This window comes from Culex quinquefasciatus, chromosome 3 (genome assembly GCF_015732765.1).
Source record: "Culex quinquefasciatus strain JHB chromosome 3, VPISU_Cqui_1.0_pri_paternal, whole genome shotgun sequence".
NCBI lineage: Eukaryota > Metazoa > Arthropoda > Insecta > Diptera > Culicidae > Culex > Culex quinquefasciatus.
In genome coordinates this window covers 176,876,167-177,009,168 of record NC_051863.1, presented here as the reverse complement: position 1 = coordinate 177,009,168, position 133,002 = coordinate 176,876,167, and the positions used below count along the sequence as shown (strand labels likewise).

Genomic DNA, 133,002 nt, shown 5'->3' with positions numbered 1-133,002 from the left:
TCGGCGCATGATCGCGATCAACGGTAATTTGCCGGAACCTGCCGGCGGCTAGTGGCCAAGGTGCTCAGATAAACGGAGACTTGTTGCTAATTGGCCACTAAACTGGGCCGAGTACGGGGTACGGACCATTGAACGGAACTCTTGAAAATTTGCGCAAAAAAAATAAATCGATCAACGATTAAGCTAGAATTCCCATTAGGAAAGTGAAGATCGTCAGAAGTTGACGCGATCGATAAGTGGACGCGTGTACTACACACTCTTGGTATGGACCGGGTTGGTGCACGAAGGGGAAATTTATGACCCCGTTGGTCGTAAATCTCTCACACAGCCGGTGGTCAACGGGTTTTACGGACCGCGTGAGTGTCGTCAAACGGGAAGTCCCCAAGGAATTTTGGGTGCGCTAAGCTCATTGAAGGGAAAAACGATCTAGTTTGAAGTATCTAGGATCATGAATTCTTTTGGAAAATTTTTTTTTTATACCCACTGCTTTAAAAATTCATCTGAAATTTGATAAATGCTTATTGATGTGAATTTTACACATTTATTATGAATCTTTCACAAGAATTGTGTAGAATCAACAACGAAAACAAGTTGCTCTAAAAACATTTCAAAACTACTGTTTTGACAAATCGACAAGATTTAAAACCTAACGTTTGCGAGCTTTCTAAGGCCCTTTAAAAGACATCAAATGATTATTTCCCAATTTCCCGCTTTTACACGGAGAAAAAAGAGTTCCTAAAATCGTGAACAAGCGTTCATGAAAATGGGAATCACGAACAAAGTTTTCAAATTTCATGGTACGTTTTTCAAAATCGTACCATGGGATTTGAACACTTTGTTCGAGGTTGCCATTTTCATGAACGCGATTTTGGAAACTCTTTTTTCTCCGTGTACTAGACATCAATGTAATATTGATATTAGAACAGGGCTGCCCAAAATACGGCCCTCGAAGCTTTGAAAAATTCTAGAGCAAAATTTGAGAGCAATGTCGTACCGCCCCTTTTAATTGTTGCTTCAGAATTGTTCAATGACTTTTTTGGACCGATATAGAAGCCCCCCCCCCCTGATATTTGCTACGGCCTTAAGGAAATTTCGAAAAAGTGGTTTTTCAAAGGATTGATTAAGGGGTTACATACATGTAGAAAATCTCAACATTTCATATTACTGAAAATTTATTAGATCCACAAAAAATATGATATACAATCATTCCTTTCATGAAGATATTTCAGAGCGTTTTTCTCGAAACACTGAGTTGACTTACGGGTGCCACGATATCTCGGGATTGGATGAACCAAATTTGCTAAATTTTAGGATGAAGAGTCTCAAGACGTATCCCGTGTGCATGACGAAGCCCGATTTTGAAATTTAGTGTTTTTTTAAATACAAAAATCATAAACTGAAGATTTTTTATAAGATAAACATAAAAAGTGTATCTTTAAAAAAATACGTTTTGAAAATCGACCTTTGTCATGCACACGGGACTAGTTGAACGAGTCTTCACAAAAATATGAGTCGATTTGGTCGAAGCAGTGTTGAGATATCGTGGTACCCGTTTTTTGAAACTGCTAACTTCAATTAGCTGTATCTCGGCAAATATATACAGTTAAACCTCGCATATGCACCTTATATGGGGGTTTCTTATGCGAAGCACGCATATGCGAGGTACAGGGCTTATGGGATTTTGGCTATATGGGAGACATGGGCGATATTTTAATAAAAAATCAACTAAACTATACAAATTTATAGTGTTTTGGAATCGTTATGAAGTCAGCTTTACAGCTACACCAAATTTACATGGTTTACGATGTTCTAGGTCATCCGAAACTTCGTCAAGTTAAGGCCTATGTGTTCAACGCCGTACAAGTATGAGGTAGGCGATTTGACTGTGGTTTTTGACCACAGATCATATCCGGATAGCCTCAGGGAGGTTCAGGGACTAGTCTACCGATATGTAGTGATGTTCTGGGTCTTCTGTAGAGTCCCTGAAGGTACGTCCGATGGGTCTACCGCCGTAACACGGCAGAGGTCGGTAGTTTTTGACCTCAGATCATATCCGGATAGCCTCAGGGTGGTTCAGGGACTAGTCTACCGGTATGTGCTGATGTTCTGGGTCTTCTGTAGAGTCCCGGGAGGTACGACCGATGGGTCTACCACCGTAACACGGCAGAGGTCGGTGTTTTTTGACCTCAGATCATATCCAGATAGCATCAGGGAGGTTCAGGGACTAGTCTACCGATATGTGGAAATGTTCGGGGTCTTCTGTGGAGTCCCGAGAGCTACGCCTGAAGGGTCTACCGCCGTAACAAGGCAGAGGTCGGTGGTTTTTGACCTCAGATCATATCCAGATAGCATCAGGGAGGTTCAGGGACTAGTCTACCGATATGTGGTGATGTTCTGGGTCTTCTGTAGAGTCCCGGGAATTACGGTCAATGGGTCTACCGCCGTAGCATGGCAGAGGTCGGTGGATTTTGACCTAAGATCATATCCAGATAGCCTCAGGGAGATTAAGGGACTATTCTACCGATATGTGGAGATGTTCTGGGTCTTCTGTAGAGTCCCGGGAATTACGGTCAATGGGTCTACCGCCGTAGCATGGCAGAGGTCGGTGGATTTTGACCTAAGATCATATCCAGATAGCCTCAGGGAGATTAAGGGACTAGTCTACCGATGTGTGGTGATGTTCTGGGTCTTCTGTAGAGTCCCAGGAGTTACGGTCAATGGGTCTACCACCGAAATAAGGCAGAGGTCGGTGGTTTTTGACCTCAGATCGTATTCGGATAGCCTCAGGGAGGTTCAAGGGCTAGTCTACCGATGTGTGGTGATGTTCTGGGTCTCCTGTAGAGTCCCGGGAGTAACGGCCGATGGCTCTACCACCGTAACAAGATACAGGTCAGAAGTTTTTGACCTCAGATCATATTCGGATAGCCTCAGGGTGGTTCAGGGACTAGTATACCGATGTGTGGTCATTTTTTGGGTCTTCTGTAGAGTCCCAGGAGTAACGGCCGATGGCTCTACCACCGCAACAAGATAGAGGTTGGAGGTTTTCGACCTCAGTTCATATCCGGATAGCCTCAGGGAGGTTGAGGGACTAGTCTACCGATTTCTGGTAATGTGCTGGGTCTTCTGTAAAGTCCCGGGAGCTACGGTCAATGGGTCTACCGCCGTAACAAGGCAGAGGTCGGTGGATTTTGACCTCAGATCATATCCGGATAGCCTCAGGAAGGTTCAGAGACTAGTCTACCGATGTGTGGTCATTTTTTTGGGTCTTCTGTAGAGTCCCGGAAGTTACGGCCGTTGGGTCTACCACCGTAACAAGATAGAGGTCGGAGGTTTTTGACCTCAGATCATATCCGGATAGCCTCAGGGAGGTTCTGGGGCTAGTCTACCGATGTGATAGGTCTTTTGTAAGATCCCGGGAGTTACGGCCGATGGGTCTACCGCCGTAACAAGATATAGGTCTGTGGTTTTTGATCTCAGATCATATCCGAATAGCCCCAGGGCCGTTACTTCCGGGACTCTACAGAAGACCCAAAAGATCATAACACATCGGTAGACTATTCCCTGAAACGTCCTGAGGCTATCCGGATATGATCTAACATCAAAATCCAGTGACCTCTGCCTTATTTCGGTGGTAGACCCATTGACCGTAACTCCTGGGACTCTACAGAAGACCCAGAACATCACCACACATCGGTAGACTAGTCCCTGAACCTCCCTGAGGCTATCTGGATATTATATAAGGTCAAAAACCATCGACCTCTGCCTTGTTACGGCGGTAGACCCGTCGGTCGTAACTCCCGGGGCTCTATAGAAGACCCAGAACATCTCCACATATCGGTAGACTAGTCCCTGAACCTCCCTGAGTCTATCTGGATATGATCTAAGGTCAAAAACCATCGACCTCTGCCTTGTTACGGCGGTAGACACTTCAGGCGTAGCTCCCGGGACTCTACAGAAGACCCAGAACATTTCCAAATATCGGTAGACTAGTCCCTGAACCTCCCTGAGGCTATCTGGATATAATCTGAGGTCAAAAACATCTGACCTCTATCTTCTTACGATGGTAGACCCATCGGCCGTTACTCCCGGGACTCTACAGGAGACCTAGAACATTTCCACATATCGGTAGACTAGTCCCTGAACCTCCCTGATGCTATCTGGATATGATCTGAGGTCAAAAAACACCGACCTCTGCCGTGTTACGGCGGTAGACCCATCGGTCGTACCTCCCGGGACTCTACAGAAGACTCAGAACATCACCACACATCGGTAGAATAGTCCCTGAACCTCCCTGAGGCTATCCGGATATGATCTGAGGTCAAAAACTACCGACCTCTGCCGTGTTACAGCGGTAGACCCATCGGACGTACGTTCAGGGACTCTACAGAAGACCCAGAACATCACTACATATCGGTAGACTAGTCCCTGAACCTCCCTGAGGCTATCCGGATATGATCTGAGGTCAAAAACTACCGACCTCTGCCGTGTTACGGCGGTAGACCCATCGGACGTACCTTCAGGGACTCTACAGAAGACCCAGAACATCACCACATATCGGTAGACTAGTCCCTGAACCTCCCTGAGGCTATCCGGATATGATCTGAGGTCAAAACTACCGACCTCTGCCGTGTTACGGCGGTAGACCCATCGGACGTACCTTCAGGGACTCTACAGAAGACCCAGAACATCACTACATATCGGTAGACTAGTCCCTGAACCTCCCTGAGGCTATCCGGATATGATCTGAGGTCAAAACTACCGACCTCTGCCGTGTTACGGCGGTAGACCCATCGGACGTACCTTCAGGGACTCTACAGAAGACCCAGAACATCACTACATATCGGTAGACTAGTCCCTGAACCTCCCTGAGGCTATCCGGATATGATCTGTGGTCAAAAACCACAGTCAAATCGCCTACCTCATACTTGTACGGCGTTGAACACATAGGCCTTAACTTGACGAAGTTTCGGATGACCTAGAACATCGTAAACCATGTAAATTTGGTGTAGCTGTAAAGCTGACTTCATAACGATTCCAAAACACTATAAATTTGTATAGTTTAGTTGATTTTTTATTAAAATATCGCCCATGTCTCCCATATAGCCAAAATCCCATAAGCCCTGTACCTCGCATATGCAACTCTTGCGACAAAACCGAATCAGGTGGAATGACTCGTATATGCAATGTTGCATATGCGAGGCGCTCTTATACGAGGTTTAACTGTAACCAAATGTTTTGAAACTTATTTTGGAAAAAGTTGAAAATGTATATTTTAATGTTCTGAAAACATATTTGAAAAAAGTGTCTGTGTATGCTCATACCAACTCTTGACATATTTGCCGATTTTAAAAAATGTAATCCCTTAAGCAAGTTAGCATTAGAAACATTAAGGTAACCATTAAACAAATCTCAAGAGAGCAAAATTCTTTACATCAACTAAAGATGTTCTATTGCTATTGTTAACATTTTATTTGATTGCAACCGACAAAAACAATAACAGTACCATTATAAAATTTAAATCAAATAAATAAATTATTTTTTGAATGTTTTCTCTACCTTTTTTCCTCAAATCTAAATGTAGGAACCGAGTTGAATAAATACGATGATTGCTGGACAACATTTTGAAATTTTATGTCTATCATCCATGTGTTAAGTAAACTCACCGTTCAAAACACTTTTCGATACTATTGTTGAAAAGTTAAAGTTTTCAGCACCCATTTCAGTGCGTTATTGAAAAGTATTATTTTTGGTAGGGAAAAGTAAGCCGGTTCGTTTCTCCAGAAGGACAGGATAGGCAAAAAAATATTTCCAGCCCATCATTGTTTGAGAAAAGATTTATCTGGCCAAAAGGTCGAAATATTAAAAAAAGTCATTCTCGTATTTATTAAAATAAAAAATTAATAAATAAATAGAATTATTTAGTAAAGTTTTGTTTTGCTAATATAAAATAATTTCAGAGCTATTTAAACATATTATTTAATTAATTTTTCGATTATTTTGAAAAGTATAAAATAGCAAAAAATATTTAAGGCATTATCAGAAAATTCCCAAAAAATCAGATGGCCAAAAATGATGATGATGTTTTCAATGCAATAAACAAAAATTTGTACAATTAAATGTAACTTTCGTTATATTGCAAATTTTGAATTCAGTGACCATAGATTGGGCAAAAACTTTACAAAAATACAAAAAAAAAAATGTTTTCATAAATGTATTGATATTTGTGCAATAAGTTAAAATCAATTATAAATGTATTCCCCTGCACTTAGAATCATTTTTAGCATGTTTGGCTTTATTAAAAAATGTATAGAATTTTTTTCGCTAAATTTTTTGTTTTGCCTAAATCTTACATTAATTGAAAACAAATGATTGCAATACAACTGAGCCAGGTTAAAATGCATCTTAAAAACTTTTTTCATTCAAATGCTGAAACTATGACTTGTTATTGCAATTATTACATTTTTCTATTTTTGTGTTATTGACCTAGTATTTTCAAATATCCATAAATGTTATCTCAATGTTATTACCATCTGTCTTAAAAAAACAATTTAATCCAAACTACAAAGCGTTAAACATTGAGTTCAAAAGTTTAAACTAATTATTTCTTATACTTTGAAACAGAGATGCTAAATTAATCAAATATTGATCTCTCAGCCTCACTACAAAAATAAAATCAATACTGGTATAAGCAATAGCACAAATTTAACATTTACATTGTTTTTAAAAAGGCTTGAAGTTTGAGTTTGAATTAAGAACAATTTGGTGTAATGCTAATTCTTGTTCATTTATGACAATATTGATTGATGATTTCGATTTATTTTTCAATTGGTTGGGCAAGATATCCATCTCGAAATACCAAATCCTGTTTTGAAAACACTTTAAACACCTCATCAAGAAACTTTTTTTTTTGGAATTGAGGAAAGAATCCGAAAATACAGTCTGTTCAACGATTTCAAATTGTGTTTTTTCTTCAAAAATCTGTGAAACTTACTGAAAACTAAAAATGATAATGATGCATGCATTTTTTAGGAATAAATTACTTTCAAAAATAGTAATGTAGCGGAAAATGGGACAAGAGGAACAATCACTCGCACGATCGTTATTCTTGCAATTTCCAATTTTTCCAATATGAGGAATTGTTACCAGCATACAATTACATAACCCCAAAAACGACGTAAACGCCACGGGACACAAAATTTAATGGTGTTTTTTTTTCAAAACCTTTGTTTTCTTATAACATTTGGGAAGCTCAAAATCAAACTTAGGGTTCGTTTTTAAGTTCATTCTATCAAAATTCCATTTTTCCCAGCTTTGTAGTGTCCCTACCAATGACTTGCACCCATTATAAAGTAAGATTGATTTTTTGGATTTTTTTGTTGAGAGCTTTTCAAAAATCTTGTTCCGATGGGACTAGAGCGTCCAATTTCCCGGGGTTACAAAATTCCCGGGAAACGGGAAATTTTCAACAAATTTCCCGGGAAATCCCGGGAAATCCCGGGAATTCCCGGGAAATTTGAAATTTAACGAAAATTATTCTAATCCTGTTTCTGATTAATCTTTTGCAATGAAATTGTATAGAACAGCAACTTTAATGGTCAAAATGAGTGTGAGGATCAATTAATGGCTTGACTGCTTGTAAAAAATCATGCAACTTTGAGAAAATATATAAACTTTCTAATTTTGAAATCTTTCAAATCGTCCCAAATGAAAAAAAATATTATTAGTATTTTTGTTGAGAAGGATTTTTTTAAATCAAATTTGAACAGTGAAAATCTATGCTCCACAACCATAAAATTGCTTTTAAATTTTTCACAGTGACAAATTAATTTGATAAAGTTAAAATAAAAAACCAAAAAATTCAACTTATGAATAAATAAATAATCATTGAATTTACCATAAAAATCTAATTTCTAGCGCTTTTTAACTTGAAAAACTATTTTTTAACTTGAAAATTTTATAGGAAGTTGTTTTGAATGGTTTTTCATGGTTTTATGATATGACTTTAGTTAAATGGTATTCAGCCTTATAAATCAATTAGATTAAAATAATTTTGAGCATTTAAAAATGGTTGAAATTCAACAATATTTTTCCATATATAACGTGCTTCATAAATTTATAACTTCAATCTGTAATTTCTCGAATGCTTCTCGAAACAAATCCTTCTTACACAAACCTTTTTTAAAAATTTAATTATATCAGTTCAATTTCCATCCAACATGTTCATGGTAAAAAAGAGTCAAACAAATCTCAATGTTGATCTTGGCCGGAAGATGTAAATATCTTATTTTCCAATGATATTACAAAAAAAAAAACATTAAAAAGGCTGTCAAAAAAATAGTTTATATTCATTCCATAACAGCGTAATTTTTGTTGTCCAACATATAAGCAAACAATATTCCTTATGGCGAATGCTTCAGAAATAAATATTATCTGAATTAAACCTTGACATGAAATTTACAGACAAGCTTATTAGTTAATTTGAACAGTAGATGGAAATAAAAAAAATCAATTCTCCAATTATTATTTTTTGTATAATTTCAAAACATTGGTGCCAAAAAAGTAGGAAAATGTATACTTCTGCTTGTATTTCGGAAATTCCCGGGAAATTTACAAATTTCCCGGGAAACGGGAATTATTTTTTTTCCGGGAAATCCCGGGAATTCCCGGGAAATTTTTTCCCGGGACGGAAAATTGGACGCTCTAGATGGGGCAAGTGTGCCATGTAGATTTTAAGTATGAGAAAAATACGAATTGCTGCAACAACATATTTTATTGGGGAATAAATATACAAAAGTACTTGCAAACTGATAAACAATTGTTAAAAACAAAAAAAAAAACATAAAAAATATATATTTTCGCAAGCTTTTTTTTGGCTTTTTGAAGAAACTATTGAAACAATCAGATCAGTTTAGGTCTTATTAACTGTGCATAACATTTTTACAGGACCTAATATAAAAAGTCTCTAACTGTTTTCTATTCAGAGTTCCGTAAAAAACTCGGAGCAAAAAATATTCGCGTGTGGTGGAACCTTAAAATGACCAAATACAGGATATATATTACAGTTTGCAAAATTATAATAAAAATTAGCACTTTTACTTTAATTTTGTAATAACAAATGTCACCAAATTTTGAGCAATTACATCTATTCGTCTCGTTGTCTTGGCTAATGATCCTGCTGATGCCAGTTTAATTAGCGTATAATTTAATTGTTGCTCATAATTCCCATGTGCTTCTTATGCTCCCACCCGGTACGGCAAATGGTCGGTCAGTGTCGACGAAAAAAGACCGCCAAAGTGGCCACCAACCGAAACGACAGACGGCACAACCCGTTGCCTAATCCTGTCATCTTAGGGAGATTTGGCCACTAAGCCACTCTCAGATTTACACAAACTCACGTGCCAAATGGAGCAAATTAGAAGTTTTAGCTAGTTGACAGCAATTAATTTGTTGGTGGTGGTGAATTAAACGTTGGCTAATTTAGCCTGCAAAAAATTATAATTTTAAACTATCTTATTAAAAAATATCTAAAAAAAATCTAAACATTAAAAATCTGTTTCAGATAGAGATCTGGATTATTAGACTTCAACTTTATTTAGTATCCATCGATAGCAGCCAGCAAAAGCATCAAAGCCGTAAACCTTGAGCTATTTTTAGTGGTTCCTTCAAAAAATTTCCCTCTCTCTCTCGCGTAACCGTGTTTGTTGTGGAGGAGGAAGACAGCGAAAAAATCGTTGGTGGTTTGCATCAAAGTAGTCCGGTCGCGTTTCTCCAAGTTGGCATCGCCGGAGCAGGCGCGTTGCGGGGGATGAGTTGATCTAGGCCGGTCGCGACGAGGTTGGTTGGAGGATTGAGTGCATTTTTGGTTACTTCATCGCCTGCCTCGATGAGAAGGTGGATGACGACGACGATGATGATGGAAACGCTCGTTTTTCCCTGTTTGGTTCGGTTGAGGAGGAGGCTGAAGTCGGTGTCGTAAACCTGGGAAATTCTTCGTTGAGATCGTCGTCAAAGTAGAAGAAGTCGATCAAAGGTGTGGGAAAAGTTGAGTGGAAAAGGTGTTGGATCGTGACTTTTTTGGACAGGCCATCGTAGCGCGGTGTGCGTTGAATCATGATTTTAGCTTCCCGCTATTAATGGAACGCCGGAATGTGTGCCACGGGGGACCTGTGCTGGTGCTGGGAGAATGGTTGTAGGTGGAGTTATACTCAATGAAATGAAACATTTTTTGTTGTTGAACAAAGGTTTAAATAATAAGATAAAATAATTTTCATGATGAACCTCGTCAGAGTTTTCGGCTATTGCTAGATGAACCATAAATATTAGATTTCATTTATTATTTCCAAACCTAGAAAAAATTATATAAATGTTGTATTAATGCTTAAACTTAATGTAATTAGAAAACGGATAATATCTCCTTTTGTCAAAAACGAGTTATTAGCACCAGGTGGGTGGTAGAGGATGTTCCAACGCATCTTCTGAAACTTGAATTTCACTAAAAATGTGTTTAGATTTGGTTGCTGGTGCGAAAAAAACCAAACGGCTAATGTGCCACTCTTATGGGAAATTGCCTTTATGGAAATTTGATGACAAACACTAAAAATCGTTTTTCTCAGATTTCTTGATTTGTCATAATAGTCGAATTCTCAATAATGGGCAGTAATACTTGTAATTATCTCAAATATAAATGCAAATGATAGTGAAAACTTACAAAAAAGGGGAGAAATAATTATGTACGTATTTTATACGACCTTTTCAAACCCCACACGTAAACGATATTGACAGCGCCTCTGGCGGTGAATTCAGAAAATTGCATGCATGTCAGATCTTTAGTCACACCTAGACTGTCAGACCAGAGTAAAAAGTAAACAATCTTGGTTTTAGACGTACGTGCAAACAGAGAACAATAATGTGTTAAACTCCTGTACACAAACAGTTAAATAAGTAGTTATAACCCTTATTTGGGCACTTTAATTTTTGATCGCTTTCTCGGTGTTCACCTGAATAATTTTGGAATTTGTTATGGGGATTTGTGATTTCCATCATTCCCTTGCTGCAACCAGAGGTCCAATCTTCAATGTTTCTTTGGCAATTTTATAGCAAATTTTCTGGATTAAAAAATATATTTTCAGAAATGGACACATTTTTTTTAAATCGAATAACTGTAAATATTTCGCGTAAAATCAAAAAACTTTCAAGTACTTTTTGATTGAAAATTCAATGTTACATAGAAAATATGACAAACAAATATTTAACAAATTTCGATTTTCCACAAAAATCACTATTTTTTCAAAAAATCAAAACTCGGTGGCTGAATTTTTGACCAACTTCTCTATGGCTCCAAAATTGCGTTTTTTGTCCCCTTAAACATATAAAATAAGCTCAAAAATCATTGAGGAAATTGAGCTTTTGTGAAAAAAATACAATAAAAATCCGTTTACCTATTTTTTACTATATTAACAGACTTTCAAATATTTACGTACCATTTTTGTATGGACTGCTGCCAAAATTGTATGGAGACTTGTATAGGTGAACCAATTACATAAAATAGCTTCTTTGATCAAAGGGAAGGCCCCCACAAAGTTTAAGCCAAATAAAAAAACACAAAAAAATCCATTTCTGGTTTTGGTAGAGAAAAAAATATATTGAAATAACAAGCCATAGAAAAAGTGTTTTAAAATGCATTTTACACATTGTTTTGCAATCATTAATTTTCAAAAAATTTAAGATTTGAAGAAAAACTAAAATTTTAGCGAAAAAAACTTTTTGTGACAATAAACATCGAAAATTTTCGAAAATTCAAAAAAAAAATGAATCAGCTCAAACATGCTAAAATTAATAAAAAAACGGAGGGGAGGATACATTAAATTGATTTCAGCTGATTGCACTTAAATTCCCATTAAAATTTTGAAGTTTTCTGAAACAATATTTTTTGCTCCTGATTTTTCGGACCAACATTGAAGGGGGGGAAGACAAAAACTTTAATAGTAGTTTTTGCAATTCCGTCGTGAAACTACTTACTTTTCCTGTCATTCTTGAACGAAGAAATAGCCTACTTTTATGTACCAAAAATAACAGAATCGAATAGCAACACTTTTCAAAATAAATGCTGAAAAGTTGAACTTCTCAGAACTTGTTTCGAAAAGTAACACTTTTCAACATTTTTTTGATTTAAACGATTTATTGACAAAATACATGAAAATTTGACATACAATTTCACTCAGTGTGTGTTTTTTGGAATTGCAAAAAATGTTGTATGGAACTCGTTGCAAAACTTGATTTTTTCAGCACTCTTCGTATTTATCCAACTCGGTGAACCTCGTTGGATAAATGTACGACTCGTGCTGAAAAAATCCTCTTTTTGCAACTTGTTGCATAAATGAAATTATTAGTCTTGTACAATCCATATAAATTTGATGTTTAGTAAATACAAATCTCAACTCAGCTATAAACTCTTCAGATTTAGGTTATTCACATAAATATAAATATTTATTCATTCAAAACCAAATTTCAGTCACAAAAATTCCTCATTTTTTTGGTTTAATCATGATTTTGAAAGCCACAAAAAATTCTAAGCATATCAATTATGGAAACTTTTTGAACTAAGAGATATTTCTCAAGCAAACAATCGAACAAAAATGCTTTAAAAAATTCTCAAATTCAGTTAGGAGACTCCCATGTCGGATCTCCCGACTCACACCGTCTGCAAACAATTTTCAACTTCTACCTATTTTTGACCGGATGGGCCAGCCAACGACTGCTGCTGCTCGAACTCAAACTCGAGCTCGTTTGTCTGACCTGCTTTCCAGCCCCGGAAAATCTAAACTTTTCAGCACGGCTGGTCTCATTTTTCACGTCGCTGCTGGTGCGGTGTGTTTGTGTGTGCGCGTCGCAAAATTTTCCCTCACCCAGACACTGGTACTGGTCCTAGGCCAGCACAACTATGTTCCGTGGTCGGAGTAATGAGAGTGAAAGCAGAATGAATTGCAGCTCTCGGATATTTTGGTTCGACGGCGCAAAACCCACCCGAAGTACGAAACGGAAGTAATTATTTCTTGGCACCGTTTTGCGTGTGTCTGTGCATTGGAAAGTCGTTTTTCAAGAATTTTCCTCTTGCTACCCCCCTCTACTTCTAACTCATCTTTTTCGCCCTCCCCGCAGAGTAAAAAGCGCGCGCGGCAAAAGATTTTCCCCACTTTTCCTCGTCTTCCCCTCACCACCGCAGCAGAAATAAGTCTACGAGGGTTTAAAAATATGACTACGCGATGCTGCGCTGGCAAGCCGAAAAGACTTAATATTAATTTTTACGGCTCGGTTGATTTATGAGATCGTTGCGCCTGCGCCCCGTGCACCTTACTTTTTAAAGTAATGTTTACACCTTGCGGATCAGCCGCAGTGATTTTCTTTTTCATTTTCAGTTTTTGAAAAGGTGAATCGACAAGACGCTTGGGAAGAAAAAAAAACAAACATCACAATGACGACCGAAACCTTCCCCAGCGAGGTTGCAGCGAGTAAGAAGTGAGGAATTTCGCGAGACGATTATAACTTATTTTCGAAAAGAATTGGTGTTTGTTTTGCTCGCGATGGGTGAAAACTTATTTTTGACGTTTCAAGTGGTAACCAATTTGTGAAACTTGGCTGGTGCTGGTAGCTGATTAGTGCTGAGAAAGCAGCGAAGAACAGAATTTAAAATGGGATCATCGAAACTCCCGAATAGATGAACAGTCCGTACTCGATTGTTCGAAGTGCTCGCTAAAATTTCACTTTGGGCAATCGAATCATAATTTTTTGCATATTTGATTTTTTTTAATTTTTTTTTGTCTCTGACCTACAGTATCACTCCAAAGTGATCTGATTGTGGACAATTCTCTACCAAATCACACGAAATCGGGAAAAGTTGTCCTGACCCGACTTTTGTCCCTGATCACGATTCCGATGCCCATTTTTTGATATCTCGCGACGGAGGGACGGTACGACCCCTTCCATTTTTAAACATGCGAAAAATAAATGTTTTTCAACTGCACCATGAAAAGGTGAAGAGATGGAAATTTGGTGTCAAAGGAACTTTTATGCAAAATTACTCAAAACTCCGAGAAAACGTATTTTTCATTGAAAGGACTCTAAAAAATATTTAAAAATCCAGCCATTTTCCGTTACTTTACTCTGAAAAAATGGGAACATGTCATTTTAAGGTAAATTTAATTTACTTTTCGAATCTACACTACCCCGAAGGGTAATTTTTTTCAATTAGTACAAAATTTTTCATTTCAAAATTTCGTGTTTTTTCTTATTTTTCAGGGTTATTTTTTAGAGTGTAATAATGTTATACAAAGTTGTAGAAGAGACAATTGCAAAAAATGTTATTTAAATATTAGGAATTTGATTGTAACTACCACGAGTAATCCCGATTTTGCGATAAAAAGTTAAAAAATACGTTTTTTGTGTCTCTCTGTTTCGTGTTTGGTGTCTGTCAATTATGACAAACTGTTTCATTTTGTTTTCCTAAAATCGCGATTTCTCGTTATGGTTACAATCAAACCTCTAATGTTTATATATCAAACTGATTGTTATTTTCCGCAACTTTTTAGAAAATTTTTGCAGTCTAAAATATAACTCTGCAAATGCAGAAAAACACGTAATTTTAATACGAAATTTTAATATGAAATTTTAATACAAAATTTCTTGTTTTAAACGAAAAAAATACCCTTCTGGGTTATTGCAGGTCTGAAAAGTTTTTAAATTTCCTATAAAATAAACGTGTTTAATTTTTTTTTTTAACAGTCAAGTTATGAAAAATTACACAATTTATTTTTGAACCTATCTGTGTATTTTTTGATGAAAACAACATTTTCTCTGAATTCTGAGTACGCCATCAAAACATAAAAGTCCCTTTGAAACCAAATTTTCAAATCAACACAGTTTCTGGCAGCAAATTATAGAAAAACACGTATTTTTTAAATTGTTCAAAAATAGAGCTGAAATTCGTGATCCGAAACAAAAGTTGCCCCATTGGACAAAGGCACAGGGGTCAGGGCATCTGCTGTTTGCGTTGGTAGAGAATGGCCCATTTGATTTAGAAAAAAATATCAAAAAATGTCATAATACTACCCTTGATAAAAAAAATCAATAATATTTTCATTACCGCCAATAATTCTAAGAAATACGATGAATTATTTTCGTGTCTTTAAAATCATCAATCGTAAAACTTTTCAATTTTGTAAAATATTTGGATAAAGGTGCACTACAACGTAAAAAGAGTATTGAATTGTACAGAAGATTTCTTTTCAATAAATGTTATCTTGTCTCGTTGATTTTATAAATTAAAAAAAACTTGCAATTTACATGTTATTTTTTAATAAATGATATCAGGGTATTTAACTTCAATCAACAAAAAATATTATAATACTCAAAACAAACTAAAATTAAATCTAATACACACATCTGTGAAAGTTATCTTTGATTTTTTTTTTCATTCTTAAAATTTAGATATATGAATCATATTTGAAACACTTGTTTATTTATAAGTTAAATTAAAACAATCTAATAAAATAGGTTTTATGAAAAAAAATATATTTTTTTAAATTTTATTAAACATAAGCTCCGGCCCGCAACAACTTCAGAAATATGAGATCTAGCCCGCAGGTCCAAAAGGTTGGGCACCCCTGATTTAAGCTTTCTCTGAGTTCCATGAAATATTAACGATATTTGATGATTTCGATGGTTCCCATGGAAATCGGAAATCATTTTTTGCAGTGTCATAATCTTTACTTTAGTTCTAATCGGTAGATAATGTTAATTTTATGTGCAGGGTTGACAGGTTGCCAGATAAATCTGAGAATACCAGTTTTTTCAAGTGTTAGCCAGAATAAAGATTTATCCTTCTCTGTGCCAGATATTGACAGATTTTGCCAGATTTATCATGTTATGCTCATTTTGAACAAATTTTTAATTAAAATGAACGAATTTATTTGGAAATGCGAAAAATAGAACGCATTATTTTTGAAAAAATGTAAATTCAAATTTTTTGACGCCATACAATCAGATTAAATTATCTGAATTTTTCAAACTTTTGATTTAATTCTTTCCTTTCACTTTTCAGAATTGTTAGATTTCTGTCTGCCAGATTTTTTTTAATCAATACTTTGCCAGATTTTTCAAATTTTGACCTGGTAACCCAGATCATGTGAATAAAAAGTCCAAAGGAAATCTCGAAACGATAGATGAAAATTTATAAATCAAATTTTGGCTGACTGGAAAAAATATTTTCATGAATTTGAAAATTAGAAATTTGAAATTATTTAATTTTTTTTACGTTCGTCAAATTTGTTTGTTTTGGAATCAAGGCCCTTGCATTTTTTTGGTTTGTCTTCTAAATTTTAAGCATGACTGAACCAATTTAAATCAAATATTCTGACTTTTTGTGACATTGTAGTGTTCAGAATCACAAAAAATATCGCAAGAAAATATATTTTCTTTATCAATAAGTATTTTTAAATTATAATTCAAAAACAATTTATATTAAAGTTTTTGTCCCTTGACTCTAATCAAAGTAGTGAGGCAGTGTTATTGGGGGTGCACTGAGTTGCTGAGATGTCCCACAAACATAAATGGCATCACTCTCATCAACTGGTTCTCTGGTTTGCAGGCCTCTCAGACGCGGGTTACAAAATCAGGTTACTTCGATGGTTTGGTTTATTTCCTTTCTACATCACGCACACACTTACGTGGAGTTTTCTTTATAGCTAACGTGTGGAGAAGATTTTCAACGATTTTCATCGCCTTAGGAGGTATGAACATTTGTTCGAGATGAGACAATAATTTTTACTATTTTTTTTAAATTCTGTACACTTAATCATTGAAAGACTCAATCTTAATCACTTTCGAAAGCTATTTGAATTTTCCGAATGAACTCTTTTTCGGTGTCAAGTTTCAGTCATTTTGCCATGTCCACTTAGGTTGACGACTGCTAGAACTGTCAGCAAGGTTTTTGTCTCATGCCGCTCAACGTTAGATTTATGGTGATAGGAGCTATTTTAATTGCATTTAAATTGTCACAATCTCTGTCCGTCCTGATCATATTGACTTCTGTGCGGCAGCCACATGGTTGACAACCGTAGTAAAAACTGAGTTTATTTTGATTTTTCTTCTGTTGGTTTTGAATTCTTTGAAGAGTAGCTTACTTCGGCATTGTTTTTAGTCCTGGTTCTTCGTATTTTCGATGAGCACGCATAGAGAAGCCTAAACTATTCTAAATTAAAAAAGTTCGAATTTAAGTCCACTCACCCTAACCAAATCACCAAGCGAGAAAAAAAAACTCAGTATCTGCTTGACGTTGGCCACGCGATAAGTGCGCTGCTAATTAAGATATAATACGAAAACACGTGTTTGTCATTCTGTCTCGCCAAAGCGAACTCGTTTTGTGTGCCAGCATGCCAAGTCTGCGAGCACAAGCCAAAAAGGTTAGGCACAGGTTTATCTCCGATTTCAACGCCAACAACTTGGCCGGCCGAGAGAGCACTTAATGAAAAGTGAAGCGAGTAATTTTAATTTGATTTTCAACGCTCTGCCTCTTTTTTCTGTTGTAGTTTTGTTTTTGTGTGTGTTGTGGTTGACGAAGTTCCCACCCGGGTGTCCCCACGTCGCGATCCGATTTGTCAAACGTCGCCCCGCAGGACCAGGCCAGAGCAGAGGAGCAAAAGATTTATTTGATAGCAGATCGCGTGCCAAGTCGCAAATAAACACCCGAGTTTTACTTTACAGAGTAACCAGTAGAGTAAAGGGAAAACGACTAACAGTACTAGCGTGATAATGGTTATTTATTGGCGTAGTGTCGTAAAGCTGGGTGACACATGGTGGATTTCATTCATAAAAGGTTGACAAAGTTGGTTTTAGTATCTCTTGTTTTTGTCAGTTATTAATATCAAGATGAAGTTTTCTAATTTTAATATAAGATGTTGACTTTTGTATTTGAGCAATAATTTTCTAGACTGATGCGAAATTTTCTTTTTTTTAATTAGACTTTTTTTAATCAAGCTTATCAATTAGAAAAGATTATGATGGCTTATTATTATTATTTTGTTACTGAAAATATCAAAAAATTGAAGAAAAAAAGTTTACAATTTTAAATCGGACCGACAGTTGGCGAGATATTTTTAGTCGATAATAGTTAGAAATAACTAATTTATCCCAAAGTAAAAACTTTAAGATGCAATTTATTTGGTATCGGCTATGTTGTTTAAAAAGTCTGCGCTTGTCTCTGCACTCTGAATATTCAAATAAACTAGAGGTGGGCATAAAAAAGGGAGCCGCTTAAAAAGGCCGGTTCAAGAAAAAGAGTCGGAGTTTTAATTATGAAACTATGGTCTTTTGAAAAAAGCGATCCTAGATTGAAAGATTTTAAAAAATGTTTATTTTTTTATGCCTTTAAATATTATTTATTGAATTTCAATCACATTGTAGTATTAATTTTGTTTTTGAGGATTGAAAATTTAATCAGAAATATTTCCAAATTAGTACAAATTGTCGTCCCACGGTTACTCAAAAAATAAAGCTGAATGATTTTCAAAGAAAAAAATTGCACAACTGATGGTAAAGATACCCTAAACTAATACCCAGTATAATTTTAAATCAAAAACTACTATTGGCCATAAAAATTTGGAAAAAAATAATACTCTTGCAATTATAAAATTAATCGATTAAATCAGAATGACGGAAAGAGTTCGTAGAACATTTTCTCAAAACAAAATTAAGAGCGAGTTTTTCACCAATGTGTAACAGGTCGTATCGAGGTGCTCCGATTTGGATGAAACTTTCAGCGTTTGTTTGTCTATACATGAGATGAACTCATGCCAAATATGAGCCCTCTACGACAAAGGGAAGTGGGGTGAAACGGGCTTTGAAGTTTGAGGTCCAAAAAACGTGAAAAATATTAAAATTGCTCGCATTTCCGTAAAACTTTATCAATTCCAACTCTCTCAAATGCATTCGAAAGGTCTTTTGAAGCACTTTAAAATGAGGCATAGACGTCCAGGATTGGTTTGGCTTTTTCTCATAGCTTTTGCAAATTACTGTTAAAAAAGGGTTATTTTAAAACCCTGATATCTTTTTGCAACAGCCTCCAACACCCATACTTCTATAGGGCAAAAGTTAGGGAATTTCATGGACTATAAGCCTACGATATTAACTTGTTTGCCAATCGCAGTTTTTCTCATAGTTTTTCGATGTTTCTATAACAAACATTTTACAACGTTGGTTTTTGGCCTGTATGCTTCCATAGCGGCAATTCTTGGTCTCAATTTTGACATATTCGGAATCCGCGGAAAATTTCACGTAAGTAAGAAGTATTGGAATTGTAAATTTGATTGGAAAAATGCCATTAAGAATGAAATAAAATATTTTTTAATATTTTTTGTTGATTAATTTGACGTATTAATTACAGGGTAAACAAAATCTATTTCTTTTTTCAAAAATCTGGATTTTTTTTTTTGAAAAGGTTTAATAAACCAAATTTCCAGTTTTTGCTTTTTGGGTGTTTTTTGATACCCCTGACTCAAGGCGGTTTCAAAAACACCCAAAAAGCTAAAAGTGGAAATTTGGTTTATTGGACCTTTTCAAAAAAAAAACTCCAGAAATGTTTTATTTAAATAAAATAAAACCAGCATACTTTAAAAAGCCTTTTCATCAATATTTTGAAAAAGTGCGAAAAAGACACTCATTTTAATCAGCAAGCAAAAATGCCCACCTCTTAAAAAAAACGAAAATCATCAGATATTGTATTTTTAAGCTTAAAGAGACAACTGGAAAGAGTATTTTTATCACTTAAAATTATTGTAAAATTTCATTAAAATAATAAAAGCAGGTCAAGCAGCTCTTGTTTTTTTCCAAATATGCCATCTAAATATGATTATTGATATAAAATTGGTAGGTTCATTGCAATCACATACGGATCAAACCAAACTCCTAAACAGATGAGCTAGTTTTCAAGAAACGCGCAATACTCATCAGTTTACCCCCTAGCGGGCACTAGCAACACTGCTGCTATCGAAAAGTGTCTCGGCTGTTGCGTTGGTTGACGTTTGAGTCCGCTTTTAGCAAAACGGCGCTGGGGGTCACATGATGGTAGGAAGAAAATGAAATTGAAAAACCAAGCATGGAGTTTTTCCGATAACGCAAAAATCAATTTGCTGTCAATATTGAGGTTTTGCAGCGTGACTGTGTTTCAAATGTAGGTGGCGCCAAAATGAGGTTACTTGCCAAAAATCGTATTCCTTTCTGCTGGATTGAAGAACAAAATCGCTTATTTCTCATGATTCCCTGCATCAATCTTAATGAAACTGGTTGCAAAAGACGAGAAAAAATTTTTGCTTTAGAATAATGAACATCAACTTTTGGGCGCGCAAAAATTTGTGACCTTTTTCTTTAAAAAACATGTTTTGGAACACGAAAAAAAGAGTTTCCCCGTATATACCAATGAAATAAACAGTTATATAGTTGATAACAGATGTGTTAACGTATATTCAACAATTTGTATTGATTTTTGACAGACTTTCTTGTCAAATAGTCCAAATTACTATCTTTTTCTAAATCTACAGTTTTCTCATAGAAAAATCAAACAAATATTGGAAAGTTATACACCAAATTGTTGGAAATAATTTTTCTCATCCGAATCCGGCATAAGTTTTATAAAAATGTTGGTTAGGAAGGAAAAAACACATTTTTTCTAAAAATCATAGGTTTACACTATTTGTTCATAGGTGGCGAAACGCGTCATTTAGTTTTGCTGCAAATTCTCTATTATGAATAAGGCATTGAACATATTGGTACAAATATATGTGAAGTGGTCATACTGGTCAAGCTCAATTTTCATCGTTCTTAAAGAAAACTTTTGTGAAATTTTCTGTTGTCACAATAAAAATGTTTCCGATGTTTTTTAACCAAGCATAATATTTGAAAAAAAAAAATCAGATATTTAGCTTGATTTAAGAACTATTAATGATTCTAAATAAAACCATAAAAAAAAACAAAAAGGAAAGTTTTTAACATTGAAAATTGAACCAATAGTTCCAGAGATATCGTTAGTTGGCTTCACTGTAAAAAATGTACTTTTTAAATCTGAAATAACCCATTGAGACTATTATTGATAATTTTTCATCTTCAAATTACGTGTTACAAATTGTAAGGGTTACTTTTTAGTGTGTGATTTTGTCCTGTTTTTAGAAGTTTAACCCCTAAAACTCAATCGTGTGCGTTTGAAAGTATTTTGCCAGCTTTAAGTGCCATATTTTTACTCAATGTTTTGATCTTTTTTAATGGTGATCAAATACAAAGTAAGGCTTTGGTTATCCGCCTATCCAGATATTCTGATAACCGGATAATGAACCGTGCGAATATTCGTTATCTGGATCTTTGGATATCTGGATAATTATCCGCCGTATCCAAATATTTTTGAGCAATACTCCACCAACCCCGAAAATGGATTTGATTTCTATTTTTTGAATAGGCTTAATTTTTAGGGGTCTTTTGAGGAGCGGCCGTGGCTGACTGGTTACGGTGTTCGCTTTGTAAGTGAATGGTTCTGGGTTCGATGCCCATCTGCTCCCTACGAGAAAGTTCAGAACACATACATTTGAAATTGAACGAAAAATCAAAGTCGCTCGAGGCGGGGTTCGATCCCCCATCCTTTGGATTGGTAAGCAAAAATGCTAACCACTAGGTCATGATGACGTGGTGAGCGTGGTCTGGAATTAGGAATACTGTTACTACAGTGCTGTTACAGAGAGCGAGTTGTGGCGCTATAACCACGGCAAATAGTGTCCAGGGCATTCGTGGAAATACAATGTCCCATCCCAGAGGGTCCCGGAGTACCAAAAAAACCTTCTTAGCATGATGCTCCCGACGAATACAACCAAAAATCTCGGAGCGTATGGTGATGTGTCCCCACGCTTCTTCCTCCCCTGTCGATTCAGAATTGTGTTGTTGTTCGAACACTCAGTGCTCAAACTCAACCCAATTACGAGTCATCTCTGCGATACGGCTTTACGCAGTAGGCCTGGCCGCTTTAACGCTTGTGATGTTTCAATTCATTTCAATGCAATGGCGCACTACAAATGTTAATAAATGACAAGAAGAGTGCTAGGCGTCATCTAACCTAAGGCACTCTCCAGGATCCCCCCGAAAGATTGGCTGCGCTAGGGTCTGATTAGATTAGATTAGATCAGGCTCAATTTTAGGGGGTCTTCCTATGACCAAAGAAACCATTCTGTGTCATTGTTTGACCCATACAAGTAAAAGTAAATCTTTCCAAGTTTCTGAGGGGAACACCCTTGAAGAGAGTATTGGGGCCGGCATTTACAAAGCGGATTCAGTGGCAGTTTTTAACTCAACTAATGTTGACATGTTAAGGGTTAACATTCCATAGGTCACCTTCCTAAGGCGGTTGGTCCGAGCAGGGATTTGGACCCCGATCTACCGCTTACGAGGCGAGAGAGTTACCACTAGGCTACGTGACTCGTCACAAGAGGGGGCAGTATAGAGGGGAGAATTTCGAATGAAAAAAAAGTAAACTCTCAGAAGTATTTGAATTTAGCTTTTATTTTATTTCATGGGACCATTTTTTTCATGTTTCAATTATTTGTTTACGTGTCTAAATTGTTGTGTTTATTTTTCACCACTATAACTACCGATGCTTAAAACTAAAAAATCTAACCGAATAAGTTTTAGTTTATGTACTGCGAAATTAAGCTACTAATACTATTTTTTTATTTACACTGGGATTTTTGTCTGAAAGTTTTTTCTTTATTCCGTAAATATGGAATTGTTTAATTTTGATTTACCTTCAGTTTTATTCGCTCAAAATCTTACATTATGTACAATTTCTGTGGTCGCATTAAACTGTTTGTGCTATTTACAAGCTGCGGATTAAATTATTTTATTTGTAATGTTTAACTAATTAGTACTTGTGTCGACTTTCTTAGACTGAACATTTCGTAGCTTCCACCACTTCTCTTTTTTCACTGGAGATCATTTGTGCTTAATTTTTGTGAGTTTCTTAATAGTTTGTTTATCTTTTATTGTTAATCTTATCTAAGCGGGTTTACTATACCAATAGGAAACATTGTCACCATTTTGTGTGTTGCTTTCTTCTTCACATCTTTTCACCTTCTACACTATCTAACTAGCTTAATTCTAGCAAATAAAAAAAATCAACTTTCGCATAACTCTCACTATTACACCATCGTGGTCATGCCTTTGGTGATGTTCTCCAGATGCTCCTTGGCCTTGATGCGCAACGTGGCGATCGAGTTGGTCCTCATGTCGGTCGAGTGATGGTTCACGGTCATGTTGAGGGCGGCCGTTGTCGTCGTCGGACCATCCTTGCCGCCGCCACCACCACTGACCGCCTCCAGCGGACTTGAGCAGGCATCCACCTGCTGATGGAACTGACCAGCAGCGGTGGCCCCCGGCGACAGTGTCGTGTTGGACGAGGACGACGTCGACGACGAGTTGGGACTTAGCCCTGGCTGGTGGCCGTTGGCGTTAGCGTTGCTGCTACTTAAGCTTGGCGGCGATCTTAAACCAGGTGGCGTTAGTGAGAGATTTTGGGGTGATGGTGATGTTATGGGTATATTTACAGAGGCGAGCTGAGGGGCGCCGCCGGGAGATTGGGACGGAATTCCCCCGCCACTGGCGCCACCGAGCGGAGAATGTCGCGCGTTTGATCCCTGGTTGGAGTGCTGGTTTGGCGCCGCCGTTGGTGGAGGAGGTTGGGGAGCGGGTGGTGCCACCGTATGGTGCGGCCCCATCGAAAGGTTCTGGGCGTGGTTAAGGTGGTTGTTGGTGTGGTGGGGCGGAGACAGACGCATCTGGTTGTGGGCACCCATTTGGTGGTGGTGCGGCGACATCGCGGACATGCCCTGGGGCGAGATTCGTAGGTTTTGGGGCCCGTTTGGGTGGCCCAGGCCCAGCTGGGTCATGCCCAGGTTGGACGGATTGAGGCTCAGCGGGGGCGTCAGGTAGCTCGGGTAGACGCCCTGGGGGTGCGAGAGGAAACCTGGAAAGAGAGGAGAAAGGTTTGGTTAGTAAAGATGAGATTATTTTTATATTTAAAATATGTTTTTTTTATTTACAAAACATTTGAAAAATATAATATTTTTGAAAACTCATTGAAAATAATTTTTACAACCTTGAATCAGGAGGAAGGATGTGAAAAATCCAACTACCAAATGAACAAAGCAAATTTAAAAACCAGATTTAAATTTTTAACTTTTTGGGATGTTTCGAAATAACATTAGTTTGCTAATGTTTGAAATGTCTCTAATATGGATTTTTCAACCTATTCAAATATTAGGCTTAATTTCATAATTCATGGAAGGATTGATTTAAAAACATTGAAAATCTGACGAATTGTTGTCGAGTTATCATCTACTGAAAAACAAGGTCTAATTGAACAACTAATTTAACATATTTTATTCTCTGCAAAGCTGTATCTCAACATCTAATTCAGGGTGACCACATCGGGAAAACTGGAAAACCGGGAAAAAGTCAGGAATTTGATTTCAACGGGGAAATTCGACTGACAAACTGGAAAAATGTTGTATATGTTTAGTCAAAATTTGAAAAATACTTCTCTTAAATGGATATAATCTGTTTTTTTTTTTTCTTTACAAAAATATTATTTTATTAATTCAAAATGAATAATTCGGGGACATTGGTTTGAAATGTGTAGCAGACTCGAGCTAATTGGCTTTGAATATTTTTTTCTGTTGAGAATTCCATAATATTTTTGTGAAATTGGTTTTAAAAGTTTTAAAATAAATTTCTAATAAGATGTAGGTTGTCTGATCAAGCTTGTGTATCAAAATTAGATTCAAATTCAAAAATGTACGTAACAACATGATTTTTTATTCAATTAGCACAGTGAACCACCGAATGAATTCTTACTTTTTGTTTAGAAAATGCATTTCAATATAAATTTATAAACTGTTTAAGAGTATCATATATGTTATTTTATTTTATATAATTGATATTTTGATTGATGATAAGTTCTTAAAAAGTATTTGCAAACATTTGTTCAAATCAATAAGATTTGATAAAAAAAGTCGTTCCTGATATAAAATTTTTGGTATTTTAAATATTTCAAAAAAGTTTTTCTTAGGATATTTGTTTTCAAGGTACCGATTTTTTTATATTTTTATAGCATTTTTGTATGGATAGCTAACAATAAATTTCAGCCGATGAAAACATCTTAAAAAAATGTTTTTTCTTTGAAGAATTACTCTTCTTGAATTTATACGAATCTTTTTAAATAAGAAAAAGGCACCCCTCAAAAATGAGCATAAATGTGGTTTACTATTCAAAAATTCTGGAGTTAAATTATTTCAAATAAAAATGATTTTCAAAACAGCTACTTTCTTTACAAAAATAATCAATATAATTATTTAATTGTTTATTTAATAATTCTCCGAAAAAACGAAGTATTATTGATTTTGAGATTGAAAAAAAAAATGAAAACCTGTCAAAAACGGTTTCGTTAACAACAAGTTTACGACTTTTTGCAAGCTAACCTGAGAAATTAAAAAATCAAACAAAATACAGGAAATTGGAGCTGAAGAGCTAAAGCTGACCACTCATAGTACAAACCAAATATAATTTCAAAAGAAAGATTCAATAAAGTATATTTAATTACAAAAAACGGGAGAAAACCTGTAATTTTAAAACACAACTGGTGGCCACTATGATTTGATTGTTCGATTTTAAAGGGGCTATTCGAAATAAATATTAAAAAAAAAAAATCAAAGGACGCTTAATAAAAACAAAAATATTCCATGAATTAGGCTTAAAATGGCTTTAATTCGGTTTTAAATAAAAAACTGAAGCTAAACATTTTTTTGTGTGATTTTAATTTTATTCAAAAATCATAAAATCTGAACGTCTTTATGGCTTTGAAATTGCGGGTTTTTATCCCTTAAAACATATGAAAAATATCAAAATTTAAAGAAAGAGGTTTTAAGATTTTATTTTGTGAAAAAAAGTTAGTTTTAAAAATCGTCAAAAATTGTGCCTATTTTTTTCAAATGCCTTAACTCATTCAACTTTGTCGAAGACGATAAGAAAGTTCTTTCACAGGATAGGGTTTGGAGAAATTGTCGTTTTTTTAGTCTACGGCCGAAATTCATCTTAAACAGAAGTAAATTTACACCATCAAATTTTAAATCTTATGGATTTGTAAATCAAAATGACATAAAATTGATAAGAATAGAATTGAAATGTTGGTTCATTGAAAAAAAAATAATAAAAGATTGAAATAAAAAATATTTTTGTAAATCGCTTAAAAGTCTATCGAAATAGAGAGAAATTCGATTAAAAATAATGTTAAATGAATTATATTTACGGTGCAAATTTAACACTTTTTAATGTAATTTTACCTAAATTATAGGTGGACAAAAATGCAATCTTGCACTCTTTTGTAACACAAAACCTGTCTATTTTTTGTTTCTCTTCATATTACTAGTAATGTGTGCTAACGTTTAATTTTCTGTGTGTTTTTTGTCCCAGGCAGTTTTTGAAGACAAAGATACAAGGAAAAGGAAAAAAACAGGTTAGAAAAATACATAAAATATGAATATAAAATCCAAAATAAACTTTGAGAATTTGAATTTACTATTGAATTTACTAATCAAGTGGTTATTTCTTAAAATATGTTACTCAATATATTAAGTTGTTAAAGCTAATTATCTTATTATTAAAGTGGTACAAGAAAATTAAAACAAAAACCAAAACACTTCAGATTACTCACCGGGCAGCGCGGACAGCAGCGGCGGCGACAGCCACGGGTCCACCGGCAGGTTCGCTCCGTTGCAGGACAGCCGGTGGGGCAGCTGGCTAAAGTGGGACAGCCCCAGCCGCAGGCTTTCCGACTTTTCCTGGCGGCGCCACTTGGCCCGTCGGTTCTGGAACCACACCTGCAAGTAGGAGGAGAGCATGGAAAAAATAACTTTATTATTTTTCATTATTTTTTGTCGCAGAACGTTTAATTGCATTTCATAGAGCCCCGGACGAGACCTCCCTCCCTCCCTCGAAGCTCCTTTTCCAGGTCAGAGCTTTAACGGAAGTGGGAAAAGGAACGTTTTTGCTTCGTTGAGCAGAAAAAAGAAAAAGAAGAAAAAAAAAACGCGGGCGCGAAGAAAACATTTAATTTTCATCTCATAATTTTTAATTAAAAAATGAAGAGCGCGACGCTCGTTGGAAATAATCAACGAAGGAGAAAAGATTAAAATGCAATTAGCCTTGTATTGTGTTGGTGGTGAGAGGAGTCCATTTTTGCTCTCCATTTTGTAGGTTAATGGTTGTGCAGGACCAATTAGATCTCATCACAGTGCGCGCTCTCTGCAGGACCAATTAGATCTCATCACAGTGAGCCATGAGCAATCACGAGCGCGCGCTCTCTCTCTCGCTCGGTGAGTGCTCCAACTTGAAGCGAGTTGAGAGAAATCTTCTCTCATCGCAGCAGGTGACGATAAAATCTTCGTGACGAGATGCGTTCTTCTTCTCCTTCACCAGCACGGACGTCGCCGCCTACTTTTATGCAAATTAAAAGCGTAATTAATTTCTGAATTAAATAATTAATTTAACCATTAAGTTTGCATTTTCTTTTCAATTTCGCTCCGTCGCGACGGAAAACGGAAGCCACGGCGGCGGCGCCTCGAAGAGAAGCTTCAAGATTTTTCCGCGGAAATGCTCGCGTGAGTGTGACGCTGCTTTGGAGATGAGAAAAATGAAAACGCGATGGGAGGCACTTGATTTTCAATTAGTGCCTCGACGGATAATTGAATTTTCCTCTGCCCTCGATGGGGTAGTGAAAAAGGGGAATGGGATTCTCTATGAGGCGAATTAGTAGGGTTTTTTTTTTTGAGACAGGAAACTTTTCAATTCCACAACAATATTTTCATCATTGTTTTGAACAAAGACTCCTAAAATACAAAATGGTTTCATCAATTTTGAAGCGCCCATCTGGGACCATCAGCGTCCAGAACGGAATGAAAAATCAATTTTGGCGTGGGAAAAAAAGGTTGCGTTGTCCATCATAAAGGACATGGCCAGCGTTGATCCGCGACGAAAATGGACGATGCTGGAAACAGTTTTGTTGAGGGGAGACAACAAAAAAAAAGTGGAGTGAGGGAGCAAAAATGGTTGGGCTTCCTTGATTGCTTTGTTTCAGCGTTGTCCTCAAAGTGGTGGAGAACGGTGGGTTTGAATGGATTTTTGAATATTAAAAAAGTTTTTTGAACATGGGACAAGTATTTATGTCTTACTTTTCTTCAAAAAATATTAAAAAAAAAAACAAATTAAGTCAAGAATATTTTTTTAAAGGATAAAACACATTTGTTTAACATTTTCAAATGTTGGTCCATATTTCTACAATTCAAAACAGTTTAATTTTTCATTTTTTTACATTAAAAATCGGACTGTTAGTTTCAAGATATCGCTAATAAAAACAAACGTAATTAGCCCTCGTTTTTCATTTTTCAAAATTGTAAATACTGTCCAGACTCGATTATCCGAAGTTTTTTTTTTCAAACTTTTTTGTTTCCTTACATTTAACATCAAATTCGAGTTCTGCGACCCCAATTTAGTCAAATTTGTATATTTTATTGCCTATTAAATAAAAAAAACGTATTTTTTTAATGTTTCAGCACCGCTAATTTGGCCGCCATCATGGATTTAAAAATTACAAATCATTTTAGAGTAGCGTAAACAGCGTTTCACTTTGCCCAGACTGAGTAGCCAATCAAGCTTAAAATAAAAAAATAGAGTAGTTTATTAGTAACTTAAATTCAACAATCAAAAATTGGACAAACATATTTTTTTTTGTGATTCGATTATCCGAAGTGAAATTTTTCCAAAGTCTTCGAGTCGAGTCTGGACTGTATTGTGAACTTTTCAGTCTTTTCAATAACAAATATTCCGGCAACGCTGAGAAAATCCAATTTTTCCTGTTTTTTCAGCTTTGCTATATTTCAGCTACCAACACAGTTCGAACAAGCAAAATCTAGGGAGTTTTTTCAACTTTTAATTTTTTTTAAATATGGATAAACATGGGTCCTTCATTCATAAATTTAAAAAATCAGGTTTTGTTCAAAAAAGTTACTATAAAATGGCTTATTTGATTACGGCGACCTTTATTTAAATTTCACTTAAGTACTTTTTGATTGTAAATTTATTTTTTTCTATTAAATTAACTTTTTTCTGATTTTACGATTTTTAAAACTTCACTTTATTTTCAAAAAATCATTACTTGGTCTATGTTTTTTTTAATTTAAATTATTCAAAATCTGTATGTGAAAAATATAAAAAAAATGCTTTATTCATCTTTAGAGTTCTGCTGCTATTAAAAAATAGCTAAATATTAATGAGTCTATGAACATTTTTTTCTTGAACTTTTAGATCTTTGATCAATCTGTGGTCCCAAATAAAAATTTTGCAAAAACATACAAAAAAAAACAAGCATTATACAATCTAATCAGAAAAGTATACAATCGTTTTTTTTCATAATGTTTTTTTTTTGAAAATTCATATTATAGTCAATTCAAATTTGCCCCCTCGTTTTCAAGGAAAATTTTAAAGCATTCGGAACAGACAAAAACCTTAAATATTTATTGCAATGGCCTTAAAAATAGAAAAAAAATACGTTGGAAAAAACATAGTTCAAAATACATCTAAGAGTTTTTTTTCTAAAGTTTTGAGAAAGATAAATAATTTTAGACTTTTCAAAAATAAAATAAAAATGTGCAACTCTACGATGCATCAAAGTGTTAAGAAATTTTTGTTATGTTTACTTTTTTTTATTTGGTTTTGGTATCTAAAAGTTTATCTTAAATTTGCGTTTTATAATTTTTTGTAACAAACATTTAAATTGTTATAATTGAAACCAAAGAAGATCAATTCGAAGCAAATCTAATTTATTAAACTTTTATTTTGTTTTTTTAGGTACTTTTTATGATCTTATCAATATTAAAAATGATCAAAATATTAAAAAAAATTCCTGATATTTACAAGAAAATATCAATTTTTAGTCATAAAATATTGTCTGCCCTCTATAGGGAATTATTTGGAGGTTTTGAGGTGGAAAACTTAATTTTTGACTGCTAATAAACCATTTAATTTTCCTCAATTTAAAAGCAATGGTGAGAAGTCTTATCAACAAAAACTAACTTAAAGAGATCAATGTCGTTTGTAATTTCAAATAATTGAAGCAATTTTCGGATGAAGATTATTGAGGTTTTGCAGCGCGCCTGTGTTTCAAATGTAGGTGGCGCCAAAATGAGGTTACCTGCCAAAAATCGTATTCATTTCTGCTGGATTTAAGTACAAAATCGCTTATTTCTCATGATTCCTTGCATCAATCTTAATAAAACTAGTTGCAAAAGACGAGAAAAATTATTTGCTTTAAAATACTGAACAGCAATTTTTGAGCGCGCAAAAATTTGTGACCCTTTTCTTTAAAAAAACATGTTTTGGAACACGAAAAAATGAGTTTCCCCGTTTATATTAATGAAATAAACAGTTATATAGTTGATAACAGATGTGTTAACGTATATTCAACAATTTTTATTGATTTTTGACAGACTTTCTTGCCAAATAGTCCAAATTACTATCTTTTTTATAAATTTACAGTTTTCTCATATAAAAATCAAACAAATATTGGAAAGTTGTACACCAAATTGTTGGAAATAATTTTTCTCATCCGAATCCGGCATAAGTTTTATTAAAATGTTGATTATGAAGAAACAAACACATTTTTACAAAAAATCATAGGTTTACGCTATTTGTTAATAAGTGGCGACATGTGCCTTTTAGCTTTGCTGCAAATTCTCTATTCAACAATTTGTATTGATTTTTGGCAGACTTTCTTGCCAAATAGTCCAAATTACTATCTTTTTCTAAATTTACAGTTTTCTCATAAAAAATCAAACAAATATTGGAAAGTTGTACACCAAATTGTTGGAAATAATTTTTTTCATTCGAATCCAGCATAAGTTTTATAAAAATGTTAATTATGAAGGAAAAACACATTTTTTTTCAAAAAATCATAGGTTTACGCTATTTGTTCATAGGTGGCGACATGTGTCTTTTAGCTTTGCTGCAAATTCTCTATTGACACTCAGTGAGAAATTCAAAAATGATTTTTTTTCTCTCTTCACTCATGCCCAAAATATCGGTAAAAATAGCAAAAATAATAATTTCAAGGCTATCGAGCGAAATTTCAATTTCACTACAACAGCAGGTAACAGACGTAAATCGTTGAATTTATTTATTAAACTCACAAGTGCCATCTAGTTGTGAAATGCAAACGCCAAATGCGTTAAAATAAGCTGTGGTGAATTCAAATTTGCAGTGGTGAGATTTCGCATTCATACTGACCGGTAATTGTATGATTGATAGAGTTTAAAAAATGTTTACGTCTGTTTGTCTGGGTTACCACATTTAGAGTTGAATTGATTCCCCATATATATCAATGTAATAAACAGTTATATAGTTGGTAACAGATGTGTTAACGTATATTCAACAATCTTCATTGATTTTTGACAGACTTTCTTGCCAAATAGTTCAAATTACTATCTTTTTCTAAATTTACAGTTTTCTCAAGGAAAAATCAAACAATGATTGGAAAGTTGTACACCAAATAGTTGGAAATAATTTTTTTCATCCGAATCCAGCATAAGTTTTATAAAAATGTTGATTTTGAAGGTAAAAACACATTTTTTTCGAAAAATCATAGGTTTGCGCTATTTGTTCTTAGGTGGCGACATGTGTCTTTTAGCTTTGTTGCAAATTCTCTATAAGGCAAAAAAATTTGCCTGGTTACAAAAGTGATTTTTTTTTCAAACTATTTTGAAACGATAGTTTTGAAAACACACTGTTCAATATAGGGGAAATTCTCGTATCTTTGGCAGGTTAATCACTCGCACCTAATTCCATCCAATTTGCTGATTTTCACTATTTAAACAACTAAATTTGCAAAACTTTTGATATAAACTTGCTTGCTCACTTCTTATTGAGCTATTTATCACTCGATTTCAGTTGAAAACGCTTTTAATTAGCTTTAATTGAATGTCAAAGTTCTTACCTGCCAACATTAGAGGCACGCTGGAATTAAATGCTGTTCCCCTACCACCATTTTTTTTATACCTCCGCAAAATCCGCCTGACCATCGCCAAACGCCAAAACCCACGACGAAGAAAATAATAAAATCCACCAAAATTGAACGGGAATGGTTTCCTTTCAGCGGCGCTGACCTGTACCCCGAGGTCAGGAAAAAAGCGGGACTTTCCCATCCGTTGTCGTCGTTCGTGTGTAATGAATTTTCGTTCAGAGATTTTTTTTTCTTCTCCAAACTGATGGAGGAGGCCTTTATGTTTTCCCGTGGCCAAGCCCGGCCACGCTTGATGCAATAAACATCAAACTGATGACGACGACTAAAAGCTCTCTCGCACAGGTCAACGTCGCGAAAGGACCCACCGCACAGAAAAAAAAACCGAGTGGCGATTTTTTTTTCCCTCAGTGTGTCGTCGCCTCGCACAGAGGGAAAAACAAGAGTTTTCCAATCATGAAGGAACGCTCTGCCGGTGCTGGGGCACGAAAAAAGAGGCGCCTTAATTGAAACCATGGCATGAAATAACTGTTTTAATTGAATTTGCCCGCAAACTGTCGAGGATTCATTTTATCCCCCCAACCCCCTCCCCTTCGTTGACGAGGAGGACGACGACGACGAGCTCGGTTGCCAAAATGGAAAATAGAAAGGACTCTCGATAAAACGAGAAACGATTGAATGGGTGAGTTGCTGTGTGTGTGTGAGAGAGGAGATTTGTTTGTTTGTTGCATGTATTGGAGGGAGGAGGGTGGTGGCGGCGAGTCTTTGGGGTTTGAATTTTAATTAATTTTGAAACATTTGATTTCGGTTCGTTAGAACGGGTTGCAGTGCGAGACGATTCTTTCATTTTTGTGACGAAAAATTGGATTCGAGCTATGGCTTTGATATTTTATTTGACAAATTGAAACTGAGCCTCGTTTGACTTTAGAGAAGACTTTGAACTTTAACCCTTGATTGTAGGGGTGCCTACATTTTTTGATTGAATAAACTTAACGGAGGCTTGCATGTGAATGATAAAGATATTTGTTATACTAAATTCAAAACGTTTTAATTTTTCTGTTATCTTATGTTTACTTTACCAAAAATTGTATATTTATTTGATGCATTTTTTTCAACCATTTGAAAATGAATCAATATTTTAACTGTAAAACAATTGTTTATATAACATACAAGAAAAACTAATATGAAAAAAGTATAAGGGTAAAAAAGTTTCAATAATAGTTTTTGCAAAGTGTCACAAAATAATGATTTTTCAGTACGAGTCTAATATTTATCCCAAAAAGGATCTGGCGAGTTGAATAAAAACAACGAGTGCAAACAAAAATCCTGGTTTTGTAAAATTTCAGATTTTTTTTAGATGATGATCATTAAAAAAATCTGCAAAAAAATTTGAGGACAATGAAAGACATCTCAAAATAATAAAAAAGGAAGGGGAACGATGAAATAAATTAATTTTGAAAAAATTAAAAATAAATTTGTTTAATTTTTTTGCATCGAAATTTTTTATTCATATTTTCAATGTATTAAATATTTACAATCTTTTTCAATTTTCGAAAAAAAAGTTGATTCTATCAACAAACAATGTTCAAAATGGGCAGAAAATTCAAATTCTGTCAAAATCTGGGATGGATAATAATTAATCTCTACTCCGGCTGACACTTGAAAATCTGGCATTCCCAGATTTATCTGGCAACCTGGCAAACCCTTCTTCAGAAGGACAGGAAAAGAAAGAAGTTTTACACTGAAGCTGCAAACATGTCACAGATAAAAAGTTGAATTTTGAAGTGTTGAAAATTTGGTTGGATTGATATTACCTCTTTTTTAGTTAATTTAGCCTTAAAAAATGTGTAAAAATGTGAAACTGATGAAAATTCGTCAGTTTTTGGTGTAATTTTATACATTTCTGTTGAACCAAAATCTGTAACAATTCTCGGATTATGATTAACATCATTTTTTTCTGTGTTATTTAAGTTTAAAAATTTGAAAAGCGAGATAAATTCATTTAAGTTTTGATCATTTATGATATTAAAAATTGTCTTGAATTTCGCAAATTGACTTTTCATTGATTTTTTTACTTTTATGAAATTTGTCCCTCGATTCCTTATGTCCAAATTAGCAATTATGCATCATGACTTTCTTTATACAAGTCTCCATACATCAAGTGCAAATCGTCATTCTTATGTAAAATTGTCTGATCTTTACGATAAAAATATTTTCAGATTTGTAAAATCCGACCTAACATTTGAAAATTGCCAAAAATGCTTTAATAGTGGAATTGGGGTTAAATGGACCCTAGATGATTTTTGCGGTGCAAGTGGTTATTTTTACTGGATTCCTGGGACATTTTCACATAAGTTAAGTGCATTTTGGATGGCCGCTTAAAGCCTCCGCTCTAAATACAGACCGATTTTCAAGAAAAATGAAAAAAAATGGGCAGTTGGGGCAAAATGGACCCTTTGCCGTTTCGTGCGGTAGATGAAACCATCACCAATCGATTTACAGGATTTTTTTTACATAAGAAACACTATTTTTCATACCAGGGAACCAGCCGCCTTCAATTAAGTCCGATTTTGGGTTCCATTTCGCCCACTGTGCAATGTTTTGCTTTCAGCCAAGTCATATAAATATTTTTTTTTAAATGTGTTTTCAGGATAGTATGAAAGATGCTCATAAAAAAAACAATTAAAATCAAAATTGTAAAATTGAATTAATAATCTAGAAGCTATTTTGCTAAATTTTGAAAAAGGGCGCAGCTTTACATTTAGACAGTTTTAAGTAAATTATTCTACAAAAGCCTTTATAAATTTTAAAAACAGTTTCTTATCAAATTTTGAAAAGTCTTATAGAACTTTGAAAATATAAATATTCGAATAGCTGGCCTTGCAAAGAATGAATATGAATTAACCCTAAATATTAAATCTACGTTATATTGGAAACCAGAGCTTTTGCACCTAGATTTTTGTTAAAGATATTTTAGTATCTTCAAAATTACGGGAACTATCGATATATTTTTTATTCATCCCCTAAGATATTATTTCCATAAGGATTTACAACAAAATTTGTAATTTTTTTAAACAAATTATTTCAAAATTGGGTCCGTAAATTCAACAATTTTGGAATAAGAAGACAACAACTTCCTTGGTTGCTGTGTACCCTTAAAAAGTGAACTTTTCTCAACCTTTTGAATAAAATATTTTCAGATTTTTTAAACAAGACTAAAGAAGGTATTAGACTATGACAAACAAACAAACTAGCACTTTTTCTGTTTGATAATTTACCAAATTCGCAAACAAAGCTAAATGTATGCAGGTTGACAATTCTGCAAACAAACTGTCAAATTGCACAAAAGTACGAGTATGTTTATTTGTTTGAATGCCATAGTCTAACACCTCCTTGACATTTAAGTAGGGCAAAATACGATTTAAGCACTTTATTTTTCATGAATTCCAAATACTCGTTATTTCAAAGATACCCAAAATGTTTCTCGAACTTATAGGTTTTCTTTATTTATCAGAACAAATTACGAATTCCTATACTTATCTTTGTTTTTGTTTTCTGGAAATTGTGTTCGTCCGATTTTGAATTATTCTTTAGTAAAAATGAAAGTGCCTATGATTAAAATATTTATTTCAAAATAAAGCAGCCAATTTGTTTAAAGTCACTTTGTAATGATATTTTAACTGTCAGAATCCGTAGGTAATATCCATTTTTTAATCTATTTTTTGTCCTTTATTATTGTTCATTATTTTTATGACTCGTACACGAAGTAAATTTATTTATTATTTTGCAAAAATAGGGCGTAATATTGAATATTTGGCCCTTTTGAAATGATAGTCTTGATTTAAAAATTTTGAATGTTTCATATTTTAACATTGTAAAACGGACCATTAGCTACTGAGATATCGACGTTAGAAAATGGTGGGTTGTTTGGATGAGACTTGGAAAACATCAATTTTCATATTTTTAAACCTTTGTTTGGCAATATTTCAGCTGCTAAGGGTCGTATCAACAAAGTTCAAAACAGCAAAACATAGAGAATTTTCTCAGCTCTTCAAAAATATTTTTTTCAAGGGTGGGCAAACATGTGCACTTAAAAAAATGAAAAACTGCGAATATTTTCAAAAAAGTGGCTTTAACACGAAAACGGTGCCTCTTATCAAAATTTCACTTTTGTACTTTTTGATTGCAAATTTGATTTTACATCGAAAAATGAAGTTGAAAAATTTTTGCGACCAAGATTTCGATTTCTGTTTAAAATTTAGTATTCATTAAAAAAATCATAACTCGGTCAAAGATTATTTGCACAACCTGGAATTTTCTGAAAAGTTGGCATTTGAAAAAAAAATGTTTTTTTTTTTGCAAATCAAGTTTTAGTAGCAAAAGCCAAATAAAAAATCACCAAATTTTTTTTCTAACCCATATCATTTTTTTAGTGTAGTCCGTATCCATACCTACAACTTTGCCGAAGACACTAAATCGATCAAAAAATTCCTTCAAAAGATAATGATTTTTGAATTTTCATACATCGTTTTGTATGGACAGCTGCCAAATTTGTATGGAAATTATATGGACAAACTAAAGATACAAAATGGCTTCTTTGTGCATACCGAAGGCACCAAAAAAGTTTCAGTCGGATTAAAAACTACAAAAATAAAAACTCTAAAAAAAAGACCGATTTCGTAGAGAATTGCGAAGTTGAGCGGTAAATAAAGTTGAAAATATTTTTTTTGATTTTAATTTTGACTTAAAAAATAGAATTACGATTTTTCACTTATTGAACCATTAAAACTAATATCTTGCTGGTTCATTTTCATTTAAGTTTTCGTTATAGTTTCAGATAAATTTCATAGCACCAAAATAATGACTCACTCTATTTTAAGAGCTTCTCCCTCTAATCACCACCTTCACAACCACCACCAAAATTGCTCTTCAATTAGTGCACACCACTCTACCCTCGAACCACCAATCAGGCAGCCACTGACTGGTTTTCGAGTCAATATAAAGTGCGTAAGTGGTCGAGAGGACCACCCATAAAGGGGAGAGGGTCAACTCAACTGCCACTTAAGAGTCCCCATAAAGGGGCCACGACAAATTCTCCCCAAATTGAAAGATATCAATTAGGGTGCCCCCCACAAACGCGTACAGGGTGATTTTCCAATCACAATAACCTCACTTCCACGCGATGTGGTGCGACTTTTCCGGAAAGTTTTTTGGAAAACAGACGGAAAGCGATTTGAAACGACGCGACCCATTATCGACCCAACAATTATAGCTTAATTCCGTCAATGTTTTTTGTCGGGTGCCAAGTTAATTTGTTTCTTTGCACCCTGTTTCGTCTCTCAATTTTCCTTTTCGAAGAAGGGACACGGAAAACTTTGCCCTAAGAAGTTTTGTGCAATTTTAATTTACTTTTGCGCCGCCAGGTGGTGCGCAGCACCGTAAAGGAGAAGGGGAGGTTCAAGCCGTGGCGTGACTTTTCTTCGGGCGCGGTGACTTTTGGTTGATTTCAATTACTTTGCGACGTCTTTAACCCCTTGATTGCTGCATTTTTTTTGTGTTTTGAGGAGGGAGGGAGTTGGGGGCTTGATGGCTTAATCAAATTGAGCTTGGGTCGCGAGACTGTGGAGCTGTGGTGACGAGAATGAAATTACTTTTGCTACACATTTGGGGTTTGTTTGCAGTTAGGAGAAAAGAGAAGGGCGAAGGGAGACATTACGTGATAGTCGCTAATAAAATTAAGTTTTTGATTAACGAAAAAAGTTCTGGTGGGAAAGGTGCCAAAATTTGTTTTTGCAAATGCTCTAGCTGAAGTTAGCAAAGAATCTGTAGAATGTAATGTTGGCACAAGGGACACGTCAACTCAAAACGACATTTAAATTCTCCAAATTTAGTTCAAATGAAATTCTAATGTTACACCTACTCAGATCCCTTCCGATTGGACTCCACAGTCATTTCCAGGGCATCTCATCAGTTTTCGATGATGCTTCAGCAAAGCTATTCTCCTTTTCACCACACCAGTCAGTCAGTCTCAGCATCCCAGGAAAACTCTGATTTCATTTAATTAAAGTTCTGTGTAAATACCGATCGCAAAGTTTTAATTACATTTGCATAATAGTTTACCCGAGACTAAAACCACCCACCAAAAACACACACACTAACTCCAACGCAGCACACTAAAATCCAGTGCTTATTTAGTCGCTCTCTCTACCGTGTGTTTTGCCAGTGCCGGGATTAGAACGCACTTGGCAGGGCCTTTTGCCAAATCGGATGGAAATTAAATCAAAACGCAACTCTCTGACTAACACCGGTTGCGGTGGTTTTCTCGAGTTCCAACCGTAGTTCGATGTGTTTACCAGGAGGTTTTAGAATATATATATTTTAATTAAGGTTTGCGCAGGAGAAAGCCAAAAAATAACACATCAGATTTGCCGGGGCGCTTCCTTTGATTCCGCAACGAACGTCGTCGTGCAATCAAAATCGACGACCATTAGGCAAATTTTAATTCAATCTCGACGCTAAAACTAATAAACGTGGGGCCGTTTTCCGCTGAGCTGAACTCTGTGCGAGCGAATTTGCATACCGACGTACGACGACGCGACTGTTTAGATAGTTTAGAGCCGGAAAACTATCCGAAAACTGAATTTATTCGGGCTGTTTTTATAAGCGTGGAAAGCGTGGTCCCTGGAGTGACCGCAGTACAGCCAGCAAATTCATTCAGGTCGTCGACGATGGACGATGGCAAATCGCAAATCGAAATGTCGAAAATCAATTAAAACTCGGTGCACGCACAATCGCCGTTGTGGTCACAATCGAATTACGGAGGAAAATTGGAGTTTGAAATTTTGGGATTTGGGAAGATTTTGTGGTTTTGTGAGTCGAGGAGGGAAGGTTGTTTTTGGAGGTTTTTCGAATTTTTTTTCAAGGATTAGTTTTTTCAAATGGTATGTAAATCAAATTTGAAAAAATATCATCTCAATATTAATTTCAAGACGTCATAAAAAATATCATTTAAAGCTGTTGATGAGATCAAAAAGATCAAAAAATTATTAAGTTCAATAACTATGTTTTGCAATCTAGACCTGTTTTTAAGGAGTATTTAAGAAAAACTACTTTTATTTAACTTTTTGTCACTAAAACATGATTTGCAAAAAAAAAAACACTATTTTTATTTTTTTTATTTTTTGATATGTTTTAGAGGACATAAAATGCAAACTTTTCAGAAATTTCCAGGTTGTGCAAAAAATCATTGAGCGAGTTATGAATTTTTGAATCAATACTGATTTTTTCAAAAAATCGAAATATTGGTCGCAAAAAATTTTCAACTTCATTTTTAGATGTAAAATCAAATTTGCAATCAAAAAGTATTCTAGTAAAATTTTGATAAAGTGCACCGTTTTCAAGTTAAATTCATATTTAGGTGACTTTTTTGAAAAAAAAGTCGAAGTTTTTCATTTTTTTTAAATTAGTGTACATGTTTGCACACTTTGAAATTTTTCTATATTTTACTTCTTCGGACTTTGTTGATTCGACCCATAGTTGCTGAGATATTGCCATGCAAAGGTTAAAAAACAGGAAAATTGAAGTTTTCTAAGTCTCACCCAAACAATCCACCATTTTTAAATGTCGATATCTCAGCAACTAATGGTCCGATTTTCAATGTTAAATAATGAAACATTCGTGAAATTTTCCGATCTTTTCGAAAACAATATTTTCAAAATTAAATTTTAAAATCATGACTTACATTTCAAAAGGGCGTAATATTAAATGTTTGGCCCTTTTGAAATGTTAGTCTTGATTTGAAAATTTTGAAAATATTGTTTTCGAAAAGATCGGAAAATCTTAGTAATGAGGGGTGGGGGGGGGGGGGGATTTCAAACATGCTAACTAAGATTATAAACGTAGGAAAATGCATTTTAACTGGTTTTCAGTTGATTAAACATTCATTTTCATAAAAAATTTGAAGTTTTTTGAAAAAAAATTTTTTTTGCCCTTGATTATTCAGGCCGACTTTGAAGGGAGAGGGAGGGGGGGGGGTGGTTTGGTCATAAAAAATAAAAGAAAATTAATCATCACTATAAAATATTCTGTATTAAATTCAATTTAACGAAGCACCAAAAGGAATCAGCATGTGCCGGTTGTTGCCTTCTTGAAGCCACTGAAAGAATTTTTGATCTAAATCAAATGTGCTTCAAAATTTATATAATTGTGTGGCACAGTCATTGACGTCCTAGTTGGCAATCATTGATTAAAGACGGTTTCCATAACTTTACAAGGAATGGGATAATCGTTACCAAAAGGAATCAGCATGTGTAAGGCACTATTCTAAACAACTTGTTGAAGAAATTTTGTCAAAATATTGAAAGTGACGCAAAATTTATATCTTTGAACGAAAAATTATGACAATGATGGAAGTCTTCACGTTAAAAAGAAGACGATTAAAAAGAAAAAAAAAGAAAATTCATGCCACATGAGAAACAAAACAAAAATAAATTTTAAAACAGTTAACATTATCGTAAAACTTTGACTTTGATAGGATTGCGATTTTTCCGCAAAATGAAAAGTACAGTTAAAATACGTACGGAATAGTTTAGAATCATACTGACCCGTGGTACAGAAGTGTTCAAAGTAACTCAAAAAAAAAAACTTTTCATGAAATTTTTAAAAGTTTTAAAAGTTAGTTAACTATAGTTAGGAATATGTTGATGAAAGTCATTATTTGAAACTTCTCAAAGTGTCATGATTTTCTCAATGAACATGATTTTGAATCGGAAAATGGAATGCATTTTCGGATTCTTTTGAGAATTTCCACTAGGAAAAGGTTAGGAAAGATTGTAAATAAAAAATAATATATGTTTTCGAAACACAATTGAAAAAAATCTCAAAAATGTATAGGCAATTTCAGTTGAACAAATTTCATGTAAAATGTGAAAACTTGTGCTTCGAATTCTGTATAAAATTCAGTAAAAATCGATAATTTTATAAACAAAACTAGGTTTAACAAATTTCAGGCAAATTTCCGACTTTTTACCAATTTTACCAGAAATTTATATGTATTTTGTAGAAAAGTTTATAAACTTAGTTAACTGAGCAGTTCTCTAGGATTTCGGTCATTCGATTTTTTTGTATTTTTTAATCCGACTGAAACTTTTTTGGTGCCTTCGGTATGCCCAAAGAAGCCATTTTGCATCATTAGTTTGTCCATATAATTTTCCATACAAATTCGGCAGCTGTCCATACAAAAATGATGTATGAAAATTCAAAAATCTGTATCTTTTGAAGGAATTTTTTGATCGATTTGGTGTCTTCGGCAAAGTTGTAGGTATGGATACGGACTACACTGGGAAAAAATAATACACGGTAAAAAAATTTGGTGATTTTTTTATTTAACTTTTTATCACTAAAACTTGATTTACAAAAAAACACTATTTTTAATTTTTTTATTTTTTGATATGTTTTAGAAGGCATAAAATGCCAACTTTTCAGAAATTTCCAGGTTGTGCAAAAATCACTGACCGAGTTATGAATTTTTAATCAATACAGATTTTTCAAAAAATCGAAATTTTGGTCGTAAAAATTTTCAACTTCATTTTCGATGTAAAATCAAATTTGCAATCAAAAAGTACTTTACTGAAATTTTGATAAAGTGCACCGTTTTCAAGTTATAGCCATATTTAAGTGACTTTTTGAAAATAGTCGTTTTTCATTTTTAAATTAGTGCACATGTTTGCCCAGTTTTGAAAAAATATTTTTGAAAAGCTGAGAAAATTCTCTATATTTTGCTTATTTGGACTTTGTTGATACGACCTTTAGTTGCTGAGATATTGCAATGCAAAGGTTTAAAAACAGGAAAATTGATGTTTTCTAAGTTTCACCCAAACAACCCACCATTTTCTATCGTCAATATCTCAGCAACTAATGGTCCGATTTTCAATGTTAATATATGAAACATTTGTGAAATTTTCCGATCTCTTCGAAAAAATATTTTGGAATTTTCAAATCAAGACTAACATTTCACAAAGGCCAAACATTCAATATTACGCCCTTTTAAAATGTTTGTCTTGATTTGAAAATTCCAAAAATATTTTTTCGAAAAGATCGGAAAATTTCACAATTGTTTCATATATTAACATTGAAAATCGGACCATTAGTTGCTGAGATATTGACGATAGAAAATGGTGGGTTGTTTGGGTGAAACTTAGAAAACATCAATTTTCCTGTTTTTAAACCTTTGCATTGCAATATCTCAGCAACTAAAGGTCGTATCAACATAGTCCGAATAAGCAAAATATAGAGAATTTTCTCAGCTTTTCAAAAATTTTCAAAACTGGGCAAACATGTGCACTAATTTAAAAATGAAAACTGCGACTATTTTCAAAAAGTCACTTAAATATGGCTATAACTTGAAAACGGTGCACTTTATCAAAATTTTAGTAAAGTACTTTTGATTGCAAATTTGATTTTACATCGAAAATGAAGTTGAAAATTTTACGACCAAAATTTCGATTTTTGAAAAATCAGTATTGATTAAAAATTCATAACTCGGTCAGTGATTTTTGCACAACCTGAAATTTCTGAAAAGTTGGCATTTTATGTCTTCTAAAACATATCAAAAAAAAAAAATTAAAAATAGTGTTTTTTTGTAAATCAAGTTTTAGTGATAAAAGTTAAATAAAAAATCACCAAATTTTTTTACCGTGTATTATTTTTCCAGTGTAGTCCGTATCCATACCTACAACTTTGCCGAAGACACCAAATCGATCAAAAATTCCTTCAAAAGATACAGATTTTGAATTTTCATACATCATTTTTGTATGGACAGCTGCAAAATTTGTATGGAAAATTATATGGACAAACTAATGATGCAAAATGGCTTCTTTGGGCATACCGAAGGCACCAAAAAAGTTTCAGCCGGATTAAAAAATACAAAAATTAAAATTGAAGAAAAAAGACCGATTTCGTAGAGAATTGCTCAACTAATTATAAACATTGATTTTTTTTAAACTATATCAGCTACTTTAGTGATGGTAAATTTAACGTACAAATAAAGTTTGAAAATCTTAAATATGATTTTAACAAGAAAAAATATGACTATCAAAGTCACCCCGGAATTTTAACAAAGAATTTTTACGTAACTATTTTTCTAAACACTAATGAAAAAACTTTTTTTTCCAAAATAGTACATGGACTTTGTGTAGCCTACCCCAGTACATGGTTTAAAAATAATAATCTTGAGAAAAAAATTACCCTATGGAAAATATTCCTAAAACAAATTGAAATCCTATCAAAGTCACCCCAGTTTACGGTAACTTAATTTTAAATCTTTCTTTAACAAAATCTAAATATTTACAAAATCATACCAGAAAATTATAAATCGAGTTTCCTTTATAATTTTCTGAATATTGATATTGAAATTTATGTTGATTTAATCAATTGCCATTATTTTTATGTTTTCAATTTCATTTCAATGCAAAATCCAGTTTATAAGAATTAATGCTTAACCTCTCATGTTATGCGAAATTTTTGAATCGACAAAATAAAAACAAAACAAGAATTGAAAAACATATATGTACTTGATTGATTTAGTTGATCATTTCAAAATACAGTCGACTCTCTGCATGTCGATCTTCTCGATATCAATAATTCTCCATCTATCGATGAATTTTTCAGTCCCTTCAATCTGCATACTTCAATTATCTTCATTCCTCGATATTTTCCCTTGCTTGAAGGATCTCTTCCTCGACGGTCCCTTGGATTCTGTTTGCTTTAAAAATCTCTTCCGGTTGTCAATAATTTCACTTTCTCATGGCTTGCATAGACATTTTTCTTGGCGAAACGAAGCTTTGAAGGGTGTTGCCATGATTTTCTCCCATAGCTGGGTATCAAGAAAAAAATATTTTCAATCGAGTCTTCATTTTGCATCGTTCTGTAAACTGATGATTCTTTTCCTCGACGGTCCCTTGGATATTGACAACCAGAGAGTCGACTGTATTCTATCAAATAATCCATAGCCAAACTCAAGCTGGATGACTGCAATTTTTTTTATATTTTTCGAAAAAGTGACAACATGAAATAATAAAACAAATTTAACTGGTCGAAATTAAACTGTTTTATATTTTATTTTTGTGTAGTGTTATCTTGTTCATGAAACTTATGCAAAAAATTATTTAGTTAACTCCTTTGATATTATTAAACAGCTTCAATCATGGGTTAGTTTGCAATTGGCCTAATTTTCTCTTAAATAAGCTGAATTCTAGATTAAATATTCTAAAGGTCCTATCTGCAATGTTCAAAAGGTCCCATCTGCATCTGTTGTTTTGAAAATTTAATCTAGAATTTTCATTATTCATGAGTAGTGAGCAGTTAAAGTACGTACAAATGAACAATTTAATGCATTATTGTAATTGTTTGATCATATCGATTTCACTCTTAAATATATTAAAAAAATGAATGGCATATAACATTTTAAGTTATGTTCTCAAAATAAAATGAGGGCAATTGAATTGAAAATTGAACAAACCATGGCAAAACTTTTCAAAAAAATACAATAAAAGGTCAAGCCGGTTTACTGGAAGATCCCGACTCAGTAAATAGTTTTTGACAAAAAATCACAAATTACCCAATTTTCGCGGATTTTAGTATATTCCCGAATTGAGTGGGGACCAAGAAATATGGTTTAGTAAATTACTTTAATAAGTTTGGTTTTCAACATGTTAGACTATCTTTACAAAAAAGTATCAAAAAAGCCGTGGGGGACCTTCAAATTTTACTGATTATCCTTAAAATTAAAAATCTCGTTGAAAACAAAAAACTTTTTTTTCTGTGTATAAATATTATCTATTATATTCAAACGAGTTCGTAACATTTCATATAGCATTGTATTTTACCACTTCTGGACATAATGCACATTTTATTCTCGAGAGAAATTGGCATCATAAACATGTCAACTAAGGTTATCGATATCAGCTCCGATGAGGCATGGAATTCGTCTATGTTTAGTTCTTCAAACTCTCAAAACCATTCGTAATAGGATCAATCATGCTAAACATGATAATATTAATGTATGTTTGCAACAACCAAAAAAATCATGGTTAAACTCTACTCAACTATTCCTTCAACTTCTCTGAGTCAGTAAAAGTGAGTTGATCAACTGGAATTGCTCTTCAAAATGCTGCATTCATACTGCCTCCCAAACAAAGTTTCCCAAAACAACAGGTCAAAATAAACAATTTCGCACAATGAAAAAAAAAAAAATCCCTCCTTTCAAAGAAGTTTCCAAAACACTTTCTCACCAAAAGACGTCCATTTGCATGTGACAGGCTGATTCCAGTGTTTGCCCTTCTGAGCGCCGTCGCCGACGTCGTCGGCTCCTTCTAGTCTCTAATTACGGCCGACATCAGAAATCAAAAAGGTGAACCGCCGCCGCGCCCCTCTTAATCTCCATCAAAATTGACTGTTTAATCTGGCACTGGCCACGAAAACTGCAAGGCTTTCTTCGATTTTCGTTCGGGGAAAAATCAACAGAAAAACAACGTTCTTTGTCTCTGTTCTTCTTTTATGTCAAGTCCCTAAACGGTGCCGCCGCCGCCTCCAGGGCATTTGGTGACATTTTTGAACTTTTTTTTTTCTTTCTTCTTGTTGTTGTGTGTTTGCTTCATGCTCAGTTGCCCCGGGGGCACACGTGGCCCGACTCACTTTCCGCCCCGAAAACAAGTCAATCTTGTGTGTACACACGTGCCAAGTGTTTAATTAACCCTCGTAATAACTATTTGATACGGAATCAATTCGCGGGTGTCGCCGGGCGCAATATGCTACCGTTCGTCGGAGGCTAATTTGGGCCCGTTTAACGGGACAAACTACGACGGCTGCGACGCCAATTTTCCTCGATTTCCCACCGAGTCAGAGAGAGAGAGAGAGTGACAAAGAGCAAGAACCAGCTAATAAGGATCGACCTCCGCTGGGAAACTGCTGCTCTAATTGCATTGTTTGCCCTTCCATCTAGTCGTGCTCATGTGTGTGTGTGTGTTGGCGAAAAACGGTTACACTGTGTCCTGTCAGTCCCTGTGTTGGGTCTGGGAAAGAAGGGATGCTGTGCTCGGCGGGGGGCTGGCAGGGTGACCACCCTCGGGGGATGAAAGGTGAAACTGAACGCATGCGCCTTCCGGGGATCGCCGTCAGGGCTGGGACGATGGTATTGGTGCAGCAGGACTTCTGGATAAGGATATCGGGCTTATAGAAGATGTACGCAATCGGGGAGATTCTTCTGGGAGTTGGGGAGAAAAGGACGCCATTTGTAGTGGGGTTCTGCCCCTGATGGATAGGAAGCAGATAATTGAAGTCATGTTGTGGTGAGAGTGGATTTGCTAGTTTTGCCGGGAAAAGACATGGTGTGACAGGAGTAATTAGAAATAGATTGGTTTTAATTCAACGTTATGGTAATGGTTTAAATTGAGCTGTATAGCAGCGTGTAATTTTCTTTAATCTTGTATATTGACTTTAGTTGAGAAATATCTCACTACATTTAAGTTTTTACAAATTTCATTAGCCTTGCTTATCAAAATTTTTAGAAATCAAATGGCACAAATTTCATTTCAAAAATACACACTCTTTGTATTTGTAGATTATTTTTACATGAATTTGAGGAGAAATTTGATTATTAAATAGAAAAAAAAAATCATTTGTTCACTATTTATCACAAATTTGTGATCGTTCAGTTTTGATCAATTGGACTTTTGAATTTATGTATAACGAATATTTTTGACATTGGCCATATTATTAATTTTGGTTTACAAATAAACATAAAAAAGATAACAGCTTGTATTTAGTGGATAAATACTAGTGGATTAGTTTATTTTTAGTGTCATTCAAACACTTACATTTGAAGCTTCAATCAAGCAATAAGTAGAAACCCTAATTTGTCGCCAGGTGAGAAATATTTTTGGAAATTATTTTTTTGTCAATTTTACTAAAAATTATAAGAAGTTAAAACAACTAATTCAGTAATTTCATATGAAAGCTAAAAATCAATATGTGGATAATTCTCTACCAACTCACACGAAATCGGGAAAAGTTGCCCCGACCCCTTTTCGATTTGCGTGAAACTTAGTCCTAAGGAGTAACTTTTGTCCCTGATCACGAATTCGAGGTCCGTTTTTTGATATCTCGTGACGGAGGGGCGGTACGACCCCTTCCATTTTTGAACATGCGAAAAAAGAGGTGTTTTTCAATAATTTGCAGTCTGAAACGGTGATGAGATAGAAATTTGGTGTCAAAGGGACTTTTATGTAAAATTAGACGCCCGATTTGATGGCGTACTCAGAATTCCGAAAAAAACGTATTTTTCATCGAAAAAAACACTAAAAAAGTTTTAAAAATTCTCCCATTTTTCGTTACTCGACTGTAAAAAATTTTGGAACATGTCATTTTATGGGAAATTTAATGTACTTTTCGAATCTACATTGTCCCAGAAGGGTCATTTTTTCATTTAGAACAAAATTTTTCATTTTAAAATTTCGTGTTTTTTCTAACTTTGCAGGGTTATTTTTTAGAGTGTAACAATGTTCTACAAAGTTGTAGAACAGACAATTACAAAAATTTTGATATATAGACATAAGGGGTTTGCTTAGGCTGGTACAAATATTTTTAAAAGTTTTTGTCACCCGAAACGAAGTTGACTTTATAGCTGTCGGCCACCATTGCTAGTACCAACCACTAGTGTCTTCCTTTTTATCTACAAGGACTTCGCCGCTCTGGGCTCCTAAGTGTATGAAAGTATGGCACGGAGCGACGGCGCCGAATACCCATATTTACACAAAGAATTTTAGAGCGCCCGCCGCGGGATTCGAACCGGCGACCTCTGAATTGTGAGTCCAGTGCGCGGTCCGATTGATCCACACGGGCGGGACACCCCCCCCCCCTTCAAAATTGGCCCGAAAAATCAGGGGGCAAAAAAAATATTTTTACAATAAACTTCAAAATTTCAATGAAAATTCAAGGGCAACCAGCTGAAATCAACTTAAAATACATTCTCCTGCGTTTAAAATCATTTTTAGCGTGTTTGGGTTTATTAAAAAATCTTAAGATTTTTTGAAAATTTTCGATGCAAAATCTTTTTTCGATACAATTTTTGTTTTTGTCAGATCTAAGATTTTTTGAAAACTAATGATTGCAAAACAACTGAACTAGTGTAAAATGCATTTTAAAACACTTTTTTCATTTAAATGTGAAGATTATGGCTTGTTATTTTAATTTTTATATTTTTTTATTTTTTTGCCCCCCCCCCCCCTTGACCTCGGTCCGTGTCTGTCGCGAGTGACCATGAACGGCCATGATCGATGACGACCAACTTTTTCAAAACTTTTTTTCGTAAAATCACGATAACTCGTGATGTTTATAAGCAAACCCCCTATGTCTAATTGTAATTGTCTGCTCTACAACTTTGTAGAACATTGTTACACTCTAAAAAATAACCCAGCAAAGTTAGAAAAAACACGAAATTTTAAAATAAAAAATTTTGTTCTAAATGAAAAAATGACCCGTCTGGGTCAATGTGGATTCGAAAAGAACATTAAATTTCCCATAAAATGACATGTTCCAAAATTTTTTACAGTCGAGTAACGGAAAATGGAAGAATTTTTAAAACTTTTTTAGTGTTTTTTTCGATGAAAAATAGGTTTTTTCGGAATTCTGAGTACGCCATCAAATCGGGCGTCTAATTTTACATAAAAGTCCCTTTGACACCAAATTCCTATCTCATCACCGTTTCAGGCTGCAAATTATTGAAAAACACCTCTTTTTTCGCATGTTCAAAAATGGAAGGGGTCGTACCGCCCCTCCGTCACGAGATATCAAAAAACGGACCTCGGATTCGTGATCAGGGACAAAAGTTACTCCTTAGGACAAAGTTTCACGAAAATCGAAGAGGGGTCGGGGCAACTGGTGTGTGAGTTGGCGGAGAATTACCCATGTAAATTTGCTCAAAACTTTTCAGAACATTCTTTGGGCCAAAAAAATCAACTTTTTTTTTGTATATGGGCATTAAATTTGTCCCATTCAAGCTAGGGTTGCTCCAAAAATTCGAAATTTCGAAAAAAAGTCAAAAACTTTATCTTTAAATAATTACTGATCTTTGTCGTTTCTACTGTTTTTTGCTTTTCTGAAATGAACAGCATTTTAAAGATTCATATGGCATTTTGACATATGATTTTTTATCGTTTTTCATAAAAGCTCAACTAATACCTTGGTGGCCAATTTCATATAAAAAATTAGAAAAATTGTGGTTGATAAAAAGATCTTGTGATTTTTCATGTGAAATTTTCCCTTGGCCGTGAAATTTTGTAAATACCTTGGTGGCCTAATTCATATTAAAAATTTGAAAAATTGTGGTTGATAAAAAGATCTTGTAATTTTTCATGTGAAATTTGCCCTTGGCAGTAAAATTTTGTGAATGCCGCGAAATGCCTCGAAATAAGAAATCATTACTGTTAAATTGCTCCCCAACATTTTTTTGCACAAAACTTGAGGATTTTTTCTTTGAATTAATTGATTATAAATGTTATATTTTATTCAATTCTGGAGTTTTTTTTTAAAAGGTCCAATAAACCAAATTTTCAGTTTTTGCATTTTGGGTGTAATTCAAAACCCCTGACTCAAGGCGTTTCCAAAAACACCCAAAAAGCAAAAAAATGGAAATTTGGTTTATTGGTCCTTTTAAAAAAAACTCCAGAATTGTTGTTTAAAATGCAATAGATGAAAACAAATTTGTTAAGCATGTTTAGTTGTTTTACAATTTTCCGGATTAGTAATAAAAATGTGAAAAAATCAATCGCAAATGGAATTTCTCCTAAACTTTTCTGAAATACCGTCATCAGGGGTGACATTGGGTCTGGGGGGTGAGATTGGGTCAGATAAATTTCAGTATTTTTGTATGACCCAATCTTACCCCTGAAACTCAAATTTCGCTTTTTTTAAATCATTTAAAATAATGTAAAATAATATTGAGCAATTCCAGCTCAAATCAGGATTTTTTCTGGTACTTTTGAACCTGACTCTCTCCGATTTCAATGAAACTTTGTAGACATGTTATCCTAGGCCTATATAAGCCATTTTTGTGTATATGGAGCTAATTGTACTCGAAAATAACATTTGAGAAGGGCGTAAGTTATTTAAATATTTTTGTATTGTAGGAAATTTAACGAGCTCTCTGAAAAAATACACTAAAATAAAAATACACACCACTTCTATGTGATTTTTTGGTTTTTAAGTTTAAAGGTCAAATTTTAAGGTGATGTCACAAGTCTTATTATCATTTCAAGATATCTTTTAAACATCAAAAGTTTACAAAAGAATCTAATTATCATGCTTTTATTTAATTGCCCTCCGATACAGTTTCCACCGCTCTAATCCGATCCACTTCAAACCCGTCAATGCGACGGGTATTTCCTCAAAATCCGAAACACCCGTTTATCCGCCACGTGTTATTTGCCGTCGGCACGGATTACATCCTGAGCGGGCCCTAACCTCCGAAAAAAAAGCGCAGCTAAAACGAGAAAAACCCCGAGAGGGTCGTCGACGGAAAAAGTTATTTCGTCTCGATTTTGTTTGTTTTTATTTTTCCAACCGACGAGGAGGGGAGGCGGAAGGGGGGGGGGGATCAAATTGAAATTTACTCTCTCCTTCAGCGTTGACGTCGAAATCGTTCGGGGAAGTCTGCAAATAGACCGTCGGCAAAGAAAGCAACCGCGTCACGGACCGTCGGAGTTCAAAGCGGAGGCCCAGGGCGGCGGCGACGTCGTGACGCCGCGAGGAGGGCCACTTCCTTGTCCTAGGTGATTGCGTTTAATTTAACGAATAATTTGACAATTATGAGGCACTTTACACGGTTCGATTGCCGGTTCATATTAAATTCATGGGGCGATTAATCTTGCTTCTTCATAAAAGCAGAATTTATTGATTCGCAGGATTAGGAATGATTTATGCAGGATGAATGCCTCAAGATGCCGGAAAGGTTGTTCAAAAGACAAATTACCAAACAATTAAAGCCACATCAGGGCTCTAGGCTTTGCACTCTATAATACGTTCCGTTTCGCCCATCAAAAACAGTTTGCAAATTCTCACCGTTCCAAGTGGATTCCCCTATTTTATCGACGGCGCACGATGATGTCGACAAAAAACAACCCTCAAAAACGGGGACACACAACCCAAGTCATTTATTTATAAACATAACCTCACTCGCCCCGCAAATGGTTCGGAATCGAAGATTGATGGACGGCGAGGGGTTCGACCGGAACAATAAGGGATAACTACGGGGCCGTAATTCGAGCCGTCGAAGGTCGAACGGGCGCCCGAGGGATCAGCATCGAACTGTCATCGACCGGCTTGCTCGGTTCACACCTTGCCGCGCCAAACATCTTGTGTTTGTTTAGGATGCTGGAAGGTTTCGGCGATGACAGTAATTGAACGCGGACCACGTGGCGGCGCCACCGTCGCTTGATGTCACCGACGAGTCGTCCGAGCAGCCTCGGGTTACTTGGACCAATCAGTTGGCGCAAAACATGTGCGCGCGATTCTCGACCATGTTATGCCGACTGACAGCTTGAGGAACTCTTGAGCTCGAGTACTTTAACGCACCCGTCAATTGTACAGCCGGTTAAACCCTTAAAATAAAGTAAAAAACGCGCACTTTTTACCCTCTTTTTCAAGGCCCCGTTGTCTATCACAAAGAGCTCAATTTTTCGGGAAACACTTTTCAAACTCATTGTACCGTAATTACCTGAATCAAGTCGGTAATAACAATAATGTATTAGAGAAGGATGAAGAGTGCAAGAGAAATCCTTTTTTTGCCCCGAAACTCCATGTCCTAATCAACACGGGTTGATCTTTATTGTTGTTTCATTATTGGGTAACAAAAAATAAAAAAAGCAGCAAACACAGAAATCCATTAGGAAGTGCATTAGGGATTTGAGGGTTTTTTCGTCTATTATCTTGGAAGGATAATACGGTCCCGCAAGACGGGTTTCCTTCTTTGGGACAGAACATCCGGCCAAATGTGACAAATAGTAACACCTTGAGGGCTATTGTTCGCGTGGAGTGAGAAAAAGGAGTCCCATTCCGGCTTTGTTGAGGAATCAGAAGGGAAATTGTTCAAGGTGATATCGATATCGGTTCAGGTAATCTGTTGCTTCAAGAGTGAACAATGATTTGGAGAACATTATTCCTTTAGGGTTTATGAAGAAATTTCCATTATCTAATATAAACAATTGATATTACAAAGAAACAAATTCAATCCATTTTCAATACCCGAAGTTCGCGTAAAAAAATACCCCTATCATTTATTGAGATCAATCTCTTACGCCTTTGGTAGCCTTAGTGCTCTATAAATTTTCATCATTTTTTGGTAAACAAAAACGGCAAAAAAAAACTAAATTTTGATCTTTGTGGGAAGAGGTACCTTATTTAAAAATGAAATAACAACCATTTTCGTTCGGAATCTTACCAAAATTATAGTAGTTTATTTTCATTACCTAATAATATCGGCAACAAACCCAACTAATAAACAAAATCTATTTCCAGTTGGTAATGCTTCAGTAATTAATCTTATTTGCAATAACATGTCATGGTTTCAGAAGAGCTGAGTAGTGCAATAAGAACACTAAATTTATTGTATACTTTTAAATTAAAAAAAAAGTTTAGAAAATTTATACTTCTGCTTGAATTTCGGGAATTTGTAAATTTCCCGGGAAACGGAAATTATTGTTTTTCGGGAAATCCTCGAATTTTTTTTTCCCGGGACAGGAAATTGGACGTTCTAGTCTCGACTATGCCCAGGTGACTGTATTTGAAAACTGTGACGAATAAAAACAAAAAAAATATATTGTTTTTGAATTCAAAATAAATAATTTGTTGATTTAAATAGCAACCAACTGTACGGATTTTCGACCCCCCTAGTGGATTTTTAAGCCGGCAGGTTTTGTTGGTATTGGAAATAAGGATTTGTACGGAATTTTTTGATTAAAGTGATTTTTAAATTCTTTTAAAGCAAATGAGAATAACAAAAACAAATTTAAATTGATTAACTAAGCAGGTTTTTTGAAGTCCAGTGGGATGAGATGAGTTTCTAGATGATTAGAAAATTATTTGTAAAAGACAATCACGGACGAACGGACATGTCTCCAGGAACAAATTTTCTTCAAATTTCTGAAGCAAACTATCACTTGCGCCATCTACATTCAAATTTTCTTCAAATTTCTGAAGCAAGCTATCACTTGCGTCATCTACATTCAAGTTGTCGAAGTAGCATCGCGCAATTACGCATGATTTCTCAAAATGTCTTATGCAATCATTAATTAAAACATTTAGCATTGGTATGGTGGTAGTAACAGTTATTTTGACATTAAGTTTGTCTTTATGATTCTATATAATTTATTATGGATAGTAAAATTGTCAAAAAATTGATAGAAATTGTATTTTTAATATAAATTCATGCGACTATTTCAAAAAGTGCCCATGAATTTGCATCATCAGCTGGCGTTGTTTACGTTTTAAACCATGAGGCGCGAAGATTTTGACATAAGCGATCTCGCTTGCGCAGGTTTTCGCCAAGAACAAGTAAAAGAAAACCTGCTTCACTTTTTGAAACACCGTGCACGGGATTGAAACTCGTCTGAAAAACCTGTATCATTTTCTCATTCGAAACAGTGGCGCCACGTGGTGGTAGCTGCCCTGTTTATTACACTGTGAAATTATCCATGGCCAATCCAAGGAACCAGAAGGTGACAACAGAAATGTCCGTCCAAAAGGGGTGCTGCAAAAAAACTTATTATTTTTAACAAATTTTCGAACAAATTAGCAACGAATTACAAGTTTGACAGTCGAACGACACTTAAAAGTTAGTTTTGTTATTTGTTTTTTGCAAAACCGCATATTTTTAACGAAAGTGCCAAAAATATTCGTAATCACCATTTGCCTCTTGGTGGCGCTTTGTGTTGGTATGTGTGTGGTCGATGTTTGCGGACGTGCACGCAGAACACAGAACATTGAGAACTAGCGAAAATGCCTCACATTCTTCTGATACAAGTCGCCATATTGAATTTGCTTGAAGATTCATACCCGTGCCCCGTGTTATGTCCGTTCGTCCGTGAGACAATTTCGTAAGGGACCATCCATAAACCACGTGGACGCTTTAGTTTTTTTAATGTCAACCCCCCGGTTTAAAATCTGCCATAAATTCGACGTTGTATACATCTCTTCAAGCCAGTATTAGACTATGACAAACAAACTCGCACTTTTTGACAGTTTGGCAATTTGCCTGCATATGTTTGCAGCAACGTACAATTTGCGAGATTGCAGTAGGGGAACAGCATCTAATTCCAGCGTGCCTCTAATGTTGCCATATCAGAACATTGACATTCGATTACAGCTCATAAAAAGCGTTTTCAACTGAAATCGAGTGATAAATAGCTCAATAGGAAGTGAGCAAGCATGATTCTTTCAAAAGTTTTGCAAAATTAGTCGATTAAATAGTGAAAATGAGCAAATTGGATGGAATCAGGAGCAAGTGCTTAACCTGCCAAACATACGAGAATTTTCCCTAAGTAAGCTTGCGAGTTTGGTTAACTGTCAAGACTTTTGTTATGGGAAAAGGGTCGGTACTGTTTTTTTTTTCAATTTTTGGGCCCAAATCTGTTTGTTTACATCACAAGTTTCGCCCTTTTGCAGAATCTACTAACAAATTTATCAACCACCTAAAAACAATGATCGTTGAACCAGCTGCCCGTCAACCAGCTCACAACAGTTCCATTCACGTGTCTCGCTGACATCACAATATTTTTGCAGCAACTCTCCTTTCCAGCAGTGCTGCCGCCTCGTGACATTGCGCTTTCGAAAAACAATGCCTGCTTGGTTTGAGCGAGGGCGTTGCTGCACACAACAACTTGACGTTTATCCAGCTAATTTGTTAATCACGCAACAAAAGGCGAAAGGGGTTTCGGCACCGGGAGCCCCCTAATTAACGGACATTCCCGCACCGAAACCTACGCCTCTCGTGACGCGAACAATACCCGAGGAGTTTAAAGAGTCCCGAGCGCGCATTGTTGCTTCGGCGGATTTATTCGGAAGAGGTCCAGAAGAGGTCTCTGTTGAAAAGCAAAACAAAAGCGTTGAAACTAATAGCGCACTCTCCGTTCCGTTCGAACCCGAGGGGGGGGAGAGGTCCGGAGCTTGGGGTCTCGGCCAGCTGGTGCGCGAGCGCAGAATCCGCGTGTTGTGCCGGGGCGCGCGCGGTCTTCTTTAATCTCGGCCTCGGGGTCTGCTGCCCCGCGCGGGCCTCCAACCTCCGCGGAGGTCCACGATCCCTGCGCCAGAAGGAAATCATATCAGAAATTATATTGATTACCCTCCTCCCGAAGAGGCAGGCTAGACGAGGGGCGCACATCGCAAGAAGGGGGCTCTCCATAAATTATCATCTTTTTTAATCGATTTCTCTCTCTGTGTGTGTGTGCCTCGCGAGGGGAAACACTTTTGCGCGAACACGTGGATAAAAGAACACGTTTTATGGTAATTTTAAATTGCTGCTAATTACACCTAGAACGAAGGTGAGCACCTCTTCTGCGCTATCCCTTTGGAACCTGCGGCAGGGTTGAGGGGGGGAAACCGGGACGGGGTACAAAATTACCCCCGGGAGGAGAAATAGAACCATCTGCTGTTTCCTGTTTTGATTCCAGCAGCAGTTGGCGAGCTCTCTCGCTTTTGTTTTAACGCGCTCGCGCGCACACCTGAAAAAGTTAATAACCTTGAACTGTCAAATTTGAGCGGGGCGCGCGCAGTGCGCAGTGCTGCCAGTTCGACCAAAATTACGCTCGGTGACGCGTCATCCTAACCTCAAAATTGAAATTGTACCAGTAAATCGTTTTTTAATTAACCCTTTGGGAATTTTTCACAATTTCCGATCCGATGTGCGTGGGGTGGGGGTTGCGGTGGCGAACGGACGCGCACCACGGCTTTATTACGAGTTAATAGAAGTCTGTGGTAGCCGGAGCGACTAGTCGTGTGGTGGTCGTGTGCTGCTGCCAGATTGATTCCCCTCGGTCCCGGAACGCGTAAGGGGTAAAAAGTGAGGGTGGTGGAAGCGCAAGTCGACCGTGAAGTTGTTGCGTTTTAGGCGGGAAATGTTTGCCGGAGGGGTGATGCGGCGGAATAAAAAGTGAGCAATAAAGAAACGGATGGACGGAAGTGATTTTGAACGAGGGGGATCGCTGGAGTGGGTGTTGGAATTAAACGCATTTGAGATTGTCGATTGAAAGACAGTGTCCTTTTGTGAATTTATGGAGCATAAATGCAAAAAGAAACGTTCTTCAAATGCTGCCATGGGTGACCGTTACCTTTCTCATACTTAAATATATTTTATTCAAAAAATTTAATATTAACTTTGTAGTGCTTCTTGCAAACACCTGAATAAAACGAAATCAACATTAAAGCTTAATATAGCGGCCCTATCAATACAAAAAAGTTGCGATTATCAATTAGTACTATAAAAAAAATCAGACTGTATGGTTTGTGTATGGTTATTTAACTTAAAATAAATTTGGTTCAAAATGCACGAATTAATTGAGAACAGCAAAGATCTAACGAAAAGTTAAGTGAAGACGTAATTCTTCTCCTCCAACATAACCAGCTCAACGCCGAATTATGTCACATGTCACTGCCACACCTGTCAATTAGTAAGAAATATTCTTCTTCCCCATTCATCGAACAGTCGCCAATTAGCGGAACCAACTCATCTCGTCACTGATTTGGACCAACTGCCGCGCAAAAATAGCCTTTTTCCCCCTAGAGATGTCCCAGCCCAGACCACAACCGCCACAACCTCATTAGTAGCACCTTAATTGCTCGACTAATCCAATAATTAATCTAATAATTTGTCGCAATTAGTCGCCCGAGCAGAGCAGGGCGAAAAATCGATTCCCGGCAGATTCCGGGAAAAAGTGGCGTGGGCGGGGATCAAACAAAATGGCGCCACGTTCAACTTTGGCTCCTTCAAGGAGATTAAAGATGAATGGCGAGAGCAGGTCGACCGCCCGCCGTGCGGGTGCTTATTTTCCCTTTCAGACAGCAATCAAAACATTTATTATGAATGTCGGCTGACTGAACTTTTCCCCCAACCTTGTTCGAAAAAAAAAAAAAAAAAAAACTTGTCGCTTTTATATTGGATTTAAGGGGAAGCCTCCCCGGAGGAATGGCAAGATCTTTGTAACCCTAACGAAGCCAGATTGGCTGCTGGATGGCGCGGCTTGGGATCGGAGAAAATGCTTTCCCGGTACGACTTGCCGCTCGCTCTGGTGGTGACAGTTTCGTTAAAAAGAAAATTGGCTCTACCGACGATGTCGTCGGGATGCTGGAGAGGTTGAGGTTTCTTGGAAGGAAAGTTGGGTAAAATTTGTTGGGAGATTATTTGCATTCCTTGATTTTGGGAGCCCTGAGTACACCCAAAGGAAGGACGTCTGACAACCGATGTCACAAACCATTATGTTTACAAATGTTTACGTTTTCTTCTGGTTTTTGCTTCTATGTTCAGGCGGGGCCAGACAATGACCGGTTAGTTTGGAATTCAGCCACCAGGTTCTCTGTTGTTCTGAAATCGATTATTGGATTCAGCGTTCACCAAGACCCGGGACTTAGATAATGTGTATCAGCATAATCCGAGTTTTATACAAAATATACTTTCTCATAATTTCGCTACCGGCCACAGGTTTTGGATTGGAAACACACATTTTTCCGTGTAAAAAAGGATCTCCAGCTACCGGTTCGGTCACTTTCAAGACCCCGAGTGTCTCAAGGATAGCTCTGTCCGGATCTGCGGCACACAAAACAGTATCACATTACATGTTCGTATGAGATTCCTTCAAAAAAGCAGAGAAACCGCCGCCGCCTCGCCGGTGTGTGTATCTCACACATTCAATTCGGCACCGTCTTTAATCTTTACACACTGCCGGGGCAACGGCATGAATGGCTCGAAAGCATGAATGGAAAGGGGTTTTAATTGAATTACACAATTCAAATTAGCGCATGATCCTCTCGGCGCAACAATAATAATAATAGCGCAGAAAGTGGATGAATGAAAACTGGCTCTCCGATTCAACTGTTGACGATTTGATTTGAAGTAATTGCATAATTGGCGGTTTCTTTTGAGGCACGAAACTTGTGCGAGTTCTTCCCCGAAAAAAAATCTCCAAGAAATAAAAGAAATCTGTTTTCCTTTGAGGGTACGATAAACAACATCAAAACTATTTATTTCCAGCAAATTTCGATTACCGTCAATAAACGAAGTCGGGCTTCACCGCGCCCACATTAATATTCATCAATTTGCTTTCGAAACCGAAAAGAAAAGACCAAAACTATCATCATATGTGAACGACTTGGAATAAACCCCGACATAAAACAACCGTTTTACGGCGTACCTGAACGAACCCCGTCGTCGTCGCACCATGTTCCGATAATAATCTTAATTCATAAATTGGCCCATTTTTTGCGTTTTTCCCTCAGGTTTTCCCGAAAAAATATAAAATAACAAGCCCTATACGGTCGGCCACATATGATCACGGCACGCACGTGGTTCGTGCGTGGGGCCATCTCCTTTCGACAAGGACTCCAATTTGAATAAATCGCTCAAATTTATACGCGTTTTATTGTGTTATGAAAGGAAAACGGCGACTTGCGCCCCAACCCGCCGGGAAACGCATATCGGGAATTTATACTCGCATTAAATATGGAAATTCATAAAGATAATGTGCGTGGAAGGACGGTTAACTTTTGTGTTGTTTGGTAGCCACGATTTGCCTTTCTTTCTAATCTAAAAATGTTGCCACCATAATGAGCAAGTTGCTTTTTCAGTGTTATGGTCAGGGTTACCAGGTCAAAATTTGAAAAATCTGGCAAAGTATCTATTAAAAATCTGGAAAAATCTGGCAGACGAAAATCTAACAAATTTGAATGGGTAAGGGGAGGGAAGATATAATTTAATTCAAAAGTTTGTAGAGATCAGATGATTCAGAACAGTTTTTATGGCCACAAAAAAGTTGAACTTGAGCAACTCTCTACAAAATCTGCCGATTTCGACCATTTTTATTTTTTATATTTTTTTATTTGACTCAAACTTTGTGGGGGCCTTCCCTATAACCAAATAAGCTTTTTTGCGTCATTGGTTCACCCATACAAGTCTCCATACAATTTTGGCTGCTGTCCATACAAAAATGGTATGTAAATATTCAAACAGCTGTAACTTTTGAGTGAATTTTCTGATCAATTTGGTGTCTTCGGAGAAGTTGTAGGTATTGTTGAGGACATTTCGACGTCGTCGTGCTATCTTGTCGCACCCGCCATTTTGACGTTCCGAGAAAAACGCGTTTTAATGTTTGACCTTGAATATTCAAAAACAAGAGCACGAAATGTAATCAATAACAAACACGTTTTGTTTGGCTCACCATTCTGTGCATTGTCCCAAAGTTTGGTTGAAGTTGGTTGCTGGAGTCCCGAGTTATAATTACAAATGTTTACGGTAGTCTAGGTTGTACGTGCGACAAACGCATCCTGACTTTCCTGGCCTGAAATCCCTTTGGCCTTTTGTCGCACTTACATCAATTTTCATGGAGTGACAAGATAGCACGACAAGATTGAAACTACTTTCATATGTAAAGTGACAAAAATGCACGGAGTTTTTTCGGTTTTTGTTGAATATCTCAGGATTGAAATCGAACTTTGGGGATCTGTGAAGGTCAAAAGGTGAGGCATTGTGAGCTGCACAAAATGGCGTTCTTAACTCAATTTGGCCCAAAATGCACGTACGACAAGTTAGCACGATGGCGACGATTTGAGAAAAAATAGGTACACGAAAAAAAATTGCAAATTTTTTTATCAACGTTTTTTTCACTAAATCTCAATTTCCCAAAAAACGTATTTTTTGATTTTCGAGATTTTTTGATATGTTTTAGGGGACAAAAATTCGCAACTTTTGAGCCATAGAGAAACATGGTCAAAAAATCTGCCGCCTAGTTATGAATTTTTGAAAAAACAGTGATTTTTGGAAAAAAAAATCCGAGTTTTATGCAAAAACAAGTTTGACATTATTTTTTAATGCAAAATTGAATTAGCAATCGAAAAGTACTTTACAGATTTTTTGATAAAGGGCTCCGTTTTCAAGATATAGCCACCGAAAGTTTGATTTTAGCGAAATATTAGCAGTTTTTCAATTTTTAAAAATAGTGACCATAAGTAACCATTTCTAAAAATATTTTTATTGAGAAGTTCAGAAAATTTGCTATGAAATTGTCTAAGGTACATTGAAGATTGGACCTCGGGTTGCTGAGATACAGCCGCTTCAAGAAAAAGAAACACAAAAATTGAAGTTTTTTAAATCTCACCAAAACAATCAAATTTTTTTTTAAATTTCGATGTCACAGCAACTAATGGTCCGATTTTCAATGTTAAAACATGAAACATTTGTGAAATTTTCCGATCTTTTCGAAAAACACATTTTAAAAGGGCCAAACATTGAATATTACGCCCATTTAAAATGCTAGTCTTGATTCAAAAAATTTCAAAATATTTTTTTCGAATTTTTCACGTGTTAAAATTGAAAATCGGACCATTATTTGCTGAGATATGGTCATTAGAACATGGTGGGTTGTTTTGGTGAGGTTAAGAAAACTTCAATTTTCGTGTTTCTTTTTCTTGAAGCGGCTCTATCTCAGCAACCCGAGGTCCAATCTTCAATGTCTCTTAGACAATTTTATAGAAAATTTTCTGAACTTCTAAAAAAAATATTTTTAGAAACGGTCACTCATGGTCACTATTTTTAAAAATTGAAAACTGCAAATATTTCGCTAAAATCAAAGTTTCGGTGGCTATATCTTGAAAACGGAGCCCTTTATCAAAAAATCTGTCAAGTACTTTTCGATTGGAAACTCAATTTGGCATTAAAAAATAACAAAAACATGAAACTTCTTTTTTTTCCAAAAATAACTATTTTTTCAAAAATTCATAACTCGGCGGCAGATTTTCAGACCATGTTTCTCTATGGCTCAAAAGTTGTGAATTTTTGTCCCCTAAAACATATCAAAAAATCTCGAAAATCAAAAAATATTTTGGGAAATTGAGTTTTAGCGAAAAAAAAAGTTGATTAAAAAATCTGCAATTTTTTTCCGTCTACCTATTGTTTTCTCAAAAGTTCTTAACAATACCTACAACTTTGCCGAAGTGTGTGTGTGTGCAACCAACCAAACGGGACCACGCGGTCGCTTCTTACAAATTGAGTTGTTTCCATGTATTTTTTAGATCTACATTCTATACATGCAAATAACTCGCATAGGCATTTGGAAGGTGTTAGCTCTGCCGAGCTTCGGTGACCCATTTCTACGCTGGCTAGCCGAGAGCGAAGTCCCTCAGCTTTTATCGACAAGCCCCGCCCTGAAGAACGTTTGCACCAATCGGGTTCAAACGTTATTTAGAACTTCCGAACCCCTGTCAAATGGACAAGGACCCAGCGCGTATATAGTTTGATAGTAACAGTATTCCTAATTCCAGACGTCGCTCACCAAGCCGTGATGGCCTAGTGGTTAGCATTTTTGCTTACCAATCCAAAGGACGGGGGATCGAACCCCGACTCGGGTGACTTTGATTTTTTCGTTCATGTTCAGAGTTTCAAGATTAATATTTCCTATACTTTCTCGTTGGGAGCAGATGGGAATCGAACCCAGGACCATTCGCTTAGAAAGCGAACACCGTAACCAGTCAGCCACGGCCGCTCCTATACCTACAACTTTGCCGAAGACACCAAATTGATCAGAAAATTCACTCAAAAGTTACAGCTGTTTGAATATTTACATACCATTTTTGTATGGACAACAGCCAAAATTGTATGGAGACTTGTATGGATCTACATACTTTTTTTAAAAAAATCTCATGAAATTACGTCTTATTTTAAGACATAATAAATCTGGGAAAGATCTCTAACCAATAATCAAATCAAAATCATGAAACAAAATTATCGAAAAAAAAGATATTCAAGTGAAGGGCTACAAAATTCGAACCGAACTCACAACACAAAATAATTAACCTCGGTGAGTGACCATCGCAGTGTGCGTGGAAGAATCGCCACAAGCACTGCGAACGCGGGAACTCGTTCTTCAGCAGCGCCCTCTTTGATTAGCTGACCATCGCGGGTGCGAGAAGCCATTTTCTTCCCAGCACCATCATCTTTGTTTCAGCTGAGGGGCTTCAGATCCCAAGAAGAAATTATGTTATTTGGATTTTTTGTTTATTTTTCATGATTTAAACATATTTCTACAAAATTTGACTCATCTTTAACATTTTCTATTCGCATTTCAAATTCGCAAAAAACGTGATGAAATCACATAACCACGTTTGAAAATTAACTCAATTAATTTTTAATCCAACTTTAATTTCCTAAACAATACACCGCGACCGGCGCAAGCAACCCCACAATTACCCTCACGTCACGTGAAAAAGTGCAACTTTCCTGCACCTTGCACCACCAATAAAACAGCAAAAAAAAAACATGTTGCATACATGCAGGAGGAGAAAGCGTGCTGAGAGCACGCGCAAAGATGGGAAATTTAAATACCAAAACATAATTACGAAAATTGAAAAATGCAATATAAATACATTATTTTCCACTTTCGTCCTCCTCCTCCTCCTCCTCCTCCTCCTCGCTCTCCTGCCCCTGTGCCTTGTTCCAGATAAACAACATTGCACTAACAAGCGCCATGCATCAGCCAACCTGAAATGCACTTGTCTGGGTTGGGTTGGGTGGCGGAAAAAGGGTGTTTGCAGTTGCACGGAAAGTTTTCACGGGCACTGAGAAAATAATTAATGGATATTTTTTTCACATTGAATTAAAATTAATAACGAGTTAAATTTTGAAAAAAGTTGGTTTAAAATTATTGAAAAACTTGTTTTAACAGTGCCACTCAAAACTTTCAAGTGCAGTTCCAGAGTCAGAAAATTGCACTTGACGATGATGGCTGAAAAACCGAAGCACGTCTCTTCCTGATGGTTCTTCGTGGTCGCGACACGACCCGCGCGAGATTGTTATTTACTGGCACCTTTTTCCACATTTGACACAGTTTTATGGAAGTTTTGCACTGTGGCCTGGTTGTTTGTCACTTGTTATTGGCTTTGTGAGTGCGGGTTGAAGGTGTTTGGGCGCAGGGGTGGTTATAATTATAATTTATAATTTAATTCGTGAAAATGACACAATAATTAAATATTTCATAAACAATAATCACGACTGACAGCGGCTCACCTCACGCTACTAATTCGTTGGTGCAGTGAAGCCTTTTCATTGGTGGTTTTAACAACAAGGGGCTCATGCATGCTTGTTTTCAAACATAATATTTTGGATTATTCTCTTTTTCGACTCCCAAATCTGTATTTATGATTATTTGTATCTAGAAGACGCTTGTCAGAGTATTTTTTATGTTTGGGTTTTTTTAAATCTAAAGCTGTTCATCGTGAAAATAAAAAAAAAAACTTGGCACGAAACATTAGTCAGCTTAAACATTATTAAAATTGTATGCAAAATTAAGTAATATTCTTCAACAAAAAAAAAACTTTTGATAGTGAAAATCAATGTATCACCCATCCATTACGAGTTAAATGTTAGAATAATCGTAACAATTTGTTTAACTTCAAGGAGGTTTCAATATCTTACATCTGTATTTGAATTAAATATCAACAGAGCAAAATAAGTTAAGGGCTTTTAGATACAGTTAAAATAAAAATTAACACAAGAATCAGACTCAAACTTCGATCGAAAGATTTTTACACGATCTTTCAATTGATGAGATAAATATACGAGAATAATTTAGGATCAAAATGTAATATTTCGAAAATCTATATCTTGAGAAGCAAATTTCTGATCATATGGAGTCTCTAGCAAAGTTGGAATTTATAGGACATTTTAAATAAAATTGGTACACGGACAAATAAACACGAACAAGTTATTGAGCTTTCTAGTACTGAAAGTAAAATTTCCAGAACTATGTATTATTGAACTTTAATTTGTTAAATATTTATTAGGGCAATAAAAAAATAACTTTTTTAAAAAAAGAACACGAAAAAAATTTATTTTTAAATTAACTTATTATTACTTAAATTAAAGTTTCTTTTATACGTATTTTAGAATATCAGATTATTTCAATTCATTAAAACATCTTTTAAACTAGAAAATTTAACGAAAAAATAGGCCTTTTCGATATAATCAAACATGTTATCTACCAAATTGAAAAACAAAACAACTTTCTAGTTTGCAAAATACAATTTAGAATCGAAAATCACTTCAGATTTTTTATAGAGAATATGGAGAATTATTTTAAAATTTCCAAAAAAGTGTTCAATTTCCGGCAATTCAAAAAAACACAAAGGAAAAAATATGTACAAAGAGCTGAAAAAAATTCTGCATTTTTGTTTTGGCTTTGATGATCAGAATGTTGATTTTTTTTTTAAATTTATATTTATGAAATATATGTTTTTCTCGGTGTCACCCAATAAGGCCTGTCTTTTTTTTCATCTAGTGATATTTTTTTATCACAAATGACCTTAAAATTTTAATTAAAAGTCTCTTATTTTAAAAGGGCTACAGAAAAGTAAAACTAAATTTAAAAAATAACCTTATTTGTAAGTAACAGAACGGAAAATTTTACAAAAGATTCATTTTAAACATTGGAAATCAAATCAACAGTTTTCCAAGATATAAATCAACTTCTCTACACAGTAAAAAAAATGATTCTATTCCTTCTAGGAAGTGGTACATTTTTAATGTAAAAAAAATGTGTAAATTTATCTCTTAAAATGTGAGTTTTTACCACTTTTCTAATGTTTTGTCCTTTTTCAGTCGTATTTGAGGGTAAATTAAATCATTAAAGAGGTAATACTTAACCTTCAACATTACACCCTCCAAATTTACACGTTTTTGTGCAAAAAAAAAAACAATTAAAAATTGTTAAATTAAAAAATTTTTAGAGGTAAAAAAAATTTTGGTACACATTTTTTGTGTCATAAATGACGAACTCATTACAAAATGTAATTTGACCATGTTTTTTTTCAGTGTGGTTGTAAAAGAAATCATTTAGAGAGAACCAGTTTGTCTATCAAATCACATGTATTTCATGCTATTAAAAAAAGTGAAAATTTGTAAAATTGAAAATTTCATGGATTAATATCTCATCATATTTGTGTAATTTTTCTTTAAAATAATGTGTCAAAAGGAAAAATATAATGTTGACACTAGAGGTGGGCAAACCCGCTCTGTTTTAGGAGCCACTCATTTTCGATCGCTCATTAAAAAGAGCCGCTCTTTTGACCGGCTCTTTCGCTCTTTTTCAATATTTGGATGAAAAAGTTTTTTTAAAGAATCGTGTGATTTCATAAGTTATTTCACATTGGACTTTTACAAATTATTTGACTAACTAAAACTGACTAAAAATTAAAACGAGAAGATGCCCTTGAAAACCATAGGTCTTGGCGGTCTCTATGTCAAGATTTCTACTCGAACCTAAACATTCGAGTAATTGAATGGTATCCAAACTTAAATCGAGGTTGTCGGAAAAATTGCTATAAGTTTTAAAATTGTGCTTATTTCTGCAAGCATTGAGCTAATGTCGATAATTTATTTGAAGAAAACATTCTGTGAACTTTTTTCTATGTTCTGATTTAATCGATAAAGTCTATAAACGATTTATATCAAACAGATTAATTTTTATACAAAATCTCTTAACTATTCAGTAGACTCGAAATCATTGAAAAGGGGGTCGCAGTGTGCCCAGAGAAGTTGGGCCATCAGTCGTGTGGTGTTCGTTGGATCGATTGAAGTGTGAATCGACGCGCGCGAGCCCGCAGGAAAGTGGTAGAAAGTTCTCGAAATCATTGAAAAGGGGGTCGCAGTGTGCCTAGAGAAGTTGGGCCATCAGTCGTGTGGTGTTCGTTGGATCGATCGGAGAGTGAATCGACGCGCGCGAGCCCGCGGGAAAGTGGTAGAAAGTTCTCGAAATCATTGAAAAGGGGGTCGCAGTGTGCCCAGAGAAGTTGGGCCATCAGTCGTGTGGTGTTCGTTGGATCGATTGAAGTGTGAATCGACGCGCGCGAGCCCGCGGGAAAGTGGTAGAAAGTTCTCGAAATCATTGAAAAGGGGGTCGCAGTGTGCCCAGAGAAGTTGGGCCATCAGTCGTGTGGTGTTCGTTGGATCGATTGAAGTGTGAATCGACGCGCGCGAGCCCGCAGGAAAGTGGTAGAAAGTTCTCGAAATCATTGAAAAGGGGGTCGCAGTGTGCCTAGAGAAGTTGGGCCATCAGTCGTGTGGTGTTCGTTGGATCGATCGGAGAGTGAATCGACGCGCGCGAGCCCGCGGGAAAGTGGTAGAAAGTTCTCGAAATCATTGAAAAGGGGGTCGCAGTGTGCCCAGAGAAGTTGGGCCATCAGTCGTGTGGTGTTCGTTGGATCGATTGAAGTGTGAATCGACGCGCGCGAGCCCGCAGGAAAGTGGTAGAAAGTTCTCGAAATCATTGAAAAGGGGGTCGCAGTGTGCCTAGAGAAGTTGGGCCATCAGTCGTGTGGTGTTCGTTGGATCGATCGGAGAGTGAATCGACGCGCGCGAGCCCGCGGGAAAGTGGTAGAAAGTTCTCGAAATCATTGAAAAGGGGGTCGCAGTGTGCCCAGAGAAGTTGGGCCATCAGTCGTGTGGTGTTCGTTGGATCGATTGAAGTGTGAATCGACGCGCGCGAGCCCGCAGGAAAGTGGTAGAAAGTTCTCGAAATCATTGAAAAGGGGTCGCAGTGTGCCTAGAGAAGTTGGGCCATCAGTCGTGTGGTGTTCGTTGGATCGATCGGAGAGTGAATTGACGCGCGCGAGCCCGCGGGAAAGTGGTAGAAAGTTCTCGAAATCATTGAAAAGGGGGTCGCAGTGTGCCCAGAGAAGTTGGGCCATCAGTCGTGTGGTGTTCGTTGGATCGATTGAAGTGTGAATCGACGCGCGCGAGCCCGCAGGAAAGTGGTAGAAAGTTCTCGAAATCGTTGAAAAGGGGGTCGCAGTGTGCCTAGAGAAGTTGGGCCATCAGTCGTGTGGTGTTCGTTGGATCGATCGGAGCAAGGGGAAAACCACTCTCATCAAAGAGCCCTGGGCACCATCGGGCACGTTCTCGGGCACTTTCGGGCACCTTTGGGCACCTTCGGGCTCATATGGGCAAGTGTTCGGGCACATTTCTTTCAATGTGAAAATCCAAATCAAAATATCAAAGTTTTCAGGATTCTGTCCAAAACATTTTAAGTTTTTAGAAGTACTTTTCCTGGGTGCAAGCGCATTTGTTCATTTAAATGAGTTGTGTTCTAAACCATTGTATTTTTTCGTAAAATCATTATGTTAACATTGTTTAGATCATGTGTGTGTAATGAAAACATGGAAAATATTTATTCTTCAGCTGAGGAAAATCTTACAACAAATCTTCAAGATGAATTACTAATCTAGGCATTCTTATTCAAGATCAATTATGGAAACAAATTTTATGTATGTTCAAAGGAAAGTAATTTTAAACTATGACTTTATAATTATTTAACCCGCATATCTTTTCTAGATGCAGGAAAACAGCTCGGTCCTGAGGATCAATTGAAGCTAAATTTCCATATTTCTGAACTCGGCTTTGGAAGAGCTTCATTTTGAAATATGACTTTTTATTTGTACTTGAATAAAATTAATGGCAAATTTCTGATGTAGTTTTTTGTGGGAAAAATTAAAAAGAGTACGAACGAGGTTAGAGGTCTAGAAATTGTTTATGTCTCGTTACACCCTGTTGCGTTGCGAAAGCCTGTTAATTGGAACGGATTTCCGTTTCGGATTAGTGAAAATTAGAGAATTCATCATTAAACCATTATTAAAACAAGTTTTCTTTTATTTTCCATAAAATTTTATTGAATTGATAAATATCGATAGGTGATCATTTCGTCGAAATACCCAATAAACAGGGCGTATTTTTGGCCACATGGAACAACTCTTGAACCAGCCAGGGTCATCGCCGAGTTATTTGTTAACAGGATGAGCTGGGTGCTTGGCTGATCGGGACCTAAGAGGAACCTAGGGCGGGACCGGAATTACTTCCTTCGGGGGATTGATTTCCTAGCTTCGAATATAATTACAAACTTTTCCAGTAAGTTTATTCCACGGTTTATTCCAAGTGTGTTTGGTTTTACGAGATTTATTCTATCTTTTTTCCTGAAAGGGCAAAGTACCTTATTAAATAACATTCTATAGTTTATTTAATGCTTCTTACCAACAAAGAAATGAACAAATTCCGCAGCACTAGAACTATAACGTCCAGAATAAAAAACATGAAATTGATTTACTCGTTTACGCTGACAGGATTGTAAAACTATAAACAAATATTGTAACACGGTTGCTATGCACCGTCTTGTTTTTTTCTTGGCTTCAGGGCTCTATCGGGCACCTTCGGGCACATTTGGGCAACTTTAGGGCACAGCCTACTCGAGGGCAATGAGCAGAGTGGTTTTCCCCTTGGATCGGAGAGTGAATCGACGCGCGCGAGCCCGCGGGAAAGTGGTAGAAAGTTCACGAAATCGTTGAAAAGGGGGTCGCAGTGTGCCCAGAGAAGTTGGGCCATCAGTCGTGTGGTGTTCGTTGGATCGATCGAAGTGTGAATAGGCGCGCGCGAACCCGCGGGAAAGTGGTAGAAAGTTCTCGAAATCATTGAAAAGGGGGTCGCAGTGTGCCTAGAGAAGTTGGGCCATCAGTCGTGTGGTGTTCGTTGGATCGATCGGAGAGTGAATCGACGCGCGCGAGCCCGCAGGAAAGTGGTAGAAAGTTCTCGAAATCATTGAAAAGGGGGTCGCAGTGTGCCCAGAGAAGTTGGGCCATCAGTCGTGTGGTGTTCGTTGGATCGATCGAAGTGTGAATAGGCGCGCGCGAACCCGAGAGAAATAGATCGGGAAAGCATTGAAATAGAGATTCGCGTCGTTGAATTATATGTTATATTTTTATTTCGTTTTGAAAGCCCATCCCATAGCATCGTTGCTCGGATGGCACGCCGGCGGTAAGAAGTTAAACATAATACGCGATTGAGGAATTGATAAGTCCTTCTCAAAGCGTCGCAACTCGGTAGGCAGCGATAATGTTTCACTTTTTGGTTATATCATCTTACAAAAATGAATCCTGATCTATCCTAAATTGTACATCACCGAATAATACGTTAATTCAAAATTCATTTCGTTTTGAAAGTCCTTCCCAAAGCATCGTTGCTCGGATGGCACGCCGGCGGTAAGAAGTAAAACAATACGCGATTGATAAGTCCTTCTCATAGCGTCGTAGCTCGGAAGGCAACGATTGTTTAACTTTCTGGTCATATCATCTACCAAGATGAATCCTGACCTTCCCTTTCCTTCCCCTACTAACACAATTCCCCCACTTCCCGTGATGCTTGAAGGAGATGCTGTGGATTCAACGGTCTCATGCGGTGTCAACAGGTATAGAGCGGCAAACTCTGTGTCTGATGAGCCTGCAACTTCAACTATCGGACTAACATTCCTACCTTTGTTGAACTGCATCTCCTTGGGGGGGCGCCGGTATTGACTTAAAGCAGAGATCTTCAGGGGTTATACAGTGAGGATGATTAGCTCCCACTATTCATCTGTTGGTTCATTGTGTAACTTCAGCTGATCCGTCAATAACGGAGTAGCAGCTCATTGGCAGTCAACCATGCTCATGCTCATGCTCTACTGCAAAATCTCTTAACTATTCAGTAGATTTTTGGTAGTATTTTACAAATTATGCAATTGAAAATGCTAAAATTTGTATTCCGGAAATACTTAAATGTACAATTAGTTGCAAAGTGAAAAGTTTTTTCATGTTGTTTTAAAAATCATTTACTTTTGGGATTAATTTTTATAAGCATTGAAATATTTGAAACTGCATTTTAAATTCACAAAACCAAATATAATATTTTTTTTTTGTTGATTTTTGTGGAAATTCATTCAATGATATTTATAACAAAAATCATGCCATCTTGAGCCGGTCCTCTCAAAAGACCGAAATTTCTTTTTTGTGAGCCACGGTTCTTTCGCTCTTTTCAGTGAACCGGCTCTTTGAGCGGCTCGCTCTTTTTTTGCCCACCTCTAGTTGATACTAATATCAATTCCTGATGTAAAATTACATATTTTATTAATTACGAATCTTTCAAGCATGATTTTGTGTCAAAAAATGTTAGATTTGAATAAGAAACTGGTAAAGCTTTCATAAGTTTATGTCAAATTTCACTTTATCTTATATATTAAAACTTCCTAATTTTTTTTTTGCTGTGTCAGAGTCAGAGTGCCATTTCCTAAATTAAATTTTCAAATAATTGTGTTTGTTTTTTTTATAGATTGCATATGCAAACAAAAAAAATCGTTGAAAGACCCCTCGTCACATCTGCACCACAACACCCCGATCAGAATTCGTGTCGTCAGCTTCGGTCAAGCAATTAGACCGTCGGTCTTGTTAAAACAAAGTTTCACGATACACGACAGCAAAAAAAAAAGTATAGTAACATGAACCACTTTTTAAGATAACCCTTAGCTCACCCCAAGTGCTCAACCAAAAGTTTTTTTTTACTGGCCTTTCAGCACTTCCATGCTTAGAGGCAGTTTAACGGGCACTTTGATAGGACTGCTTTATTTTCATTTTTTTTGCACCAGCTGGCGACCTTATGTACGGCGAGAGAGATACCCATCTCCAAATGGGTCACATTAGTTGAAATAATTAAATTAATTAGTGTCGCCGCCAGTTTGCGTGCTGCGTAATTCACCTCCCACCACCACCACCCCCTTCCTTCCTGGCACCTGTAATTGTACTTAAACAGGTGTGAGTCAGTGGAACGCGGGTTGAGGTGCGGGGGGGTTGATATGTTTATATTGCGATATACCATGACCCTTATGGCACAGCTTTTTGAGGGGTGGTGAAAATAAGCGTGCACGGAAGCAGTTTATTATTTTATCAAAACTATATTCTAACTAGAGCGCGCGCACAAACACACTTGACTAGTGATGGTGCCTTAAAAGCGGTTTTGGGGCAATTTCTAGTCAATTGTGGAATAATGAAATCATCATTCTCTATCATTCAAAATCACTCAGACAGTTTTTCCAATCAATTTCCCCCTTCAAGCAGAGACTGGTAGGGAAGAAAGCAGCTGCTCACTTGGGCCCGGAACGAGGTCGAAGCTAATTACCCTGAGCCCTTTTTCACGCCCCGATTGGACTGAACAGACGACCATAAAACATCACTCATCCTTCAGTTCATGCGGACGAAAGGGGGAAAAAAAGGGTGAACCCAAATCGAATCATCGCTGCTGATCCTTAATAATCATGTGAGAAAACATGTGTTCGATGGCAATTACTGTCGAAACAATCAAACCAGGATTAGGCCACTTCATTGCGCTTTGAGTCCTTGAGCGGCACTAGACGATTTGTATGGATGTTGTTACAATTGGGTGGGATTATTTTGGAAAACTGTTTCATTTAATATTTTTACCAAAGTTACTTCCCTCTACAATATCTGCCATAGTTCAACCAAGACCTCAACCCTTAAACCGCACAAAATCGGCGGCAAGCTTCAAGCGTAATTTAATCTCAATCTCGTGCTTGGAATCCTTTTCGTCCTTCCTGGATCCAAATCCTGAAAAAAATCGTCGAATTTCCTCCCCCTCGTGGAGCATTCTCGGAGTTCCTCTTCGCACTAAATCGCATTTGGGATCGATCTCTTCCCTATGTAGGAAGACCGTATTATTGTCGAAGATTCCTCGAGCGAGTAAAGAATCCTTCCGCAAATTTGCGCGCAGACCACACCGCGCCACGATTTACGCGTTATTCAATTTCCCGGCAAAAGTCTGCGGGTGTTTACACTTTTCTTCAGAAAAAAAAGAAAATGGGGTTTTCTCGAATAATCAATAAATTCTAAAAAAAAAATGTCAAAATCCTTGACATTTAGACCAGATATTCCAAATGAAGTTTTTTTTTCACGCAACTGAGTGTTTGCCGAGCAAAAAAAGTCTTTGAACCGAATTGGGCGGGGTTGGCACGACGGTAAACATCTTTTCTCCGGTAAAAGCAATCAAAATGAAATTGTGGTGAACTTTGCTGTGCGTTTCATGAGGAGTTTTTTTTTTCGAAGGGTGACCACAGCGTTTGTTTTTGATCTGTGTAATACTTGAGGAAAATATAGTTTGTAGACAGGAAGTTTATATGATCAATATAAAAAGCTTTCAATTATATAAAAAATAGCAAATCAATATATCCAAAGCAGGAAAGTAAAAGTAAAATGGTATCTGTAAATTAATCTAAAAATTAAGCACCAAAAGGGTTAAAATATTGATCTATTCACTTAAAAATTGAAAAACAAAAGCAATTCTGTTGATGACTTTTTTCATCTCTTGAAATTTCCAGAAACTTATCGGCAATTTGCTTAATTTTGAAATTTTTGGTTCTTGTAACAATCGAGCAATTTTCCCAAGAATGAGAAAAAAATTTGCAGATTTTTTGGGGTAAAATTAATTATTTTTTTTGGACACAAAATCTGTCACCATTTCCTGATGAATATTACCATCATTTTTTTCTGTGTAACTTTTTCATGTTCAAGGAAGACATTTTGCATAAATTTTTCGTCAATTCTTACATTTTTCGCAGTTGACAATACAAAAAGGCTTTTAAAATATACAATTTCTGTATCTTGAGAACGGATGTTCTGATCAATTCTGTGTCCCCTGCAAAGTTATACATTTAAAGCAAAAAAAAAATACAATGAAATAAGTCATTTTTTAATTCTAACTTACACTCATTATTTAAAAAAAAAATCATTTTTGGATGTTTTAGATCACAAAAAATTAGTTATGAAACAATTTGGTCAAATTTCATTTGACAGTGTTGCAATTTTTTCAAAAATAATGTAATTTATTAATAACTTGGATAAAAGAACCTTTCTTGATGTTATTTTAAGATGCATCATAAAATTTTTAATCAAATATTACTTTCCATTCAATATGCCACCTTTTATTTCGATAAAATGAGGATTTTTTAACATGTAAAATTTTCAGAAAGTTAGAGAATGTTCTTCAAATTTGCTTAAAATACATTGGACAATTGAACCAATGCACAGTGGGCGAAATGGAACCCAAAATCGGACTTAATTGAACGCGGCTGGTTTCCTGGTATGAAAAATAGTGTTTCTTATGTAAAAAAATCCGGGAAATCGATTGGTGATGGTTTCATCCACCGCACAAAACGGCAAAGGGTCCATTTTGCCCCAATTACCCATTTTTTACATTTTTTCTTGAAAATCGGTCTGTATTTAGAGCGGAGGCTTTAAGCGGCCTTCCAAAATGCACTTAACTTATGTGAAAATGTCCCAGGAATCCAGTAAAAATAACCACTTGCACCGCAAAAATCATCTTGAGTCCATTTAACCCAAATTCCGCTATAAAAGCATTTTTGGCCATTTTCAAATGTTAGGTCAGATTTTACAAATCTGAAAATATTTTTTTCGTAAAGATCAGACAATTTGACATAAGAATGACGATTTGCACTTGATAGTTAAATACATTTATTTTGATATAGGAATTAAGCTAAATAAAAAGATTGAAGAATCAGTTTTGGCCCAATTTCCCAAACGCAGAATAAACTGCCTTTTACATAATTTTTATTTTTATCAACATAAATGTGTTAAACTATCAAGTGCAAATCGTCATTCTTATGTCAAATTTTCTGATCTTTACGATAAAATTATTTTCAGATTTGTAAAATCTGACCTAACATTTGAAAATGGCCAAAAAATGCTTTTATAGCGGAATTTGGGTTAAATGGACCCTAGATGATTTTTGCGGTGAAGTGATTATTTTTACTGGATTCCTGGGACATTTTCACATAAGTTAAGTGCATTTTGGATGGCCGCTTAAAGCCTCCGCTCTAAATACAGACCGATTTTCAAGAAAAAATGTAAAAAAATGGGCCTTTGGGGCAAAATGGACCCTTTGCCGTTTTGTGCGGTGGATGAAACCATCACCAATCGATTTCCCGGATTTTTTTACATAAGAAACACTATTTTTCATACCAGGGAACCAGCCGCGTTCAATTAAGTCCGATTTTGGGTTCCATTTCGCCCACTGTGCAATGGTTGCTGAGATACAGCCTCTTAAAGAAAATCAAATAAGAAAAAATATTTTTTATGCGCCACAAAAATAGCGACGATTTTTTAAGTGACGATAAGGCTGGTACAAATTTTATTTAAAGTATTCAAAATTGGCCCAAAACATCAGGGGGCAAATGTATTATTTTTAAGTTAAAATTATCAATGGAAATTTAAGTGCAATCTACTCAAATATTTTAAGCATGTTTGGGTAAATTAAAAAAAATTGAATTTCAGTGAAATTTCGATGTCCAAAACTGTTATTTTTTTTATTTAACTAATGATTGAAAAGCAACTGAACTAGGGTTAAATGCATTTCAAAAAAACTTTTTTCATTCAAATGTCGAAACAATGGCTTGTTATTAAATTTGTTATGAAAGCCAAAAATGATATTTTTTTATAAATTGTTAATTTCGGATTTCAATGTTTTGTATGAAAAGTCGAAATTAGAAATGGGTTAAATTTTTCTGAGAAGTTCTAAACGATATCTACAACTTTGAACAAGACACCAAATTGATCAGAAAAAGCGGTCATAAGATAGTGATTTTTGTACATTTAAAAAGCCTTTTTGTATGGACAGCTGCCAAAATTGTACGAAGTTGTCTGTCGAAATGAAATGCTTTTGCTTAGTAAGAATTGTACGGAATAATATAAAATTATATAAATGAAATATTTCTTATTTTATATATGATACAACATCATAAAATAAAATCCAAAATTTTGTAAATTTTTAGTTTTAATGTTTCAAATCAAATTGCAAATAATGAAAAAAATAATTATTCACTGAAATATTTAAATATTTTAAATTAAGGATTAAATTGCCAAAAAATCCTATGTTTGTGATAAATCTTAAAAATTTTGTTGTTATTATAATTGAAAAGGTTTTTTTCAAATCTAAAAGTAACTCAAGATAAAGCTTTCATCATACTAATGCAAACAATTTTCAATTTAATTTCACTTTTTCCTTAAATAAATGCAAAAAAAGTTTTGAAACTTTTATACATTAAAGTTATCTTTAAATAATTGAAAATTAATTTTTATGATTTGTTTTTTAGAAAGTATTTGTTTGTAACGTACAACGAATAAAATGGAAATTAACCAAACTTGTTTTAAAATTTCTGTATCAGATACAGTGATTTCTTTTATTTTTAATGAGTGATTTTACCCAGCAAAAAAAAATTAAGTTTCACGGCGTGCCAATTACAAAACATAAGAATTTCACGGCAACTTTGCAATGCTCTAAACTCTGCTCAAAATAATCGTACAAATTTGTTATTTAAGCGTAGTTAAAAATAGAAAGATGTCTTAAAAAAATAACAGTAGTTTAAGATGCCAAATAAAACCCTCTGACACAATTATTTATTTAAGAAAAAAAATTGTATTGGTATTGGTTGAATTTGTGATACAGCTAGTTTAATTCTACAGAGATTTTAGAAAATTTAAGCTGCTAAAATATCTTCCAAATTGCTTATCAAAGGTACAATCAGTAAAAATGCACGTTAAAATTTTGTTTGATTTCATAAATTTCAGAAATATAGAAATTTGAGTTATCCAAAAAATAATAAATAGGCGAAACACTTTTTTTAATTTTGTTGATATACTTGAAAATTAACTTATATTTTAGCAATGTCTTAGCTAAAATATAAGTTAATTTGTATTGCATTTTCTATTTCAATAACTTAATTTATAGAGCAATTCTCTTAGATTTCGAGAGAATTGCTCTATAATCACTCTCTATAATCAAACAACTTTTTAATCTTTATTTTAATAAATTGACTAAGTTCAAATTTATTTGAGAGTTTTTAAATTATTGTGTTGAATTACTTTATTTTACATTTTTATTGGAATTTTGTAGAATAAAGAAATTTTGCTTGAAATAAACATTTTCTTTATGCATTTTGTAAAATAATATAGTTAACAATTTCTTTAAAAATTATTGTAAATCTGCCATGCATTTTTTTTAATTTGGAAACTTCTTCCAAAATGCTTGTTAAAATTTTTGTGAAGCGAAGCAAACATCAAAGCTTAAATTCACTGAGAAGCAATTTGTCATTTGACTAAATCATATTCTGCAGCATTTCACGAAATTTGCCAAATGTTAAGGCATGGGGAAATTTCCCGTTTTACACGGTTTCCAAGAATTTGATTGCCAGAAAAATTTAAAAAAATATGCAAACTGAATCAATCAAGTTTTAAAAATGACCAAAAAGATCCCCCAAGATCCAAAAATATTCCCACGATAAATTGATCCGCTCCATCCCCCAAATCTCCTGTAATCTTCCCAGCACCACCACCGGCAAATCCAACCCATGAAACCTGAGCGAGAGAGAGCGCGCACGCACACGTGACAGTGACAGTTTGGCTAATTGTAATCCCCGGTTCGATAGACAAATTCCTTTCCCCCATCGTTTGGCCACATGGCGCACAAAAGAAAGGTCGAAACCATCTTCTTATTTCTTTTCCTTGCCTTGCTTTGACCTGGGACTGGGAACCTGTTTGACAGGCGGATTAAGATACGGTCCTCCCCATGTCGAACGGAAATGCCATTATCAATCACGCACGCGACTCCAATCGAACCGCACTAATTAGGTGTCTGATGTCGGAGGGTTTTCACACCCCATTTATTCCCACAGATTTTTGTTGTTTTTTTGTTTAAAGGAAATGATTTTGGAAGTAGATTTGTTTTATTAAAGTTGCACAAATGTTTCAAAAAACATGTTTGCAACACACGTGCAACAAAAAAAACTTCCTCATTTTAACTAAACAGCCTGTCAGTGGTGAACCCAAATTAATTTGTTACACTGTGTGCCCCCTCGCGAGGGGGGGGGGGGCACCTGAAAACCATTTTACAGGTGTCAAATTTCTCGTTATAGATTATAGTTGCGCCCTGGTGGAAGGTGCCATTAAAGTGCCAAAATGCACGGAATGTGCCAAATCGTGTTGTTGATTTGTGGCGTTTGGTGTCTGGAGCTTGCATGTCCCGATGACATTTGTCACAAACGACGACTCGTCACAGGGCGACGCGAATTGATGGGTTGGTTTTCGGGGGCGAAATTTAAATGACTTTTTGAAAAGTTTCTCCCCCCAGAAACTAACTAGAGCAAATCACCGGGGGTGCCTACACGGACGCGGCTAGTGTTAGTCAGATGATTTGATTTTGCAATGGGTTAAACACTAAAAACGGGTGGGGAAATTGAATTATGGCTTCACACGGCAGTAACTTTATAGTTGAACGGAATGTGGTTTTGGGAAAATTGGAATCGTTGGCATTCAATTATTTGGTGGAATGAGCATAGGGCAATACAACTGGAACGAAAATGGAAGTTGTATCGTTTAGGGAAAACGATTCGTGTGATTGAGTAATGTTTATTGATATTAATATCTGTTTAAAATATTCACAACAAACATGCCACAATTTGAAGTCACGGCTTTCACTGAATGCATGCCGATCAAACAAGCAAAACAATGCCCAATGACATCTGGTTTTGGCCATCATGATCTGAATGAGTCATTGGAAGCAGGGTTTCAGCATAAATCTAAGTTTGAAACAATTTATACTTTTTTATAATTTCGTAGCCGGCCTTAAATTTAAATTCCTTTACATGCAATCGCATGAAGTTATTATTTTTTTGACAAATCAGGTTTTCTATTACCAATTTACTCAAAATCTATAAAATAGCACGTGTGATCATCATTTTATTGCGTGCACGACCTGCCCTCAAACACGTTGGTTTCGAAATTCCAATTTCGCAAAGTGAGCAAACTGCGATTTTCTGATTTGCGAGCAAAACACGAAACATGATGCACTTGGTGCCCGCACACACGTGTGCGACGGGGGTGGGGGGGGGGGGGGAGGTGGAATCAATATTGACATGAAATCAATACATGCAACATATATCACTGCGTGGCTAAAGTTCGCATACTCGGATTCGAGCCAATAACGTTCGAAAAAGTACACGAAAGGTGTACCCCCTGTGGGTGACCTTTTGCGAGCTTCGCGTTCGCGGAAAATCAATATCAATATTGGCTAACTTTTGAAAAAGGGACGAAATTGTATCAAATTTAGTCTAACTAGAAAAATCTAATAATTCAATAAAAATGCCCAAATCAACAAAAGTCAATTCCACTCAAACAGACGATTATGAAGTCGAGAGAATAAAAAAAAGAGAAAATTAGGCTGCCAAATTGAATCACGTTAAACGACAACAACTTCAAAACATTGTGTCAGTTTATTTTAAAAAGATGAAAAAAGAGGGTGAGATTGCATTGGTCGAAATATGGTGACAGATGTAAACACGGTATTTACGTGGCGGGGAAAGTGACGAATCTGACGGTCGTGATTTTTGCTCGAGGTAATGTGCTCAAAATCAATTACGGCAGACCTTTTTTGGTCGGGGTGTTTTGCGTGGACAGTGGGATTGGTTGAAGAATCAAGATTAAATGTGTGTTTAAACAAACAAGAGCAATTTTCCGATATTTTCAAATAGATTTTTTCCTCTTTCCTTACATTAAATAATCCTTTTTGTACATCCTTTTTTCGAATAGTTTTTGATTTTTAATAAAAAAAAATATTTTGAATTCTTTATTTTGTAAAAGCATAATTAAGCAAAGATAAAAAAGTGAAAAACCCAGAAATCACTACGGTATTATTTTAGCCATACTGCTTTTAAAATAGGTTAGAGACGTTTTTACGAATCCAGAACAGACAATATTAATGCTTAAATTTCATTTTGAAAGTCATGAGGCAAAAATAGAACCAATTAAATCTCTGTGTTCTTCATTACATACAGTAATACTAGTTGTTAAACTGCTATTTGACAAAAAAAAAGAAAAATATTTTGCCATAATTAATTTCTAATTTATAACAACTTACAAACAAATATTTTGAAGCTCAAGGTTATAAATTTTTCAAATGTTGATTAAAGGTGCACATCAACCAGGGCTTTTGCACCAAGATTTTTGTTGAAGAAATTTTAATATCTTCAAAATTACGGGAACTTACGATATATTTTGTTATTTATCCCCTAAATTACTCTACAAAAGAGTTGATAAATCCTTCTAAATTTTCTGCAAGTATTTTTTTAAGTCGGTTGTCATGTTTGGATTTTGATGTCTTTGAAAAATTGTGATACGAAAACTGACCCTAAAATTTGATTTTTTATCGGTCACACCTTCGACACTTTCTCTGACCCTGGCTATATCAGGGATACAAAACTTAAAAACCTTGCCGGTCCCATTTTTTTTTTTTTTTTTTGGAAAACATATTATGAGATTGTAAATGGTTTTGCAGAGCCATTGTTTAGAAATTTCAGTATGTTTAAGGCCTGAATGAATTAAACAAAAAGTTGTATAGGCCAAAGTAAAAAACAATATCATTTCCCATACGAAAAAGTAAACTTTAATCCAAGCAATCGTTTCAACCGAATTGTAACTCTCTTGGACCCAAATGAATGGTAACAATGAGTTATTTTTTTGAGGAAAAATAGCTTCAAGATTGAAAAATCTGGCATGAGTTTTGGAAAGGTCTTATCAAATAGTCAAATGCCGTTTCAATCACATGTGAATCAAATAGCATAATGTCTAGAAATAATTTAAACGATTTCCTGAAAAACTTCTCATAATTCACATAAAAATTAGTTTTAGAAAAAAAAAAAAAATAACAGCGAAATTCAATAAGTTTTCACACGTCAAAAGTTTTGCTTTTTTTCATAAAGAGCATTTTGGGAACCCAAAAATGTAAAAAATATATTTAAAAAATAATTTACTGTTTTAATTAAATATTTTTTGGATCCAAGCTAGAACCTTCCTAATTTCTAAATAAAAATACGTGTCTGACAACTTTATGTTGCAAATTTTTTAATATTGCTTGAAATTTTAACCAAGGAACATAAACTTGAGATATATTTTGTTTTAGCTTGTACAATAAGGACGTTGCAAATATTTTTGAAAGATTATGACGACATTCACCCCCTTTAAAATCGGTCCATAAAATCTGAGAGGCAATTTTTTTAAGATTCAAAATTTTGATTGAAATCAACTGAAAATAGTTGGAATTGGGTGTAAGACAAATGGCCGAATGTCAAAAGGTCGAATGTCAAAAGGTCGAAAGTCGAAATAAGGTTGAAAGTGGACAAAAGGTCGAATTGACAAAACGTCGAAAGGACAAAATGTCGAATGTGGAAAAAGTGAAAAATATTCTGGAGTATACTCGCGATTTTTTTTCCAAATAGAATAAATGTTTTTAAACATGTGTGGACATACAACCTTCTATCGGATGAGGAAGTAAAATGACGGTCCCGGCCTTGGTTGTTAGGCCGTTAAGTCATTCCAGGTGTTGGAGTCGTCTCCATGCCATAAGTACAAACAACACACCAAACCAAGCCTACTCCGGTGGAATCGCTGGCGGCGGTTGGACTCGCAATCCAAAGGTCGTCAGTTTAAACACTGGGGTGGAAGGTTCCTTGGAGTAGAAAGAGGTTTGGGTGCTCTCCCCATTCAAGCCTTCGGACTCCTAGGTTCGAGCAGAAACTTGCAATAGAGACCACAAAAGACCCGGGGGTCGTTAATGTGGATGGTTTGATTTTTTTGGACATACAAACTTCTTTCTATTTTTTTCCATTTTTTAAAATGATGAATAGATTTTTTGGAAAAACATGCTTCTAAAGTATTGTGTTAGTTTTCCATTAATTAACAATTATTAATTTCTTTATTTCTTAAAAAATAGTCCTTCATCTCAAATATTTGAAGATTTTTTTAAATTCTATAAAGAAAACTAATCTTTAAAAGAAAACGGGAAGGTTGTAAATTTTTTTAGTGTTTTTCAATTTTTAAAAACACTTATTTACAGTTATTTACATAGGTCAATGATTAGGCCATAGAAAATATTTATCAAAGTGTTTATCACTTCCATTAATAAGTGCCTTGAAAACTCAAAAGCCAAAATCAAATTTAATAATTGTATCAAAAGTATTAATGATTGAAGGTTTAAAAAACTATCGACCTTTTCACCTTTTGACGTTTGGTCAGTTCGGCTTTTGTCTATTTTTGAACTTTTGTCCATTCGACCTTTTGGCATTCGATCTTTTGTCATTCATTAGATAACAATATTATGAAATGGTGGACTCTTTTAAAAATATTTTGAAATTTTGAAAAATTCAATGAATAATTGCAAATAATTAGATAATTTTATTCTAAACCAAATAATTCTGTCCATTTTCACCCCCTAAAAACACCCACCGTGCAGTCCAACCCAGCGTGCAGTAATCGAAATCGGCAACTCTCGTAACAAAATATTAATAACTTCCACCGTCCGGAGCCCCGCGGCTAAACGCCAAGTTTACATCTCCAATCAACCGGTGACTTCCCGGCCGGATTGACTGGTCCCGAGATAAATGTAGGGTAAAACGGTTACTTTGATCACCTCTTCGTCAGGACGGGCGCGCCCGCGCCACCTACTACGATGTGCTCGACCTGGCGTCATTTAGAGTCATCAAGGGGGAGGAGAGGGTTGCCACAGCAGGTTAGGGAGTTTGTTAATCGTATTCATATGATGGTAAATTGAAAACTCAATTACGACCATCTGAAAAACGTCCCTCCTTCCTCGTTTGGCGTTGGGTTTGAACGATAAAGTTGGGTCGAGGTGACCCGAGCAGGAGGTGATTTTGAAATGGGAGCAAAATTTGTTTTTTAAACAGAAAAGTCAATCAATATAAGTTGTGATGAAAAAAAATAATGTGATGATCTCATCTACAATTTACGATGAATTTCATTTTAAAATTTGATAATTCCTCAAACTCAGCCCAACAAACAACCCCGTTCGGGTCGTACTCGAAGTTCATGTCGACCTACGAGGGTGAGTACTTGCAAGAGGGGGTTCTACATGAGCTGTGACTGACTGTTATTAAGTGTGGTCTGAAGAGGATAATTTACCCTCTTCACCGTGCGATACGGCGCGGATGATCAGTTTTGCGAGGGTGTGAGCGTGTGTCTGTGCGTGTGTGCGTTACGCACATACACGAACGGCAAAACAAACAAACCACCCTTTCGAGAGGAGGGCGAACGCCCTCGTGCAGCATCATCATTTCTCGGTTGTGACGTTCGGAAACGCCCTCCGTTTGACACACACGCACACGCACTAATACCAACTGATGTGATCTTACATGAGTGTGCGTTTGTATTTTGTTGACGAGGCGAAGATTATAATTACTATTAATTTCGATTTAAATTATCTCTGGCCGGCCTATTCCAGATGACAGGAAATGAGGTTTGATCAGCGTTGATTGAATTCCTGGTCGGCGACATAGTCGTCGTCGCCGTCGACGACGTTGCGGGTGGGGGTGATGGTGACATCAACCGTTTCACGATGAACCCGGAAAGGATAGACGGATAGGCGCTTTGTGATGCAAGAGTAGAGCCGATTTTGCGAAATCAATCGAGCTTGGCGTGTGTGTTGAGAATATTTTGATAATGTGTCTTACAACAAAATTGATCAACAAAAAAAAAATGTTAAATAGATTTTTTTTTGATTTTTTTTTATAATTTACCGTATTTTATCGAAATTACTCAAATATTCAAAATATGCTATAAACGAAGCGATATTTTGAACGCTTTTTTCTCTTTATTATTTTTTTTAAATACTAAAATTTTCACAAAATACCGTAATTTTTTCGAAAACGCTTAAATTTTCACAAAATATCGTATTTTTCTTGAATATATTCAAATATCTAAAATATGCAATATGGGTATTACACGAAGTGAAATTTTGTATGCTTTTTTCTCATTATTAGAGTTTTTAAATACTAAAATATTCACAATTTTTTTGACATGCTATTTTTTTCAAATTTGCAATTGTTTTTCATGTTATTAGAGTTTTTTTGCAAAATATTTACAAAATTTTCACAAGGGAGATCGAAGTAGCCATGCGCGAGATCGAATGTGAAAATTTTACGGTGCTAAAAATTGTGACAGCTCTTGCGTTTCCCGATTAATTCCCTTAAAACGATTTACTTTCTTTCGTGTTAAACTACGAAGATTCGGTCCACATTTTTGGTGATGGCAAGTACCAGTGATTGCCAAATATGCTCGACCAAGTTGAAAGGAAAGAACGGCAGGATCACCAGTCCATCAGTTGGTTGTAATCATGAAGATGCCATCGTTCCTGTCCCAGATGCTCTTCCAGCAGCTAGAATTTACCGTCCGTCATTAGCTGATCAAGTCCAGAAGTCTCAAAAGTATTGCGAATCAAGTGGCATATTTTGATAGCTTGAGCTGAAGAATCCTAATTTGGTGAGATCATTCCTTTTCATTAATCATTATTTAACAGATGATTTTTCCCTTATAAAAGCGAGATTCTATTAATTAAATGATATAGCCCTTCCCTTTCTCCAAACCCAATTTTCTCCCCCCCCCCCTTCTCGCCCTAACTCCATAAAAATATTATTATTTGCCAAAATTACACTAACACACCCAACCACAACTGATCCGGAGCGTTTGGTACGGTATGTCCACGCATCCTTCCTCCCCTGTTGATTCTGTGAGACGTGCTCCGTTCACAGAATCTGTCTCTGCGGTTAATGCAACGCAGTAGGCCTGGCCGCTTTAATTTTTGCAATACATCTTCGGGGTTACTCAAGTGTACTGCAATAATTAATATTGACAAGAAAGAACTGGGGCGTAATCTAACCACAAGTTCTTCCAGGATGCTTTCTTCGGACTGGCTGCGCTTGTGTTCGATTAGATTAGATTAAAATATTTACAAAATTTTCACAAATTACATTTTTTTTGAAAATACATATACAAATACAATATGGGTATTAAGAGAAGCGAAATTATTCATGCTTCATACATACATTTAAATTGTGTATGCTACGTCGTTTGATACCCATATTGCAATTTTTTTAAAAATGAGTATTTTGGTTTTTTGCGAAAATTATAGTATTTTACAATAAAAAAAACTTGAATAAAATGAAAAACCATACAAAATTTCGCATCCCATGATACCCATATTGAAATTAAGTAAGTTTGAGTACTTTCGAAAAATACGGTATTTTGTGAAAATTCTTCTATTTTCAAAAAAAAAAAACATCTACTGGTGTGAAAAATCAAACCAAATTTCGCTTCGTTTGATACCCATATTGTATATACCTAGTATAGTAAAAAAATAAAAGAAAAATTTGCTTTGTTTGATATTCATATTGCATATTTTGATAATTTTAGGGTTTCCAAAAAATACGGCATTTTGTGAAAAGATTTTTATTTTATAAAAAAAAAGCTTAAATAAAGTGAAACAACATACAATATTTTGCTTCGTTTGATTTTCATAATTTGTAATATTGCAAATAATAAAAATTTGAGTACTATCGAAAAAATGGTATTTTGAGTATTTAAAAAAAACCCTATTGATGTGAAAAATTAAACCAAATTTCGCTTCGTTCACTCCGTAATATGAGTATATTTTGAAAATTTGAGTGTTTTTGAAAAAATACGGTAATTTGTGATTGATTTTTTTTAAGGTACTCAAATATTCAAAATATGCAATATGGGTATCAAACGAAGTGAAATTTTGTATGCTTTTTTTCTCATTATTAGAGTTTTTTGAAAATACTAAATATCTCACAAAAATAAAATCGAAAAAACTCAATTTTTTGCCTTCCTCACCTTACTGAGGAAAGGCTATAAAATCACTCGAAAAATGAACTTCTTAATTTGACCTCGTAGACCCACCTTCACGTATACCTATCGACTCAGAATCAAATTCTGAGCAAATGTCTGTGTGTGTGTGTGTGTGTAGGGATGTGGGTCTGTGCACCAAAAAATATGCACTCGATTATCTCAGCACTGGCTTAACCGATTTGGACCGTTTTGGTCTCATTCGATTCGTCTTGGGGTCCCATAAGTCCCTATTGAAAATTATGAAGTTTAGTAAAGTACTTCAAAAGTTATGCTAAAAAAACGATTTTGGCGTATGTCCGGAAGATTGTAAAAAGGGTGGTTTTTGTAAGAAACCCTGTCATGTTATACATTTTCAGAAAGGTATTCAAAAGACCTTTCCAATGAGCCTAAAACATCAAGGATCTGACAATCCTATCAAAAGTTATTAGCACTTAAGTGTTATTTATACACTTTTTGGAGGCCGGATCTCAGATATTTCAATGACAATGATGTCCGGGTCCATCATGCGACCCATCGTTAGTTAGATAATCGAAAGACCTTTCAAATGAGCCTAAAACATCAAGGATCTGACAATCCTATCAAAAGTTATTGACACTTAAGTGTTATTTATACACTTTTTGGAGGCCGGATCTCAGATATTTCAGTAAAAATGATGTCCGGGTCTATCATGCGACCCATCGTTAGTTAGATAATCGAAATACCTTTCAAATGAGCCTAAAACATCAAGGATCTGACAACCCTATTAAAAGTTATCGGCACTTAAGTGTTATTTATACACTTTTTGGAGGCCGGATCTCAGATATTTCAGTAAAAATGATGTCCGGGTCCATCATGCGACCCATTGTTAGTTAGGTAATCGAAAGACCTTTCAAATGAGCCTAAAACATCAAGGATCTGACAATCCTATCAAAAGTTATTAGCACTTAAGTGTTATTTATACACTTTTTGGAGGCCGGATCTCAGATATTTCAATGAAAATGATGTCCGGGTCCATCATGCAACCCATCGTTAGTTAGATAATCGAAAGACCTTTCAAATGAGCTTAAAACATCAAGGATCTGACAAACCTATCAAAAGTTATTGACACTTAAGTGTTATTTATACACTTTTTGGAGGCCGGATCTCAGATATTTCAGTAAAAATGATGTCCGGGTCTATCATGCGACCCATCGTTAGTTAGATAATCGAAATACCTTTCAAATGAGCCTAAAACATCAAGGATCTGACAACCCTATTAAAAGTTATTGGCACTTAAGTGTTATTTATACACTTTTTGGAGGCCGGATCTCAGATATTTCAGTAAAAATGATGTCCGGGTCCATCATGCGACCCATTGTTAGTTAGGTAATCGAAAGACCTTTCAAATGAGCCTAAAACATCAAGGATCTGACAATCCTATCAAAAGTTATTAGCACTTAAGTGTTATTTATACACTTTTTGGAGGCCGGATCTCAGATATTTCAATGAAAATGATGTCCGGGTCCATCATGCAACCCATCGTTAGTTAGATAATCGAAAGACCTTTCAAATGAGCTTAAAACATCAAGGATCTGACAAACCTATCAAAAGTTATTGACACTTAAGTGTTATGTATACACTTTTTGGAGGCCGGATCTCAGATATTTCAGTAAAAATGATGTCCGGGTCCATCATGCGACCCATCGTTAGTTAGATAATCGAAAGACCTTTCAAATGAGTCTAAAACATCAAGGATCTGACAATCCTATCAAAAGTTATTGGCACTTAAGTGTTATTTATACACTTTTTGGAGGCCGGATCTCAGATATTTCAGTAAAAATGATGTCCGGGTCTATCATGCAACCCATCGTTAGTTAGATAATCGAAAGACCTTTCAAATGAGCCTAAAACATCAAGGATCTGACAATCCTATCAAAAGTTATTGGCACTTAAGTGTTATTTATACACTTTTTGGAGGCCGGATCTCAGATATTTCAGTAAAAATGATGTCCGGGTCCATCATGCAACCCATCGTTAGTTAGATAATCGAAAGACCTTTCAAATGAGCCTAAAACATCAAGGATCTGACAACCCTATTAAAAGTTATTGGCACTTAAGTGTTATTTATACACTTTTTAGAGGTTTGATTTCAGATATTGTGATAAAAATATTGTCTGAATCTTCCATGCGAACTATCGTTGGATAGGTTTTTTTTATCAGACCTTGCCGATGAGCCAGAAATATTGATGGTCTGCGAACCATATCAAAAGAAATGAGTAATAAAGTTGATTTGTTAAACATGTTAAGGGGGAATGTTGCTATTTTTACTGAATGTATTGACTTTTTTTTTTTTTTTTTTTAAGTTTATATTTATTCAAATTTCTTTTCCATGTACATTCATTCAGTTAAAATATTATTGAGTGTCCAATCACAAACGATGACTTTTCACCTCAATTTTAAATACTAGCAACTTTCATTTATTCATGAAATATTGTAGCTTTCGCTATTCAGTGATTTCAAATGTAGGAGGTCCTACATGTACAAAAGGGAAAAGGGATACCTTAAAACTAACTTATAAACTATATAAAGAGCGGATCAATGCAGCTGAAGACTGCAATGATTTTTGTCGAAATGCATCAATTATCTTATTGGACATAACATCCAAAGTGTCAACTTCGGCTAATTGATGAAGTTCACTGGTGCTGAACCAGGGAGGAAGTTTCAGAATCATTTTCAGAATTTTGTTCTGAATCCTCTGAAGTTTTTTCTTCCTGGTTAAGCAACAGCTTGTCCAGATCGGCACAGCATAAAGCATGGCAGGTCTGAAAATTTGTTTATAAATTAACAGTTTATTCTTGAGACAAAGTCTAGAATTCCTGTTTATAAGTGGATACAAACATTTAATATATTTGTTACATTTAACCTGGATACTTTCAATGTGATCCTTGTAAGTAAGGTTTTTGTCAAAACCAAGTCCAAGATATTTCACTTGATCCTCCCACTTTAAATTTACCTCATTCATCTTTATAATGTGATGACTTTTGGTTTAAGAAAATCAGCCCTTGGTTTGTGAGGGAAAATAATAAGTTGAGTTTTTGCAGCATTTGGAGTAATTTTCCATTCTTTCAAATAAGAATTGAAAATATCCAAGCTTTTTTGTAATCTTCTTGTGATGACACGAAGGCTTCTGCCTTTGGCGGAGATGCTTGTGTCATCAGCAAAAAGTGATTTCTGACATCCTGGGGGCAAATCAGGCAAGTCAGAAGTAAAAATATTGTATAAAATTGGACCCAAAATGCTTCCTTGAGGGACGCCAGCACGTACAGGTAGTTGATCAGATTTGCTATTCTGATAACATACCTGCAGAGTACGATCCGTCAAATAATTTTGAATAATTTTCACGATATAAATCGGAAAATTAAACCTTTTCAATTTCGCAATCAAACCTTTATGCCAAACACTGTCAAATGCTTTTTCTATGTCTAGAAGAGCAGCGCCAGTAGAATAGCCCTCAGATTTGTTGCTTCGAATTAAATTTGAAACTCTCAACAACTGATGAGTAGTTGAATGCCCAAGGCGAAATCCAAACTGCTCATCAGCGAAAATTGAATTTTCATTAATGTGCGTCATCATTCTATTAAGAATTATTCTTTCGAATAATTTACTAATAGATGAAAGCAAACTAATGGGCCGATAGCTTGAGGCTTCAGCAGGATTTTTATCCGGTTTCAAAATCGGAATTACTTTGGCATTTTTCCAACTACTGGGAAAATATGCCAAATCAAAACATTTGTTGAAAATTTTGACCAAGCAACTTAAAGTTGCTTCTGGTAATTTTTAATTAAAATGTAAAAATGCCATCCTCACCAGGGGCTTTCATATTTTTAAATTTTTGATAATAGATTTTATTTCATTCAGATCCGTATTAAAAACTTCATCTGATGAAAATTCTTGTTCAACAATATTCTGAAATTCTATTGAAATTTGATTTTCAATAGGACTCAAAACATTCAAGTTGAAATTATGAGCACTCTCAAACTGCTGAGCAAGTTTTGAGCTTTTCCCCATTAGTTAATAGAATATTATCACCATCTTTTAAAGAAGGGATGGGTTTTGAGGTTTCTTAAGAACCTTTGAAAGTTTCCAAAAGGTTTGGAATAAGGTTTAATTTGTTCGACATCTCTTGCGAACTTTTCATTTCGCAGGAGAGTGAATCTGTGGTCAATAACCTTTTGCAAATCTTTTGAATTCGCTTCAGTGCAGGATCACGAGAACGTTGATACTGTCTTCGGCGAACATTTTCAGACGAATCAGAAGCTGAAGATCGTCATCAATAATGGGAGAATCAAATTTGACTTGGACTTTAGGAATAGCAATATTCCTAGCATCCAAAATTGCATTAGTTAAAGATTCCAAGGCTGAATCAATATCAGCTTTGGTTTCTAAAACAAAATCATGATTTAAATTATTCTCAATATGATGCTGATACCTGTCCCAATTAGCTTTGTGGTAATTAAACACAGAACTATTGGGTCTGGTAACTGCTTCATGAGAAAGTGAAAAAGTTACTGGAAGATGATCAGAATCAAAATCAGCATGAGTCACTAAAGGACCACAATACTGACTTTGATTTGTCAACACCAAATCAATTGTTGATGGATTTCTAACAGAAGAAAAGCAAGTTGGCCCATTCGGGTATAAAACCGAATAAAGACCAGAAGTGCAATCTCTGAACAGAATTTTACCATTGGAATTTACTTTTGAATTATTCCAAGATTGGTGTTTGGCATTAAAATCACCGATGATCAAAAATCGAGATCTATGCCGAGTAAGTTTATTCAAATCCCCTTTGAAATAATTTTTATTTTCCCCAGTGCATTGGAATGGCAAATATGCAGCTGCAATCATAATTTTCCCAAAAGAAGTTTCAAGTTCAATGCCCAAACTTTCAATAACTTTTAACTTAAAGTCACGTAACGTGCTATAAGTCATACTACGGTGGATAACTATTGCAACTCCACCGCCATTTCGATTCATTCGGTTATTAGTTATAACTTTATAATCTGGATCACTTTTCAAATAAGTGCCAGTTTTTAAAAATGTTTCGGTTATAACAGCAACATGCACGTTATGAACTCGTAAAAAGTTGAAAAATTCATTTTCTTTCGCTTTTAAAGAGCGAGCATTAAAATTCATAATATTGATGGAATTACTTAGATCCATGATTAAACTTCAGGGTAAGAACAACATCATTTGCAAATTTTAATCCAATCTGGATTGCTTCCATCATGGATGTAGCATTACTCATTGTTTGAATCAAACCAAACAGTGAGTTTTGCAAAAAAGTCATTTTTTCAAACGTAACATCGCCGAGATCAGAAGATCCCAAAGCGTTGCCAGCAGAAAAAATTTCAAATGAGATTTGAGGTACCTGCCCAATTTCAGAAAGATTGGTAGAGGATTTAAAATTCGTGGATGAACCCGAACCCGAAACGACGTTAGCATAAGAAATGCCATTGTTGTTACCTAACTTTTCCACGGTAGAGGTATTTCTAGCATTGTTCGAGTGAGACAGCACGAACGTTTGATTTAAAGATGCAGGTACAACCTGACTTTGAGAAAATTTCGGTTTGGATTTCGGCTGATGCTTAGCACGAGAATCCAAAACCTTTTTCTGATGGGGCAATCCCAGAAATTTGATTTGTGATTTCCACCACAATTTGCACATTTAAATTGGGTGACTTCTTTCACGGGACAATTGTCCTTGTCGTGAGAAGAATCCCCGCAAACCATGCATTTTGGAACCATGGCGCAATGATCAGTACCGTGACCGAATGCCTGGCAACGCCGGCACTGGGTCAGATTCTGGCCATTACCGCCATGTTTCTTAAAATGCTCCCACTTTACCCGTACATGGAACAAAAACTGAACTTTGTCCAAAAGTTTCAAATTGTTGATTTCATTTCTGTTGAAATGAATCAGATAAAATTGTGAAGTCAAACCAAAGCGAGAAATATTCCCGTTTGATTTTTCTTCATTGGTATTACTTGGGATGGGGCAAAGCCAAGCAACACCTTAAGTTCGTTTTGATCTCATCCACCGACAAGTCGTTGGAGAGACCTTTCAAGACCGCCTTGAATGGACGAGCATTCTTGGTCTCATACGTGTAGAAATTGTGTTTGTGGTTTTCAAATAACCAACAAAAGTTTGGTGATCTTGTAAAGATTCCGTCAACAAGCGACATTCTCCTCTTCGACCAAGCTGGAACGAAACTTTCAAATTGCAAGTTTCCTTGCAATTCTTCAGTTGCGTCGAAAGCTGGCCAAATCGGAGACGGAAGTCACTACAATTGGCGGAGCCTTTACTCGTTTCTCGACGGCAGAAGGCTCAGTACGAGGAGAAGGTTCCTTGTCTTCAGTTTCGGATAAAACACCGAAACTGTTTGTCAATGGAATTGGAGGATTGACCTCACATTCAGAATCAGAATCAGACCTCAGAAGAGGCTGTTTTCTTTTCTGTTTCCGTTAGCCGGTTTAGCGTTCAAACGCTTCACCGACGTAACGACCAAATCTTCAGAAGATTTGCGTTTACCTTTGTTTTGACGCATTTTGCAAGCAAAGTTCTCTTAAAAGATGGCTTCGTTTGTAAAATACAACAAAATTTCAGGTGGGGTTAGTCTTGAAAAGACTGTTTAGAATTTTGGAAAATAACTCAGGTAGTCTTTAAAAAGACTGTGAATTTTGTTTTGAAATAACTCTGAGCTTAGGTAGTAAAAAGTACCGCAGCTCTAGTGTCCGTTCACCACGAAGGTTCGCAAGACACTGAATGTATTGACTTTATGAATATGAGGAAGGCACCAACCACCTAAAGGTGGATTAAGTAACGTTTTTCAATTTGCAATTGTGGTATCAAACGAATTGAAATTTCGTATGCTTTTGTATTTAATCTGTTTTCCAATATAACCGTATTTTTTTCGGGAATATGCAACATGGGTATTAAAGGAAGCAAAATTGTGTATGCTTTTTACTCTTTTCTAGAGTTTTTTTAAGTACTGAATTATTTACAAAATTTAGTGTTTAAAAAAATCTAATAAAGTGAAAAAGCATGCAAAATTTCAGCAAGCTTAGCACAAGAGAGGCATTATTACATTTGGGAACAAGTAGGGGAACTATTCCCTATTTTCAGCCTATTTCTGTTATCGGCCTATCAGCACTTTGATAACAAATTACAGCTTTCATAAAGTGTTTTCGACTGTTCCAAAGTAAAAAAATAGCTCAAATAAAAGTGAGCAAGCAACATTTCAATGTTGATACATCTGAAAATGTTGATTTAATAGTGGAAACGACAAAAGTGATGAGAATTGGTCAAATGGATTAGAGTGATTAAAATGGGTAAATTTCGCCTACATCTTTTATGTCAGAATAAATGTGTAATTTACCCTCTAAAAAATTGACAATTTACGTCTTTTACAGTGTCTCAAATTTTTCAGTCTAAACTGAGGTAATATAACATCATTATAGAGGCAACATTTAACCTCAAAATTTTACATCTTCCAATTTTATTTTTTATCGTGTACGTTCAAATTAAAGAAATACTTTTGTTAAAATTTCATGTTCAAAATAATTTATAAAATTCCAATGAAAATCACACTTTTCTAAAATCAAAACTCAGTCCCACAAAAGTCACACACTCACCCATGAATTGCAATCAAGTATGTAAATCCAAACAAACTATATTGAGAGCATCAAACCCCATTCCCCTCCCCCAAAGCACAATAGCCTCATTTATCCTTTTCCCACCATATAAATAACCAAACATTTTGCCCACACGTCGCGTTACTGCACCTCACTCCCCTTTTCTGACTTGTAACCCCCTTCTATGAAGAAGAAAAAAGCATAGTTGGCACGAGAAAAAGAGCATTTTTTGTGTCTACTTGGAGCATTCCAAAATCGTGGTTCTCCTAGGGTTACCAGTTTTGAGGTTGGTTGGTTTTGTAAAGCTTTCAAATCAAGTAATTTTGGTCACCCTACCCTCGGAATCTCACATATGTGACTGCTCATATGTGAATTTCGTTAGTCTTTTCGTGCGAAACTTCCCCCAAACCCTCCTTGAACAAACAAGAAAGCGAAAAAAAAATCAATAATTTGGCACACAATCCTCGTGCCGCATTTTCCAAATATCTCCCCCCAAACCCCACAAAAAACAATGTAACTGGGCGACTTACCTGTACGCGCACTTCCGGCAGGTTCACCTTCATCGCGAGCTCCTCCCGCGAGTACACGTCCGGGTAGTGGCTCTTCTCGAAGGCTCGCTCCAGCTCGTGCAGCTGGTACGTGGTGAAGGTGGTCCGGTTGCGGCGGTGCTTCTTCTTCGAGCAGCCGTCTTCGCCACCTAGTGGAAAATACAAAGAAAAATTTTGAGTTCCTCTACAAAACCCACACCGAGAAGACCAGAAGTGTCCAAAACTCACCTTCATCATCACTTCCGGAGCCCATCTTTTCACCCTGCTCGCTGGACGTGGTCTGGTTCATCTCCTCACTGGACGCGTAATTAATACCACCATTATTACCACCACCACCTCCGTCATCGCCCAGCTTGTCCTGCCCATCCGACTGGTGTTGACTTCCAGGAGTGCCGGAATTTCCCCCTCCAAGCCGGTACTCGTCTCCACCAGCTGACGAAGCTTGTTGAGGAGCAGGTTGTTGTTGCTGATGAGGATGCTGCTGCTGCTGTTGATGGGCGTTGAGTTGCTGTTGCTGCTGCTGCTGTTGATGATGATGGTGCAGGGCCACTTGCTGATGGAGTTGCTGCTGCTGCTGTTGGTGGTGATGTTGCTGAAGTTGCTGCTCAGCGTCGTAGACCGCGGCTTGCCGTGCCCGCAGATCATCATAGCTCTTCATGTAATCAAACCCAGCGGCCTTGATGGACTGCTTGTCCACCGAGTCATGGCCACCGCCCAATTTGCTGTACTTGCTCATGGACCCCTCAACCTGATCGCCACCGGAACTACCTCCGTCCAACAAATGATCCTCATTGTCCGAGTACTTGCGCTTCAGCGAACCCCCCGAGTTGGCCGCCGTTGGCGAAGCCAACTCCTCCTCATAATCGTTCACAGTCGTACTGCTACCGTCCTCACTCCCCGGACCTCCACCAAATTTAGCATTTCCATACCCCCCTAACCGGTAATTCCGATCGATAAAGTACTTGTTGTTCTCCTTGAGCGACTTCATGTACTCCAACTCCGCGGCCGCCGCCACATGCGAAGGCAGCTGGTGTTGCTGGTGGTGTCCACCGCCGCCCTGTCCGCCCATCGGCAGTCCCGCCGGATGTTGGTGCGGCCCGAGATGATGGTGGTGCATTCCACCTCCAACGCCGGAGTCCAGCGAGGCCGCAAAGTCCAGGCTCTTCATGTGGTTCTGGTAGTTGGTGGCCAGCTGCTGGAACTTGTCCGTTGGCGAAGGGCTGCCCAGATACTGGCCGGCCGCCGCCGCCGCCGCCAGCGATTTCGCCATCATTTGCTGCTGGTCGCAGACTTTTATTTGGCCGAGCGGGGACGCGCTCAGGTCGGTGGCGTCGCTGGAGTCACCTGGGGGGAGGGAGAGAGGGATGGTTCAATTTGTTAGTTTGTGATTGATAAGGTTAAGTTGGGTGATTAATTTCTAAGAATCCAGTTAGTCAAAGCCTTTCGTTATTTAATTTAGTTAGTTTGAGGAAGGTACAATGTCATGCTGTTAGTCCACAGGATTTAGAACTTTGAAGATAATACAATTGTTCTTCGACCATAAAGGAAAATTATATTTCATATATTTTATAACAATGTATGAAAAACAGGTCGAAAATGTTTTGTCTCTAAATTGAGATTAATTTCTCAGTGTCCGATGAAAACAGCAGCAGACGCATTTTTCTTATGGTTTTTTAATAATCAAACAAGAGTTCATTTTGAATTGTTACAAAAGAACGTAAAATTCTTTAAATATGAGTGAATTCTGGCTAAATCCTCAAATTTTTGAAAGCCGAAAAATGTAAATTTTACTTCAACCTGATTTAAATAAGTTTAAAGAAAATAAAAATAAGATTCTCCAAATCCCATTTCATTCCTAAGATCACAATAAATTGAAAACTCATAAATAAATACCGACAAATCTTTTAATTGTTTTGAAGAAATGTTTAACTCTTTGAAGTAAGTTAAAATTTCAAAAAAAAAACTTTCATGTTTGAAACATTGATGAATATAAGTAACAAAACTGTTACTGAAACAACAACTTATTATTTTGAACAAGGGAAAAAATGTCGCAAAAAAAATTACAGAAACAAGAATACATTTGCGAAAGCCAATGAAATGCTTCAAAACATGGTCAAATTCAGACTAGAGCGTCCAATTTCCCGTCCCGGGATATCCCGAAAAAAAATATTTCCCGTTTCCCGGGAAATTTGTAATTTTCCCGGGAATTCCCGAAATTCAATCAGAAGTATACATTTTCTTAAATTTTTAGAACTATCTTTTGAAAATGATCTGAAAAATAATAAATAAACAAACTTAACATGATTTTGTTCAATTAAATATAATGTTTGGTTTATATATAATTTATCAGATTACCAGAAAATATGATATCAGAATTATTTCTGATAATATTAATTTCTAAAGCAACTGGGAATAGATCGAATCGAATTTGTGCAAAAAGAATTAATTCAATTGGTTGAATACCTAGTACTAAAGAAATTACAATTTGAAGTAAAAGCATTATGGAGCACTGGTGCAACTACAGGTGTTAGAGGGGTAAATGTGAAAAATAGAAGACTTTTTGTGGAATGATGTTAATTTATCGTAAAATTTAAATCATGTTACATAATAATACAACTAAAATCATTGAAAAATTACTTTCTATTGTTTGATCTCAAAAAAATGCAAAAATTTAAAAACATTGGTATGTTTGGAGTAAAACTAACACTAAAATGCTTTACCATTTGTTCAAGAGCTGAAACCAGTATTTGTCATGAAAAACATAATTTCTGCAGGTTTATTCCCATTTCAATAACCTCGTCATAGAGGCAAGTTTAAAATTTCTCATAAAAAAATAACAAAATACATTTTCTTGTAGTTGAATGATTTTTAAAATGCAGTCAAGCTGTTAATTGATCTTCAAACTTATTTAAACCATTAATGTTGATGTCATATACAATTTTGTTTCATAATAGTAATTAAAACCAAGATCACAACAATTTTCAATAAATTTAAAATTTCCCGGGAATTCCCGGGATTTCCCGGGAATTCCCGGGATTTCCCGGGAAATTGGCTGAAAATTTTCCGTTTCCCGGGAAATTTATAACACCGGAAAATTGGACGCTCTAATTCAGACTTGTTTACATTAAAATATTTGCAAAAACTAACAAAAAAAAGACAATTATTTTTAACTAGCTTAGTTTTAGAACACATTTTAAAAAATATAAAAACTATGTTATTAACGTTCATGTGTGGAATAATAGAAAAGCTCTCAAAAAAATACTTAAACATGAATAAATTAATAAGTAGAAACTTATACGTTGCTGTAAAAAACAATTAATGATAAGTTAAAAAATATTCTTTTTAATGATTTTATAATTATTGAAATTCGTTTGGATTCCGATTTTTATTTTTAATATTTTTTTCAAGGAACGCTCCTGTTTGAAAGAATTGTAAACCTTATAAAATATTAAAGAATCAGAAATTGATTATGAATTTAAAAAAATCTTTTAAATTAAAAAAAAATAGAAATTTTTTCCCAAATCTTTTTCAAGAACTGCTCTTGTTTGATACAAAAACATACAACATTGTTAAATAATAATAAAATATATTTAAATTACAATCGATCAAAACGGTAACACGAAAGAATGGAAATCATACAAAAATTGCAGAAACAAGAATAAATTCTTTTGGAATAATATAAAATTATTTTACTTTGTTCGAATTTTAATATTATTACTGTTTATTGTAAAAAATTTCTCATGTTCAAAAAATTGAATAAATAACAAATTATTAAAAAACTTATTTAAAATTCAAATTCTTTCTAAATAATATTTAAAATAACTTTGTTTTTTTTACAACTTTTCCAAACAGTTTGAAGAACTGTTGAAAATATGCTGAAAATATGCTGAAATTTGCTTGAATAGAGACTTTTTTTATTTTAATTTTATATTTGACGATTGTCTTTTTGATTTTTGTTAACTGCATTTCAAACCATTTTTCTCTTTTTTGAATCAAACACTTTCTACTTCTTAGTTAGGTAAATTAAAATCTTATGTCAAGTTTTTTCCCCCTTCAAACATTTTTCAAAAAATCAGGGTAAAATCATTATGCAATGCAATGTAAAATTTAAGTTAACAAAACTCTCACAACTGATTGCAAACTTTTCAAAATACATTGTGTATCGTTTTTCATAAAATTTTGAACACTTTAAGACTTTTTAAAATTGTATTTTGAAGTTTCGGATTACAAATCAGAAAAAAGACATAAAACATCAGAAAAAAATCTAGTGCAAACCTTGGACGTTTTTAAACAAGGTTACGTCCTTTTAAAAAAATACCACAGAAATGTATTTCCTTAAATATATTGATATTTTGATTTTTTTTTGGAAAATGCATAACTGTAATAATATTTTAAACATTTTGTGATTACTTTTGCTTATTTATTTGAATGTAGGCACTAAATTTTATTTTTTTTTATTTTTGGCCATCCTTCACCAGATCAAGAGACAAAAACTTAAAAAAAATTGTCTAGCCTTAGGTTTTGAATTTATTTTTCTGTGTATTTTTTCCAATGCAATGAATAATAAAAGCTCAAAAAAAATTTAATATATTTTTTATTGTTTCGTCATTATGTGTTGCCAGCTTTCCCTTAAAAGAAAACCCGTAACAACTTAATCTACTCAATTTCAATTAGCTGACTACGGAATTACTGAGTATTTTTGGAACTACACGAATAATGTTACTGAGAAATTCTGAATGACTGTAGAATTTTTCATTAGCTTGCTTAATATTTTAAGTAGAACTGGATAAGCAAGCATTTTGATGTTATTAAAAAGACAATACTTATATTTAAAAGTTTGCTGAGATTTTCAAATAAATATTGTTTTGTCAAGGATTTCTTTAGTTAAATCTTAAGTGTCTTGTAATTATCAAAAAATATTTGTAAAATACTAGAACTCTCGAGACTTACTCCAGAATTAGTAAGAAATTCCAGAATTACAGAATTATTGAAACTCTGTGTCCACGTGGGTTGTGGATGGTCCCTTTGGAGGTTTTCAAAAATTAAAGAGTTTTTATCGGATTTTTGATTTTCTTAATGAATTATTGAAATTTCAATCATTAAAATGTTGGCTTCTCATAGCGTTGACAACATTTAAGAAAACTCAATCCAATGCTTTTATAAAAATTATCAACATTTTCCGAACACGGATCAAGAACCAAATTTAGCTCGTAACAAATTTATGTTGATACCCCCAACAATTTCCCTCCCCCAAGTCCCCACACCGGCACGATAAAATTACATTTCCACACTATTTCCGCGGCATTTCCACGGCATTTCGCGTAAACAAATTGGTAATTAATTTGTCAAAATTTATCAACCCCGACCCCTCCACCCCGTTTCGGGAACCGGGTCGTAAAAGCGACTTTTCCCCAAATCTAAGGCTATTTCACGCTAATAAATAACCGCCGAAAATTATAAGGCCGCCTCGGCCACAAACACCAACCGTAGTCTGCCTGCAGGAAGGCGAAAGTTTTTAATCACTAAAATGTTCCTTTCTCATTTCTTTGCCGCGGTGGCTTCTAGGAAGGAAAATTTCCCGTTCCGTGGTGGGGGGGGGGGGAAGGAAAAATTTTTTCGTTCTTCCATTTGAACACGCGATTTTCTCCCCCAGCGTGAAGGGCTCAAATTATGACTAATTTGAGGTTTATTATATGTTTTGTAACACATGAGTTCCACTTTGCTTCTGCAGGTTGTTGGAAAATCGCTGCTGCCCACGTTTTGTGGAGTGAAAATGGCAAGCAAATTGCAAGACACCCTCTTTCCTTGGTTCTAAACTTGCACACGTCCCTTATTAGGTAGTCAAGCCCTGTGAAATAGTAATTGGGACTAATTTTCGGTTAGTAAAACTTTGAGCTCAGTGTGGATCGAGAACTGGAACAAATTGCCGCGCCTTTTTATAGCTCAGACTTGCACTAATTCAATTATTGTAATAGCCCTAATTTGAAAGTCCACTCGCAGCTTGAATCACTCTCACTTGATAAAGTTTTATTACGAGTCGGCTTAACTCAACGGTCAAGAAATATCAAAACCAGAAAAAAATATGAATAAATCAACCCCCTCCCAGCAGCAGTACCCCCCAAAAAAACGCACAAAACGAACATCGATTTAATGAGTCGAAAGCAAACAACTGGACACAGAGTGGAAAAAAAATATAATAATTTCAATTTGTTTCTCGCGCGCTCGGCGATCACTTCACACATAATTAATAATAAAAATTATAATTTCGTTGATTTTGATTAATGCAGCCGTCGTCGTCGCAGCCCGCGCTGGCCTTATCGCGCCAGCAGAGCAAACGAGTTGCGATCGCGATAGGGGTTGAACGAGGGCAGGGCGGGTTGAATTAATTTGGAAAACCCTTAAATTCTTATCACTATTTTAAGTGCTGAAAAGTTTAACACACGGACGCCAAGCTAAAGCGGCAAAGCAAATGTATCACTTAGTTATAGTCGAGAGTTTTTTTTTATTTAAAAAAATTGTTTGCAATTTGCTGCAAAACTCGATTAGTTCAGCACCCGTCGTATTTATCCAACTCGACTGAGTCTCGTTGGATAAATGCATGACTCGTGCTGAAAAAAACATGGGTTTGAAACTACATAATTTGTGAAAACAATTAACATTTTGAATTGGGTTGAAATTTGGTAACTATAGAAAAAGACACTTTTTTTAATTTTAGGTAGCTCGGATTAACAAATAATTTTTTTTGTGGAAAAAATGCCAAAAAATACTAAAAAGGAATAAATAATAAAAAACACTTATTTAAACATTTAGTTGAAGTCGAGACTCAGTTGTACTACACTTTTTAACAAAATATTGATTGTCTTGATTTCTATTTTTATTTCATCACTTGGGTAGCAAACGATGCAAACTTTTAGCATACATTTTTCTTTTGTGTAAAAAAAACTCAAATTTTAACGAAATATCATATTTAACGAAAATACTCAAATTATTCTTTGTTGTATTTTATGAACATTTTCTGATTTTTACAAAAAAATGTTTCAAGATATGCTAAATTTTGTTTGGATTTTACCTTTCTTAGAGTATGAATTTAAATAAAATTTATTTTGTTAACAATTTGAGCATTTTAATAAAACGCAGAGTTCCATAAAAAAGAACATTTTCTTTTAGAGCTTTAAAACAGTGTTAATTTGAGATTATTGCAAAAAAAACGAGTTAAGTATCAATAACGTTAAAAGTCGTATCAATAACGTTAAAAACCTCGATCACATTATCATCAACAAACTTTATGTTGATGTTAACAAATTAGCAATAATTTGAATATTGCAAAATTTCAAATTTCTATTAACGAGTAAAAAGTTAAAATTCTATTAACGAGTGAAAAGTCATTAAAATTTGACGAAATGAGCTGATTTTTTTAAGAATCCTAATTTTTGAAAGTATATGCTTTTTTGAATCAGCTTACGTGTTTTCCTGGGCTTATATCCTTTAATTTACTTTTTAACTAATAAATCATTTGAGAAAAAAGTAGCCATCCATATTTTCCCGAGTTTTCCCGGGAAACGGGAAAAATATTTTAAGAATCGAGGGAATATCGGGATATTTTTGAAACATTCATAAAATCTTTGCTATCAATTTTTTTTGTTATTTAAATATTTGTTGTTTTAAGCAAAAAGTTATAAAATTGGCTCAATGCTATTAATTGGTGATAATCTAAACTTCATCTAAACAGAGACAGCAGTTTTTAGATAACTTTAATAAATTCAAAAAATCTTTTTTTTGTTCTTTGTTGTGCTTTTTGAAAGAATTACATCTTTTAATGCATTGTGAATCGAAACAAATCAGACTTTAAATTAAATAAAGTTAAATAGTTAATTATTTTTTTATTTTTTTATATTAATTTACAGAAAAGCTTAAGAAATGCGTCAGGCTGGTACAAATTTTGTTTAAAGTCTATTCAAAGTCAGCCCGAAAAATCAGGGGAAAACAGAAATGTTTTTCAAAAAGTTCAAATTTTCTAAAATCAACTGAAATCAACTTAAAATACATTCCCTTGCGTTTAGAATCATTTTAAGCGTGTTTGGGTTAATTCAGAAATATCTTGAATTTTAATGAATTTTCGGTTCAAAAAGTTTTTTTTTTCTTTAGATAAATGAGGAATTTTTAATTTTGTTTACAAATAATCCTTTAGTCAGTACCGCCCACAGGTGCACTATGGGCCAACTCCATACAAACAGGCGGCCAAAATATTTTTTTTTTGCTTTTTAAATGTTTTTTCATACAAATTTGGGTAATTGTATGGTATTGAAATGATATACGTCGATTTTTATGACTTTTCATTTTTTTCAATAGTGGATTGTTTATAATAAATAGTCTTTTCAAACATTTGCAAGTGCAAAAGAATTGCGTATATATTTTATTGCAAGTTTATATTATTAAATTATGGATAAGCTAATACATCCCCACTTTAAGGACACAACCCCTCCCTCCATTTTCATTTACCCCCCCCCCCCCCCCCCCTTCCCCTCCTCCCCTCAAAACAAAATTTTGTTAAGCGTAATAAATCCATTTTAAGTCAAATACCTATTTATTATTTACTGCTGTGTGTTTCTTTTTGTGAGTCCATGCCATATAACTTGAGACCCACCGCCCCCACCCTTACGGGCATAAATTGCGAAAATTTTAATTGTTAAATCAAATAACAGAAAAATTAATTTTATTCAAAATATTAATTATGAATTAAAACGATAAAATACAAAACATATTTTTACTAATCCTAATGTTCTTGTTCATGAAAATTCATTTGATTATAGAGTTTCTGTTAAAGGTACTTTTATGAGGTTTTGTACTAACCAACATAGAACTTAAATGTGGATCAGTTTCATGGATTGATCGCAGAAATTCATCATGCTAAGTCAATATTTTGCTGAATACTTTTTTCGGTATCAAACTGAGATTTTCCAGTTTCGCTTAAGAAAATTCGGTACGAATACCTTATTTTGTCTAAGGTACTCAATTTTAAATGTAGGCAACAGAAAATTCCAATAAAGTCATTTCGAACTTCTTGAAACCAGGTATTGATTTTTGAAGCGACGATGCCCACGAAGTAGGTAGCAAAGCAAGTGAAATAAACGGGCGCATATGTAGATTGCAGCAAATTTTGATAAAACGTAAATGTTCAAAATGGCATATCTCCGAAAACGCAAAAAATCGCAGGCTGGAAATTTCAGCAATGTTAGATTATGATCCAATCTTTCAAGTGATCTTAGTTTCATGTTTAGCATCGGTTAGCAAAAAAAGTACTCGATTAACAAACACAAAAAAAAAGTTTTGTCATAAAAATGCTCCAGTTATTCGATGAAAACTTCAGTTTTTGGTTTGGAAACAACATTTTATCTATTAATAGTTTCAAAGCTTATCTCATTACCTTTCCAACGATGTATAATTGTCCTAATAAAAAATTTAAAATGGCTGAGCTATGTTAAAATTAAACAATCAGCCTTTTTTACGAAAAACGCTAGTTTTTTACTCCATTTTTTGACTTTCAGCTTGCGTATCTCCGTAATGAACAAACTTAAAGCTTTGAAAATTTAGATTTTTCTTAGTTAGAATGTTTACTTTCGAGAAAAAAATACCAAAAAATATTTGGAGAAGGTCACTTTTTTGAAACTTGGCCACCCAATGTACCATAGTGAGGTGCTTGAGAAAAGATCTGTAACGTATTTTTTCCTATGTTTTCTTCTTATTATCCAAATTAAAATTAAATATATTTTCACTTGTGTGCTACCTTGTGACACGTCTGCTGTAAACAGATAGGACTTGTCACAAGATAGCACACAACCGAATAAAAAAATTAATGTCTTCTCGATTACTATGTATTCAACTGTTCATCTTTTTTCACAACCAAATCTATATTTCCATGCAAAAATCTGTATTATTTTTTTTATCAATTTCGGGAAAACAGGGATAAAATATTAAAAAAAACCCAGTTTTCGAGAATTCTGTTCCGGAATGGATGAACAATTGAAAAAAACATAGAATTTTAACAAGATTTTTGGGTTAAGATGCTTATTATTAAACTTTGAAAAGCTCTACAGTAGAAAATTATGTTTGAAAGGTTGGAAAAATAAACACAATCATATAAAATTAAATATTTAACCGACTTTTTACTTTTTGTGGCACATCCGTATATGCCATGACTTTAATTTAGAGAAGTTATTGAATAACAAGTTATTATTAATTAATTATAGAAACATTTTAAGTTAATTAAAGTTAATTGGCAGCATGTAAATAAATTATTTATATTTTTTTAGATTTGTATAACTGAGGAAAATTTCATTGCTTCAAAAAAAAAAATTTTTTTGTTTTACCGCTAAATAATGCTTCAAAACAATTTTTTAAGTCATGTTTTTTTTTTAATAGCATTTAGTTGCGAAATTTTTTAATAATTTTTCACCTTTACTTTACATCCAATTTTTGTTGATTTGGAAAGTACGTAATAAAATTATGCTTATAAAAAAATATTAATTTTAAAAATATTTCAGTCTGAATTGCAAAAACCGAATAAAAAACAAATTTAGCCAAGGCTGTACAAATTCCACAACACCCCTCTGCAGGTGGCGGTGACCACTCGAGTGGGCGAAATCACGGAAAGCAAGTCAAATAAAAATATCCTCCAAAAACAATCAACCCCACCACCAGCACTTCACATTGCTTTCCGAGAGGGTGGTGGTCACTTAATCTTTTAATTACGAGCGCCAAATTAATAGAATCGTCATAATTGTATGCATATCGGTCAAGATCTGCCCACCTCCCCTCTGAGTCCTGACCGCCCAAGCAAGTGGTTAGGGTGAAGGCTAAATTAATTCATCGACGGGGCTGATTTGATAGTGATCTAAGAGTTGACGGTTGTGTTTGGTGGAACTCAGTCGTTAGCTGGGAAATGTGCGCTGGAACGGAACCATTTGGCTGGTCAGCTTTATTAGATCATGTCGACAAATTTGTTTTCGGGAAATTAATCGATTAGTGGGGATTACGGGGTGGCGAAGGTTAACTGGGGATCTTGATTTGAGTAGAGGTTTTTTTTGATAGAGTTTATGCTTTTTTTTTGAAAAATATCAGGGGAAATATCACATAAGCAACAATGTATCCGGCAAAGTAAAACCACTCATAAACCAAAACATTAAAGAAGAAAGGCCTTCTGCAAAACAAGAATAGGCAAAAAACTTTGCATGTCAACGCGTCATACGGCTACGGCGTGGAAATTGTTTGCGCTTAACTTTAATAGCTCTACTTCCACCACACTGTAATTCTGCCTGCACGTGTATGGGAGTTCCACCCCACTTCGTCACCTCATTTCGTCAGGGGGGAAAAACAGCCACCAAGAAAGCCGACACGAATAATGAAAACTTGTTGTAACGCTGAGGCCCGTCTGCCATCACAAACAACTCTGGGCTGTGGAGGGGTCGTCCGGGTCTTCCGGTTCTTGCACTCACTCTAGTTGGTAACAGTCGCAAGGGAAATTCTAATCTAAATTGTGCTCAAATTCAATTTAATTGAGAGTGATTTACTGCTCATGAAATCAGTTGTCGCCGTTAATTTCTGAAATGCACACCACCAGGGAACAGGGTGGCAGTACAATTTCTTTTTATAACTTAATGTTTGAATGGTTGAAAAAAAAATTATTCAGCTAATCGAATCAATTTATTATTTTTAAATATAAAAATCCCTACTAAATTCGCCACCCTGTCCCGCGAGGACCCTCAATTCCAGGACCTGCCACCCCACAGCAGTTGCGCCGCCGTCTGCCCACCGACTTGGCCCGCACTAATGGCTTTCAAATGATGGTGCGTGTGTGTGTGTTCGCACGATAATGCGCGCGGTCCCTTAACAGTATCAGGTGACTCCATTAGTCAAGTCATTAGCGGAGTTGAGTTTGTAACACGAAGAGAGCGAGCCAAACTCCGATCGATCCAAGCTTCAGCAACGGTTCCCACAGTCTTATCTTGATCGACTGTCAATATCGCTAACACCCGACCAGATCCGAAGACACGTAACTTGGAACTATGGGAAATCTAGGACTGGGAGATCAAATTAGGAGAGAGGAAAAAAAAAAACGCTCCGCTCGCGTCAGATTATCAAGTGGAAATACGAGCGCGCCGAGCGAAGGGCCGAAATTATTAAATTATCACCCCCTAAATGGAATCGGTCGAAATCAGTCTGGGAGTTACGTCAACAAACTGACGCGCGAGAGTTGTGACAGGAACATGTGCTGTTTGATGCTCGAACATTTGATGTAATCCTCTTGTTTTCGATGATGAGATTAGGATTATGTTTTGCCTTTTTCTATATTGAAGATTTCTTGTGGAGCCCACGCAAGATGTCTGTTACTTGGAATTTTAATCAAATCTAGATAATTACAGGCGTCTGCATAATTGATTTGTGGTGGATTAGACTGTGGAGACTATTAAAATAAACTCTCCTAGAACATACATTTATACATATTGTCAAAATCTCTATGAATTTAAGAAAATATCAAATAGCATAAAACATTAAAAAATGCTTATAAGAAAAGTCATATTAACAAAATATTTTCAATAATTTGATGTATCCTAGATCATGAAAAAGCAAAACATCGGGAAGTTATTTACGTTTCATTTTCTTCTGACAAAGCAGAATAGTAGTTTATGCAACAAGATGCAAAAAGCATATTATTTCAACCCTAGTCATATAAATCTGTTCCTCGGAAAGAAATCCTGTAAACAATCCGGTAACTCTATGTTGCTCAAAATAAATAAAGTCGATTTTTTTAAATATAATTCGCAAACTCAATTTTTATTTTTATCCTGGAATCGAACTTCCTCATTTTAAAAGGAAAACATGTAAATCATTGATTAAAAAACATGTACTTTTCATGATTTTTCACATTTTATTACTTAGGATTTGACTAAAACTAATGTCTTCAAATCAATCTTATCACACAGCAATTCCCCACGAAAACAGCATGATTCGAAAAAAAAAGTTCTCCGATCGAGCTCAATTTTTTCTGGGGGATCTTTGACCAAAATAATTAGACCAGTATTTTTTTTTTGTTTGGCCATTAGGGTGACCTACGCCGTGTAAGGGTGGTTCGAAAAATAGCAATTTTCGTCGATTTTCGCTAAAACCACTTTTTTCAAAAACAAAAAAATACGGGTCTAATTATTTCGGCCAAGGATCCCCCAGAAAAAATTGAGCTCGATCGGAGAACTTTTTTTTCGAATCATGCTGTTTTCGTGGGGAATTGCTGCACAATTAAATCAATCTTTAAAATTTAAAAAAAGTTTCATATTAAAAAAATAAAAATAAACATAGAGCGTCTAATTTTCCGAGTTTTAAATTTCCCGCGAAATGGGAAACATATTTTTTGAATCAAGGGAATTCCCGGGATCTCGGGAAATCTTTGAAACAGTCATGAAATCTATGTTTTTCATTATATTGGTTTCGTTTTTCAAGCTTAAAATCATAAAAATCTCTTCAATCTAAATAAGGACAGCAGTATTTAGATACCAATAATGAAACAAAATTATGTTTTTTGTTTTGTTTTTTTGTTGTGTTTTGGATTTAAAATGAACCACAATTTTTCATCCAATGTTATTGAATTTTAATGAGTCCCTTATTTAATATATTTTCCCCTCTGTTTTTTGTTAAGTTGAAAACCTTGAAATGTTTCTTTGGAAATAATTTAAAAAGAAACGACAACAAATCAAATTTTTGATAGGTTTACAACTTCATGATTAATATTTTTTAAATTTTCCCTGATATTTCAAATTTATTCTGCCAAAAACAAATGTTCATACTTTTAAATTTTAAACGATTACTAAATATTCAATTATGCATATATTTTCACAATCAAATCTGAATTTACAAACCAAAATTTTATTTTTAAATTCGAGAATTCCAGGGACAAAATATGAAAATTCCCGGGATTTGGAAACTCCCGGGTTTGAAAAAATTCTGGGATATTTGTCGCGGAAATTCCCGGTATGGACGCCTTTCTCTAGAATTCTGCAATTTTTCTGAGCTTTTAATTTTTTTTGCGTATTCCATATGCCAAAAGTAGCCATTTTGCAGTTTTTCTGTAAAAGGCTCCAAACAATTTCGACAAAATAGGAATGTTCATGTTCTAAAATGTTCAATATCAGAAGAGATTTTTGGATCAATTAGGTATCTTCAAAAAAGTTGTTGGTTGTGATTAAGGCTACCAACTTTACGGATTTTTTCCTTACCATACGGAGTTTCGAACCTCTTCGTGGATTTTTAACAGGCCGGAATTTTTGTAGGGAATTTTACGCATAATACGGATTTGTACGGAATTTGAACATTTTTTTAATCATTGAATTGCTTTTTTTTATTTGGTCGAAGCTTTTGTTAACTAGAAATTTTTATTTTTCTGTGAATTTGATTTAAAAAGGGAGAGTTTTCCCGGGTTTCCTCAATTCAAACTTGCTTATCAATTATAATAAAAAAATATAAAAATTGAAATTACAAGCCTAGGTTTCAACATTTGGATGAAAAAAGTTTTTTAAAATGCATTTTACAGGCGTACAGTTGCTTTCCAATCATTAGTTTTGAAAATATCGAGGTATTGACGGGATTTTTTTTTCACAAAAAAAACTTTTCGTGGGACTGTACATTGGTGTTTTATGATAATTTGAAATGTTTTTCAAGGGAGTTCAAACATGCTAAATATGATTATAAACTCGGGAAAAAGCATTTTAATTGGTTTTCAGTTGATTACACTTTAATTTTCAATCAAAATTTTGAAGTTTTTCGAAAAAAATATTTTTTTTTTTGGATCCTGATTATTCAGGCCAAGCAATATTCGAAATTTTTAAAATGTTCTAGGGGACTAACACGATCATTTTCGCTATAGGATATTGTAAAAAATGATTCCAAAGAAAAACGTTGTTGGAAGAAAATGTTATTGTTGAAAAAATCGATAATATACACGGAGAAAAAAGAGTTCCCAAAATCGTGAACAAGCGTTCATGAAAATGGGAACCACGAACAAAGTGTTCAAATCCCATGGTACGATTTCCAAAAACGTTCGTGGTTCTCATTTTCATGAACGCTTGTTCACGATTTGGGAACTCATTTTTCTCCGTGTAGCATCATAAAATATTACAACTCACTTTTAGATGCAAAATAAAGCCTGTAATTTTTTTTAAAGGGGTCCTGCCATAAACCACGTGGACCTTTTTTTGGGAAGTCGAAATTAGACAAATTTAATCAAACTTGAAAAAACATTGATATCCATTATATCCATAATTTGCAAGTGATAAAAAGGAAAACGTTAAAACACCACAAAACAGATAAATCATTGAAATTATAGAAAAAAAAACTGTGTTTTAACTTTCCACATTTTCTTATTTCGTCCATAGTATTCGTCCAAAATTAAAGAATGTTTATCAATCATATTGAAAATCAGTAAATATTTTTAACGGAAATTAAGTTTCACAGAAGGGGAAAAAATATTATAAAATGGAATAAAAAGTAAATATTTATTCCATTATTCCACTTATTTCTGTTGAATCAAAATAAAAAAAATGCTCGCCGATTGTTTTTAACGGATAGGTAAGTAAAACAGGACCATATATTCAACACTTAATTTACTCTCAAGAACAAACATTACAAAACATAAAACAAAAGCTATTGCTTTTTAAAATGTTGTAAAACATAATTCAAAGAAAAAAACGTTGCTTAATCCACCTTAAGGTGAGTGGTGCCTTCCTTACATTCATAAAGTTACACTAAAGAGCCTCAAAAAAGAGTATAAACAAGACTTATTTTTAGCAAAATATCTTAGATCCAGCCTAAAAAAGTGTATAAATAACACTTGAGTGGTTATTACTTTTGATAGGGTTGTCAGATCTTCAACGTTTTAGACTCATTGGAAAGGTCTTTTGATTACCTATACAAAGACAGGTCGCATGGTGGATCCGGACAACGTTTTCATCAAAATATTTTAGATCCGGCCTCCAAAAAGTGCATAAATAACACTTAACACTTTCTTACAAAAACCACCCTTTTTACAATCTTCCGGACTTTATTCGAAATCGTTTTCTTAACATAACTTTTGAAGTACTTTACTAAACTTAATAATATGAATGAGACCAAAACGGTCGAAATCGGTTCAGCCAATCCGGAGATAATCGTGTGCATATTTTTTGGTGCACGGACTCACATCCAGACACACGCACAGACATTTGCACAGAATTTGATTCTGAGTCGATAGGTATACGTGAAGGTGGGTCTACGAGGTCTAATAAAGAAGTTCATTTTTCGTGTGGTTTTATAGCCTTTCCTCATTGAAGTGAGGAAGGCAAAATTCAGTGGGACTTAAAAATATGAAAATGGACATTCAGAAAAAAAGCTCACAAAATATTACATTACATTTTGTAAATATTATGATTTTTATAAAATAAATTTTAGATTTTTTTAAGACCGCAATCAAGCTTATTCGAAACATTTCGCCAAAAGAAACAAGGAAGCGAACCCAAAATTACTTTGCCTGTCGGCTTAAAGTACAAGTCAGGGTGTAATTTCGTACTGATAAAATCTCTCCTGTAGCGTCAAATTCGAGACACCACTCTTCCCATTCCAGGGCCTGAGCTTCTTCGATGAGGAACAGTTTTCCAATGTTTTCTCAGGCTCCTTTCTCGTCGCCGCCGTTGAACGAGAGAGAGGGTCCTTTCTTTGTTATGTTTGCACGTTTTGCCTTAAGGACCTTTTAAAATCACGATTCCCGCTCAACCGGACTAATTGTTTGATTAAATCCCAGTTTCGGCCACAGTCGATCTGCAGATTTAGAAGAAAAGAATCGATTCAGAAGCAGAAGTTGATGGAGTAGCGCTGCTGAACTTGTGCTACCAATTTCCAACTGTCATTTCCGCTACCACACACACACACAGGCCACGACGGTAGTCATTCCGTTAAAAAGTGATCAATTTTCGTACCTTTTATCGCTCAACAACACGAATTAGCCGCGCGCGAGAGAGCTCCCCCCTGGTCTAGCCCAAGTCTGCCAGAAACCTTTTTTGAATAACGAGCGAGAAAAAAAAGCAAGGCTCCCCATCGGGGAGTTTGAAAATAACAGTGATTATCGCCGCAGCCATTCATAAAACCATGACGGCTGAAGTCTAATGCATCCATGGCACCAGGTCGATAAAAGCAGGAAAACCGATTGATCTTTACTTAATCGATACCTGCGTGGCGTGTAGAACCGAAGCGAAGAAACTTGCCAGAAAAGGCAGTGCCCGCTAATACGGGTGGGGGCCAGCTTTGGTTGATGTACGAGCCGTGACTTGGAGCTGAACCGAACTTCTGCTGCTTTCAACGCGAGTGAGTGGTGGAAGTTGGAACGAGTTTTGAACCGTCAGCCAGCCGTACAAAAGGGTAATTATTTTATTAAATAATTATCATCACATTTACGACGCGAAGTAGAGCTCCGGAGATTCGGATCGTGCCCCTTCCTTAAGGGGTTTCTGGCCCGGGCCGTCGTTGGAGTTCTTGATCGAGCGTACTATGATGTTGGTTTTGTCGGACAGCAGCGGAAATCAGGTTGGGTTGAGATTTCTGGACGGAGCAGTGTTCCCAGTTCGCCATCTCAAATTACCAATTTTTCAACGTAAAGTCATCCCCCTCTTAACAGCAAAACTCAATCACCCACTCAATAAAGCTTACAACTCATTATCGCTGCCGACAAAAACAAACAAACACAACTCGTCAAGACCCAAAGAAGTCTCGAAAAACCATCAAAGTGGAAAACCAGAGACAACAAACAAAGTCATCAGGGTGAAAGAGAGAGAGAGAGCGCGCGAACACAAGCTGGTATTAAATATCACTCAAGTCCGGTGTCCAACAAAAGACGAAACCCTTTCTCGGTCCAATTATCCGTCTTCAGACGCACGAAATTAGATAAATTAAGCGCCAGCAGAAGATACAACAATTAGTCGCCCGTTAAAAGGGACGGAGACAGTGACGGGACAGAATCGTATGCGAAAAGGACGGTGGCGGAAAGCTTCTTTTGGTGGTGCCGACCGACGAAGACCATGAACAAGATGACAGCAGCCAGCTCTGAGAAGGAAAGTGGTGTAGAAGCTGAGCCAAATGGGAAACTAACTCGATAATGATCCCTGAATAAGAGTATTGAGGTGAAGTTGCGGTTTTTGCTGGGCACATAGAAAACAGGAACGAACGAGTGCTTGATGTGACTTAATTTATTGGGATACAATAGCCTGAGTAGAATATCTCGAATAATTAGTTTAGTATCTGACGTAGCTTAAGTCATATTATGTACTTTTGTTGAAAGAGGATTCGGAAAGGTAATCAGACAACTGTTTAAACAGAATTTAAAGGAATTATCAAAATTGCTTCAATACCTTTATTCGAATTCCAATTTTGCTTGAACTAATACAAACTGTTTGAAAAATACTTTCAAACATCGATCATTGAAATATTTTAATAACTTTCTTGGTTTTATCACAAATTTTCGTTTTCAAATGTTTGGTTAGATTTTTTTTAGCATATTTTAACTGCGTAAACTTTTTTTTACATATATATAAAAGAAAAAACTGTCCCATAACTATAACTATTCAATTCTTTTTATTTTATGTTAAAATGGTTGATAAAATATTGAATAAGCGCCTCAAGATTGTTTGCAAAAATTTTAAAAATCCGAAAGAAATAATACGAAATTCCTTTCATTACATTTTACAGTTTATTTATTTATTTATTTATTTTTTTCATTAAGAATGCAAAGGTGACAATTTCTATCAATAAAATATTTGTTGAATTTTGAAAAAAAAATTAAAAAAAAAACTAAAAGAATACGGACTCGGATCGTTTTGCGGTCTTCGACAAAGTTGTTTGGCATAAAATTTTACACTTGACACTCACATTTGACAATGGTCCGACTCATTTGACGCCACCTTTTGGCAAAGTTTGGAAATTTTTGATTTCCCCATACATTTTTTTCGAATTTTTCCATACAATCTCCAACGATAAAAAGCGACCCTTTTCTCCTGACCGATTTGGCTCAATTTGGCACAGTTATTTATTTTTTTTCTAAAGAATCAAGCCAGGGGGGTATCTTAAACAATTTTGTAAAGTTTTTATTTTTTGTCACTCTAATCTGTACGAATTTGCCGGTTGCCTAGGCTTTGAATTTTTAAACTATTTTGAATCATTACATAACAACGCTTCATACAATTTTGTTGGATAGTTATACATAATGATAATTTATAAAAATTTATGATAAGGACTTTTCAGAAAAAAATGCAGAAAAGTTGTAAATCGAAAAAGTTATTTTTTTTATTTCGGCGATTTTCAAAAAAAAAACTAAAATATTTCAAACAAAATTTCGCAAATTATTATTAGATGCCAAATCAAATTAGCTTGCAAAAATAACATTACCCTTTTTTTTGAAAATGTGAACCGTTTTCAAGTAATAGGCATTTTAGGGCGATATGTTTTGAAAAATGCGAAAAAAAAATAAAAATAGTTGGAGGAAAAGCACCTCTGCAATTTTTTTTTTTGAATTTGCGAATCGGCCTGTTTATAGATGAGATAGGAAACTCTTAAAGATAAAATTTTGTCAAAAAATAGTTTTTTTCTCTGCATCTTCTACTGGGCGTAATTTTTCCACTCGCGGCATCTCAATTAGATACAATCGGTTTAATTTTTAATGTTTTTAAAACCCTTTCGAAAGAAACCCTGTAGGAAAATTGCAGCAATGTGCTTCAAGAAATATTTTTAAAATGAAAAAATGACATTTTTCGAAAAAGTTTCAGCATAAAATAATTATAACATGAAAACGACGAACTTTATAAATAAATGTGTAAATTCATTCTCGATTGCAACTTTGATTGTGATTTGAAAAGTTTTTTTTTAAATTGCAATATTGTTTTTTTTTAATCCATTTTTGTTCATTCAAAATCATGATTTGTCCGTGTACCTATTCTCTATGTACTGTTCTAATATTAAGGGTTTACATACATGTAGAAAATCACAAAATTTAATGTTACAGAATATTTGTTAAATCTACTCAAAAGATGATAATTAATCACTCCTGGAAGTTTCATGAAGATATTTCATGATTAAACTGAGTAAGAGACGATTTAAGCTCAAACTGTTAACAAGCGCAAAGCGGGCTGTCAAACTTTGTTGGCGTTTTTCTCTAAACTCCGAGTTGATTTACGGGTGCCAAGAAATCTCGAGATGGGGTGGACCAAATTGGCTGAAATTCGAGGTGAAGACTCTCAAAATGTATTCCGTGTGCATGACGAAGCCCAATATTTAAAATCTGATTTTTAAAAAAATATAAAAATTAAAAACAAACGTTTTTAAAATGAAAAACATAAAAATATTTTTATCTTTTTTTAAAGTAAACTTTTTGAAAATCGGGCTTTTTGAAAACCGGTTTAACGAGTCTTCACCAAAATTTTGAGCCGATTTGGTCAAGACAGTGTTGAGATATCGTGGCACCCGTTTTTTGAAACTGCTAACTTGAAATTGCTATATCTCGGTAATGATGCAACCAAATATCTTCAAATTTGTTTTGTTGGAAGGTGAAAATGTGTATTTTAATGTCCTGAAAAACGAATTTAAAAAAGTTGAAGTGTGCGCTCAAACTAACCTCTGACTTTTTTTGCGATATACATGTATGTAACCCCTTAAACTATAACTTTGCTGAAGATGCCTAATCGATAAAAAAAATCCCTTCTGAAGATAGGCACCATTCGTAAACCACGTCGATACTTTTTGCATTCCTCACCTCAATGAGGGAAGGCTATAAAATCACTCGAAAAATGCACTTCTTTATTCGACTTCGTAGACCCACCTTCACGTATACCTATCGACTCGAATCAAATTCTGAACAAATGTCTGTGCGTGTGTATGTGCACCGATAAATATACACACGATTATCTCCAGACTGGCTGAACCGATTTGGACCGTTTTGGTCCCATTCGATCCGTCTTGGGGTCCCACAAGAACCTAGTTAATATTATAAAGTTTAAAAAAATACTTCAAAAGTTATGCTAAAAAACGATTTTAGCCAATCTTTGGAAGATTGTAAAAAGGGTGTTTTTTGTAAGAAAACCGCCATGCTATATATTTTTAGAAAGGTATTTTAAAGACTTTTCCAACGCGTTCAAAAGATTGAACATCTGACAACCCCATCAAAAGTTATTAGCACTTAAGTGTTATTTATAAACTTGTTTGGGGCCGGATCTCAAATATTTTGATAGAGAAGTTGTCCGGATCTATCTTTCGACCCATTGTTGGATAGGTAATCAAAAGACCTTTCCAATTAGCCCAAGAGGTTGAAGATCTGACAACCCTATCAAAAGTTATAAGTACTTTAGTGTTTTTAATACACTTTTTTTTTGCCGGATTTAAAATATTTTGATTAAAAATAAGGGTTATTTATACACTTTTTCAGGCTGTGTAGTGTAATCACATAATGAATGCGAGTAAGGCACCAACCACCTAAAGGTAGATTAAGTAACATTTTTTACTTTGTTTTAAAGAAGTGATAACATTTATGTACCTTTGTTTTTTTTTAAAGTAACGTTATTCTCTGCTTTTTTTCATTTACTACCCCCTATTTTCACACACTAACTCTCGATCTTTGCCCAAACTTCTACAAAACAAACTCAACACAACTGAAACGCTCCCAGCATCCTAATCAACAACGCCAAACAGCTGTATTGTAAAGCCGTGCCAATTTGAGCACCACTTTCCCTCAAGTATCTCACCCTGCAAAGGTAAATTGCCTACTGATGACTATCGGCACAAACACTCACACACAACTCACTCAATGCTCGTCTCATTTCGCACACGTAACAAAAGGGTGGTTGTTGTGCCTCTCGTGCCGATTCTCGTTCGGAAGTCGAGTGCGATATTCGCTCCGGTTTCTGAGATGCCAATTGTTGAACAACTCCACTCCACTCGTGTGTCGTGCAGACAGCTGCCCGACGATGATGAGCTTGAGCCCTTAGATCGAATCCGAGCGATAAGCGCTTCGCTCAAGTGGCCCGGGATTCGGGATTGCTTCGGTCAAAGCGTTGCGTTTCTTTGTGCGTTTACGAACCTCTCAATCAAGGCCGGACGAGAGTTGGCATAATTAAATTTAAATTCCTTTTCACCAGATTAACTCCATTAACACTCCTCCGTCCAAGGCATCCCATACTTACACGAACGACCAAGGCGGAAAAAAAGTTGGAACGCTAACTTCAACTCGCTGGTTCTCAGCCAAAACTCAACCAATCTGGATGATTCCTTTTTCCAGAGATTTGTACGGATCTCCAGATGAGCCTAGAACTTTGCAGATCTCGATTTGATCAATCCTCTAATTACTACGACTAAATTAGTCGGAGCAACTTTTTTTCCGCGTGTATTTCCGAAAAGCGACTCAAGCGGGAACATTTTTGCTACGCTGCAAAAATACAATAACTTTGCTAAAATGTTAGCAAATCCCATAAAATTATATATAAAAATTTCCGTTATGATCTCAGGATTATGATGAGCTTCTCAAATTTCCATTATTTTCTCAAAAAAAAAATCACAAAACTACGTAAAACTACAGAAAAATAAAAATGCCTCATTTTATGACAAGAACTTTATGGTAAAATCATTGATTTCATTGATTTTTTTATGAAAATGTTTCAAGTGATCTAAATCATAAGTTTAAGAATCATTCTGAGTGTGATTCTTCCTGAATACTACAAAATTTTACCAAAACTACGTAAAATACAGAAAATTTTATGCTTTCCTTTAGAACTTTATTTGCTGCATGGTAAAATCATTGAATTATTTCATGAAAATTTTCAAATGATCTTTATTATAAATTTCAGAATCATTCTGAGTGTGATTCTTCCTGAATACTACAAAATTTTACCAAAACTACGTAAAATATAGAAAATTTTAAACTTTCCTTTAGAACTTTATTTGCTTCATGGTAAAATCATTGAATTATTTCATGAAAATTTTCAAATGATCTAAATTATAAGTTTCCGAATCATTCGGAGTGTGTTTCTTCCTGAATACTACAAAATTTTACCAAAACTACGTAAAATTCAGAAAATTGTATTCTTTCCTTAAGAAATTTATTTGCTTCATGGTAATGTCATTGATTTACTTCATGAAAATGTTTCAAATGATCTAAATTATAAGTTTCCGAATCATTCTGAGTGTGATTCTTCCTGAATACTACAAAATTTTATCAAAACTACGTAAAATACAGAAAATTTAAGAATTTTTAAAATTTTATGATGGTATTAGAATGTAGAGCATTGTTTTGGAAGCTTATTGTATAGGAGCAGTTCCCTACAGAATCGGTATTTTTTCTTTAATTTTATTTTTTGTGTTTTTTAATCCGGCTGAAACTATTTTGGTGTCTTCGGTATGCCTAAAGAAGCCATTTTGCATCATTAGTTTGTCCATATAATTTTCCATACAAATTTGACAGCTGTTCATACAAAAATGATATGTGAAAATTCAAAATCTGTATCTTTTGAAGGAATTTGTAGATCGATTTGGTGTCTTCGGCAAAGTTGTAGCTAAAGATAAGGACTAACCTTAAAAAAAAGTAATAAACGGTAAAAAAAAATTGGTGATTTTTAATTTCACTTTTTGTTACTAAAACTTGATTTGCAAAAAAAAACACTATTTTTTTATTTTCTGATATGTTTTAAAGGACATCAAATGCCAACTTTTCATAAATTTCTAGAATGGGCAAAAAATCTTTGACCGAGTTATGGTGTTTTGAATCAATACTGATTTTTTCAAACAATCTAAATATTGTTCGCAAAAAAATTTCAACTTCATTTTTCGATGTAATATCGAATTTGCAATCAAAAAGAGCTTCAGTGATTTTTTTTTCATAAAGTGCACCGTTTTCAAGTCAAGCCATTTTTAGGTAACTTTTTTGAAAAAAAGTTGCAGTTATTAATTTTTAAAATTAGTGCCCATGTTTGCCCACCTTTGAAAAAAATATTTTTGAAAAGCTGAAAATATTTTTAAAAGGGTCAAACATTCAATATTACGCCTTTTTAAAATATTAGTCTAAATTTTTAATTTTTGAATGTATTTTTTTTCGAAATGGTCGGAAAATTTCACAAATGTTTCCTATTTCAACATTGTAAATCGGACCATTAGTTGCTGAGATATCGACATTAGAAAATGGTGGGTTGTTTGGGTGAGACTTAGAAAACATCAATTTTCCTGTGTTTTAACTTTTGAATGGCAATATCTCAACAACTAAGGGTGTTATCAACAATGTTCAGAATGCAAAATATAGAAAATTTTCTCAGCTCTTCAAAAGATTTTTTTCAAAAGTGGGCAAACATGGGCACTAATTTTAAAAAATTAACAAATTTCAAAAGAGTTACCTAAAAATGGCTATAACTTGTAAACGGTGCACTTTATAAAAAAATCACTAAAATAATTTTTGATTGCAAATTCGATTTTACATCGATAAATAAAGTTGGAAAATTTTTGCAACAAATATCTCGATTTTTGAAAAAATCTGTATTGAAGTTTATTTTGTATTTTTTTTTAATATAACTTTTCGGTTGAAAAAATAAAGAGAAAGTTTTGAAAACTTATAATTTAGAGTATACTCAGGAAGAAACACACTCAGAATGATTCGGAAACTTATAATTTAGATCATTTGAAACATTTTCATAAAATAAATCAATGATTTTACCATGAAGCAAATAAAGTTCTAAAGGAAAGAATAAAATTTTCTGTATTTTACGTAGTTTTGGTAAAATTTTGTAGTATTCAGGAAGAAACACACTCAGAATGATTCGGATACTTATAATTTAGATCATTTGAAACCTTTTTGTAAAATAAATCAATGATTTTACCATGAAGCAAATAAAGTTCTAAAGGAAAGCATAAAATTTTCTGTATTTTACGTAGTTTTGGTAAAATTTTGTAGTATTCCGGAAGAAACACACTCCGAATGATTCGGAAACTTATAATTTAGATCATTTGAAAAATTTTGATGAAATAATTCAATGATTTTACCATGAAACAAATAAAGTTCTAAAGGAAAGTTTAAAGTTTTCTGCATTTTACGTAATTTTGGTAAAATTTTGTAGTATTCAGGAAGAATCACACTCAGAATGATTCGGAAACTTATAATTTAGATCATTTGAAACATTTTCATGAAGTAAATCAATGACATTACCATGAAGCAAATAAAGTTCTAAAGGAAAGAATAAAATTTTCTGAATTTTACGTAGTTTTGGTAAAATTTTGTAGTATTCAGGATGAAAACACTTTCAGAATGATTCGGAAACTTATGATTTAGATCATTTGAAACATTTTCATAAAATAAATCAATGATTTTACCATGAAGCAAATAAAGTTCTAAAGGAAAGTATCAAGTTTTCTATATTTTACGTAGTTTTGGTAAAATTTTATAGTATTCAGGAGGAAACACACTCAGAATGATTCGGAAACTTATAATTAAGATCATTTGAAACATTTTCATAAAATAAATCAATGATTTTACCATGCAGCAAATAAAGTTCTAAAGGAAAGCATTAAATTTTCTGTATTTTACGTAGTTTTGGTAAAATTTTGTAGTATTCAGGAAGAAACACACTCAGAATGATTCGGAAACTTATAATTTAGATCATTTGAAACATTTTTATAAAATAAATCAATGATTTTACCATGAAGCAAATAAAGTTCTAAAGGAAAGTTGAAAATTTTCTGTATTTTACGTAGTTTTGGTAAAATTTTGTTGTATTCAGGAAGAATCACACTCAGAATGATTCTGAAATTTATAATTTAGATCATTTGAAACATTTTCATGAAATAAATCAATGATTTTCCCATGAAGCAAATAAAGTTCTAAAGGAAAGTATAAAATTTTCTGTATTTTACGTAGTTTTGGTAAAATTTTGTAGTATTCAGGAAGAAACACACTCCGAATGATTCGGAAACTTATAATTTAGATCATTTGAAAATTTTCATGAAATAATTCAATGATTTTACCATGAAGCAAATAAAGTTCTAAAGGAAAGTTTAAAATTTTCTGTATTTTACGTAGTTTTGGTAAAATTTTGTTGTATTCAGGAAGAATCAAACTCAGAATGATTCTGAAATTTATAATTTAGATCATTTGAAACATTTTCATGAAATAAATCAATGATTTCCCCATGAAGCAAATAAAGTTCTAAAGGAAAGTATAAAATTTTCTGTATTTTACGTAGTTTTGGTAAAATTTTGTAGTATTCAGGAAGAAACACACTCAGAATGATTCGGAAACTTATAATTTAGATCATTTGAAACATTTTCATGAAATAATACAATGATTTTACCATGAAACAAATAAAGTTCTAAAGGAAAGTTTAAAGTTTTCTGCATTTTACGTAGTTTTGGTAAAATTTTGTAGTATTCAGGAAGAATCACACTCAGAATGATTCTGAAATTTATAATTAAGATCATTTGAAACATTTTCATGAAATAAATCAATGATTTTCCCATGAAGCAAATAAAGTTCTAAAGGAAAGTATAAAATTTTTTGTATTTTACGTAGTTTTGGTAAAATTTTGTAGTATTCAGGAAGAAACACACTCCGAATGATTCGGAAACTTATAATTTAGATCATTTGAAACATTTTCATAAAATAAATCAATGACTTTACCATGCAGCAAATAAAGTTCTAAAGGAAAGCATAAAATTTTCTGTATTTTACGTAGTTTTGGTAAAATTTTGTAGTATTCAGGAAGAATCACACTCAGAATGATTCGGAAACTTATAATTTAGATCATTTGAAACATTTTCATAAAATAAATCAATGACTTTACCATGCAGCAAATAAAGTTCTAAAGGAAAGCATAAAATTTTCTGTATTTTACGTAGTTTTGGTAAAATTTTGTAGTATTCAGGAAGAATCACACTCAGAATGATTCGGAAACTTATAATTTAGATCATTTGAAACATTTTCATAAAATAAATCAATGACTTTACCATGAAGCAAATAACGTTCTAAAGGAAAGCATAAAATTTTCTGTATTTTACGTAGTTTTGGTAAAATTTTGTAGTATTTAGGAAGAATCACACCCAGAATGATTCTGAAACATATAATTTAGATCACTTGAAACATTTTCATAAAAAAATCAATGAAATCAATGATTTTACCATAAAGTTCTTGTCATAAAATGAGGCATTTTTATTTTTCTGTAGTTTTACGTAGTTTTGTGATTTTTTTTTTGAGAAAATAATGGAAATTTGAGAAGCTCATCATAATCCTGAGATCATAACGGAAATTTTTATATATAATTTTATGGGATTTGCTAACATTTTAGCAAAGTTATTGTATTTTTGCAGCGTAGCAAAAATGTTCCCGCTTGAGTCGCTTTTCGGAAATACACGCGGAAAAAAAGTTGCTCCGACTAATTTAGTCGTAGTAATTAGAGGATTGATCAAATCGAGATCTGCAAAGTTCTAGGCTCATCTGGAGATCCGTACAAATCTCTGGAAAAAGGAATCATCCAGATTGGTTGAGTTTTGGCTGAGAACCAGAGAGTTGAAGTTAGCGTTCCAACTTTTTTTCCGCCTTGGACGGAGGAGTGTTAAAGAACACTGATCAAACCGGGGGGGCAGGCTTCTTTAATCCAGACGGCCGATGCAGTTGGGTTCAACGCGATCGAATGGTGGGGTGGTTGTTGGAAGTCCTTTCAGAGTCATGCTTTCTGAAGCAAATTTTCTGAATTTCAAAATTTTATATTATTCCGAAGGCAAAGGACAACCCTAGCTCTCCCACTCAAGAAGGTGGGTCCCGTCAGCAAAAGGGAAAAAGTGTTTTTATTGACTGCTAATGAAAATCTTCCGCGCCGATCAAAACGCTGCGTTGTTCTTTAACGCTCCACTGACTGTGCACGTTCAGCCTGTCCAGCTGTCATGTCTAGAGTCACTTGTGCCGAGTGAACCCCTAACAGATCATCGAAGGAGAGGGGGCGAGCGGGAGGACGACCTGCTTAAAAATAAATTAATCAATTTTGCTTGATTGATTTATTAATGCCCGGTATTTACGGTGAACCGGCACGGCTGACCGATGTGTGAAAGGGATTCCACGGGGTTGAGCTTCTGCTCTTTCGGATCTTTAGGTTGACGTATAACAATACCGTTCCTTTTGAAGGTAGCTTAAAAGGTGAGCTACCAACCTCCTCCTCTCATTTTAGCACTTAATTAATCATTAGAAGGGTGCACGGCAAAAGGATGAGAACACAGTCGACAGCGTCCATTAGTGGTGCGGTTAGTGACGGTGGTCGATGGAGGTCACTCGGTGAGCTGCTGGCTGATGGCAGTTTAATGAGTGAAGCTGAAGATTGAAGTGCGCGGGGCTTAATTTTATTATGTGGTGAAGGGTTTGTTAATTTGTTCTAATATTGAATAAACATCGTTTTAAAATCTTTCTTGTGTTGAGCTTATTTCAAAAAAAAATTCTAAGTGTAAATATAGGTATTCAGTGCCCTCTCCCCGTGCCCATACCTTCACACTTAGGAGACCCGGGAGGCGGAGTCTTGTCGCAAAAAGAACGATACACGCCTGTGGATCCGTTGACAAAACCGCAAGGTTTAAGAAGGCCACATTATAAGGTGTTACGTCGATTCCGTTTTTTCCGTTGAGCTTATTTCTTTAACAAAATAATAACTTTATGCACCTACGCAGTTGATGTGTTCCCTACTGCTAACTTGTAATAAGTATCCTAAGGTAAACATAAAGGTGCCCAGAAAATATCACCCCCTGCTCAACAAACAGAAAACGTTTTTTTTTTATTATTTTAAGCATCTCTGCAAATTTTGAGCGACATTGGTTGATATTAACTCATTGGTACCCGAGACTAAAGTTGTCGAAAAAAATGTTTTTCATACAAAAATGATTTTTTTAAATCGCTAATAACTTTTCAGGATCGAGTTTTGCAGCTTAGGTATGTTCTACACGAAAAAAAATGAATTCTCAAAATCGTGAATTAAATTCACGAATGCGAGAACCACGAAAGAATATATTCACGTTTATAGTGCAAATGCACAATACTCATGAATAAATCCCTTCGTGGTTTTCACATTTGTGTACTTATTCACGATTACGAGAATTGTTTTTTTTTCTGTGTACAAAGTTGTAAAGCATTTAATTTTCAATGAGAATCTCAATTTTAGGAATATTTGGATAGAAGTAGAGCACCGTGCAGACTAAAGCGTATAAAAATTGGGTTTTCCATACATTTATTCAATTTTTCCAAACCATACCTTCGAGTATCAATGGGTAAGTGTTAACCGATTTTGCTCATATTTGCCCCAGAGTCCTAAAATGGCCCAAGGAACAATATTCAGCTTGTGGAGCGAGGTGTTGAAGAAAATTCCTATATTCTGGGAATCTAAAAAAATCTACATGCTTTTTCATAAAATAAAGAATACAGTAATAAACAGTGTAAATTGTATTTGTGTACATGTTTGTAAATGTAAATTTACATTTTCTTTGATATAATTTTACCTCACTGTTTATCACAGTAAAAAAAAAAATTGTAAATTTGGAAGGTGTAATTTGGGAAGGTTGAATATTACCTTTTTAAATGTTTTGATTTTACCTCAATTTTTACTGAAAAAGTGGCAATACACCAGAAAAGTGGCAAAAGCACACATTTTCAGAGGTTTTTTTTTCATGAAATTATTTTTATTAGGTCCTTTACGGTGCTGGGACCTGGTTAGGACCGAGTCGGCTTTTGTAATTACATTTTACTTAAAGCTTAAAAATATAAAAATTTAAATAACAAGCCATAGTCTTCACATTTAAATGAAAAAAAGGGTTTTTAAATGCATTTTGCACTAGTTCAGTTGTTTTGCAATCATTAGTTTTCAAAATATCTAAGATCTGACAAAAACAAAAATTGTATCGGGAAAAAAGATTTTGCATCGAAGATTTTCAAAAAATCTTAAGATTTTTTAATAAACCCAAACATGTTAAAAATGATTTTAAACGCTGGAGAATGTATTTTAATTTGATTTCAGCTGGTTGCACTAGAATTTTCATTGAAATTTTGAAGTTTATTGTAAAAATATTTTTTTTGCCCTCTGATTTTTCGGGCCAATTTTGAAGGGGGGGGGGAGGGGGGGTGGTGGTAAAAACTTTTATAAATATTTGTACCAGCCTTATAAATTTTAATGAAAATGTAAGAGCAATCTCCTGAAATTCATTACCCGGCATTTAAAATCATTTTTCAAATGTTTGGGTTTATTTGAAAATGTTTAGAATTTTTCAAAATTGTCACAAACAAAAGTTTTGTTTTCGCTATTCTTTTTTGTTTTCATCAATTCTTACATTTTTGGAAAACTAATGATTGCAGAACTACTGAACTAGAGTAAAATGCATTTCAAAACACTTTTTTGATTCAAATGTTGAGACTATGGCTTGTTATTTAAATTTTTATATTTAATTATTTTTTAGTAACGGTTCGAACAAATATTTGAAAAGAAGATTATTGAAAATGCAAAAAAAATAATACATGCTATTATTACTTAAAAAATATCCCCTTTTAAACTGAAAAAAGCAATCCAAATAAATTGTAAGAGGAGCAAATAAACCATTTTTTTTGTTTGATAAGTAGGATTATTTAAATACCTTCAAAGTATCATTTTATTAATCAAAAATTAGTTCAAATCGAAAAACGGAATGCATTAGCGGATTCTTTGGGCAATTTTATACTTAAAAAAATTGGAATAAGTTTCTAAGATAAGTATTAAGCGTTACTAAAACAGAATTAAAAAAAAATGTTCAGATTTAAAGCCATTTTCAGTAAAACGATTTTTTTAGTATATTTGGAAAATTTATCAATCATTCTAGAAAAAATATATCATCAAAATTTTATATAATATGAAAAAAATAAATTTCTTTTTATCTCCTAATTAATTTGGAACTTTTTGTTTACATTACTATCAAGCAGAGCTTTTGCACCAAGATTTATGTTACATACATTTTAGTACCTCAAAACTACGGGAACTATCGATATCAATTTTGATTTATCCCCTAAAGTATTGTCTACAAAATAATTTACAACAAAATTTGTTTATTTTAACAATCAGATTGTTGCAGGATTGGGTTCGTAAGTATGACAATTTTTGAATAAGAAGACAACAACTTCCTTGGTTGCTATCCTAAACCTGAAATTTTTATGCATTTTATTGAAAGTTAATAAACTTTCCAAATAAAATAATGAAAAATAACCTGTCTTATGGTAATTTTTGCGAAACACATGCAATTTACACACATTCAGATTGAAATTTTTAAGAATCAGAGTAACTATCAAAATTACCCCGTTTTTTTAAAAAATGCACTCAAGTTTCCATCCCCCAATGCAAAGCGGACCTCAGTTTCATTAGTATTCTCAAAGCGCGCGCGGGGGCCTACCTCCATTTTCACAATTATTCAAACCTAGTATCGCGTCGATGGTGTGCCGCGGGGTCAGCGTTTGGCCGCCGGGTCCGAACTTTTTCGCCGTGTCTTTGAGGAAAAATCCGTTCTCTGCAAAGAAGAAGACAAAACCACGAAGGGGGAGTTTGTTATCCGTTTCTAAACTCGGTTTCTCGGGGAAGTCTGGCGGAAGCATCACCTTCGCGAAAGTTCTCCTCGATGTCGAGGTCCAGCTGGCCGCACTCCTTCAGCTTTTCCATGATTTTGTGGAAGTTTTTCGCGTCCCGGACATTCTCCAGCAGCTTCTGGACATCCTCGGCCTCCGACGGCGGGAATTTGTTCCGCGCGATCAGCTTTTCGACCAGATTTTGAAAGATCTGCTTCTGCACGTCCGACAGCGCCTTGATGTCCATTCTAAGGGCTCTGGGAACACTGGTTTTTAATATCACTAAGACAAGCTCTTCCTCTATTTTTTATCACTGATCCAACGTGGGGTCACACTACTTCACCGGATCCATTTGGTCTCACTTCAAGTGCACTTTGGATTCACTGAGCTTTTCCTTGCGGGAGCTTACTTCCGGTTCGCTGCCGGATCTTTGTTCACAAACCGCTTTGGTTTTCATCCAATTTCGGGAAATTCCACAACACCAGTCACAATCTACCCAGCGAACACGTGCCACCAGTATCCGGAAAACCCGGGAAACCTCAATCCCATCCGGCTAGCCACAACTTGTTCGAAAAACCGCGCCAAAAACAAGTCACGCGATGAAGTGCACTTCCCGCGTCGGCACGCGAAAAAAAAAAGCTCCGCCGAGGAACACGACGAAAGCACGCGAAAGAGAACAACGACGGCGACGTCGACGGAAAGCCTACACAACTGGACGCACGAAAGGTAAATCAACATCTAGTTATCCTTGGGTTTTGCTGGCCGTGCCATGCTGGCTCGACGTCGAATCGATGGGAGGCGTTTTCGTCGTCGAGCGCTGTCTCACTCTGGTGAGCACGAGATGCCGACCATCTCGCTCTGTCACGTGAGCTTTGGGCGAGCGCTCACGCACACCTCTCCCACTCGCTCTCTCTGTTTTATTGGCGGTAACTCACCAACACTCGCAATCTCAGCGCCGCGGTAAGCTGGTGTTAGTGAAAAGCTCATCGTTTTTGAGATTTTTATTCATTGAATTTCATCAACAGACTGATGTAAACTAGTATTGGTGAATCGAATTATACCGCGCGAAGGAAGTATGGCCGCTCGATCCCGCAATGAGAAGCACTTTTGATGAATGAAAATTGTGTGTAATTCAAGGAGATGAAGTAAGAAGACTATTCACAATTCCGCATACTTCATTGCAAGATGCTTTAGGTAAACACCGAAAATTTGGTTGAAATTTTAAATAAACAAAAAGTGCTATAAATCTTTTTATTTTATCTGTTTTCGATAAGAAGTCAATTGATTGAATCATTTTATAGGTGATAGACTATTTTTCTTAGCTCCAAAATATATTTTTTGTTGAAAAAATATTTTTGTTGCAAAATTGTCTTGCCTAATTTGTGTTCACCAATATCAGTGTCTTGAGTTTGTTTATCTTTTGCTCTTTGGTCTGACAGGGGGATTGGCTGCCAAACCCGCTTTGGTCTGACAGTTTTGGTCTGTCAGCTTTATGCTGGATTTTGGTCTGACAACGCGGGGGATTGGCAGCCACACCCCCTTGGTGTAATTGGGCCTGGCTGGTTGGCTCGTTCGGAGAGGGAAGGGATGTATACGGTGATGATGATGATGATGGGAAGAGGAGTTTTGGTGAGCAAACGCTCTTCATCGAGTGCTGGATAATCTTGGTTGGTAAACGACGGCACGCTTTAGCTCTTGGGGCGACAGTTCTAATGAAATCAGCGAATTAATTGAAAAGTGTCAATGGACGGTTCATTAGCTTGTGTGAACAATTTTGAGCGTGTTTGAAAAAATAATTAATAATTAATTTAAATTGTTACTTAAGCGCCACGCACAAATCGACGTGCTTATGTTATCTTGTCGTTTGTCACTTTTAGACTTTCCGTGAAAAACGCGTTTTAACGTTTGCCCTTGAATAAACCAAAAAAAATGTGCACGCAATGTAAACAATAACAAACTAGTTATATTTTGCTGACCGTTCTGTGCATTGTCTAGTCGTTTGGTAGAATTTGGTTTCCAAAGTCCCGAGTTATAATTGGTTGGTCACTTTTTCGTTTGATACTTTTTAAGTTTGTACCCCGTTGGTTGGTCAAAGTCAAACTAAGAGATGACGAACTGTCACTTTTTACACGGCGCTAACGCACACAACAAAAACAAACGTTTGTGTGAACTCCGTGTAAAAAGAGTGTCAAACTAAAAAGTGACCCCGTTCTTTTGACAACAGTTGGTGTCAAACCATCGGGGTTTGAGTGTAGTTCCCGTAATTTTGAATATGCTAAAATTTGTGTTACACAAATATCGGTGCAAAAAAATCGTGTTGATGGGCACCGTTGAGGATCAATCAGGTAGTTTGAATTGTCAATGTTAAATTTTGAAATTATTCATGCAATTTATGAAAAAAAAATGCATTTGGTAGCAAATTAGTGACTGTCATAATCTAAAACAATCTTTGCAGAATTGTTTAAATCTGGAACACGATTCAAAGTGATAGAATCGATTAAATTTCATGGTAGATAAACTGTAGATAAAATATAGATCATACATACATACGGAAATAATCATTCAAAAATATAATTTAAGCCGATTTCCAAAAATATGTCTTTTATTCATGTAAATTATTCGTGCTTGAAATTTTCATTTTATTTATCAATATTAATTTTCTGATAGAAAAATACTCAGAAAAAAAATCTGAAATTAAGTTTGAAGAATTACTTATAAATAAAAAATGTATTTGTGCCAATTTTGCCTCCTTTTTAAAAAATAATAATAATAATATTATGTCACTTTTGTGACATCGCATTAAATAACATGTAAAAAAAAGAAAAATTGAGAAGATTTTCTTTATTTTAATAACACTCCAAAATGAGAATCAATAAAATTCACCGAATTGAAAACTTTTCAAAAAATAATTTTCGAAAATCATTCGAAAGATGAATTTCCACTATTTTTTTTGAATTTTTGATTTTTTTAGCCATAATTTTGTTAACTATTACCCCTAATATAACAAAAAAATAAATATATTTTTATTCCAGTATCTAGAACTTAGAATTCGATTTCATATCCCCGGTTTTATTTCGCGACCAAAATGTTTTTTTTTCAGATGATTTTTACATGAAATTATTGTAGGGAAAAATGCAAAAAAATGTAACGAGCTTTAAAATAGCCCTTTTTTAAATGGACCATAATTTCGCAAATTATTAATTTTTTGATGATTTTTGATGAATAAAGTGGGTTAAAAATAAAATCATGATTACTGAAAAAACCAGCAACGATTTCTAAATCTTCAACAAATGATCTGCAAAACAGACAACAGAATGTTATTGAATTTTTAGCATAACAAACTGTCATTTTTTGCTGAATTTAGGTTGTTTTGACGAAAATTTAACTGAAATTTGTGTCAATCATCTGTCAATTGTCAAATATCAATTAGGGTAGAGTAGTCATCAATGAGACACGGGGATTAGTGCGCTGACCACGGGGACGCGTTGTCTTGTTTTTGCATGTTCATTTTCATTTCTTTTGTGTCACTGTTTGTGTGCTTGGGTGAGTGGTTATTATAATTAAATAATGGCATCATTAGTGCGCTGACCACGGGGACGCGTTGTCTTGTTTTTGCATGTTCATTTTCATTTCTTTTGTGTCACTGTTTGTGTGCTTGGGTGAGTGGTTATTATAATTAAATAATGGCATCATTAGTGCGCTGACCACGGGGACGCGTTGTCTTGTTTTTGCATGCTCATTTTCATTTCTATTGTTTCACTGTTTGTGTGCTTGGGTGCGTGGTTATTATAATTAAATAATGGCATCATTAGTGCGCTGACCACGGGGACGCGTTGTCTTGTTTTTGCATGTTCATTTTCATTTCTTTTGTGTCACTGTTTGTGTGCTTGGGTGCGTGGTTATTATAATTAAATAATGGGGGGGTCATTGTGCTAATGAATATTGTTGTGTGTCAGTCGAAGTCGTGATTATTCAGGTTATTTTTTTTTTGGTGTGTGCTTTTGTGTCGCTGTTCGTATGGGGTGAGGGATTGTGGTAATTTGACTGTCTGCGTGTAAATTTATCAACTCACTATATGATTTATATAATTGTTTATATTATTCCTCATCCTTTTCCTTTCCTGTAACATACCATCTCCTCATACCATATATGATCAAATTGTTTAAATTAACGAAACTTTCTAGAGCAGCATGGGAACCATCTGGAGTATTTATATTTTAAATTACTGCAATTTTTTTACAGCTTCCTGGAATCATCTTGATTTTATTTATTATATTTATTATATGTATTATGTTTGTTTCATTTATTATTTTTACAAAACTACATGCTTATTATATAATACACTAAAGACTCATATTTACACGTACAAACTTCCAAATCATTTAATACATTACGCATTCAACCATTTTCATCGGCCCGATGAAATTCCCCTAACCCCCATTCCAAACCTCCCGAAAATATTCCGTTCACTTTTAAAAGTCGCATGGGTTCCCTGCACTTTTGCCACTAGTGAACAACAAAAACATCCCGTCCCAAATCCCCACGGGACTGTATGGGCGTAGCCTTGGAGCACAGTGTGGAAATTTACGTTCTTAGATATTTTTGGATGTACCGGGCAGCAATCAAATTGTCTAAGAATATTGAATTGACCATTGTGGCACCCCCTACAGCGTGGTGCAGACCCGTTATGCTATGCTATGCTATGCTATGCTATGCTAGTAGTCATCAATGAGACACGGGGAACAATGATAAAATGGCTCTCTCAAGTCGTAGTTTCAACCAATCAGGCTCATATTTTGGGGAAAGGTGTATCTACTGGATACACGTCTGCCATAATAGTGGCTTTGGTTATGGACGCTCCCTTGCAAAGTTATTCGTAAATGTTTGATTTTGGGGTGTAAAAGTAAATTATGACTGAAAATTACATTTTCACTTATATTCTGCCAATAATACAAAAACTAAAATTTCTCCAAACTTCTTTCGTCATTTCATAGGGCATGAGTTGGGCTACAATGGCCTTTCATTAGAATTGACCAAAATTAAGAATATACCCAGAATCCAGGGCTGTCTCATTGCTCCCCACTCTTTTCAGCCCATGCACCCAACCGGCGGTCGCATGATTTTGATGAAAACTGTCCTCATGCATTTTTTGCGATATAGGGGTATGACATTTTTGCCCGTTACCGACAATTATCGACATTACCGACGGCAGATTGATTGTATTGCAGAAAAAAAACCTTAACAGAACGAGGATTGTACCATCAACTTCTAGGTTGCTGATCCGACACGCTACCACCGCGCCATGGACGCTTGATGAATGGTGAGGGACAGAGCGCGAACATAATGTTCTCTCTAGATTGTTGCTCGGGGACGCGCCAGCATTCTATGTGTTGGTGAGAACTGCAGATCGCTGACGTGTTTACATGCGGGCAAAAATGATCTATGGGCTTGCTGCAAAAAATGTTATTAAATATAACATTTTCTGCAGCAAATTCACTGTTGCAGATTTTGAGATATATTTTTCGTTTGGGTGTGGGTAACAATGAGACACTTTGATTTTTCTTCATTAAACTTTTCAAAATCTAGGGAAATCCTTCAAAACATGAATTAAAAGTGAGTTTTGGCATATTTATTGAGTTTTGACTTCATTTAGCCTAACATATAAAGTTATATGGTGTATATAAATGGATTTACTAAATTTAAATACTTTTTAGTATAACTTTTGTTAATGAAAGCTTCAAGTTGGCAAAATTGCTTTAAAATGTTCAAGGTAAGTCACCTGCAATGGAACAATACAAAAACATGATGTTTTACAAGAAAAGTATTGATTTTCGTAAAGTGTCTCATTGTTCCCCACCTGTCTCATTGTTCCTGCCAAGTGCGTCTGCAATGAGACAGTTGGATAGCTCTGGCTGTAGAGGTCGGATCGATCTCATATTTTGGTCAATGTTTGAACACATTAAAATAAAGAAAATGCAACAAAAAGCTCATTAAAACATGCTGATGAAAAAAATACAAAAATCGTTGAAAGTTAAAAACCAAAAGTGTCTCATTGATGACTACCCTACCCTAACTATGAATTCAGTAAAATCTAAACTTCTGACTCCATTGCCTTAATTTCAGTTTGTGAAAATTCAGTGAAACTTTCCAAAATTCAGTGAAAATTAATTTTGTGAATCAAATAACAACACAATATGAATAAAATTGATTTGACAGTGCTACTATTTTTGAAACAATCGTATTTTTCCGTCTAAAATACAGCCAAAAAATTTAAAATTAAAATTAGCAGATGAAAAAAAAAATACTTTGAAAATGACCAAGCGTTAAAACATATTGTTCACAAAATATCGGAATATTTTCAATATTTTTTTTTAAATGTTTTTATTAGAATTTAACATTCCAATTCAGAGATTTGGAGAACCTTTCAACTTAGATCAATTCATAAGCCTTTGCACGAGGGTACATATTTCTAAGTTTAGATTTTGCTAGCCGAGTGCTCTTAGAGGGAAAATATTTTTTTAGATAAAATCCTAGATCAATGTTTACCTCAAAAATTTTGATATTTATAATAAATCGTCTGTAAAATGTTTTAAAAGAAAAAATGAACCTAATTTTTAAACTCAAATTACTTTTCCAACATCAGTATATCATCATCATCATCAAAATGGAAAAAATGAAATGACAAGCCAAAGTCTTAACATTTGAATGAAAAGGTGTTTAAAAACGCATTTAACACTAGTTCAGTTGTTTGTTCATTACTTTTCAAAAACATGCTGAAAATGATTCTAAACGCAAGGATAAACTTTTTAAATTGATTTCAGCTGATTGCACTTGATTTTCCATTTAAATTTCAAAGGTTTTTGAACATTTTTTTGGGCAGATATTTCTTTGGGTGGATTTTGTAGGGAGGCGACAAAATCTTTTTTAAATATGTGTACCAGTCTAATAAAAACATTTAAAAATAACTTGTAAGAAAAATAGGTTTAAGTATTCACTATAAATCAAACAAAAAGTTGACATTTATTGAATCAAAAGTTTATATTGGCTATAAACTCTTTAAAAGCCTTGCATTTTTTTTAATTCAAGTTCATTCAAAAGTTTAATTTCAGATCAAACCCCTCAATACTTCTACAGTTGAGTTCTCCCACCAAACAGATTGAGAACCAATAAAGCACAAACACCATCAACGACCTCTCACTGGGTTCCTTCAAGGGGTGGGCCGAACCGTTTCACCCATCATCATCATCCATCATGGGGAGGGGTTGGCAGGGGGGGGGGATAGAGGGATGCTGCCACGAGAAGGGAACAAGAGACTCGGGCTCATTCTGCGGGTAATGTAATTATTTGAAGTTTATTAATATTGAAGCGGGGAGTTGTGAAGGGTGAGCGAGCGAGCGAGCGAAAAGAACACTGCCAGCGAGAGAGTGAGCAGGAGAGACGAGATTTTATCGACGACAACAAAACCATTAGAGAGCATTAGCGCAGGATTCGAGGTCGGGAGAGGACGCGTCGCCGTCGTGAGGACGCAAAAAAAGGGACGCCGACGTTGATGACGATGTTGTTGTTGTTTGGGGATGTGGTTAAAAGTTTAATTTTGTGATGATAAAGGTTCATTGAAATTACGGTAGGGGTTTTTGTGTGTGTGCGCAATTTTTTCATTCTCATTATTATTATTTATCACTCTCGCTGAGCTTTTGGGTTAAGTGGTGTGGTATAATATGTGTTTGTGTGTGTTTGAGCTTGCTTAGAGGACCCCCCGTTTATGAAATACTTTTAATTTAATAAGTTTAATTAATTAAATTAATTAGCATGTAATTCAGCGAGTGGTTTTGGTGTTGGTGGCAACCAAAACCTCGGGGACATTATGTGTGTGTGTGTGTATTGAGTGGGTGGTACTGGCAGGCAGTGGACGTGAATGTCCTGAAAGTCACACGAAGGGACTCGCGTAATTTGTGGACAATTATAGCGTTTGCAAACGTGATTATGAATGTTTTATTTGCGGTTTGGTCGAGCGGCTGAGGTTGAAATTGATTGTGACATTTGTAAATTGGTTGATTCGAGGTAGGATTATAAGATAAAACAAACCGACGGGATCATTTTATTTTCACTCTGTACATAATGCTAGAGTTT

General features: G+C 35.1%; 1 protein-coding gene and 1 long non-coding RNA gene across 4 annotated transcripts; both read right to left on the bottom strand.

The window, feature by feature from the left end:
• Positions 1 to 22,586: 22,586 nt before the first annotated feature.
• Positions 22,587 to 125,597, bottom strand: LOC6050221 (retinal homeobox protein Rx). 3 transcript variants are annotated; one of them, XM_038265348.1, is made up of 7 exons: positions 124,906 to 125,597; positions 124,704 to 124,817; positions 93,465 to 94,580; positions 93,219 to 93,385; positions 26,792 to 26,957; positions 23,628 to 24,046; positions 23,402 to 23,565 (listed from the first exon to the last, which is right to left on the bottom strand). In XM_038265348.1, exons 1-7 carry the CDS (start codon positions 125,117 to 125,119, stop codon positions 23,545 to 23,547), a joined length of 2,217 nt encoding a protein of 738 aa, XP_038121276.1. In that variant the 5' UTR covers positions 125,120 to 125,597; the 3' UTR covers positions 23,402 to 23,544. The 3 variants fall into 3 exon arrangements, with proteins under 3 accessions (XP_038121273.1, XP_038121274.1, XP_038121276.1); XM_038265345.1 differs by having other exon boundaries at positions 22,587 to 24,046; XM_038265346.1 differs by having other exon boundaries at positions 22,587 to 24,046; positions 124,728 to 124,817.
• On the bottom strand, positions 68,096 to 68,710 carry LOC119770436. Its single transcript, XR_005278823.1, has 2 exons — positions 68,472 to 68,710; positions 68,096 to 68,413 (listed from the first exon to the last, which is right to left on the bottom strand). It is a non-coding gene; the product is annotated as an uncharacterized LOC119770436 (long non-coding RNA).
• Positions 125,598 to 133,002: the final 7,405 nt, after the last annotated feature.

What these genes read in the sequence shown, in the direction of transcription:
- LOC6050221 (XM_038265345.1), bottom strand. Translation starts at nt 125,119, where the DNA reads ATGGACATCAAGGCGCTGTCGGACGTGCAGAAGCAGATCTTTCAAAAT. An exon ending in CGAGGAGAACTTTCGCGAAG is followed by an intron (nt 124,818 to 124,905) that starts GTGATGCTTCCG and finishes TCTTCTTTGCAG; the next exon opens with AGAACGGATTTTTCCTCAAA. An exon ending in GCTGCTGTCCGCGCTGCCCG is followed by an intron (nt 24,047 to 26,791) that starts GTGAGTAATCTG and finishes CTCTCTTTCCAG; the next exon opens with GTTTCCTCTCGCACCCCCAG.